The sequence below is a fragment of the Pyrus communis genome, chromosome 2, assembly GCF_963583255.1.
Source record: "Pyrus communis chromosome 2, drPyrComm1.1, whole genome shotgun sequence".
NCBI lineage: Eukaryota > Viridiplantae > Streptophyta > Magnoliopsida > Rosales > Rosaceae > Pyrus > Pyrus communis.
Window position 1 is genome coordinate 34407216 of NC_084804.1, and position 141420 is coordinate 34548635.

The window sequence follows — 141420 nt, forward strand, 5'->3', positions numbered from 1 at the left end:
CGACGTCCTTTGAATTTGTTCAAATTCATCGAATTCGAGAATTTCCCGTTCCCAATCCCCTCGTTAGGATTGGTTCTTCAACGAACCACCATGCATTGTGGCTCACCTCGAGGTCCCCAACCTAAAAACACAGCCACCAGTAGCGGCGACGCTGGTTCCCACCCAGTAGCAGATGGAGTGTTTTTCTTGGCCTACTCGAGCGCAATTGGGCCTGGCACCTCGGCCCGCAGCTAAAACATTTTTTTTGGTTTTGGGCTCGCCTGCAACAGTCCAGCATCTGCTCCCTTCGGCCCGCTCAGCACCAGCCACGCACCAAATTAGAACCCACTTCCGGCCTCTGTCTCAAGGCCTGGTTTTGCAGCCCGTTCGTGTGCAACAGGGCCTGTTGCTCGTGGACCAACCTAGCCTAATTTTGTTCTTGGGCCGTATGGTTTCATAGTTTTTAGTACATTAGGGCTTTGGAACAATTTTGGGCCACCGAGTTTTATCACCTAATTGTTTTTTAGGCATAATTGGGTTTATGATATTTTTTTGCCCATCTTTCAATTTGGCCCGAAGTTGAAGAATTAATTCAAGAGTTAATCTTAGTTTATTAATTTGAAGTTTTTGGGTTTTTAATATTTGATACATTAAGTGTTTTTCGTCCTATTTTAGTACCTAAAATCATAATTTTAAAAGTTAAGTTTTCCGTCAAGACTTTCGTTAACTGATGACGTAAAGCTTACATGCACTACGTGTCAATATGATTTACGTGGATATTAAAATTTAAAAATATAAACATTTTTAAAATAAATAAATAAAAATAAAATATAGAAAATAAAAACTTTTCTTTTCTCACGCGGTCACAACCTTCAATCTTGCGATCATGATCCCCTCCACGCCCAGTCATTCCCCCTCCCTCTTCGACTCCCCTGATCCCTCCCAATTCTCCCTCTTCACCTCCCTGATCCCTCTCCTGCAAAAACCCTAATCCCCAAAATATTTCTCATCGTATTTTGAATCTTACCGTTGCTCTTCTCATCCGCCGCCTATTCATGGCTCGGCTTGGGGCTCGCCGCATCCTTTCCGTCGCTGACTCTCCACGCCTCGACGACCCCGTGGAAAGTGACCATGTGTTTGTCACCAGGAGCTTCTGTCCCAAAGCATAGTAGTGACGGGCAGCAGGACTAGTGACAGTATTACCAACGACAAAGGGGGGGTTCGGGAGAATTTTCCACTTACCAGATTCGGGATTATAAACCTCAAAAAGGGCTGGCCTTGTTTCTGCGACATATCCCCTTTACTGTAGGGTTTCTCGAGGGTAATTACAAAAGGATAAAATTTAGGACCAGACAACATGCGTAGATTACTCTTGCATGGATCATCAGTGGGATGATCACAAGCAATAACATCAAAGTTGGGCCAATAATCATACCCTAAAAGAGGATGCGGGCAACTGAACTGACCCCCAACAATATAAGGGTTGGAACCCTCAATCATATATCTTGTTCCGAATGGCACCATGCTTCCGTCTGGATAACAAGAAGCGTTCACGAGTTTAAAATCCAGTCTAGGAGGCCTCCGAGCCTTCTCCAAAGAGCTCCAATAATTTACTAATATTTAGGGCAAATAGTTCATGGTTCTTCTGCAGATACAAAAACCAACCCTTGTCCGGCTCCATCTTAAAAAATTCTCCCTGTACGGTCAAGGGGTCAAAGGTAAAAATAGATCATTGTCCATGAAAGAATTTAAATTAAACCGCTTAAAGAATTTAGTTTGATAAGTACTATTAAAGTAATAAGAGTAACCAAAGTTAACAAAGATGCATAATATCATACATCATGTAAACAAGCAACGGACGAGCAAAACCCTTAAAATCCAAATTACCCGCCCGAAAAGGATAGTATAGATTAAATCAAAATTATAAACATGAAGTGATTCTGAAGAGATATTAGCCAATTAAATGAAAACTATAAACATAAAGTGATATGTCATAAATGACATTGCAACGAACTGTATCATTGCCTACAGAGGGTGACAGTGGTTTTGGGAGCTTGAATAAAATAGTATATGCTAAAAAACGATTTTGTGGTGTATTCATAATCTGACAGAGCCTAAATAGTCTTTCGTATTAAGATAGAAATTAGGTTCTCATCCTTCCTTTTGCTACTCCTTTGATTAAAACCTTATTCGTTTTCATTTTTTGATTAAGGTCCTTGGTATTAATAACATCATTAATTATTTCAATAATAAAATATTTTTTATTTTTAAATATATTCATTTAATGTTAAAAATGTTACAATTAGTATAGTTATATTTATGGCTAAATTTTTTATCATATATTTTTATTTTTAGTTTGTACCCATTTTTAATTTGCAACCCTTTTTTAATTTGTTCCAATTTTCTTTTCAGTTTTAATTTGTACCCATATATTAAATTCTTTTTGTGCCCCTTATTTATAAAGTTTTATTTTTATTTGTACCCATTTTTAATTTTGCTAATTGTACCCATGCTAATTATATGTACCATTCATGTAATTTTTTTCAAATTTTTAACCTGAAAATGTACTCATTCTTAAATATACCAATTTGTTATAGGTAAAATGTACCATTTTTTTTTATATAAAATCTATTCAATTTTTTTTTCTAATCCATTTTTAAAATTATATGGGTACATTCTTTTTTTTTATTTATTTGAGAATGTATCCATGTGAAGTTTAATCGAGAAATTTACTAATATTATTAAGCCTAATATCTCTTTTTTTCGTGATATTGAAGAATGTACCCATGTTCTGATACAATAATTTTTTGGTTAATTTTGATGAATGTACCCATGTTTACACACACACACACACAATAATATATTTATATTTTAATATTTTTAATCCCACAAATTATGGTTTTTTATTTAAAATCTCATTAATATAAACAACTATAAATTTCAATTTTTAATTTAAAAAAATATAGTAACATACATAGAAATAAATTATCACATTAATTTCAAGGACCTGGATAAAAAATTGAAAGCCAACCAGGTTTTAGTCAAAGAATTTTCATAGCTAGGGACCACATCCAAAATCCCCCTAAGATATATAAGTAATTTAATATTAAAATTTTGTGTATGATGCATTCAACAATGAGTTTTTATTGATAATAGCCAAAATTTAACACCTAATTTCATAAATGTCACTTTTTATAAATTTGTTTTTAAATAACAGAAAATTCATTTAAATAGACTTAAATACCCTTAAAATTAAAAAAAATCATAAACTAAATTCAATGAGAAAAAAAGTCAAAGTTAGCCAAGAACCAATGACCATAAGCATAAGATCTACACAGCCCTCAAATTATTCCCATCTTCCTTGTCGTAACCACTAGCAACAAATTATTGCCAGCAATGAAGGTACCATTAAAAGCCTTTCTTATGGGTACAAGACCGTGGGGGCAATCACTCTTTCAAAGCAACGTCCCTAGCAACCAAGCTTCAATAACAATGGCAACAATAAGGATCGATCTCGTGGCAGGAGGTAAGAGCAAGAAGACAACTCGCACTGTGCCCAAGTCCGATGATATCAATCTCAAGCTTCTCATCAAGCTGTACCGTTTTCTTGTCTGGAATACTGGAAAAAAAGGAGACTGGGAGGGCTAGGATTGAGAAGCCAAGAGGAGAGTGTTTGACATTTGATCAGCTTGCTTTGAGAGCACGATAGGGTCAGAACATGGTTCTCCTCAGAGGTCCTAAGAATTCTCGTGAAGCAGTGAAGCACTTTGGTCTAGCTCCTGGTGTGCCACACAACAACACTAAACCTTATGTGCAGTCCCAAGGGATGGAAGTTTGAGAAGGCTAGAGGAAAGAGGAACAACAAGGAGTTAGGATTGAAAATGCTTTATGGAATCCAATTTTGCTTTAGAGTTTAAGCCGGTTAGGATCGATCTTTCATAAACTTGCACAAGTTTGATATTACCAACTTCTTTGGATTGAAAATGCTTTATGGAATCCTATTTTGCTTTAGAGTTTAAGCCGGTTAGGATCGATCTTTCATAAACTTGCACAAGTTTGATATTACCAACTTCTTTATCGGCCTCGTACTTTGAACAACAATGCCGAGGAGATTTATTAAAGTGTTTTGGCTTTTTTTTATGTAAATGAGTTTTGAATTTTGAGGGTATTTAGGTCTATTCACGTGAGTTTTCTGCTATATTTGAAATTTTTATAAAAAGTAACATTTATGAAATTGGGTGTTAATTTTGGCTATTAGTGATACATACTCTTTAATAATATGTGGGGTACTAATAAAAAAAACTTAAATAAAAGAAAAAATAATAAAAAGAGTTTTAAAACTTACATTTTAACTGAAAACAATCTAATAACTTTAACGATATAGACAAAAAAAAACTAATAACCACACGCCACACACACTCACACGAAGGCCCATGTGGTCTTTTGTCTCTCTTCTCTCTCATCTTCAACCCATTAATGACGCGTTTACGTAAGGGTAATGAGAAATAAGAAACTGAATTGAATTCCGATTATGGATTACACTGGTGTTTACTAACATGAAAGGAATCAAAATCGTGTGGGACCTAGATGAATTCCGGAATCACACTCCGAAATTTCCCAGAGTCGGATTCTCTAGCAAATAATGGCTTGATTAAGTGAGGCGAGCGCTTCTACAATTTGGTGTGAAAAATAAGGTGAGGGGCATTTTTGTTGGAGTAGTACACCAAATGGAAAATTGAGTTTAATAACATTGTGTAAAACCGATAATCTAAAATTGCATGTTGGAACCAAATTTGTACACCACCGTGAGTGACTGAGATGCTCGAATCCATTTACCTATAAGGTTTATTTATACTAGTTGCGGAGATGACCTTTTAGGATAGTAGAATCCTTATTAAACTCGGAGAATCCTTGAGGATATCTAAAAAGTAGATATTGCTTTCTCTTAGGAGTGTGATTACTTACAGCGCACGCCAATTAGATTGTAAGGATTCCAAGATTATAGGAAACCTACTAATTCCATACTAGATTAGGTTCCCGAATCTTGCAGAATAAGAACAGTCTATTTCAGCAAAGTCGACGGACTCTGCCCATTGATTCTGGAATAGGATGATGATGGCATCACTTATCTGTCTAGTTAGCTCCACTATGATGGCTATTGAGTCCACGAACAGACTTATGAGGTAGGCATACTTCGTTCCATCTTACTCTAACCTTGGAAAATCATGATCCCAAAATTGCTCATAACTAGGCATCAGAAATGACTTGTTCCCCTTAAGGATGGGTAATTACCCAAATACGTGTGTGATACTATAAAAAATCAACCATCGATTCAGTTTATAAATGTCAAATATAAAATCATATTTTACGAAATCGTAATCAAGTCACTGAAAATCCTAATGGAGTTACCCAAATATCCAACAACTCGTCTGAAACAAGTCACAAGAGCTCACAATCATAAACTCATACAACACAATGAAAAGTAGGGTTAGAGCGACATAGTTCGGTTGAAGCCTGCATCTATGAAGCTATCTCAATCCAAACTTAATCCAAAGAATCAACAAAGTAATTAATTGGGTTCCGGACCTCTCAACAGAACCATACTACCAAACGGGATTCCAGACCAGTCAACAAAATCCAACCAAGATACAATTCCACACCACTAAACGACATCGCAGAGTAGAAGGGATTCCGAACCTCTCAACGGAATCCGAGTGGATATGATTCTGAACCTCTCAACGGAATCGTGGAGTACAATGGATATCGAACCACTCAACAAAATCCAAGCTGGATACGATTCCGGACCACTCAAAGAAATCACAGAGCACAAAGAGTTTCAAACCTTTTAACGGAATCCAGACGCAGCAGAGAACCAGACCACTCAACAGAAACCCCAACGGAAACCCAGTTCCGGATCACTGAAAGGAACCGAGCAGAAAGCCAACAACCATAATGTACAACGGCTCAAAGAAATGAGACAAGGCACAAATTACTCAATTTACAAAAGCTCAACAAAGTGAAACAAGGCACAAATACTAAATTTAGAATAAATCAACGAAGCAGGAAATGAAACAATATCGAAGCAACAAATCCCCATCACAATAAGTTAACGGTCCACTACTAGCCCTCATATTTCATCACAACATGCCAATCATACAAATCAAACCATATTTCAAATATATACGTCAAATCTCATTTCATAAACATAAATCAATGACTAAGTATTAAAAATAACAATTCAATAGAAAATATATTTATAAAACCAAGTCATATCCACACAGGATAACAATTACGAAAACCGTGTAATCACCAATATCACATATATTAAAGTCACTCACCTGGAGCCCGCACTACGAATCCTTAGGTCGAATATTGAGACGTCCACGTCCGATTGTCACCTAAAACAAATACCGAATCACATCATAGAATTTATCGATAAAAAACGTAATCGTAGCTTGTACAAGTCGTCTAGGACACGCTAGATGAATTCGGGATCCATTGACCAAAAGTCAACTATGGGTCAAAGGTCAACCGTCGGGTCTACAACCCTTGCAATTCAATCTGGAAGATCCGCACATCAGATTTTGGATCTATGACTTCCTCGTTATATCATAGAACGACATACTAAAATTTCATTACGATCCAACGATTGGATCTCCACCAATCGCAAATTCAAGTGGCAGTTAACGTTTGATTTTACAACTTAGAAATCAAATTCGGGAAGATCCGTATGTCGGATTCTCAATCCCTATGTTCCTAATGTACTTCAATATTTTGTACAATTACGTAGTTAAGTTTGGTGCCGATCCAACGGTTGGATCGTCAATTCATATAATGACCAAGTGGTGGTCTCTGTCAAAACTATAGTTATACGACAAGATTTCATCAATTGGACGTCATATATGAAATCAGGGCATCCAAATTAGCCTAGGAAGGTTAGGTGGGGTTTCAACCCACTCGCCGCCGGCCACCCCGACTCACCGAAAAATTCAACTATTTCCAAAAATTACCAAATTTTAGCAGAATGAATATCTTAATGAGTAGAGTAAGTTTTATACATGTGGCCAAGTCTAATTTAGCTGAAAAAATCCCCAAATTGGCTCGTACACGTCGGAAACCCTATAATGGGTAAGCTTCGATTCTCCTTCCTTGGTGTTTCAACACCACTACAACTAGTTGGGTCTTGTTCCTGGGTCCAAGGAGAGTTGATTAAGGGTGATGGTGGTTGGTGCAACTTGCCAGAACGGTGGGATCGCCATCGATTACCTTTGGTGCTCCGGTGAAGTTCCTCGCGAATTTGGACCTAAAATCCTTCGATCTTGGGCTGGAATGGTAGTGGGGAGGTTGTAGAAGAGGTTGCAAGTTGGTGGATGTGTGAATTTCAACGGAAAAAATGGTGAAAATAGTCGGAATAAAACCAAGTTGGCCGCAGGTACACCACGTCAACAGGAAGGGAAGGTTATTTCTCTCTCTTCCTGATTGGTCATTCTTCCCCTCCCTCACCTCTGATTGGCCCCTTAAAATTTGTACCTGATTGGGCCAGTCCTCACCTTTGATTGGTTACCATTCCCACATGGTGGAAGTTTTAATTAATTTAAAATCTATAGTTTAGTAAAACGACTTCAAATGTCCGTAACTATACCGTTAAAACCCGGATTCACAAACAGCTTTCGCTTATCCGTTCGTGGTTTCGAGATTTATTCGAAAACATTAATTGTGACCTCAAAAGGTCAACGAATTTTAAAGATTAATTACGAAAATTCAAACCCAACAACTATTCGATTTAATTCCTAAAATTTACGGAATTAAAAATTAACTAAAAAAATGTAACCCAAAATACGAAATTTAATAACGAAAATACGTAGTCATTGGTGAAATTCCGCGAACGGGATTTCACATGGCATATGCCACGTATGCTCTGACATGTCAAAACTTTAATATGCTGGTGAACATTTATTTCACCAAAATTTTGATATTTTTTATTTTTTTTATAGAAAAAGAAAATATTATAGCGAAAAACCTCATACACAACCAGTACCAATTCAATCAAATTGAAAAGCCAGGTGAGCACAGGGAGACAAGTCGTTCAGGCATGACACATTTGCAGTGGGAAGTCATAAGCATAATTCATTTTTCTTAAATTAGACTCAAGATTTTTATGTGCATAATTTTTCCGTTTTACGAATTTAATTGGCTAAGCCTTAATGATGTTGTTGATGAATCTTTCCAAAAGTCCATTTCTCTTTTTATCACTGACTAATTTTTTTTCTTCGTTGGCAGTCGAGCCAAAAGGTTCTTGCGGTTTGAATCAAATGCAAACTGTGCATGTAAGTATATGTGCTGCACGCACACATGCATATAAACTAACGAATATATATATACACACACACACACATAGATTTTTGAGGTCCAGGACGACGCCAAAAAATATGTCATCGCTTCATATAAAAAAATTATTTGTTTTTACATGTACGACATCGATAAAATTATATTTAGAAAAACACTTCAAACTCAATAATTTAAAAACATGGAATAACTAATTTATTTTGTATCGAAAGAAGGAAACCGAAAAACTTCGGGCTTACAAGTACATAGATTTTGTTTTCCATCTGAACTTTTAAAGTGTTTTTTGTATAAATCGCGAATTATTTTTTTCTTATTTACTAACCTCGTCAATGTAAGACTAAAAAAATAATAATGTTTTCGAGTCTTTAAGAATATGTATAAGTAATGAATGAACACTAAATTAAACCTTTTGATGACACGTAATATTATTTACAAATTTGCTCTAGAAATTTAATCTACGTGTTACTCTTTGTTGAAGATTGGATTTGAATTGGAACGGATATTAAAAAATAGCAACCTATATAGCTACTAGCTAGTAAATAAATTAACAACCAAACAAAAATTTGTAAAAATTGAAAAAAAATAAACATGCACATAGCATTTCGTCCAAATTTAATAAATTTATACTGTTATGAAAAGAAATTTGTAAAAATTAGAATGTAAACAACAAAACCACCAGTACTAGTTAAATAAGCACACATGGTGTTTTGAACCTAAGACCTCCTCATTAATTTTAAACAACAAAACCACCAAATCTAGTTAAATTTCTTTATCACTAAATCAAATTTTATAAATTTATACTCTTATAAAAACATATATAAATATACCACCCTAATAATTTTGGTGCCCCCCATTTTTTGGGCCCCGGACAATCGCCTTGCTAGCATTGGGCCTAGGCCGGGCTTGCATGATTTCATGTGTTAAGCCATCTTCAACCGATTCGGCCAAAAGACCATAGGACCGAAAATATTGCAAAATGACACAAAAAAGGTCTCCAAACAAGGGTTTGTCGGCCCCACCGAGCCAAAACCAACGAATCAAGCCAGTGGGCTGGCCATCTCCAACCAGCCCGCCCGATGAGCCAACCCACTTTTTCTTTTCTTTTTTTTTTTTTTTTTGTTCTTTTCCATTTGCACAAACCACTTTAGAGTTTAGGGTTTAAGATTTTTTTTGCCCATCCCATTTTTTTGTTTAAATTTCTAATTTTTTTCCTACATCATTTCTCACATATTTTTCACCATTCCATACTATCTTACCTCATTTTATTTCAACTCTTCAAATTCGATACTATAACCCTTTGGCCCCTCAGTTGGAGATGGTTTTTTGTCACAAGGCTATGTTTGGCCTATGGCCCTTTGGCCCCTTAGTTCGAGATGGTATAAAATATGGCCTAGCACTATTCATTAAAATATTAATTTCTTGGAGGACTATAGGGCTAAAGCGAGCCATCTGGCCCTCCTTCGGTTGGAGATGGCCTTAAAGATTGTACTTATTGTTAAATAAAGGTTCTGCTAACAAATGTGTTTAACAATATGATCTTAGAACTCCATCCTTCTACTCCATTGTATGACTAGAACCATATTTAGAACTTTGTATATCTGAAATGTTATTGATCAATTGTAACTAGCCCTGTTGCTATTTGCTAATGACAGAGGCTAGGAAGATTGTACTTATTCTGTTCGTAGATGCAAGGCTAGAAATTAAGTTTGTTTAGGGTTAAATCAATTGATGCTATAGTATTTGTTAAAATTGTTAGATTTAGGGTTTGGTAAATTGTTTTTAGAGATGTTGTTTTTAAGGTACCTTTGACTCTTAATTGCCATATGGCATTCAATGAATGAGTACTCTATTGCTTGCTGGGGTTTACCCTTTGGAGCATTTTATTACGTTTCTTCTTTCTTTCTGACTGAAAACTTTAGACACTATAGGTGAATGCAGAGGCTGCAAAACCCGGCCCGAAAAGGGGACGAAAGCCAGCAATTCGACTTGCTACTGCGATACACAGGTATGTTGAAAACTTTCCCAAATCCTCTGTGCTTACACAATTATACAGGTGTGTATGTACAGCTTTATACATGCATCTGTGGAAATACATACATTTGAGCCTGATTTTTGTTTTAGATTTATATGCTGGTTGTCAGGTTCTAGCTGTGTGAAGTTTATGTCTTTAATTTTAATTTTTTTATGAAAGTAGCTCATGTTTGCTTACCCGGCAGTGGTTGTTTTGATTTAGTGGTTAAAAATGGAAATTTCACTCGCAATACAAGATTAATTAAGGTTCATGCATGCATCATTGGTGTAAATTTGAGAGATGGAATGATATGCGTGTAAAATCACTTCTTTTGGTTTTTTATTGCATTGTTTAGGTAGTGAATTACGCAGAAAATGGGGAAAGAGAGGGGTACAATTTATTTAAGGCAAAACAATAGCATTTAAGTTTAGTTGGTTAGTGATGATTAGAGTAAATAAGGCGTCCTCTGCATGTTGCTTATGTTTCTTCTGTTTCATATGGAAACAGGCCTTTTGCAAATTTTTGGCTTTGAACATTTGTGCTTGGAAAATTAGCAACTTGAACAAGCACTGAATACTTTTTATGTTTTTTATTAACTGCTGAAACAAGTACCTACCCTGTAGGACACATATTTTGTCATTTTAACTACAAGGCCAAAATGTGTGTGAATTGCATGTTGCTTCTGTTTCTTATGGAAGCAAAACTTTTTTGCCAACCATGTCTTCGTGATCAAGAACGTTCAGTTTCTTCCTACTAATTGTGCAATGTCTTTACATGTCAACTCGGTTGAATATATATAAAAACTAAGCTTCTTATCTTATCGACCTCATACACTCATGTGTCCATTTGTTCATTCATAATTGTGTTGATTCCCGCCGCAACCAAAGATGCAGCAGGGATGACAGCGACACAGATTAGCCGAAGATTTCTCACATTCCATATATTCGAAGATTCTCACATTCCATATATCAAAAGTATGTTTTTTAATTCTTAAAATCATGTTACGGAGTTCAGGTTATATGTTTCTCTTTTATTCGACTCAGTTACTACATAACAATAACAAAAGTTTTGTTCCTTCTCCCTCTTCTTTTAAATCAGTTGATTGAGAAAGCATATAATCATTGGATTGAAGGTAGGCAGCACCTTACCAAACTACAACAAATTTGTATTGGAAATACCAAATTTCATGGTGTGCAAGACCACGCTTCTCCGAGATTACTTGTATTCCAGTTTTATGTACAAACAACTTCAACATTGAAATTAATCCATGTAAGCTTTTCAAATCCGCACCAGCTTATTTGTTAATTTGCTCTATTTTGACATGTTTAGCATCCTGACTATTGTAATTTGACACCCATCCCTTCAGTGGCCTCGCGAGAGGAACTCTTTGCGAATGAGGTCTCATCTTTACATCGTGCAGAAATATGAAATCCGTGGATTCAAGTGGTTCTATCCCGAACTCAATAAAATCTATATTTCGCCCAAAACTGCATGGGATATATAGTTAAGAAGTGGAAGTTGGCGATAAACAAAGAAGATTCACTAGTCGACTGGATATCACTTGTGCACAGGGATGAAACATTTGTAAAGACATTTGATTCCAAAATTGGTAAAATCGCTTCTGTAGTGTCTTTACAAATGTCTAATCCCTGTGTACAGGTGATATCCAGGTTTAGACATTTATAAGGTCACTGCAGGATCGTTCTTACCAGTTCTAGAATCAAATGTCTTAACATATATCTCATCCCTTCGTACAGGTGATATCCTGTCGACTATCAAATCTTTTTTGTTTACCGTCAGAGACATTTCTTAAACTCTTTTATCACATCCAGTTTTGAGCAAAATATAGATTTTACTAAGTTCGAGATACCTTAAATCCACGTAGATCAAAATTCAGCACAAGGTAAAGATGGAACCTCATTTGCAAAGAGTTCCTCTCCCGAGGCCACCGAAAGAACGGGTATCAAATTACAATAATCAATACTCTCGAAACTAGCGTCACTTGATGCTCAAGAACTCAGTCTTGCTTGGGGTTTCAAAGCTGAACTCAAACGGCTTCGCCAGTCATTACTCACCATTTTCTTGGGAGCTGTTTCTAACCAACCACAAGATCGGGTCAAGGCGGTGGAGGATTGGGTGATTAATTTACGAATGATTAAAGTTTGCCAATATTTTAGCACATTTAGAAGTTTATGCAGAAAAAAAAAATCCATTTTTTTCAAGAAAATCATTACAAGAAATGAGAAAAGCCCAAGCAATTTCAAGGTAATAGTACCTAGAAACCAAAAAAAAAAAATCAAACAATTTCAAGATTACGCTACCTGGAAATAAACAATTCCACCAGAAAGAAACAATCATGGCCAGATGAGTAAACCCCTAATAATTTCAAAAAATTGGCACTTCCACAACTGGCACTTCAGTTTGTATTTTGTAAGACAAAAATAAAAGCAATAATACAAATAAAAATTCGGAGGAATACTTGAGACCTCAAAGAAACTTCAAGATGATTTAATAGCAACTGATATATGAAACCCCAAATAAATAAAAAAATTATAGTAGCAAATAAGAATCCAAGTTTATGATACATAAAAAATTAAAATGTTGAAAGAAGAAAAATTGTGATCCAGTAAACATTGGAACACATCTCCATTGAAAGGAGAAGGTTCAAGCAGAAAGGATATCGATTTACGCACAAATAAAATCCTGGAACCAGTGAATAACATTCCAAGAAGAACTAGGTGCGACCCACACATTTCACACCAAACACAAACCATAAACCAATCATATTAAACGGAACTCAACCTCGAAAACCATCTGTAAAATATAAAGACAGAGAAACACGGAGAGAGAAAGGGAGAGAACTCTTCCGCTTGGGCGGAGGCTCAAAGCCGTTGCGGAACTTGTTAACCCTAATTGCGCAAGGGGGTTTATATAGGAGCTGTGGGTGTGAGAAATGACTACTTTGTCCCTGTTAAATCCACAATTCGATTTATCAAATTGTTTTGTTTGTAATTTTGATGTACAATTGGAAAATAAATCTTTTTCTTAACACACGTAGGAATATTAGCCTTTGGGCCCTGTTCTTTCTTAAAGTTGTTAACTCATAATATCATGTGGCACACCGTGATTCGTTAAAAATCTTATCGAAATCTATCATCAAATATTTTGAACAGATTATGGCACATGACGTGATGAGATTGGTTAAAAATCTTATCGGAAATATATCTTCAACGATTCTAAAAAGATAACGACACGCAGCGCAACGGAATTGGACAAAAATCTTATCGAAATCTATCACAAAAAATTATATTTTCGGATAATGACACATGTCGTGACGAGATCAGTTAAAAATCATATCCAAAATTACAAACAAAAATTATTTTTTATTATTGTACGGAATAAAAAATACTAATATTTTATTGCCTATTGTCATTGTTATTCAGTTTAAGGGTAGAAATGCAAAAAGCAATTACTATGAAATTGCTCTAAAGCAAGAGACAATCGCCTATTGGACGGTAGTACATTTTTTAACACGAAATATTGGCATCTAACACTTAAATTTAGTTGCATGAGATAAGAAATTTTTCTTCATATTAAGTAAACTTGGTTGCGTGAGATGATAAATCTCTCTGTATATTAGGCTTTCTAAGTATTGACGCAAAAAGATCATTTCTTCACTGCCAATCGTTTGTGAGTTAAACTCACTGTCTTGCCACGCCTTTCACTGACTCGCTTGAGTCAAACTCGATCACAAGGATCATTCATTCTTCGCTCTCATTATATCATCCGCAGGGATCGCAGCAAACAAGGTCTATATTATCATATAGAAACAACCGCATCGGCACTACCGGCAATGTTTCGCTAACCAGCAGGCAACAGAGTATGTAGATAATTATATCCAAGATCTGTTCGAAGTTGTTGAAATACACAAAAACCAACTTGTTTATGTCCTTAAATACACAAAAATAACATGCAGCCTGCATTCTGCACATACATCACCCGGAATGAACGACAAACGGTTAAAAATTACGAGACAAAACAAAAACTTTTACTTTAAAGTGATAAAATACCCTTTACAAATTGATCAATTAATCTGTTTATTAGCATGATGCACAGGCAAATCATCAAACAGCTACCAAGTTTGCTACACTGATCAATTTGAAAAAGCTTACCGGGGTGAATCCTCGATATAAGATAATATATAATGACAGTACGAAATGAATACTAATACATCGGCCAAACCAAAGTTTTTCAACCACTGTAATTGGCGAACATGAGTGCAAAATACGACTCTTTGCTAAACTTGGAGCTAAGACAAAGTCCTTTCGAAATCGTTACGATGAGGGAGCAGATGCTGGAACTGACTCAACTCGTTCATTCACTCGTTGATTCCATGGACTCCACAACATCAATCAAAACTAGCATTTAAGAACTTCAGCAATTCATTCCTTTTGTCTTCAGCCGCCTTGTCCTCCTTTGTCTTCTCAAGTTTCAGTAGAATCTGCAAGACGAAAGAACACATATTTTCTCTTTCTATTTTTAGCCACAACGAACGAACAAGAGATAGACCAGCGCAGATGCCCCTAGCATCTCTAATAAATCTTTGATAAACAGTACAGAAATATATTACTCTGCAAGGCTTACCTTTTTTCCAGAGACAGCACTGCGACGAACTCCGTTATCTTTGTCACGCCCTAAAAACTGTAGGAAGCAAAATGTTATTTCACTGATACGATAAAATAAAAAAGAATATTGAAGATGTAATTATAAGAGAGCGAAATGAAAACCTTTGAAAGCTGAACGGGGCCGCTACTTCTCTCATTCTTCTGTTTCTATATATGGCTCCCATTGCCAGGAAAGAACACAATCCAGACACATTATCCAGGCAAGCCAATGAGCACCCAGTCATCATGCCACAGACCCCAGCTCCAATTTCGAAGAGCCAATCCATAAAACAGGCAGAAAGTACTATAAGCACCTCAGCTATTGAAACATAATATCTTATGCATCTAATGGCCAACATTGTGAATGCAAGAAACTGTGTGTGCGTGTGACAATTTAATTAGCAGAACACAACAGGCAAGAGTGACGAGAAAATTTCCTATGTGCAACTTCTCGTCCAATTTTTTGTTTAGTCGTACTAAATTTATTTACCACACTCTGAAGCTGGATCAAGATGCATCCACAACTATATAAACAAACCCAGTAGTGTTCCACCATATATCTTAGTTAAGCCATGGTCTGGATCAGACAATGAATCAAATTTGAACAAAAAGACACATGGAGGCAAGATGCACGATCAACTTCCACGTCTTGTCTTACTGTCTCTATATCTTTTTATTACTCTGAAGTTGGAGTACAATGCATGTATAACAATTTTAACAAATGCCGCAAAGTTGACAATAAATAATTTGTTTAAGCAAAAAGCTACAAAAGGACAATGATAAAAGCCTTAACACAATTAAAAATAGAGCAATCATATGGAGGCAAGAGCTCTACATTAAGCATACTGGCCTACCTCTTTGAGTTTCCTATTATGTTTACGTCGATGAGTCTTGCTCTGGTCCTTTTCCTTGCCCTAGATGGAAAGGATCAATTAAATGCGACCAACGGACTTGCAGAAGATGTAATGTAAATTTGTAATATAATTACATTACAAGGAATGCCGAACAAGCACCTTCTTATCTCTGTCACTCTTCTTGCGCTTCTTTGACTTACTAGATGTTTCAAGCTCACTGTCCAAAGAACTATCACTTCTACATTAAACAAAAAACAAAAGATGTTAAAAGGAAAAGCCATCCAACTGTCGCCATTAATATTCTAACGTGCATCTAAACCGCACTGCCTAGTAAGATAATGATTTCAAATTGAAATTCTAAAGCAGAAAACCCATAACACAGCATATGAATCACTTCAGCAACTCAAAATCTTTGCCTAATAGTCATATAGCCCTTATCAATTACCTGTAGTCGACGCACCTCACAGGGTCCACACATCCTCAATATAATCCACTACTTTCCCCTTGACAACTAAAGCTTCCGGATCGAAAACCATGCTTCAATTTAACTTAAAATCGATTTTAACAAACTGATGCATGTTTTTTTTTACAAATTAAAAGATAAAAGACCTTAACTTTGAGCTCAAACCAACCTAATTTTCCCATCCGGCCGTTTTGAAACTTTCCAATGTTAGCTATGGGAACTACACAAATCACCAAATTGCATACAAATTGCAATAATTTACATAACCATGTTAAACGCCGAATAAAATAACTAAAATTAGGGTTACTCAGAATTAGTCACAATATTCAAAACCCTAACCAAACAGAGGATAAAACTGATAACAAAATTAAAGCCACCATACATAAGCCCAAAAAATAAAAGAAGGGTTTTGTAAATTGACCTGTAATCGGAAGGAGAGGAGGAAGAGTAAGAATCCGACGAGGAGTGGCGGTGGCGGTGTCTGCGACGTCGTTTAGTGTTGGAGCGACTGGTCTTTTTTCGGATCTTGAGGGCATCTTTGTCTTTATCCTTGTCTTTATCTCGGCGACTGCGGTGGTGGCGATGATGTCTGCGGCGAGATACAGACGAAGACGACGAGGACGCGTCCGATGAGTACTCAGACAACGATGAGGACGAGGCCACCATGTCTCAGAGAGAGAGAGAGTTTGAGGCGACGAAGGGTTTGAGAAACTGCAGTTCGGACCAGAACTAGAAGAAACTTTTATTTGGGGGTTCAAAACGAAATAGCCTTTTGGTTGAAGTTTTTCTTTTCCTTTGGGACACGATTTTGGTCAATTAATTACGGTAGTGGGAAGCAACTATTTGATGTAAATGATATTTTATTACGGTGGTAAAAAGCAATTATTTTTAAGAAACTTTAATAAAAAAACTTTAGGTACTATTTATTTTAACAAAAAATTATATTTTTACATTAAAAAGTCAATCATGATACTATTTATTTTACATTTTATTTTGTCATTATCCTTAAAACTCAAAGTTTTTAAATCATTTTCATTAGTTTTTCTTTATTTTTTTAAGAGTGAGTTCAATTATCTAATTACATGTTTTTATTTCTTTTATACTCATTTTATATTTTTTTTAAATATTAAAAATCGAGTAAAATCTTCTAATATTATGCATTTTTCAACTCCAAAAATTCTAATTAATATCTTACAACAAAAAAAAAAAACTAATATACTAACATAAATTATGTACAAAACATTGTACCTTAACTCAAGTAACAAATATATGAATATATATTATACCTGTAAGTAAGATATGAAACCTAGCTAAAAGGTAGGAAAAAACATAATATACCTATAAGCAAGACACATGAATTTGTGACACGTTGATTATAAAAAAGAATCTGTCATATAGATATATAAAAATAAATTAACCTGTGATATAGGTTGATTATAAAAATTAAAAATAAAATCTATAAATGGGGTTTAAAGCAGAAGGAAGAACAAAAAATAACAAAAAATAAAAATAAAAAGAAATAATCAAAGAGATAATTAGGAAGAAATTTGATTTTTATAATAAATCTTATCATTGAATAGATAATTATTGATAATTAAATAATTAAATTTAAGGAATTGGACTTATTTTAATAAATTGGATTATTCCTACTATTGGCTAAAAAAATTGGACATATATCAAGTTTTCCCTTTTTTTTATACATGGAGAGACGGGATCGATTTTCACTGATTTTTCTACCTTTTTTTAGTAATTAAATATCTAACTCACTAACCCTATGACCAAATGAGGATTCTTTTTGGATACTCTTTGTGAGGATCCTGGGGATCTTAAAATCGGATTCGATCATAGTATATCGTGCGGTCAGAAATCATTTTAAATACTTTTATTTAAAATTAAACATAAATAGTACCTGACGAAAACTGACCGCATGATATACGATGAACAGACACAATTTGAGGATCCCCTGATCCCTATAAAGAGGATACGGAGAAGATCCTCCTGTATAAAATAAATACATTTGATAGTACATTGCTCTCCCTTATTTGGAGAGACTAGGATTTTCTCCTCTCGTCTTTCTATCCCATTCTCTCACATTTTCTATTTTGTATCTCTTTCTATAAAAAAAAAAAAAAAAAAGTTAATATAAGATGTTGACGTGACTTAACCGTGATCGTTCAAATAAGAGGAGAGGAAAGGAAAGGGAAGCGAAGATGATGTAAAAAAAAAAAGAGGAGAGAAAATCCTGCTCACATTTAGAGACGATCATGCTTGTACAAGAGTTTGACTTTTCAAAGTTTCATTGCTGAGGGGTATGATGAATTTGGTTTTTTTATATTTGATCAGTCTATGTGTGGCTATCACACGTATTTGGATGTCAATTTGTTTTTCATGTAGTAGATATTATATGGTTTTACATATGAAATTGGTTGCCTGAATACGAGAGCCATTTTATTCATCAGAAGAAAGAAATTACATCTAAAGAGGAGGGAGAGGGTGAAGGTAAAATGAGCGAGGATATAAACCCTACTCGTCATACAACATGAAAAGAGAAATATGAAAGTTATGTTAACTTCCTAGTTCCTATTTCATTACATTCGAGTATCATGGTACAATGAATAATCGTCAAGCCATTGGCAATGTTCAATATTCATGATTTTTTTTTTGTTTTTTTTTTGGGGGAAACTGGACATTGTATTCTAGGGCCAAGGCCAAACAAAGATACAAAGAGGTCCACAAACTACATAAGCACAAAACAAAACAATGGACCTAAATAGTACACACAAAAGAGCCCGAAACAAGTTTTGGGGCCCAAGACAAACATAGACAAAACTACAGAACTCCCTAGAACCTTGCAGTCCCCTCCGTTGCCAGAAATGTCAAGAGTCACCATCACAATTCGTCTAGCACTCCGACCAACCAGTGTTCCAACACTGTAAAACATCTATGCCAGCACAAATCCACGCCCTTAACCACCATCAAGCAGCCACCGCCCAGAAACGAAGAATCTGGTGACTTCTATAACCTACAACAACCCTCATGCCGATTGCAACCAGTAGACGAAAGAAGTCGGTGGAGAAGCTACCGACGACAATGCCAATAAAGGCAAACAAACAGAAGGTGGTAGTGTGTACACCCGAGTAAAAACTCTACGCACTTTCCAAAGAAAACACAGCCGAGTGCTGTTAAGAAAAGAGGTTGTAGATCAGAAAGAGGAAGCAACAAGGAAGGATGGAGCCCACCCGAATTAGGATTGGAAGGAATTGGGAAAACAGAGTAAGAGGGATAGATGAGAGACATGGAAGTGGAAGGAAAACTAAGGTGAGGGTAGAAAGAAAAGGAAGAAGGGTGGAAGAAGGAAGAAGAACAAGGAAAGACAACAGAAGACGGCCATTGACCCTTGCTGGAGCTCGTGCTGACAACTAGGGAGAAAAAACAACAATTAAAAAACTCACACAGAGAGGTGAGAAAGACTCTCAGAAAGAGAGCATATATTGTTTGTTATCAACCACTTTCTTTGACTTGTTCCTAGTCTTTCAATCTCCTTGGAACCTTTCAATTACTACTGTGCCACACATATGGTCAGATTCTCTGTCTAGTAAGACCATCTCTAACCAAATGATCCAGAGGGCCAAAGAGCCGAAAATAGCTCGAAAATAGTCTCCAATCAAGCCAAAGGGTTCGTGGGCCCCACTGGACAAAAAAGGGCTAAAGGGCCACCCATGCGACCCAAATGTGCCAGCCAGCTAGCCCCGAGCTTGGCGACAATTCAAATTGCAACAGTTAGCTAGCCGTTATTTTTGAAATTTTTTTTTAATTCTATTTTTTTTTCCCTATAACTTCCTAAGCCATTAAACAACATTAAATTAAATTAAGTAACATGAAACAACATTAAACAATATGAAACAACATTAAATAACATTAAACAACATAATAAATCCATTTAACAACATGAAACTTAAACAACATTTTTAAAAGCATTTAACAACATAAAACTTAAACGCCTGCTCCATGCTTGTTTTTCCTATAAATTTAAGTTGTTGTAGTTTTTAAATTTAAGTTGTTGTAGTTTTTAAATTTAAATAATAAATTATGTTTGGCCCTTTGGCCTTCGGTTGGAGACCGTTTTTTGTGACAGGGCTAAAACGAACCATATGACCCTCAGTTGGAAATGGTAAGAAATATGAGCTTACAATGTTCATTAAAATATTAATTTCTTGGAGGGCTAAAATGAGCTCTCTGACCCTCTTTCGGTTGGAGATGGTCTAAATGAGTTTACAAATGCTCGAAATCCACTTCCCTCCACCGTTTCTCTAGTTATATTATAAACCAGGAACGAGCCAACTTAGTTTCCACTGTTAGATTGTCAATGATTGGATCGGAAAGGATCTTTTCCACATATTCACCATCTAAGTAGAAGATGCCGCTCTCATTAGATAGCAATGGAGGAACATACAAGAAAGAACCACTTCTTGTAAAGAACATTTGGTTGCCCAAATTGTGTACCCTAATAAAGCTCCCACTATCGGGGTCAATGCATCTTGTAAACCTCAAATTCACTAGTCATCTTAAATATGAAGTGAAACGTCTAAAGTTCAATAAGACTACTCTCGAAAGTATCCATCATATGATGGATTGTTCCGTGTAGTCGGTTCGCTAATTACCTTCCATGAAAAAAAAAATTCATGAGCTTGGGAAAAGTTAGGCCTTCGGTCAACCAAGAGAGGTCCAGCACTTCCTGGTCAATCTTGTTGTGCTCTTCTTTCAAGTCAATTAGTCAGCTTCTAACCACCCAATCAATTATGTTGATCCTGAACTACAGGGAGGGGTGAAGAAGGTTTTGAAAGAAATCCCTTGTTCGTCACGATGCCTAAGGACACAATCTAATAGATCATTATATCGAGTAGTTGGATCATAGTCTCTTACCCTAAAAATGGATGCATGCGCACCAGCACATAGAAATCCACCAATCCATAAGTGTATCGAGGGGGAAGGGAGGGAGTACCACAGTGGAACTAAAAGTATTGTCTTAGTCCAGCGGCAGCCTTCATCTTGAAGCAATGAAATGCAATTTATAGAACCGAAAGTAAACTCATACAAATTGGCAAATTTGCTGCTCAACTGGATGCATTGGACAATTTTTTAAGGAAATACAATTGTCTACATTTACGTGTAATTTTCTATTTGTTGGAAAATGTGGCAACTCCTGAAGGCTTTTGCACCCCTCCAAATCAAGAGACTTAAGCTTTGAAAGGCATCTAATGCTTCCAGGAAGGCTAATGAACGGATAAGCAGCCAATATCAATGGGGATATCTCCCTCACATAATTTACAATAGCTTAGATTTAACATTCTTAAAGAACATAAACAATTTAGAGAAGAGAATACCAGGCCCCAACAAGAATAAGGACGACTCTAAAAATCCAAGAGCGCGGAGAAGGATCCAATCCAAATCCAATCCGTTAAACTTTAAACGTTGGAGATGTTTCATGCTAACAAACGGCTCTGTTAAAGCAGTTCCCAAACAAAGTGCACTCAAGGTGGTCCATGTGCCTTGGGAGTTAATTTGTTGAAGTTTGAGCATATATCCATGCACATTTAGCCGTCTAAGAGACTTCAAAGTACAAATTGTACTTGGTAGACTCGTGAGATTTTTGCAACCACTTACATACAATCGAGAAAGCCCTACCAGATTTTTAGCTCAATCCCAGTCTGATCTAAGTAAAGCTCTGTCAAATTCTTCATCTGCTCCACAAATTCTGTTTAGGTTTTTAGTTGATGATGATATTTCCTCAATCCCAATCTCATATGATGATTTGTGGAAACAACCTAAGGCTATGTAAGATCGATGTTCTTCTCCCGATCCTTACAAATGAGGAGCCTTGTTGGCTTGAGATCGTCATTTTCTTTTAAGCAATCTTGTAGAGCAATCTACTATCTTAATACATAAGCAAATAAATTTCAAGATTGCTCCTGCACTTACTCATTTATTTTTTTTGCCTCAAGAAACTGAGGAGATAATTGCAAATGTTCTTGACGTTAAAGTTGTTAGGCTGACGAGTGCTAGTAGTATATCTGTGGGTGGCCATTGGACCATATCCAACAAAGGTAGCTTGGTAAGAATATGTCTCTCCTTTATTTGCATTTAAGTATTGAAATGAGATACTACGGTCACTGTGTACTATGCTTTTAAAATCCTTCTTCCATTGGATTTTTACTGTCCAATTCTTTCTCCTTTTATTTTTCTTTGGTTCCATTCTTAACCCTAATCCTAAAAAATACTAAATGCAGGTTCATCAAACGCATCGATCAATGAAATTTTAGCACTTGTTGAGGTCCCTGTGGTTGTCGGAACAGTTAACACAATTAACACTGAATTTAACTCCCGGGTTGTGTTATCTACACACTCATTTTCACTTCTCTTACATTTCTTGTTAATTTCCGTCCTTTAATCATTTTCACTTCATCAGATTCGACGATCAAAAATTAAAAAAAGGTACGAGAAATAAAAAATGTGTCCGTAGATACCACATCCAATCTAAAGACATCGTGCAGCAACTAGACTTCGGGACCAAGTAAGTTTATTAATAAAATACAACAATTGTTATTTTACATTGAATGAAGATGATGACAAGGTAAACATCCATTTAACTTGGTCCTTACTCCAGGGAAATGGGAGTGTTCTCCACGTAGTCAGATAAGTCATACATCTCTACAGATATTACAAAAACACCATTCTTTCTTTTGGTCATCACGTTTTGACCAACATGTGAAAATGTGGATTAATAACATAGACAAATATATACACATTATATAATAATAATAAGAACAATAACAATAAACAATAATAATGGTGAACAAATACATTATTATAGCTGGCTTAATGTAAGATTTATCTCATTTTCCTACTTTCTTAGTATAGATATTATTATTTGTTTAAAAAAAAAAAAAAAAAAAAAAAAGGTTCTCACATAAACCCATCCCAACATGCTCTGACTCTTAGCCAAATATGAGTTTTAACTCAAAATTTATTTTTGGAGTAAATTTAGGCCAAATTTCCCTATGGATTAATGGGCTCACCATGTATTTTTTTTAATTTTATATTTATAAATTCATTAAATATAACGGTTAAGATATTATATAATCAAATCTAACAGTAAAAAAAAAAAAAAAAAAAAAATGTAACGATCCAAATTAAAATCCAGTGGATAAAATAATTAAAAAAAAAAATCATTTATGTGTTTCATATTCTTTTATAGTATTCCACGAGTTTCATGATATCGGTTTAATGATTTTTCAATAATAATTGGAATCTAAATATTTTTAGGTTGAAATGTTCATAAAATTAAATTACGATAGTTTACATAATTTTTTTTAAAGTTACTATATATATAAAACCATAATAAAATTATTCTTTAATAATCTCATACTAAATTTTAACCATGAAGATTTGGACCAGAAACGTTATTTATGGATTAAAATCCTACATTTTCTGTGTAACTTCCCACACATCGACCAACGGAGAAGGGGTGATGTGCCTTATCTGTACATGCCCACCTCCATATAGCACGAGGCATTTTGGGAACTTATTGGCTTCGGATTCCATTGGAACTCCGAAGTTAAGCGAGTTCGGGCGAGAGCATTCCCAAGATGGGTGATCTATTGGGAAGTTCTCGTGTGAGTTCCTATAAATAAAACCGTGAAGGCGTGGTCGAGGCCCAAAACGGATAATATCGTGCCGTAGGCGTGGTCGAGACCCAAAACAGATAATATCGTGCTACGACAGAGTCGAGCCCGGGATGTGGTGGAGCACGGGTCGGGATGTGACATTCTAGGTTAAAACTTTTTAGGTTTTAACGCAAATGTTGGAGATGGTACCGTTGACGATTCTTTTTATTTTAATAAGAATACTTTCTGGATAATCACCCGTGAGTTCTCATCTTTTTATTTTGTCCAATAATGTTTTAATGCATATTTTATTTAAAAAATACTAGACATGTTATTTAATATTTTTTTTACTTTAAAAATTAAAAAAAGAGATGTATTAGTTTATAAGAGCAAATCAGAGAGTAAGTAAATAGAGAGCGATAAGTACAAATTTACACTTTATATCATTTTGAAACATTTTTTTGGTCAAAATTTTAATTTTAATTGTTTATTTTGGCAAAATTTTTTGTTGGCATTTAGTTTGGACATCTGAAATATATAAAAAGAACGGGAGGAAAAAATTGTTGTTGACCCGTCTGCAATCAAAAACCCTAATTGCCCTCGTACCTTGCAGTCAGGCGTCGCCCTCAATCCATGGCAACCAGTAAGTCTTGTTTTCTTCTTCTTCGTTCTCCGATTATTGTTCTCGTATTTGTTTCCAATAAAATTAAATTGAAAAATTAATTGGGAATTTGCAGGATTGCAATTCGAGAACTCGTGCGAGGTTGGGGTGTTTTCGAAGCTGACGAATGCGTACTGTTTGGTCTCCATCGGAGGCTCTGAGAACTTCTACAGCACCTTTGAGGCGGAGTTGGCTGATGTCATCCCCGTCGTGAAAACCTCCATCGGCGGCACTCGCATCATAGGCCGCCTCTGTGCTGGTATTCTTTTCTATTGTATATCTTTTATTTGTCTTTCTTTTTAGTATTAATCAAGAATTAAAAAAATTCTAGATTGTTTATATGAATTTTGAAAATTTATTGAAATTTGGATTTCAGGAAACAAAAACGGGCTTCTTTTGCCTCACACTACCACCGATCAAGGTACTTTTTGTTTTTTCGTTTTCTTTTTGTTTTTGGGTATTTTATGTTTGATGTTGTCGTGTTTCGGTTTTCCGACTTATTGGGCTTCTGTTTTTATTGAAATTGAAGAACTCCAGCACTTGAGGAACAGCTTACCTGATAACGTTGTTGTTCAGCGTATCGAAGAGAGGCTATCGGCTCTTGGTAACTGTATCGCATGTAATGATCATGTTGCACTTACACACACTGATCTTGACAGGGTATTCTTTTAATACTTTATTCGAAATTGTTATGTTGATTTTATCATTTGCAGTCTTTGCTTTCCCTTGAAATAAAGCACAATTGTGTATGTGAATTCAATGCGAGTAACCCATAAAGCTCCTCTTCACAAATAGATTCCAACCTCTTTGGAATCATAGGAAACTAGGAAGGCATCGTACATCTATCAAAAGATGATCCCTGTTTAGCGTGTAAGAGTATTCACAGGGGTTACTGCAGAGCATGTTCAAACCATTTTAGAGGAAAAATATAACTCAATATCGACCATATGCAACTGTGGATAGTCACATTATTATTTGCCAAACAGTTTTAATTTACTTTGGAATGATATATACGTAACTTTGTTCAGAAATTAAAGAGGAATTGAATGGTTGGATAGTGTCACTTATTCTGCATAGCATGACATTTCACCAAACAGTTTTATTTTACTTCAGAATGATATATATGTAACTTTGTTCAGAAATTAAAGAGGAATCAAATGGTTGAAAAGACTTTGGTTCCTCCACCAAAGACATCTTAACATACCAAATCCTGAGGCTTCAGAAGCTTTTTGCATATTGACTGTTTAGCAATTCTTTGAAAAAGTTTTGAGGTCAAGTTCTCGGGTTTTAATGTGGTTGTATGTTTTGACCGAGTCCATACGCATATATCGCAAGCCGCGTTTCTTGTGCTTCTTGCAAGCAAACTTTAGCTCTTATATGAACTTAGACTACTCTTTTCCATTTAGCCGATGACATTAAACTTTGAATCCATTCATTTTGTTTATTTCGTTGTATTTGCTATTTTGCATAGGAAACTGAGGAGATGATTGCAGATGTTCTTGGAGTGGAAGTTTTTAGGCAGACTATTGCTGGTAATATTCTTGTAGGCAGCTACTGTTCCTTCACCAACAGAGGTGGCTTGGTAAGAATATGTCTTCTTGGGCTGGTGTTTCTGAGACGTATTTTGTGGAAGATTTGTACTTTCATTATTTCATATTTCTTGTCCCTTTGGTCCCACTCTAATTAAAAAATGTGTAGGTTCATCCCCATACATCTGTTGAAGACTTGGATGAACTGTCGACGCTACTTCAGGTCCCTCTTGTTGCTGGAACAGTAAACCGTGGTAGTGAAGTGATAGCTGCAGGCATGACAGTGAACGACTGGACAGCATTCTGCGGGTTAGACACCACTGCCACAGAACTCTCAGTTATTGAAAGCGTTTTCAAGTTGAGGGAAGCTCAACCTAGTGCTATTGTGGATGAAATGAGGAAATCTTTGATCGACAGCTATGTCTAAATCTTGTGCGTTTCTTTCTGGTCAATGTTTTTAAATAGTATTAACGAGTCTTGTGTACGTCTTAAAATCTTAATCATAAGAACTCTAATTTTGCAAAGTTGTATAGTTATGTGCAATCTGGAAATACAATTACAATGTTAACCTCGAAATTGTTATATTTTTCCCGAAAGTCAGTGAAATCGGAAATTTGGTGATGTAATTTATTTTGGTTACATAACCTTTGCTTTGTCGTATCTTACTTACTTTTATAGTCTCTTTTAAAGATCATTGGTTTTTTCATTCTAATTTTATGTAACAAACAATGTTCCTTTTGCACTCTCTCATATGACCAAATAGTTTTCAATCTAGATAACTTTTGGTACGAATAAACCTAAAAAAAAAATAAACCTCAAAAAAAAAAAAAAAAAAAAAATTCCTTGAATCGCAATGTAGATTGAACTTTACCTTGGAGCCACAGCGAATTTAAAGGATGTTTTACCAAAACATCGACTTTAGACCTTTGCCAAGAAAAGAAGAAAATAAAAACGTTGACTTTTTGACAATTTTTGTATAAACAAATGTCTCAAAACGAAAAATGTAACAAATCTGGGAAAAATAGAATTAAAAAAGGGTTTTTTTATTAACATCTCACATGTTGTTAAATACATTCTGTTTAAAAATGTAATACTAAACAACTTGTAACTCTAATATGAAATGACTATTCGAACCCTCATAACTGTTCTTACTCTCCATTATAGAACAAAACCCTAAAAACACAAACAAGTTGATGAAAATATATCTTTTGATGAACTGAATAAAAAATCGAGTTTTGCTCCTTGTTCATTCGTTGGTTTTCACATTCATGAAATTATTTAAATAATGGAAAAAAAATTTCACTTTTTGCAATGCCCTGTTCTAATTGGAATCCAAGAAATAGAAAGAAAACTAGAGAATGTTGAAAATTTTAAGATGTAATTAAATGCAATATTCTTGTGGCTATTTGATGATGAATAAATTCAATGTTTTTTTGGCTGGTTGGAACTGACATGACCTTATAAGAACAGTTCCTACCATTTGTCCATCAAGCTTCTTAGAATCCAACGTGATTGTTTAAGAAAACTTGACGGATGTTTATAAATTAAACGTTTAATTCATCTTTCTTGTCTTTAAAATGCGGATTATTCTTTTGTTTGAAAGGAATGAAGAGTTTGATGTGTGGTTAATTAGTTGATGACTGTGGGGTGTGCAAGATGTGAGATGTGGGGTGTATGAGATGTGAGGTGTGAGGGTAGTATTAAAAAATACGTGGGGTGTGCTAAGAAAAATTTTAATTTAAAAAGTAAATGTGGAATATATTAAGTATGTAGGATGTAGTTCACAAAATGTGAGATGTTAATAAAACAAGACTTTAAAAACATCAAATTCCAAATTATTGTTTTTCCTCCATCGGAGTCCAAATTCAAATCTCAAGGGAACATCTAAATCCTGAATCTTCCCTGTAATTGAATAACAAAAGAACCTCTGCAACCTCAAACGTTCTTCTTCTCCCTTACAAGCAGAGTGAGTGCACACACAGAGCAATTCCACGGAGTTTCGGGTGAGTTTTTTCTCTCCGGATCAGATACTTTTTGCTTCGATTCAGTTGTAAATTCATTCGCAAATCCATCTGATTCTCGTTGAAAGCTGCAAACTTTATGAATCTTAGCTTGTATACAGAAGTTGGGTTGATCTCCGTTGTTCATATTGTTCTGTATTTGTATCATAGATTTCTTGATCACCATTGATTTTTTGCTGTAAATTTTCTTCTGGGTATGAATAGTTCCATTCAATTTAATCCGCGGAAGCTGGATTTGCTGTACTATAATGAACAATTACCCGTTTCGGCCCGGCAGTCCTAAGTCCTTTGTAGCCTACCCGAGTGGTGAGTTTGATTTAGAATCTGGAACATTTAGAAAACCCCGAAAGCATAGGAGTTCATCATCGCATCCCATCAAAATGATTAGGTCTATCGGAAACCGAATTCAGTATTACTGCAAGCTGCATCCCCTTTTAGTTTTCGTCATCTCCTTGTCATTTGGGGTCTCAATTCTCATACTTTTGTCTCTGTACGAGAGAGGGCACCAAATGACGAATAACTACCAAAAGTATGACGTGAGTTCGTCTAGTTATCCGTTAGCGAATCTCCAGAATCTAGTCATGGTTGCCGGGCATTCAGTTTATACTAGTAGTAGCTGTGGAAAAGTTGATAAGGAGGATTCTTGGTTTTTGGAGTCTTACCAGAAGAATCCAGGTCAGGCTGCTACTTTTGTGGCACATATACAAGAGGGAATTGGAGTCGCAGCCAAAGACAATAGAGCTCTTCTGCTGTTTAGTGGTGGAGAGACTCGAAGAGATGCCGGTCCTCGCAGTGAGGCACAGAGTTACTGGGCAGTTGCTGAATCAAAAGGATGGTTTGGTGAGTTCCTGTTATTTCTCTTGCATTAGACATGTTTTGGCATGCCTTCTTTTACATATGATTCATTTTTAAGCCAAGATGATTGACTGGTGATTGTATGAAGAACGATATATAGGATGCTTTTTAGTTCCCATGTACTTGATTGTTTATAATCTTTTATCTTACGCTATTATCTGCAGTTGCATTGAATTTATAGCATTTGTGTAAATAGGTTCTTTGGTAGAAAAGAAAGAATTAAATGCTTTTGTCTTCCTTTAGGAGAAGAGGTCTTGCAGAAAAGAAAAGCAGATTATTAATTCTTGCTGTGGTGTTATCTGTTGTTTTTATTTTTTAAGTGCCAAAGAAGCTGTCAACTGTGTTTGTTGAAATACACACAAAAGATTTAAATGTCAACTTCGAAGATTGTTTTTCATAATTGAGTAAGCTAATAACTGCACATGGATTTTCTATTTGTTGACAAGGCTGTTAACAAGATAAACCAAGTTGTGAAATGATAAATCTGTTGAACTTTTGAGTCATATCTTTGCTAGTGATGGTTATCACCCCGGGAAGAGATATAGTGGTATACAATATATGCAAGTTGTGTACACTTCATGTTTTACCTCAGTATATGATTCCATTTGTCGTCTTCATTTTGGATTTTGGATGAATGTCATAATGTCATATGAAAAAGCTAAAAATAGCAGTGCATAAGTTTGAACTATTGTGGGTATGTTTAAATAACTACATAGTACATCATTTGACAGTGTGGGTATGAAATTTTAGTAGGACTGGGAATATCATGCATATTCCAGTTGCACAAGGGGTAACTTTATTGAAAGTACAAGTCCTTTAGTCTAAATGTTTGTCAATTTCACTTTGGTCCACTGTTGTTCATTTACACTATCCTCGTTTCTTGAATTTACTATATCAAAAAATGGTAACTCTGCAAGTCTTTTATCCATTTCATCATTCTGTGTTCACTGGAATTACTTTTCCTGTTTTTAGTTGCATAAAATAAGGAAGCAGGCAATACCCTTGTTATTTGGCAGATCATGTATCATTGTGGAGTTATCTGGTTTACGCAAATATTCTTTTCTTTAATCTCGTTCCCTCTTTTATTCTGTTTCTTTATCTCTGTTAGATTTCTCTTTCTCGTCTCTCAGTATCCTTTATGCATGAACTACTTAAAGTTGTTTTGTTCTATGCTGAGCTGATTTTATTTATGCTACCAATGAAATGTTTCTTCATGTTATATGATTTTTACTTTGTTTCTGGTCTGCTACTTATGGCAATGTTTTATTCTTCCTTTTGCCTTTCCTCTTCTCCTCTCACTTTATTGTCAAAAGCATAGTTACTTCTGTAAAGGAGAATAAAGCATGATTGTGTAACATTAATTTATATCCATGTTGGTCTGAACCATCGTTTACTGATCTTTAACTCGCATAAAACTTATGCCATGATGTTTTGTTTAGGCCAAGAAGATTTGAGATCGAGGACACTCACAGAAGAGCATGCAAGGGACAGTTTTGAGAATCTTCTCTTCAGTGTGTGCCGGTTCAGAGAGCTTACTGGCACATATCCTCAAAATATAACTGTAAGCCCGTTCTGCCCAATCTGATTTGCCATCTTTGAAGCTAAAATACAAGTATGGTGTGCTTGTGTCTTGACATAGGATGAAAATATTATAGGGAAACAGTTAAGCACCCATTAGCACAAAGAGCGACAATGTAGGCTGAGCGCATATATGTACTCATATGTACGGGCTTGTGAAAATATAAAATTTAACTGCTCATTAGTGCAAGCCAATATATGCATCATCTATTAGAAAAATGCAAAAGACATCTCTCTCTCTCTCTCTCTCTCTCTCTCTCTCAGCTTTGAAACACAATGTATCATTTCTATACGAGTTACTTTAAACATCGCACAAAGGACCACTCTGCATGATGAGCATTCACGAAGCATGTTAATAATTGTATCCATATTGGTTTGAAAACACAATATATGATAAAGCAGTATTCCTGAAAGCTCAAGCTGTTAGGATGCAAACCAACAATTACTTTATAACCTAACACGACTGTATGCAAACCAGGTCGTAAGTTATGATTTCAAGGAGGAGAGATTTGCACATCTACACCGGGCTGCTATTGGCTTTCCCGAGTCAAGGTTCTTCTACGTGGGTACCCCAGCAATTTCTACTGCAAAAGTAGCAGCCCGGAAAGGAGAAGCAATTGTGCGGGCTCAATTCCAAGAAGATCCGTATGGATGTCGAGGTTCACTTTACCGTAAAAAACTAGGGCGTGATCCATTTCACAGGTCAATTCCCTATCCAAATGGGTGTCCTGAAATTGAAGGTCTTTTCAGATATTGTGGGTCAGCTCCTTATCCAGGGTCCCTTCCTTGGCCTAAAGAGCTAAATTAATCTAAATATTCCACCGGGAGTTCCAATCTCACACATTGTTTTCTTTTTCCTGTGTAAACATCTTTTTGAATCAATATTAAGGTATCTGAACAGATTAATATTTGTTCAGTGGTCTAGTGAAACATATTTCGGTGCATTATCAATTTTAACAGTCTGCTGGTTCCCGGGTGGCGGGTATAGTCGGAAGAGTTGGCTGCTCATCTCGGTTGATAGGTTGATTGGTGGTAACTTTTGAGTTTTGTAGCTGCCATGTTTTGTGTTTAGGGTTTAGATTTGTTTGTTATTTGGGACTTTTAAATGTTTGTATGCGGTACGCTTTACTGGTGAGTAATTGCTGTTTTCGGTACCGTTTATTGTAAATGCTGCCGTGAGAACCCTTTTCATGCTATGTTTGCATGAGCGGCGTCCTGTTTGTACGCTAATTCTTTAAATCAAAAACAAAAGAAAGAGATGCATAAATTACCGCCATAGAACAGAAAATACTTGAGAAATAAACGTACACTTTGCATGCCAATGTGGGCATGGCTTATTCCTTAGTCCCTTGCTTATAGCAACTACTATTAGATTGTGACACTCTAGCTTGTGAAGCTACCCTGTGTTCTTCAAGAATGGGCAACCTAAGGCTGCCTCTTTACTCGAACTGCCAACGCTTGCACCCTTCATAAGGCCTCCGAGAAGTTCACCACGGTCGAAAAAGAACTCAACCTTCACGATTTTCCCACCCTCGTCCAACTGCAACAAAATCTCAGGGATCAGTTCCATGACAAACTAGCTAGAGGAAGAACAATGCGCGAGGCAAGAAGATTACCTCAAAGATAGCCATGCCAAAGAGTTCAACCTGTTCGCCGGTAGGGGCATGACCTTTGAAGGGGCCCTCCATGATACCCCAGTGCCTGAACTTGTATACAATCACCGGTGGACCGGAGTACACATGGAGAATCTCTAGAGCAAAACCGCGTGGGAAAGCGGTTACGAAAGCCATATGAGCTGTATCTATGGTTTCTTCTGACGGGTTGTAGCCCCGGAGGTCATCCGGCAAAGAGGTTTGCAGCAAAGAATTGTAGCCTCCCCCAAGCTTTCTCTTCTCTTCCAAACTTACAGCTTTCCTTCCTGTAAAATAAAAAGCACAATTTTATATTGAAACATGACTTGGATTCTCAGGTGAGCATCCCTCAATTAAACTTAATCTAAGGACAACGTTGTATTTTTGAAGCATCATCTGTTTTCTGGACTACAATTAGATGGGTTTGAACGTGCCTAAGTTTTTGCAAAATTGATCTATGAATAATATAATTAAAATATAAACGGTTTGGTTCGTTAAAAAATGTATGGACGACGTAGCTTTCAAGCTTGAAAAAAACAATGATTACCGTTTAGGCTGAATGTGTACTTCTTGGGATCAATTGTCTTAAAATCTTCATCCCTTACTTTATGAAACATCTCCATTTCCCATGTCTTTACAAGGTTTTGCACTTTCTCTTCCAGTGATCCAGGAGGCCATGTCTTCCATCAAATAATGAATAAAACATGTCAGAAAAGTTCAAATTAAACGAGGGGAGAGAGAGAGAGAGAGAGAGAGAGAGAGAGATACTTTGGTTCTGCCTTGTTCAAAGAGTTTGTTGACAGCACCATAGTTAGGAGGAGCCCCATATCTCCATTTGGTGTTCTTCTCTTCTTCTCCATACAAATTGTAACGGTAATTATCTTCCTTAACTCTTGGTGAGGCCATCTTAACTTATTAAAACAAGATAACTTTTGAACCTTCTGTGAGTTGTGTGTTCTTCTGTGACACGGGTCCTTATACATATATATACAGTGAAGCTGTAAAGAATGGTCTTTGATGCCAAATTATTCAAACATATTAGTGGAATCTAACATGTGATATTGGATGTGGTGGATTAGAGAACAGAAAAAACAGTGACAATGAAATTAATTGATCTTACTGTTTTATCGTTTTAGATATTTAGGCTCAAGACGAAGAATTTGACTAGTTGACAGACAATCCAAGTATTTTACAAAGATTCATGGCCAGATTAATCCCCTTAGTCATTCACTGCAATATTTCCCCCTAGCAAAACTGTTACAAAGATTCATGTCTTTGGGTCTAATCTAGGCTCAAAGATTCACTGCAATATTTAGGCTCAAGAGGAAGAATTTGACTAGTCGACAAACAATTCAAGTATTGTACAAAGATTCATTCTTTGGGTCTAATCTATTACAATTTTGTAGCATATATTGTAAGTATTTTCAAAGACACATTTTTACTCTTGGATCGTAATATACATTCGACAAAAATATCTCTTGTAGGTTAAATCCTAATTTTCTTTAAATATCTCATACATGTATTATCTCATACATGTATTATCTGTCGACTATCCTAGAGACAATTTGTGTAAAAAGAAGATCATGATCTTAATTATGATAATTTGGTCCAAAGGAATTAGTGATCTCCACTTTATTAATTAGCCAAAAAAGGTTACGAATTCAAACTTGATAGATGACAATAACTGTAAAAACAACAAGTTGATATTGACTTAAACAACCAGGCATAGTATACAAGCACTTCTATATATGCAAAGGGCTGGCTATGTATGGGGTTTTATTTTTTTTGACCAATTCGTAGGACAAAAGAGTCTCCTCCTGCGCAGTAGTTGGTTAATGATTGATACTTTTATTTTAAGGAAAACTAAAAAGCTTGAAAACTTTAAGTTTTAACCAAAAGAATAAAAATGTGTTGTAAGTGAATAGTATCAGGAGTGACTTTTTAGAGTAAATATGTTATTAACATTAAAAGTAAATAGTATCAAGAGTGTTGCGTTAAAACTCCTTTTATTTTATTTATGAGAAAAAAGGAGAATATAATAAGAACAAAGGTAGAAATCTTAGTTTCCAAGGAATGTTTATTTGACACGTTTGTGCAAGTACAGGCACATGCAATATTATTATGTTTAGACAAAACCAAAATGGATTTGTCATCCATTCGGTTCCACATAATAATGATTTTCCAACACTGGTTCAAGTCTGCAAGAGTCAAAGTTTATAAGTAAATTGGGTTACTTTTTATATTGTTAATTGATTTATGATAGAATTTCAATTTTCTTCATGGTATCAGAACATTGAAATTTAACAACGTATTGTACATCACCCTATTTGTGTTGCCACATACACGTTAGATTTGAAAAATCCAGAGAAAGAGCGTGTTGAACACTAATCATTGCTTTGGTCCTCAAATTGTGTCCAGTATTACTACACTACCCACCATTTTCTTAAACGCCATCAATCTGTTTTGTTACGTGGAACCACATGAATGAAAAATTCATGTTGGTTTTCGAATCGCCCCAATACTTTTCTTCGTACACTTTTCCAACGTGTATGCAAAAGTATACATTCACCCCCATTACATTTTAGGGAAGCTTTTTTATGGGCGGATCTCTCTCATAAACTTAATTAAGGGCCACGTTACCGTAATTTTTCTCTATAGAGGTAATTAATGGCTCATTTGAAAGTGTTTTTAAAATGATTGAAAACATTTGTGGTGAAATTGATTTTGCATTCCAACGTCACTACGGTTGGGCTATCGAATATGGGGTTAGAAGCGAGTTACGAGTCAGACCAATTTGCGAATTGAGTGAGCTCCCCTTGCATGCAATGATGTGGTGGTGAACCTCTAATTCGAATTCAATAAACCTTAACTTGTAGCTCTGTCAGTCGGCTCCATAAATTGTGCTGTCAGAAACTGAAACCTTCCACTATACTCTTTATTTCTAGCCCCCTGAAATTAACACAGTCGCACTTAACCTACTAAGCCTTTTGGGCTTAAATAAAGAATCCAAGATAGGATGGATTGGCTGAACTTCACTGCCTCGGCTCCCTAAGAAATCGACCTCTAGTAGGTTTGGGAAAAAGTTAGTTGACTCTTCCAAATAACCGAAAGGGAAGTGCTATGCCATGCTGGGGTAGGGTGTCGGGAAAAGAAATGGCTCCGAAGAAAGAAATTGGTGTTTCCCGCTAGAATAGTTGTAAGGAGGACATTATCAAGCTAGTTTTGAGTAGTTTCTCTTACATAAGGTAGAGTTTGGTTTTTTGAGGGTGATAGTGGAAAAGCTGCAAATAAGTTGCCCTTAATGCCACTTTACATAAACGTACATGAGACTTTCACTCATATGGCACCTTGTCAATGCATCGACTGTGGAAACAAAGTCCTGTATTTCTTCAGGACGATCCGACGAAGTAGTTTTCGAGTTCTTTCGCCTGCTTATCTACTGCTCTTGAGATTGTATAAAATTATATGCAAAATAATATGAAAATATCCTCTAATGTAGAGGGAATTGCACGTATAGAAATTCAAAAAAGAATCGATTTGATTTAGGTCATAATACATATGGGATTCCCAAGTTATGATGAAATTAGGGTGGAAGCCCATAGAAAACTTTGTCCCTCACCGATGTAAGACAACTTGTCTCTTACATTTCAACTTTCAACACGCCCCTGCACGTGTGGTCGATTTTCAAACCTATATGTGGACAACAACTGGGTGACGCGTGAACATGTGTGCCCCTTGGGTTTTCACACGAGGAACAACCTGTTCTGATACCATGATGGTTCCACCATAAAGTCAATTGGGAATATGGAAAATAGCTCAAGATCATATAAACCCATAACAAACTTTATCCTTCACCGATGTGGGACAACCTGTCTCTTACATTTCAACTTTCGACAGTTATCCCCTTAAAATTATGAACTTGACATTGGAAAGTACTTTTTTCTCTATGAAACTCAACCGAGCATTCTTTCTTCTGTGTGAAAGAGGGTTTTGACGCCCAGGATTGCCACGTTATAAAGCACTAATAAATTTTGGGTCATGCATGGTTCATTTGCTGCACAAATTAAATACCCATTATGCTTTCAGACAAACTTCAGTGTGTTGGACATTGGGCAGGCCTAACGGTCTATGTTTAGTCCAAACAGTTAATATTGGATTATCTTAATTGTCAAATGCTAGCGTAAGGTCGATTCCCTTCCATTGCTACCCAAAACCAAAAGGACTAGGCAGTTTAAATAATGCTATAAAGTGGGCCGATGGGGGTAGTTAAGCTTCCAGAAAGAATTGACATGATAGTGATACGCAGAGCGATATACAAATTTATCTAAAGAGAGTGACGCAGCCTGCTGCTTACAAAACCAGCTAGCAAATAGTCCAACAACCCGCGAAGTTTTAATTCAGCAGCAGGAGGGGGAGGCATTATCTGTGGTTGATGAGTACTGCACCAAATAATTAGAAATTTTATTTCTCCAAATTTAACTATTTTCTTTGGCTGTTTGGAATGGTTCATATATATTTGTCCTTATCCACGAGTGTTCATAATGCTATAAACAAAAATTAGAGCCTGTTTGGTATCCTATTTGAATTTTTTTTATCATTTCTCAAAACATTTGTTAAGAACACTTCTTGAAAACAATTTTCTTTAAGACTCAAAAATTTGATTAGTTTGCGATTTAAAAATTTAAATCTTACAACTTAAACTGGACAAAGAGATCTAAAATAAGAGGGTTGCAGGAGAGGGAGAAAGAGGAAAGAGGAGGAAAGAAAGTAAGACATGATTGTAGGAAAGAGAAAGAATAGAGAGGATCAGAGGAGATAGAAAGGAAGGGGAGTGAGAGAAAGAACCGAGAGAAAGAACCGAGAGAATGAAGAGAGCGGATTGGAGGAGAGACGAAAAATGTAAAAAAACAAAGAGAAGGGGGACAGGGAAAGAAGAAAAGAGAGAGAGAGAGAGATAGATTTGGAGTGAGAGGGGAGGAGGGAGAGAAAAGAAATGAGTGAATTTAAGTTTAAAAACTCTAAAAACTTACTTTTTATGTTTTTAAAGAATATACTATATTTTTGAGTTAGTCTTGAGTTCAATTTTTAAAAATAGTCCTACCAAACAAGTTTTTTTAAGTTTAAAAAGTTGGATTCAAGTAGAGTACCAAATGGGTCCTTAGAGACCCGCCTTAATTTAAGTTTCCCAACAATGTCGAAATCTCTATTTTAGAGTCTAAAGTGAGAGTGTAATCCTCAACCCTACAATCCTAAACTGGTACCTGTTGATGCACAAAATCGGCGAGGACTTTGGTACAACAGAAAGTGTTAAGTTTGTGACCTTCGCTAGATTGCTCTGGTCATTACTGTGGATAAGTGTGTAGATGAATAGAGACAGGGAAGCAAACAACACAAGATGAGCGTGGTTCACCTAGATTGGCTACGTCCATGGAGTAGAGGAGTTCTCATTAGTTGTGAAGGGTTTACATAAATACATAGGTTCAAGCTCTCTTTTAGTGAGTTCCAGTAAATAGTTTAGTACAAATGACATTAAGGATTATTGTGGGAGAATGATCCCCTTTTATAGAAGAGAGTTTCTAGCTTTGTTCTAACATTGACACGTGTCGAGTTGCGATTGGCCTCTGATATCGACACGTGTTGCGCTGTGATTGGCCTCTGATATCAACACGTGTCGCGTTGTGATTGGCCTTCTGGTTGGAGGGAAAGTCTTATGGGTCCTTGACGGTATACTGTTGACTGGTGCTAAATAGTTTCGGGATTGGTCAAGTATGGTACAAACAATGCTCCCCTAAGTTCCCAAGTGAAGGAAGCTTTTCAGTTGGAGACTTGCAAGATCCAAGCCATTGAGTAATTACGAAACTTCTAAGTACCGAAGTGCGGTGTCACCTTCACTTGCCTTCTCTGCCCTGTAAGTAGATGTGGCATCTTCTCTTGGAAATACTTTTCCTTCATCTAGGAGTGGTATCTTTAGTTAGCGTTGACGCACAAGATAATGTATCATTTTCATTTGAAGCTTACTTGTAGTTTCGGGTTTAGTCAAGTGCGATACAAACCATATAGTAGGAGTCCCCCAAGTCTCTAAGCGAAGAGATCTACCGAAGAAGGTGACAAACAAGGTAAGCAATCAGAGTTCCAAGCAATAAGTCTTAGATCGGTAGGTTGATTTTGGGTTTCGGCTGATTGTGCTCATTCTCCTTGTTTCTCATTCAGCAATAAGGATAAGGAGAAGAAACATGGAGAAGAGATGATATGAGGTACTCTTGTTTTTGGAGAAGACGGACGAATCGGCACGTGCTTTATTGTACTTGACTTTCCATAGGTGTATTCTTGAACTGGGTTGGAGGGTTTTCTGGTTTCCTCCAAAGGAGCGAGCCAGCTCCAGAATTTGAGGGTCAAAACAAGTCCGTCAAATATGGAGTATGTTCGATCCTAATGACATGAGATATTTTTGCTGTTTAACAAAGTAGTAGATGTGCTATAGTGAGGCTTTGTTCTTCGACGATGATGCTAGCAAAAGGCTGTGAGGCTTCTCGATATCTTCAATTAGAGCAATAATGCCGTGCTTGGATTTGACTTAGACTCATTCGTCTGGATTGTGCGGTTCCACAGGAAAGGCGTCGTGCTGTAGCGATCTGTTCTAGCTCGTCATTGAACCTTCTACTTCAATCTTTTGTATAGCAGAAATGGTGCGCAACCTTTGCATTTAAATGGTCATTCAGAGCACTACTTCTCAGCGACTCATCCATGCTTGGCAGCTTCAATGTAAAGAGCCAATATCGTACCAACTGTTCTGAGGTATTTGCCGAAGGAATTCGTGACCTTGACAATAGTTGAGGATGAGTACTTGAGAGCAATGCTAGGCAAGCAACCAGGCAAAGGTTCCGGGCAATCAGTTCTAGATCAGAAGTTTGATTTCAGGTTCTGACTGATTGCATTCTTTCTCTTTGTCCTGCAGGTAAGAACAAGGGCAAGGGAAAAGACAGAGAAAAAGCATGATATAGGATACTCTTGCTTTCAACCCTAATGATATGAGATATTCTTGCTCTGATGTGGCTGGTTGGCAGAGGTATTATCGAGGAAGAAGAAAATGGAGTATTTCGAGAGGCTAGATTGGGAGTGTCATTTCGGATGTGAGGAAAGGTTGAGCATTTTTTTTTGGTAGGTCTGCCTGGCTGTGGAGGATAGAGGTCGACATATATAGGAATTGTCCCAACAGCAAGTAGTAATGCTGTTCCTTAACCTTTCTTGGTCGGAGCAACGTAGTGGCCGCTGCAAGATTCACGTATTTTAACTTTATCAGAGCACTTTGAAAAAGTGGTCTATGGTATCCAGAAAGCTGATGTTGCATGTGAGGATTGTGGACAAATTTTATCCAAGGAAATCTGACTCTCGAAGTTCCAATCCTGTTGGGGATCTGGTTCTTCGAGATTCGAAGAGCGGTGTCTCTTCGATTTTTGAGCAAGCAATCTTGTTGGGAGTGCTTTCTCGGATGTGAAGTATGGTTGGGCATTTTTGCAAGTCTGCTTTGCCACGGAGCACGGAGGTTGACACACATAAGGATTTTCTAATTATTAAGCAGTGGTGCTGTTCCTTTACCCTTGTGGGTAATAGTAGGGTAGCTGGACTTTCAAAATTTACGCATCTTAACTTTGTCAGAGTTATTTGGCAAAGTTATCCTTGGTATCCGAGGAGCTGATGTCGCGTGTGAGGATTGCTAATAAATCTTACTCAGGGAAATCTACTTCTCGAAATTCGGAGAGTGGTGCCTCTTTGATTTTTGAACAAACGGCCTTGTTGCCCTTTCTTTTATAGGGGCACCAATTGCATTCAAGAAGTACGTTCAGAGAGTTACTGCTTGTAGGAATTTTTCCCTTATTTTCATACTTCTGACAGTTATTGTACCTCATTTTTTCTGAGAATGTCTGGTCTGTCCGACCGTCGTTTAGACTTGAATGTTGTGGAAAAGGTAGCCATATCTCCTCAGGATAACATATGGCGCCCATCATTCTTATCTCCTACTGGTCCCCTTACTATTGGGGACTATGTGATGAAGAATGATATGACCGTTGCGGTGGTGGCCAAGAATCTTCTCACTCTTAAAGACAACAAACTACTTTCCAAACAGTTCGATGAGTTGGCTGTTAAGGATTCTCTGGCTTTCAGTGTTTAGTGTGCAGGTTCTGTGTCTAATATGGTGCAACGCCTATTTACTCGAACCCGCCAAGTTGAATCATTGGCGGCTAAAGTGATAAGTCTCAAACAGGAGATCAGAGGGTTTAAGCACAAGAATAAATAGTTGCACATGCTCACACATAGCTATTCTATAACCATGAAGAGAAAGCTTGACCAGTTATAGGAATCTAAGGGTTAGATTTTAAATGATTATCAGAGGTTTGTGAGTTTGTTCGAAAGGCATTTACTGCCTTCGTCCTCTGGGACGGTACCACATACTGAAGCTCCAAATGATCAACCTCTGGTGCCTCATCTTTTTGGGGTTCTGCCCAGTACTAAGGCTCCAAATAATTACCCTCTGGTGCCTCCTATTTCTGGGGCTTTGCCGAGTGTTGAGACTTCTCCTGAGCAACTTTTGTGAAGACGCCCTCCTGTTTGTTTGTTTTGATTCATGTGTATGCACATATTTGTAATTTATCGAAGATATCAATAAATAAGCTTTACTTCATTCAACGTGTTGTGTTAAATACACTAAGGCATCATTCATTGAGTTCTTTGAATTTTTTATTTTGTTGAAGTTTGCATGTTGAAACTTCGTGGACGAACCCTGTAGGTTGAAGTAGTGCTCCCTTAATTTCCCGAGTGAGGAAAACTTCTTGGTTGGGGACTTGAAAAATCCAAGTCACTGAGTAGTCGCGAAACTTTCGAGTACCAAGGAGTAGTGGTATATGGTAGAAGTCCCCCAAGTCTCCGAGTGAGGATAGTTGCTGAGGGAGGTGTCTTGGTAGTGGCCACGTTATCAAAGTAACAAAGCTTTGTTTTTGTGTCACACCTTCCTAAAAAAAAAAAAAAAATAAGACCCAAGGTCTCATCCCTTTGCCCGTGTTTTCTTCCTTATTTCCCTTGCTTTTTCTCATTATTTCACCGTTCACTTTCTTTTTTGTATTTTCTGCTACTTTTTCCTGCTTTTAGCTTTTCTTTTGTCTTGCTTTTCCCTTCTTTGGTGGAATTGCTTTTCATTTCCGCTAACAACCTAATTGTTGCAGAGTCATGTTGAAGGAAATGTGGATGAGGACCTGCTCTGACGCGGTGTTGGAGTTGGGGAGGTCAAGGAGGGAGTTGACGTAGAGGGAGCGGTAGATTTTCAATATAAAACCATCCTTTGTAGTTCGAATCGTAAAGTTGTTCCTTAACTCGTGAACTACAACATATCCAAATTTGAGATCCATCGGAGCAGTACAACTCCAGAAATTCAAGTATGATAAGTGACTGTTCTTTTTTTTTTTTTTCTTCTGTCAATCCGTCATACCAGTTATGGGCTTCGAAACTCCATCTTCTCTTATGCAGATCAACATACTTTCTTCATCGAAGTTGTTTATCATCCTTTCTTCTATAACATATCAAAAATTCAGAACAAGCTAACAGTTAAATATTTCCAGATCTTTGAAACACTACGGCAGCTTTGAAGTCTGCAGAAATCCGACTGTCATGTTTGGAGCTTCAATACTCTAATTTCCGTCGCTTAAACAGAAATAGTTCCTTCTTGAAAGTTGTTCATCTGCTCAAGGACTATAAGATGTCCAAAATTCAGCTCCATTGAAGAAGAGTAGAAGTTACAGAAATTTGATAGATAAAAGGGGACGGAAGAGGGAGAGAGAAAGAGAGAGAAAGGCTGCTTGGGTTGGATTTCTAGTTTGGGGGAGATTCCATTTTTTGTAGCACCTTCATTACTGGTGGATTTCTTGTACTTTTGTTCACCATTAAATGTGAAACTTTGACTTGTTATTTACTCTATTATAATATGTTTGGAAACATATATAAGTAAATAGGTAAGGTGTATTGGTTGTGGGTTTTTGTTTGGGTATATAGCTTGAATGGTTGAAGCAATTTTAGGACACCAAACTTGATTTAGCTTCACACTATCTTCATCAAGAGTGTGTGAAGCTTTTGACATTTGTAGTTGCTCTCCATTTGGTGAAGCTTTGTAGGTGAAGCTTTGTGGTTGAAGCTTTGTAGTTGAAGCTTTGTGGTTAAAGGTTGAAGCTTTGTAAGTGAAGCTTTGTGATTGAAACTTTTTATTTGAAGCTTTGTGGTTGAGAGTTGAAGTTTTGTAGGTGAAGCTTTGTGGTTGAAGCTTTGTAGGTGAAGCTTTGTGGCTGAGAGTTAAAGCTTTGTGGTTGAGAGTTGAAGCTTTGTAGGTGAAGCTTTGTGGTTGAGAGTTGAAGCTTTGTAGGTGAGGCTTTGTGGTTGAGAGTTAAAGCTTTGTAGGTGAAGCTTTGTAGTTGAAGCTTTGTGTTGGTCACCATAACTTGGTTTTGCTTCACACTATCTTGACCAAGAGTGTGTGAGGCTTTTGACATTTTTAGTTGCCCTTCATTTGTTGAAGCTTTTGTTGGCACCATAAATTGGTTTTGCTTCACACTATCTTGATCAAGAGTGTGTAAAGCTTTTGAGATTTGTAGTTGTCTTCCATTGATGAAGTTGATGTGTTCCTTTTTTTTTCTTTTTTTTTCCCGAAGTAGGGGAACTGAAAATGTGAAGTTTGAAATTCCCTAGCTTGTGTGGAAGTTTGAAGACTTTCATGTGGGGTTTTCTCATGGTTTGAATTTGAATTTTGAATTTCTTTGGTCCTGTTGAACTTATATAAAAGGCTTCACTCTTTACATTGCCTTCATTTGCTCATTTTGTAATAATTTTGGAAGACAGAGTGTTCTTTAGTTGAGAGGGATTCCGGCATTACTTTGCACCATCTTCAGGTTGGTAGTCTTCTCCACTAGATCGCATGCTTTCATTCTTGTTGAATTGTTTGAGTGTTCATGTATTTGGTTAAGAACATGATGAACTGGTTGAGCTTTTCTTCATGCCCTAGGAACTTCCTTATGTTTTGATCTTTCATGTAGTGATAGAGTTTGTTTCTGTTTGTTGTAGATGTCAAAGTCTGGAAGTCCTAGTGATGAGGGTTCTCCTAGCTCTAGCTCTTGGTTTGAGCTTGCAATGTTGGAGTCTTCAGGGCCTTTGTTGGAGTCTTGTACCAAGGAAACGTTGGATGATTTTCTCAATTGTCAAACCTTAGCCAATATTGGTTCTTCCTCCTTCATGTCAGTAGGTGAGGGGTTTTTTTTTTGACGCCATACCCATATTTCACTTTGAGTTCACAGTGGACCTTTTAGAGAAAAACTTGTTAAATAGCGAAAGGTAGCTTGAGGCCTTAAGGCAATCATATAGTATCCCCCGCAGTGTAGGAATGCGTTTGGTACATCATGAAGAATTGCCATCTGAACCGCCTAAGGGTCATGTTATGTTCTATACCCAAATATTATTGACCTTAGTGGTGAAGTTGCTTTTGCACCCTTGGTTGGAATGGATGCTATCTTTCATTGGATATGCGCCTAGGCAACTCAATCCTGGTTTTTGGGATACCTTGATCAAGTATATTATTTGGATGGAATGTGGGTTAGGTGAGCCTTCCTTCCATCAGTGGCGCTACTGCTATAAGATGCGCCCGGTGAAAGCATGCCCGGGGTATGCCGAGTGTGAATGTCGGAGTGAGAGAGAGCGTATTGTCTTTGGTAAGAAAAAGGCGTACTGCACTTGGAAAAATCGTTGGTGCTTTCTTTATAATGATTGGGAGCATGTTAGAGGTGTCACACCTGAGCGACGTGTTCTTATTCACTTCCAGACTGTAGGTTGTTTGTTTGTTATTTGTTGTGATTTCTTCTTACGTCTAACATTTTCCTTCATGCAGTGACGTGAGGCAACATCAAATTGTCCAGACAGGAGCTGGTTGATGTAGAGAAGGTGTTAAGAGTGCCTAAGGAGGATAGACATTTAGGCAAGCTACGACCTTTATTTCGAAAATACAGTTTCCAGCCCCTAGTGTCAAAATACCAGAGACGAGCAAGTAAGTTGTATCCTTCATTTCGCCCCCTCTTTCTTTTACAAAGTTGCATTATTTACTTTGATTTTTCTTGTTCAGTGGAGAAAGTGAGTAAGAAAGGGGGGACTAGCACCAAAAAAGGGAAAACACCCATGTTAGTTCCCATAGATGACATTTTGTTTCACAAGGGAGCTCGTAAACACCGGGTAAGGCCAGCCCTTAGACCTAAGTCGCAAGATGAGGTCCTCAAGATTACTGCCTCAAAGATAGTTGAAGCTGAGGCTATCGGGTGTTTTGCTGCCATAGTTGCAGGGGAAGAGAGATGAATGCTGGCTCCTCTTCCTACCATCGATCCCATCTTTCCTCCAACCATGGAGTCCACTGACCAAGAAGGTGACCCTAGCTTCAGCCGTAAGAGGAAGTATAAGGAAGAGGTTGGCAGCATCCATTGGAAGGATTTGAAGGTTGCCATGCAGCCAAGTAGTTTTAGGTAAGTCAATAATTGCCTGGCAGGACGTCGATCTACTATTGACGAGCTTGGCGAGCCGCTAGATGAGAATGAATCAGATCGTGACCGAATGATGAGGCTATCTTCTTATGTAAGTGTTATTCTGTCATTTCTTTATTTTCTTCCCTCTTTTTCTTGGTAGTGATGATCATCTTTTCATGTAGATCATGACTAAGTATGACGACAGATTACGAGAGGTCGAGAGGTACAAGGCAAAGTTTAAAGAGAATAACCAACTTATGAATGATGCCAGAAAAAACAAGCAAAGCTTTGGCTGAGGCCATCCACCTCAAAGATCAACACTTTGAGAGTTTGAAGAGGTGAAATGGTGAGAACGTGATGCTCAAGAAACAACTGGAGGGGACTGGGAAATAGTTGGAGACAATTATCCTCGAAGTTTCCAAGGTTAAAGGGGAGTTGGATAGTGCCTTGGTTGAAGTTTTTGAGCTAAAGAGGAGTATCCCAACTGAGAGGGACGCTGCAGTGCAGGAGTTCTTAGGTTCCCAGGCCTTTCACGATGCTTTTAAACCTCACTACATCTGGGCGGCTAATTTTGAGAAAAGGAAATGGATGGCCGTCCTTGAGCGTTAAGATAATGGAAGCATTATCTGAAAGTACCGTGGTGAGATGGATGTACCGACAAAGAGGTGAAACCTTCGTCCTCGCAGTTGATCCTAGTAGTGAGGATGACTCTGATAATGAGGCTAGTGTCAGTGAGCAGTCTCAGGAGAGTGAGGATGGTTCTGGAGATACTGAGGATGGTGGTGATGACGATGTGGTTGAAACGCAAAGTGATATTATCAGGGGTTCGGCCTCAGATGAGGATGACTTATAGTGCCCTCTTTTTCTGCATGTACTTTGAATGTACTAGTTTGTTGTTTGTATGACATATGCCATGTACTCTGGATGTACTAGTTTGTTGTTTGTCTGGCATATGCCATGTTATAAGGTTGAGGGTTTTTTATTTGTGTATGTTTGTAACCTTGTACTGTGTGCTTTGATGTTAATTGCCAAGTATTTGTACTATCATTGATGAATGTTTGGCTATGTTTGAATAGATCTCTTGTTTGGATATAAGTCATGTTAATATATACTTAGACTTTATTTCATGTTGTAAGCATTTGTGTTGAAGCTTCAAACCTGAGCGTTTCAATGATACGGATGTAAGGGAATTAAGACCAAGTTGTCTAAATCACCTCTTTATTGAATTGATGCAAAATGGCCTTCATTACATAGGATGCCGAATAGCCGTAGCTTAATACTTGTACAATGTGAGTTTACTTGTAATAGTACTTCAAGTGATCAGTGTTCCATGGATGGCCAATGATCTTGCCATCAGAGCTCTTGAGCTTGTAGGAACCAGGGCAACTGATGCCAATAACTTCAAACGGTCAATCCTAATTTGGGCTGAGCGTGCCTTCACTCGGGACTTTGTCGCAGAGTAGTCTTTTCTTCAATACCCAGTCCCCCACTTTGAAAGAGCGAGGTTTGACTCTTGAGTCATAGTAGTTGGAGATGCGCTGCTTGTAGGCGACATTCCTCAAGTAAGCCTGGTTTCTGTGTTCCTCGACTAGATCCAAGTTGAGGGTGAGTTATTTGTCATTTTCACTTTGGATGTAGTTCTGGACTCGGAATGTTGCTTGCTCAGCTCAACTAGGACAACGGCCTCTGTACCAAAGGCAAGTGAGAATGAAGTTTCTCCTGTTGAAGTCCGATATGAAGTACGGTATGACCAAAGAACTTAGGGTACAAATTCTAGCCAACACCTTTAGCCTTGTCCAAGCTAGTTTTCAAAGTGCGCTTGATTATTTTGTTGATGGCCTCAACTTGTCCGTTAGAATGGGGATGAGCTGGGCAGGCAAAACATAAGTTGATGTTGAACTTAAAACAGAACATCCTGAACTTTTTGTTGTCGAACTGTCGCCCATTGTCCATGACTATCGCATTAGGAATGACAAATCTGCAAAGGATGTTCTTCCATACGAAATCTTCTATTTTTGCCTCAGTAATGGTTGCCAAGGGTTCTACTTCGACCCATTTTGTAAAGTAGTCATTTGCAACGATTGCATAGTGAACTTTGCCCTTCCCTGCAGGCATTGGGCCGATCAAATCAAGTCCCCATTAGGCGAAAGGCCAATGGCTGATCATAGGAGTAAGAGGCTCGGAAGAGAAGTGATGAATAATTGCGTAGCGTTAACACTTATCACATGAGCGGGATATTCTGATAGCATCTTGGTGGAGTGTTGGCCAGTAATATCCTTGGCAAAAAGCCTTGTGTGCTAGGGATTGAGATCCAGCATGATCTTCGCAGACTCCTTCATGTATTTCTCGAAGGACAATTTCTGCTTCCACAAGTGTAAGGCACCGTAAGTATGGTAGGTTAAAACCTCACTTGTAAAGTTGGTCATTAATGATCAGGTAACGGGTAGACTTGTATCGAATCTGCTTAGCTTGGACTTTATCATTTGGGAGGGTGCCATGAGCAAAGAGTTTATAAATCGGGGTGATCCAGCTATCCCCCTGTTGCAAGTTGCACACTTCTGTAACTATGGTGCTTGGTGCTGCCAACAATTCGACATGAATTTTTCTCCTAATCTTGTCTTCCACTGTTGAGGCGAGGTGAGCTAAAGCGTCTACATGACTGTTTATCGCTCGAGGGACTTGGGTGATCTAGTAGTGGAAGTGCTTGAGCAAAAGCTGCGTTTGCGCAAGATACGCTGCCATAGAGTTATCCTTAGCATCAAAGTTGTTCGTGACCTGGTTAACCACCAATTGGGAGTCATTGAAGATATTAATTTGTTTAACTCCAAGGTGTTTGGCCAAACGTAAGCCTGCTAAAAGAGCCTCATACTCGACCTCATTGTTTGACGCCTTGAATTTGAAGCGAAGAGCATACTCCATTGCCACTTTGTCGGGGGTAGTCAGGACTAGTCCTGCTCCACAGCCTTGTTGGTTGGATGAGCCATCAACATATATAGTCCATACTGGGAGTGTTGGTTCTACCTTCTGGGCTTCTGGGGATGATGAAGCCACTGCCTCAGGTGTAAGAGAAATGTCAACAGGATAAGTGAATTCGGCGATGAAATCTGCAATTGCTTGGCCATTCTCAACTGGCTTTGGATGGTAGAAGATGTCAAACTCTCCCAGTGCTATCGCCCATTTGATCATTCGCCCCGAAGTGTCAGGACTCTAAAGTATTTGTCGAAGGGGTGATTGGTAAGCACGATGATGGAGTATGCTTGGAAATAGAGGTGAAGTTTTTGAGCAGACATGACTAATTCTAGAGCTAATTTCTCAATGTTGGAGTATCGTGTCTCCGCATCTTGTAGAGCCTTGCTAGCGTAGTAGACAGGTCGTTCGATACTATCATCCCTACGAATGAGGACAAAACTAACTGCTGAAGTTGAGACAGACACATAAACAATTAGGGTGTCGCCAACTTAAAGTTTGGAAAGCAGAGGAGCTTTACTCATGTACTCCTAGAGGTTCTTAAATGTTTCGGCACATTCATTAGTCCATGTAATGTAGTTCTTACTTCCCTTAAGTGCTTTGAAAAAAGGAGCGCATTTGTCTGTGGCCTTATAGATGAACCTAGTCAAGGTTGCCATCTTGCCAGTAAGGCTCTGGATGTCTTTTGAGGTTACTAGTTCTTTCATGTCCATGATTGATTTGATCTTCTCGGGGTTAGCTTCAATGCCTCATTGGTTAATCATGAAGCCCAAGAATTTTCTAGAGCCCACGCCGAAAGCGCATTTTTTGGGGGTTCAACCTCATTCGATACTTCTTTAGGATGGAAAATGTTTCAGACAAGTTGACAATCTGTTAATCAGCATGTTTGCTTTTGACAAACATATCATCAACATAAACTTCCATGCTTTTCCCAATCTGTTAAGCGAACATTGAATTGACTAATCTTTGATAAGTTGCCCCTGCATTCTTTAAGCCGAATGGCATGACTTTGTAGCAATATAGTCATCTATCAGTAGTGAAGGCTGTGTGTTCTTGGTCTGAAGGGTTCATGAGGATTTAGTTGTACCCTGAGTAAGCATCCATGAAGCTCAAGAGTTCACACCCTGCTATAGAGTCTATAAGTCTGTCAATGCGAGGAAGGGGAAAACTATCCTTCGGGCATCCTTTGTTTAAGTCGGTGTAGTCGACACATATTCTTCACAAGATCTTTTGAAGCAAGAGACTTTCTTTTGTCAGATTTTTCTTAAGAAGGACCACATTTGCTACCCACGTTTGATAATTGACTTCACGGACGAAGCTTATGCTTTTGAGTTTTTCAACTTTTGCCTTCATGGCCTCATATCATTCAGCATCATAAGATCTTCGCTTCTGTCTCACCAGCTTGGTCTTGGGATCAATACTCAAGTGATGACAGATGATATCGGGAAAGATGTCTGGCATGTCTTTATATGACCAGGCAAAAACTTCAGTGTTCTCTTGCAAAAAAGAGATCAATGCCAACCGAATGGATGGTGACAAAGTGGTGCCAATCTTCACTATGTGGTCCATATAATCTTTTGAGATAGAGACCTTCTCCAACTCTTCAGTAGGTTGTGCTTGTTAGGTGAAAGAGTCATCTCGAGGATCGTCAGGTTGACTGTTACCACCGTAAAGATCCAAGTTAGCTTTGTCAGAGCTGGTCTTTATAACTTGGTCATGTATAGAAAGTGTTTCTTTGGGTACATACAAGTGTTGTTGCTTGACTGAAGTGTTGTAACATGATCGTGCACTAAGTTGATCTCCTCTGATGTAATTGTTGCCATGGAAGGTTGGAAATTTCATCAACAACATATGTGTGGATACCATAGCCTTGAGATCATTGATGCCTGTGTGCCCAAAAATGACATTGTATGTCGTTGGGCAGTCAACCACCAGGAAGTTAGTGGTGATGGTGGCTATGTAAGGGCCTGTACCAATGGTGAAGAGTAAGTGTATGCTCCCTAAAGGTTTCACGATGTCACCGGAGAAGCTTATCAGAGGAGAAACCGAGTAATCGAGCAAGTGTTTAGCTATCTAAAATGTTTTGAAAGCTTCAGCAAACATGATATTGACCGACGCCCCTGTGTCTACCAGGATTCGTCGTATGTCAAAGTTGGCTATGTGAACCTCCACGATCAGTAGGTCATTGTGAGGATAGATGATACCTCTTTCTTCCTCAGGGTAAAAACATATTGGATCCTAGCTGGGTTTTTGATACTTGCTTCCCCTGATGTCTTCCATATGAAACACTTGGTAGCCAGGCCTCAAAGTTCGTTCATCATTTTTCATGGCCCTGTTGGATGATTCAGATATAGGTGTGCCACCGCTTATGGAATATGTCACATTCACTTGGCATTGGTTGCAGTTATCCCTTGGAGGGTGAAGAAGAAATTGATCAATTTTTCCTTCACGTGCCAAAGTTTCAATATGATCACGAAAGGTGATACATTTCTCGCCGTCATGGCCATTATACCAGTGGTAACCACTAAACATGCCTGTGTTCTTCGTGGACCTGTAATCTGGCTCCTTTAGCCTTGGCTTCGGTATCAAGTGATCTATACTGGGGTAAATGGTCGTGCATGTGGCGTTCAAAGGTGTGTATGTCTCATACCTCAGGGTAGGACCCTTTTTGGCACATGCTTAGCCTACTGCATTGACTGCCTGTGGGCGGGCATTATCGTGGCGATACCCTTGGTTATCGCGATAGTGCCCCTTACTCTTTTTATTAAAATGAGACTGGTGAGGATGGAAGTCTTTCCTCTTTCCCTGAGAATGATACGCTTGTTAACTTGGCGAGGTATTAGGTAGGGCAGGGGAAAACGTCACTGCCATTTGGAAGGTTGAGGTATTCTCATTTGGTTGGATCTGGCTTCCATTCCCCATTTGCTGATAAAGGATGATTGTAGGGAGTTTCCCTTGATATATCTTTGCCTTGGCGGAGGCATGGTTGTAAGCCTGTGCCATTACCTTAGAGTAAGTCTTTCAAGTGTTAGCATTGATCATGTACTTGAAGAAACAGTCGCGTATGTCTGCCGTGAAAGCTTTAAGGGCGGTCTTGTCATCTGCCTTAGCACAGCGAGAATACTCATGGCTGAAGCAGCCGGCATACTTTCGTAGTGACTTGTCCTGCTTCTGACGAATAGTGTACAAGTCATCTGCGGAATGCAAGCAATTTGTCTGGAAGATGTGTTGAGAAACAAACAGTTTCGTTAGTTTCTCAAATGAGTTTACCATCTCAGGTGGAAGACGGCAATGCCAATTCAGAGCTCCGCGATAGAGGGTAAAGGGGAAGAAAAGACATCGCTCTTCGTCAATGTGCATCCGGTATGCCATGGTGGACTCAAAGAGGTTAAGGTGTTCAATCGGGTCTTCTCTTCCAGTGTAGAGTTGTAAACCAAGCTTCTGCTTTGTCTTTGCTTGAAGGGGGTGTCGATGATCTTTCTTATAAGAGGGCCAAGCCTGGGTTGGTTCCAGTCAGGTATTTCGGCCTGACGTTCGGCCTTCAACTTGTTTACTTCCTCAAGGAGTTGTAGGACAAGGAGGTCCTGAGTGGAGTCAAGTATTGCTGGATATTTCTTCCGTAAGTCTCCATCTTCTCTTGGAAGTAGGAAAGCTTGATCAAGAGCATGAGATTTTTCTTTGGACTCACCGTACAGACTTCCAGGGCGAGCCAGTTGAAATACCCCCGAGTCCCCCGTACCTTCATATTCCTCTAGGATTTGTCGCTCATTCCCTAGATTAGCAGCTGGCTTGGGACATGGGAGGGGACTGAATCTTTCAAAAACCCTTGGGTCATTGATCTTTGAGCTTATGTGGATAGGGTTCTTTCGATGTTGCCTCAGGAAGTCTCGACAGTCCCGATAAACAGCTTCGATCCTTACGCTCCTTCTGCAAAAAGATGCCTTGCTCCACTTCTCCTGCTTCAGGTTGAAGCAGTTGGATTGAGAGATGTCTCATGTTGATCAACACCTTGATGAGTAGCTCGTTCCCCATTAGGGATATCTATGTTGAATGTAGGTGGTCCCCCGTGTTGGGGGGCACCCAGGTGATGGTTGACTTCCCCGGGGGTGATGAGTTCGTGTGTTTGAGTATGCTTAGCTTCATGGAGCATCCCGAAGAGCTTCTCATACTGTTCCTGGAAGATCTCATTCTTTATCGCTATCTTGTTGTTCTGAGTCTCTAGCTCATCGACTTTAGCCTAAAGAGCAAACTTCTTTCGTTCATTCTTTCGTTGCTTTGCACTAAGTGCGAGGGGGGTGTCGTTCTACGTGCTATGGCCCCCTTCGCTCCCCATGTTGGAGAGGGGTGCCTGGTCGAAAGAAAATGTATGAATGGTGGAAACCAGCTTGACAAAGCTGGAGAGAGTAGGAATAAGTGCGATTCCCACAGACGGCGCTAAATGTTGATGCACAAAATCGGCGAGAACTTTGGTACAACAGAAAGTGTCAAGTTTGTGACCTTCGCTAGATTGCTCTGGTATTAGTGTGGATGAGTATGTAGATGAATAGAGATAGGGAAGCAAACAACACAAGATATACGTGGTTCACCCAGATTGGCCACGTCGACGGAGTAGAGGAGTTCTCATTAGTTGTGAAGGGTTTACACAAATACATAGGTTCAAGCTCTCTTTTAGTGAGTTCCAGTGAATAGTTTAGTACAAACGACATTAGGGATTATTGTGGGAGAATGATCCCGTTTTATAGAAGAGAGTTTCTAGCTTTGTTCTAACATTGACACGTGTCGTGCTGTGATTGGAGAAGGAGTGAGTTTTTATTCATTACTTATTTAGTTTTATTGAATAAAAACATTAAAACTAATTCTCCAAATAAATTAACACATCAACACTCCCTTCTAAATGTTTTGTAGATTTCACTTCCAAGGCCATCCTCATATACTCAAATCGATCCCTTACTAAAGCCTTTGTAAAAATGTATGCAATCTGTTCTTCAGTTTTGCAGTAAACAAGGTCAATTTACCTTCTTGCAGAGCATCCCCTATGATCATTACCATAAAAATTAAACAAATTCAACACCATTAACATATCCAATGCAATGAAGAATATAGACGAATATAATGCAACTAAGAACCACTAAAATGACTGCCCTTTAAATCAATATGATTTCTGATTTTAGCAATTCTTTTTATAAAAGTTATCTAGGAGGGAGGACTTAAAATAGATTGCTAGACTGTTAAAATATAATTTGGAATAAGCACTATAAGAGAGTCATAAGCTCATTTGAGGAATCACTTGATTTTATATATATATATATATATATATATATATAGGTTTAAGGTACAGGATAACTACAAGATTAAGCGATGAATAAAATGTTATTTCAAAGTCACAGGTCAAAATTAAGGTCGCCATCAATGAGTATCCATATAAGGGGAACAATTAAATACCGAAATACATCCAATACCATAGGATATATATATATATATATATATATATATATATATATAAATTAATTAATCATAACAACTATCAATGAAAGCTGGCCATGCTTTCATCAGCACTAGTTTATATCCAGTAACAATTAACTAACAAATAATTGGGGGGCATATATGGCGTGACCCATCACCAAGTCCTAATTAAACAAGAAGAGTACGTGGACAATGATGCAAACATATAGTTCGAAGCTCTCTCTCTCTCTCTATAAATCCAAGATTTCGGCAGCCACTGTGAAGTTAGAAACAAGAAAACCTAATTAGAATGAAAAGGAAGTTAATGGATCAGAATATGGGATCAGAGATTAGATGTGCCATTGAAGAACTCTCCGTTATGGTCAAAGTTAAAGGTGGTATACTGGTCCCAGCGGCTGAACATGGTGGTGGTGATCATGCTCACGAGGCTGCCCATATTCCCACCAGGCCTTTTCTTTCTCTCTGCACCTTGATTCTTCAAGTTCTTGGTCTCTCTCTCTCTCTCTCTCTCTCTCGTATCATCGGATCAAAGAATAGTTGTTCTCTCCTTTTTAGGTTCTAGGGTTTACTTTAACTTTGAGAATGTATACTCATTCAGTATAACTTCAATGGAGATTGTCTTTGATGCTTTGAAAGACGCGTGCGCACACACGCAACCTGCCATAATCAAATACCACTTACTGTTGTTTTTGCCCTTCTGCAGATAAAATAGGACCAACAATGGCTGTTCTAAGCGAAGATGTCCATCAAAATATTCGGGTAATAATTACAAAGAAAACCAATCTTAGCATTATATATGTGCATATGTATTGTAGTAAGTGTATTCAGTCAGTATCTATTTATGAACAATTTATACACACGTATAGAATAATGTTCTTATATATGCATTACAAGAAAACATGATTTTGTTCCTTCTGGGACCTTCATGTAGTGATAATTACAAAGAAATCCAAGATGCTTCACATGCTTGAAGTGTCTGAATAAAGCATTCTTATCCAATAGCAATGGATTTCCAATGTGAAATTTTCTTTCTTAAGTCCACTCTACCTCCCCTTGACTTTTCATGTAATATTTGCTCTCGATTATATCATTACATAATTAATTGGCAATTTGGACTAATTAATCAATCAAGTGATTGATTTATCTTTTTTTAGTAACCATTTTACCAATTCTTATGTGTGTAGAGATTGGAAACGAAACATGAATCAGATCCTCTGACGTATTCAAATATGGTTGAGATGTTGAAAGACGAGGCGACAGAAGGCATTGCTAGAAACGATACCAGTTGTAGTAGAGCCTTTGTTTGGCTCACCAGGTAATTATTTAATTGGCTCTTCACCAGGTAATTAAACAAACATATTTAATTACTCTGTTTACCCTTGACTATGTGAGACATGAATGATATTATTACACCGAGAACCTTCTCCATTTGGACGGAGGAATTTAAAAGAAATAGTTTGAATTTAACCATAAAGCTAAATGTTACCCCAAATTTTGAAATTATATAGAATGTATTTAAAATGACTGTACGAATGGAATCATCTTGAAATTCATTTTTGTTCTTTATTTCCTTCTTGTCAGAATCTCCATGGATTAAATAATCTTAAAAAAAAAAAATATATATATATATATATTATCTTATAACGTCATATATATAATCCCTAGATTTGAAATCGTAAATCCAAATGGGCCCTTATTTATTCCAAATTTAATAGTTCTTACCAAGATTTTAGAGAGTTGACTAATAATTAACTCACTGATAATCAATATTAATATTGTCTTGATCAACTTATACACGTGTAATTCAGTATATGTGAAGTTTTATGATACAAAATCTTGAAGTATTTAAAAATAGAACTACTTGATATAAGTTGTATTACCTACCGTCTTCCCAACCTGACGATCTTGGATTCCACGGTTGGTGGTATGGTGTTGCTCTGCAGTTGCCTGTTTGATTATTATGTGATAAACAAAACTTATAAGTTGTATTTAATTTTAGGGCAAATTACATTTTACCCCCTTATGTTTGAGTGCAATTACAACCTCATACAACATCTTTAAAACATTTCAGTCACATACATTGACTTCTCATTTAATTACAATCTCATACATCCGTTAGTCAAACCGTTAATTTGACTATTAAGTGACGATGTGGAAAATATAAAGTTCATATATTTTTATGACTTGGCAAATAAAAACAATTGAATATTACAAATCAATTTAAAAAAAACTAAATTAAACAAAATGACCCCACTTATCTCTCTGAAAATCTCCAACCCCAAACTCAGTGGATGCAGCCACTTTTCATCTTCCTCTCTGACGACCCAACGTACCCAGATGACGGCTCCACCGCCATTCCCCATCGATGTCAGACCACCACCATGACCCAATGTTCCTCATGGAACAAAGCTCAAGTCTCTGCTTAGTGATTTTCAAACCCCAAGCTATCGAATTGAAAAGCACCGTCTCGGACCCGACTTCCCACGGCAAAGTCGACAGCGTCCTCCTCCCCCTTCTCTCCCTAACCACTCTGACCAAAGCCTCATTATCTTCGCCGGAAATTGAAATCGCTAAGTTAACCGATTCAGAGACTCCAAATTTGACGCAGCGCTGAGATCTAAGCCGTTGGGGAGAAGGAAATCCTTGGCCACCACTTGCTGTCTCAAGCAAGTGTCCACCATTCATCCGCACCCGCTCCCCCTTTGTTTATGCCCCATCCCTTCCACCACCAAAACCACAACCCACTCCCCCCACCCCTGATGGCAGAATCGCGAACAGCAAGCCCTTGGAACTCCTTTGTTAACAACAATAAAGATGTTTCCGATTTGGGATTGGGCCCCTTTATTTTGAATCGCAACCCCTTTCATTTTTTCTGCAGAATCACAACCCTAAACCCTTTGCAGAGAACAAGAACTACGCCTTTATTTTGAATTATTGATTTTCTTTTTTTCTTGGCTCATGATTTCGTCTTCCTGGACCCCTGGTCTTCTTTGAGGGTCTATGGCCATTTGGCCACTAGTAGTGGCAGCGGGCGGTGGTGCAGTGAGGTTGTTTGAGCAACTTCAGCAGGGTAGGCAGATCAACCACATCCCAAAAAATCCTAAAAGCCTGAAATCTGGAGCAAGAGAAGAAGAGAAAGAGTAAGGAAATGGTGGGTTGGAGAAGAATGAGAGAGCCTTTCTATAATTAAAAATTATTTTATTAATTTTTAATCCACGTGTCACATGTATATAGGGCCAGGTAGATCCACATAAGTAGATAACTGAAAATTTAACAAAAATTGAGACAGTTGTACGGAATTGAAATGAAATAATAGTAAATGTATGAAATTGAAATGTTTTAAAGATGTTGTAAGAAGTTGTAATTGCACCCAAACTTAAGGGTGCAAAATATAATTTACCCTTATTTTATCTCTACTTTACTACTAGCCATTAGATTTTCAGTGATAGGTAAATCAAAATCAACTTAATTTTAACACAAACATCGATTAGCTTCTTACATAAATAAAACTTTTTTGGTGACTACTTTTCGTTTTTAAACAAAATGAAAACTGAAAACGAAAATCATGTCAACTTTTAGAAACTCACAAAAGAGGATATTCGTTTTTTGTTTTTTTTGTTTTTTTTTTTAACCGAAGACAATTACCAAACAAGCTTAGTTTTCATAAAAAGAAAAACTAAAACTAAAAATTAAATACAAAATTATTATCAAACTGCTCATAATTACACACAAATATTGGCTAGTTCTTTTTCTTTCAGAAATAAATACCGATTAGTCTATATAGCTTAGGTGGCATCCATATATTTCGCATTCAACATGCTCTCTGCTTGTTTAGTAAGTTATATTAATTACGCGAAGGCTTCCAAACTTTAAAGTTAACAATAGCACAAACTATCTCAGCCTCAATGCTCAAACTACCCCGGGAACTAAACAACCTCAATAAACTTATGTCATTCAGTTGTACAGTTATTTTTTTTTAATATAACAATATATTTATATTAAGGGGTGAGGGAATTAATTGGTTGTGAACACACTATCCACGAAATTCAAACCTAAGATCTATTTATTATAAGTGAAGAAGAATATCACTAGACCTTAATAGTAAACGGCGAATTGTTTAAGTAATCAATTATTTAGAATTCACCAAGCGGCCCCACTTTTATATTTTTGAGTTAGACTTTACTTATGCCATCAAAGTTCGCTTTCATTGCTAATGCTAATAACCTTATAGTACTTAAACCCTTGTTTAGGTGCATAATTGGCACTATATATTTCTTGGATGTATCAACTACTTGTTGTATAAGATGCTTCATTTTCGTTATAAACTAATTGGTTTGTTCTACATTCAGATCCCTAGATTTTACAGTGGCCTTATTGCAAAATTTAGTAAGAGATCCCGGGAAAAATATGAAGCAGGCAGTGGAAGAGTCTTATACCATTACCTTGAAGCCATGGCATAGATGGATTTCATCAGCTGCTTCTAAAGTATTATTCTCTTCTTTTTTTAAAAGCTATATAGCTATTCATTATTTATTCCACTATTATTGTCCCAAACTTAAGCAACTTATCTAGCTATTCATTAGGTTCAACACAAGGATGTTAACACCGTGTGACGTGTTGATGTCTTGTATCAAGTCTGAGACCATGCATGCCACATGATATATACAGAATTTTTTCTTTTCTGTATAAGCTTGTTTCTTTTAGAAGGACCATGAATAGTTGAAACTTAAAATTTAACAAACCCATGGCACATACGTTATGTTATCACATGGAGCAACATCAAATTCTACTCGGAGTACTAACAAATATACTGTATGCAGGTAGCTTTAATGCTACTGCCAGACAATGAAACATTCATTAGTAGCCTCATGGCAAAAGATGAAAACTATGACGACTTGAAGCTGGAAATAGAGACCTTAGTTTCCTTACTTGTGCCTTATCTGGAACAAATCCACTCGATTCTGGTAAACTATTTGACAACCCAACGCTTACCCAATGCTGCTGCTTTTTTTTTCCTTCTTTGGCTAACGTGTGTGTTTTACATGTTTGATTATACTTTGTTTTGCAGAGATTTTATCACTTGGATAGGTTGAAATCTAACTGAGGTACACACGTAAACAAAGCAGACTTAATGTGTACAGCCATAAGTCAAAGAGTCCAGTATTCCTATGTATGTAAATATGTGCAAACTGTATTTGGTTGTTATGATAAGCAAAATTGTCTTCGTGTTTCGTATAATTAATTAAGTATTATCTAATGTATCTCAACATGAAGGAACATCTACGATCTATCTAGCTATGATCTCCTCTGTACAGTTTTAATGGAAAATACTCTTAAATCATAAATATTAGGCTTGGCTTCAAAGGCGTGTGGTTTGAAAGCTAAGGACCCACAAGTTTAGCAAGAGATAGTATGCATGAAACTACTTTGTATTTGATTAAAGTTTGGGCTTTAAGAGGCGTTTTGGTGAGGTTTCTGTAGTGGTTGTTAAGGCTATGAATATTGTAGTTCAAGTAACTGCTTATGGTTTTTTTAAAAGTGGTTGTACCAAAGGGATTGGCTCGAGGCTTACAGTGGATAATGCTTCCAACAACTCGAAAATGGTTGGACTTAAAAAATGGAAAACAAAAAAAAAAACTCTAAACAATATGATGTGGACTCCTCTCCAAATAAATTAACTATATAAAAATAAACTTTGATAGGAATGTTAGACCTAATGGCTATGCTGCTTCTGAATTTATCATTGGAAATTCTAATGTTCATACCATTCGATAATTGGTTCGTTCCTCTTGGTTTTCCTTTCTATTTTGAAGGTTGAGACATTTGCTTTAAGACTACCTCATACGATTCATCATGTTAATTTTGAAGGGAGATACTCAAACGCAGTGATCCAACAGTTAATCAACAAAGTCTAAATAGCTTGGCGTAGTCTCTCAATTATTCAAGATAAAGAGGGCATACATGGCAGGTTACACCGTCACGATGGCTTTCCACGCTAATGAAGTAGAGACAAGTATAAGTTTTCATCTATATATCATTGTTTTATTGACATGGAAGGCAGCATGATAGTTTACTCATCCTATTCAAGTTCTTCTCTATTAATTTATATAAGATTCCTTAGTACAGTATTGACGATATTAATCTGGCGGTAGATTGATTTTACAAACATAGGTCATCATTATATATGATCATGTTTGTATTTAGTTAGATCATTATATATGGTCATGTTTAGATTTGGTTAACTAACTTTGAACTTTCTTCTTTAAGATTGAGTAGTTTGATTTCTAAATGGCATATTTTTTGTACTGTTATTTTCAGCTTCTTTTTTTATTTTCTAAATTAAACAAAACAAAAAAAGCACCCAATCTGAGAGCTTGTTCGGTATCCTATTTGAAATTTTTTATAATTTCTCAAAACATTTCTTGAAAACAATTTTATTTAAGACTCAAAAACTTATTTGGTATGCGATTTAAAAATTTTAAATCTTACAACTTAAACTAAACAAAAAGATCTAAAAAGAGGGGGTCGAGAGAGAAAGAGAAGAGAGGAGGAAAGAAAGTAAAAGATGATTGGAGGAAAGATAAAGAAGTAAGAGGATCGGAGGAGATAGAGAGGAAGAGGAGTTAGACAAAGAACTGAAATAATGAAGAGAACGGATTAAGGAGAAACAAAAAAGGTAAAAAAAAAAAAAAAAAGGAGAAGGGGGCGAGAGAAAGAAGAAAAGAGAGATAAATTTGGAGTGAGAGGGGAGGAGGGAGAGAAAAGAAAGGAGTAAATTAAGTTTAAAAACTCTAAAAAGTCACTTTTTGTGTTTTTAGATAATAGATTATATTTTTTTAGTTAGTCTTGAATTTTGGTTTTGAAAATAGGCCTACCAAACAAGTTTTTAAGCTTAAAACTTGAAAATTATTTTTGAGTTTAAAAAGTTTGATTCAAGTATAATACCAAACATGTTTTAAATATTTTTCATGCGCTGAGTCTATTCGAAAGACTTCATTTCAAATAAGGAAAGGAAGGTCAGACTGAGAACATTCCTAGTCTATTTGAAAGACTTCATTTCTTCAGCAAGCCAATGTTAACATAATGGTTAATAGTTCCCCACCGCTGGATTAGTGATCTATCATCTCGCCCTCTTTCAAATGTCTTGTACTTCATGTAATACTTAACTATTCGACCCCAATATGTAGTTTTTCGTTGGTCATTTCCATGCACAACATCGATGCTAGTTGCAAGCCAAGCTTGTATAAGAAGAATATCTTCTACAGTGAAACTCTCTCCTCATTTTTTCTGAAGAAAATTAATAAAAAAAAGCTTTAAAACCTCAAACTTTAACTAAAAATCATATAATAAGTTTATTTAATGTTTAGAACAAGCCTAATACTTAATCAGTCCAATCAGCATGGCCCAGCAAAAATAACCTAACATGTTTCCAATTTTACCCCTGACGATTTTAATTTTTTCTGTTTGTTATTTGTCCGTTAGTTTATTCATGTCATGAAACTATAATTTGGGAAGCATTCGAAAATCTCATAGCTGGATCATTTAAGAGAGGAGAAAGATAACAACTGCTAAAATTGCCGCCGATTGGAACCAACCCATGTATGCAATTAAAGCCCTTCAACTCCTTCAGCATTGCCTTCATGATGAGCGGCGCATTCTCGATCCTCTTCTTATGCAGCTTCCTCGAATTCTGCACCCGACCCGTTTACCCATTTAATCAGGAAGTGGGATGCCGAAGTGGGTTGCTCCGTTTCAAAGAGAAGCACAAGCAGCTGTAGTTCTGCAACAAATTGCTGCAAATCAGAATGCGGGGAGACAAAACTGGAGCATGTTAGCGTGTTGGGTGAAAGGGTGGACTTGGATTACTGATAATTTGGATAATTTGTATTCGTGCCCGTGTGGGTTGAGCTGTTTGTGGACTAAATCTTATGTTCTTGTTAACAAGCCTGATGCTTTTCCGTTTGAGACCACTACACCTCCCCTTCAGGTACTCGATTTTGTTTTCTTAATGTTATGCAGTAGTAGGTTTCGTATTATTCGTGTTATATATGTGTGCGCCATTTCTACATGTTCATGGTTAGCTAGTTTTTACTCGGATCATGATTATTGGTACAATGTGTTTAAATCTCGAAGGAATTTCTTCCTTAGTACTCATTTATGGAGCAAGCATATGGAATGTTAAACAGAAATATAGTATACGGTGGCAGATCTAGGAAATTTTGCGTGAAGTCGAAATGATGCCCCAATTTTTCGCCTTAGGAAAGTTGCTTCTTTAAGCTGTTTTTTTCCGAACATTTTGGGGGAAATTATTGAGAAACACACAAGCAATGAAAAGGAAAATACCCAAAATGTCAAATGTCTCAAATTTATAACAAAACTAGTACAGAATACGCACGAGGCATGAGTTTTTCATTTTTTTTTAAATGAGAGGTACAAAAAGTAAAATTATATTTGCGCTTGAGGTAACGAGTTTGTTGCTGGAATATATTTGTATCCTTTGAACCCCCTTTTTCTTAAGCTTGATTACATTATCTACTCTTTACTTACCAAATGTATTACTCGTTAAACCAAGCCAAACAACAACTGAGGCATATTTACTCATGAAAAAGTTTCTTGGTTTCGACTTTGTGTGGCTCAAGGAAGGAAGGGATTGGAAGATGTGCAGCAGCTGCATAATTGAATTGAGGAGAGAGAGCGACTGATTTCTTGCCTTCTCCAATTCCTTCCTTATGGGATTTGTCTTGGTATTCTGCAAGGAAGGCTGAGATGGAAGTTATCATGTCCGAATTGCTCGATAGGGAAGACATTCAAAAGTTTTGGGATGAGAAAATGAATGCAGAGAAAACCCGGGGTCTTAAGGTGGAGAAGGCTTATCTTGCTGCCCTTGGTGATTTGGAACAGGAGAAGATTATCCAAGAAAAGAATTTTGCCGAGATTTAAAGGAGAAGTCAGCTATGGACTGCCAGAGGCAATTACTTCTCAGTCTCAAGGAAGAGGTCAATAAGATGTCCGAAAAGCTTGCATCTGATAGTGTTCATTTTCATAAATAGTGTTATTTCAGTTTCATAAGTAATGGTCAGTTTCATAAATAGTGTTGGTTTAGTTTCATAAATAATCTTAGTTGCATTTGATTTGTAAATCCATGAAATTATATTCGCAATTTGATTTCATTCAATTGATGCGTTATAATACTATATTTGTTATATATAAATTATACTATATATTATCTGTATTATTCCAGTTCAGTTTCATAAATAGTCAATTTCAGAAATAGTTTAGTCAGTTATAAAAATTGTGTACCTGTGTTTAGTTAGTGTACCCATGTTAGTTCTATAAATAATCAGTTTCAAAAATAGTGTACTCGTGTTCAGTTTCATAAATATTCAATTTCAGAAATAGTGTACCCGTGTTCAGTTTCAGAAATAGTGTACTCGTGCTCAGTTTCATAAATAGTCAGTTTTATAAATAATATAGTTAGTTTCAGAAATAGTGTATGTGTACCCGTGTTTAGTTAATGTACCCATGTTTAGTTTTATAAATAGTCAGTTTCAGAAATAGTGTACTCATGTTTCGTTTCATAAATAGTCAATTTCAAAAATAGTGTTCTCGTGTTCAGTTTCATAAATAGTTAATGTACCCATGTTCTTTACATCTTTTTTCTTCTTTCGCATTCTATATTTTCATTCTCTTTTACTTTATTCAATCTAAAGATTAGAGTTCTTCTCCTGCATTCTATACTTTCATTCTATATAACTTTATTCAACCTAAAAATCAGAAATAAAACCATAAAAGTCATTTCCCGATAAAAATAGAGAAAATCAAACCAACTTCCTATTCAAACAAACGTGACAAATGCGTTATTTTCTGTTTCAAGTGTGTATTTGCCATGTCGCACTAATTCATAAAAAAAATATCGATCGAAAGTGCACGGCAAAAAACAACTAGCATACTTACCATTCCCTATCAAAGCACCTAACCTTCTCTTTCTCTAGGTGAGTCTAAGAACAGACAGGAATAATGGGCAGCAGATCTTGGAAGCTCCACTCTTCTTTTTCTAGTAATAATTTTAAATGTTGTTAAACAATTAAGAAAAAAAAAAAAAAAACAAACAAAAACAAAAAGACAATCGTCCATCTCCTCTTACTAAAAATCTGGTTGTCTCCTCCGTGATCCCCAATTCCATTGCACCCACTACACAATGGCATCACAGACAAACTCGGCAAAGCGGCATTACTGAAAATCCGGCAAAGCGGCATTACTGAAAATCTGGTTGTCTCCTCTGAGCCTGCCGAATCTGCAGGACCTCATTGTGGCTGCGAACCGTTTGACCGGCGAAATACCCAAGCCTTTTTCGATTTTCCCCGTAACGCTTTCGCTCAAAACCCGGGTCTATGCGGGTCGTGCAGAGCTGTAAGGGTTCATCAAACGACCCGACCCAACCCAGATCTGACGCAGCCATTGCATCTCCTGTAATGCCTGCTGCTAACCCAACCATCATAGCACGTCGCCGAGTTCATTGCCTGCGAACGCCGAACAAATCGGGAAATCCTCACTGAAGTGGTAGCGCGAAAATGAGAAGATCGTGTACTGGTCGAGCCCCTACTCGGCCAACCCGTGTTCGAGCGGGGTCGGATGGTGTCCTTCGAAGGAGTGAAGCGTTTCAAGCTCAAGGACTTGCTCAGAGCCTCCGTGGAGATGTTGGGGAAATGCGGGTTCGGGATGGCGTACAAGGCGGTTCTTTACGATGGCAATGTGGTGGCGGTTAAGAGGCTCAATGATGCTCAGATTGGCGGGAAGACTCAGTTCGAGCAGCACATGGCGGTGCTGGGGCGACTCAGCCATCCCAACATTGTGAGCTTGAGGGCTTATTACTTCGCCAGGGAGGAGAAATTGTTGGTGTATGATTACATGCCCAATGGCTGCCTGTTCGGGTGACATAATTTCTAACGGAATTGGCTGACGGAATTGGTTTTCCATCAGGGGCAAGAGTTTGAAATTTACCTATTTTCGTGTTGGGCTTTTAACTCAGCCCATGTATGTTCAACATTTGTGGGGCCTCATATAAATTAGTTTTGTCTTTATGATTAAATATGAAGCTCTTTTGATTAAATAATAGTTTATGACGGTTTTTTGTTAAATTAAATTTAGCACAAGCCCTTTTCATTAAAACTCGTTTTTTCTTTGCAGTTTCTGGTTCTCAACAGGAATTTGGAATGAATTGGCAGGTAAGACTTTCTTGCATAGGAAATGGATGCCTCATGGTGACATTATTGTTTGGGGATTAAGAGCTAGTGTAATGAAGTAGGCTCTTTTGGCCAAGTTAGGGTGGAAAATTCATCCTAAGGAGACTGGTCTTTGGTCTCAAATTTATCAAGTCAAGTATTTGAAAGGTTCTTCCATTTTAAACCTCAAAATTCATCAAGGAACCGAATGTTCTTTTATTTGGAAAGAGATTCTGTATGGAGCTAATCTTCTTAAAAATGCCTGATTTGCAGAATGGTAATGGTGAGAGAGTGAAGTTTTGGAAGGATATATGGGTTTTAAATGTCCCTCTAATTGGCTAATGTCTCCAATGGTGATTGTGTTGTCTCAGAGTTTTTAAATAATGGTTGGTGAAATTTTAATAACTCAGATATATGTTGCCAGAGGATATGGTTAAAAAAATTATGTGTTAGTCTGCTAGTACTACTGGTGCAGGTGTGGATAAAATTATTTGGGTATGTGCTTTTAATGGAGTTTCCACAGTCAAGTCAACTTATAACATTTTTCGTAACGGAGGGGATTGGTCTGATACTTCTTGTAGATTCTATTTGGAAAATTAATGTTCGACCTAAGCTAAAAGTTTTCTTTGGTTGATGAGTAAAGGGAAATTACTTTATCTTTGAGCAGTGAGTTAGAAGAAATTTAATTTCTAATCTTTCTTGTAATACTTTATATTTTCAAAGGTTGTCCCATACCTATGTGTATTTGGAAAGTTATGAGAGTTTCAAGAAAACCGAGGAAAGCCCAGAATCTTGATTTTAAGGACTGGATGTTGGCATATTTGGAAATGGAGAAGTAAGCAGATTTTTTATGTCAAAATTTTCACGCCGGTTGATCCAAAAAAGCGATCATTGTGTTTGGACCTAAAATTACACCATCGGCCTATGCAATCGAGGCCGTTGAGTAAGCATGATTCTAGACCGTCGGATAAGAAAGTTAAGATAATTTTGTTTTGAGATAATGTTATGGTTTTTAATCATAATAATTATCTTTTAATAAGTTATCTCAAATTTTTTTATACAAAATAAATGGGATAAAAATCATAGTCCCAATGTAGAAGCAAGTAGAACAGTCCGATTTAATTTAGATTTGTTAGCAGTGTACCATGTGGATTAGAGCAACTCGGCTTGGGATCTTATCACATGGCATAGCATGGATCTGCAAATTTTGGATAATGGTGAATAGAAAGCCTAAGTAGGTTAGGTTGATTGATAGGTAGTCAGAAATGAATTTTAAATGGTTTGAAATTCATTAAATGGGATCAGGATGTATGGATGAGTGATAGAATTATGACAAGAAAAGAAAGCCTAGCTAGGCTAGGTTTTTAATTACGATGGGATAAGTCAAGATAGGCTTTTATCTTGTTTGGAAAGCCAACCATTTGGATGAAAGGTTTCAGACTTTAGAGGAACATGGAAATAGTGACGTGATGCAGCAGGAGGTTTACCATGCATGAAGAGATAAAAGATTATGATGGTGGGACCAAATATCCTTGGCAGGATGCTAAGAGTTTTAGTCAGATGACAACACTTGCAAGACTTGGAGATAAAATCACAGTATATCAAGTTGCTGCAAATGAACACGTGGCTTCAGTTTGCGTGAGATGGTATGACTAAAGCATGGGCTTTGGCCTGCGTAACGTAAATTTCTTTATGAGTTTGAAAACGATTGGATTTTGTAACAGGTATCCAACAAGTGTCAGCCGCCAAAGCCAGTATATCAGTACTATAAATAAAAGGCAACGTGCATCATTCGAAGGACCTTCAATTCAACATACAATTGTCCTGCGTAAAACCTCTCAAACATCTTGAGATTTTTTTTATTTTCTTTTTTCCGCCGACACATCTTCAGTTTGGATAAACAGCACTGTGAAGGCAACCGACGAACATCTTCAGTTTGGATAAACAGCACTGTTGCCGTAGAATCAGTCGTTCCTGAAGCACCTTCAGTTTGGATAAACAGCACTGCGTCGAGACCGACTGGTTATCTATCCAAGTCTCAGTCGAGAAGGATTTTCGAATCCTTATTGGCAGAGGTCATCTCATTAGCCTTCTCGACGAAGTGAGGTGTTACCAGGTTACTACATTCAGCATCCTGAGAGCCGAATTTGATATTGAACTTCGCAAAACTACCAGCCTTGTCTTCAGGCTCGAGAATCCAAAGGCCGAGATTTGTTCCTTCCTCGACCAAATCTCGGCCGCAGTCGCAAAGAAGTCAGCAACGTGCTCAACGCAACATCAACAAATTTTACTCCTCGGCCGACGAGTTGGCACGCCCCGCATTCAACCGAAAGACTTAGTTAGCTTATTAGTTATTTGGCCTGCGCGCCGCGTAGGCTTTGTAATTTTTAGGGTCAACACATTGTAAGAGATGTGGCTAAATGGATGAAGGCTTTTGTAAATTCTTTCATTAAACATGTGAAGAGACAAATTTCACTTTCTTAGTATCTTCCTAATGTAGGTTGTTGTAAGCTAAACGTGGATGGATCATAATGCCTTTGGTTAGGAGGCTTTGTCGTTCATTTGGAGCAAGGGCGGGTTTGTGATGTTGAACTATGGAGTTTATACTTTGGTTTACAACTTGCTTTTGATAAGTGTTACTGATCTTAGCATTGAGATGGATTCCAAGGCTATTGTTATGTTGTTGAAGCAAACCCAAGTTGATAATTTTCATTCTCTGGACACAGTTATGCATATATAACTACAAATTAACGATGAGATAGCTAAGAAGGTGTGAGTTGAAACACATTTACAAAGAGAAAAATATTGTGGCGGATTAGTTGGGCTAACTGGAATTTTAATATGAATATTAGCGGTTTTGTATTTGATAAGCCTCCTGTTTGGATTAGATTAGCTGTCGTTGATGACACTGTTAGAGTTTCTTGATCTTGTTTTGTGTCTCTTGCTGTTTTATGGTTTGCATTTTGGCTTATATTCCCCGTTCTTGAAGAAAAAAAAAAAAACAAAAAAACTAACAAGAATCAAGAATTTGTTGTGAAATTGAGAATATGTGTGCAGAGGAACATAAAGTAACTAAGAAAATATTTACTAGGTTCGGCAAGTGTGCTGCTTGCATCCTCAGGGCAGTAGTAGTATTTTCTCACATTATCTAAAATAATAGGAGTACAAAGATAACATTCACTATTTTTCTCTCATCTCTAGCCTTATAGCTTATTGTTATATTTCTCTTTTTTATTTTTTATTTTTTCTCTTTTGTCTCTCCTCTTTCATGTTCTCTTTTCCATTTCCTTTTTGTTACTAGTGGCCTTGGCCTTCATTATATAGGCAAATGAATAGGTAATGACATCATTGCTTACACATGCATGATGCCATTGCTTGCATAGGGATGAAGTCATCTACTAAATCTTGATCTGTTTTGGATGCACCCCCTGATGGGTATCTCCCTCTGATTTCGAATTCTTCAATCTGACTGATTAAAAAGTTGATATAATCTAATACCATGCATGATAGTTGGAGCGTTTTCTTTTGAAGGCGAATCACATGCGCTCCAAATTTTAATGGGTCACATGTCTTTATTAAACAAATGTATTTCTAAGTGATATGAAGATGTAGCAATGAATGCTTGCTTTCTTGATTGTTGTAGGATCAATATGTTTCTATTTGTAAATAAAAATCTTTTCTGAGAACGATTTGAATGTAGGCTAGAGAGATATTTAAATTTTGTTTGCCCAATAAGACCATGGCTATTAGCGAGTTCTTTGACTACAACAAGCACATTTCTATAATTTCTTGGAGATATCAATAGATAAACTTTACTTCATTATTAAAACTCATATGTTGGTATTGTGCTTCATAGGAAATGTAACAACTGATTCAGTGTACCATACTAGATACAGTAAGGCACATACTTCACCAATATGTGATACTTCAGGATCAAATATCAACTCATCGTTTCCTTCACGAGAATCAATGATCTTTCATAGTGTCTAAATATTGGTTAATCATTTGAGTGTTCAACTCATAATTTTCAATCCATATGGTTCTTTAATGTCACAAACATTTTGATTGATAAGAATCGGGTTGGTATATGGTTTGATCTAAAGCTCAAGACAATATTCCTTTCAACACTTTATATTTTTCTAGACTCTTCAGGAGTCTTATCCTAATAGCAACTTTTGCAAGATATTTAGTATGTTGCCACAATATCATATTGATAGTACTCAATAAGGCCATTTATATCATCCATTGCTATTGAGTACATAATTTTTGCTTTACCCTTTCAGTACTTACTTTAAGCAATTTAAATCCTTTAGAGATTTCCTACACTTCATGACACATTCTCCTTTGGAATTTATACAAAGCAATTTGCTTCTATGTATACTTGAGGAATTTACTTATGGAAATACGCTTATGGTATTTCATAAGCCTTTGTATAATATATAGTTCTCCTCTGAAATGAACAAGTTTCACAATGAAAAATCATGTTTACAAGAGTGTATTAAAATTTTAGGTTTCAACTAGGAACCTTGTGTCATATCGTGTGAATGTACTTCACTGTGTTGCAAATGCCTATATATAACCTTATGGGTTCAACATCAATTGACAATTTGTACTATAGGTCCATTTTTTCACTTTCTTATTAAATAGTAATAGAGTTGTCTCTCCCCATTTTGTCCAGTAATTTACCACAATTCCTGCACAAGCTTGTTTAGTTCCGGCTTGCATCAACATGTACTTTAAAGGAAGGATGTTCAGGAGGTGACCACCCTTTTCTTTGTGTCCCAATATTTTGATTTTGATGATTCTCTTCTTAGCCTTCAAATATGTTCAATAAGCACAAGATATAGCCTGTATAACCTGCATTGGCAAAATAGCCTTATGATTGAAAATTAAATTACATCTAGTTTTCCATATTTGCCAACAAGTACAAGCAATTTGGGCCATAATTTTTGCTTTCTCCTTTTTGTTTCTCATATCAGCACATAATAAAGTATTTAACCATTCCCCAAAAGTTGTAATCTCATTTTTATTCACCTTATAATTAAGTTGTCCCCAGAACCAGATCTAATCCACTTATGGACAAAGCAGGAGCATGTGTTCAACGAACTCCTCCTGCTTATTGCAATAGGACATATTAGAGCGTTTGATAAATGTCTTTTTTTTTTTTTTTTTTTTTTTTAAGATTTACTCTTGCAGCATTAGCCCCTCTCATAACCCTCCAAGTGAAGTTTCAAATTTTGGGGGAGCCTCTAATTTTCAAATTAATTTCCATACTTGATTGCTTATCAGCAACTATGAAGAAGGATGGTGGGGTTTATTCTTGATTTCTTTGTCATGTAGCCATGATACTCCGACTTCACATTCTAATTTTCTTTTTATCCGTAGGCCAAAGGAATTGTTATAAGGTTTTAAAAAAAAAAATATTAGCCTATCTTCGCTTTGGGTATTCCCAATTTGCAGCTCCTTTATCATCACCTGCTCATGTTCTGGAATTTGTGATCTTATTGATTCCGATTGCCACTCTCCCGTGTCTTGGCATATTATAGAATTCACTCTTTGGTTTATGTCAATTTCAGTATCTTCAATTGGGGTTGGATGTCCCATTGGTATTGAGGGCAGCCACCAATCTTTCCATAATCTGATTGAATTACCATCCTTCACCTGCCAATTAGCACATTTCAATAATACCTCTCTTCCTTCCATAATGCTTGCCCACGCCTATGATGCCCTGCTTCCTTTTTTAGCTTTCAAGAATTAGGTATTAGGAAACTATCTATCCTTCAGTACTTTGACACATAGCGATTCATGTTTATGAATTATACGCCAACATTGCTTTGCAAGCAAAGCTAAATTAAACTCCTGAAGATTCTGGGCCCATTCCACCTTGTTGTTTAGGTAAGTCAAAAGATTTCCAACTCACCCAATGAACTTCGTTTAGGTAAGTCAAGAGATTTCCAACTCACCCAATGAACTTTCCTTTCTTCATCTTTCTATTCCCACCAAAATTTGGCTAGCGTTGAATCAAAATCTCTACATAATTACAATGAGAACTTGAAACTATTCATCGAATACACTGGTACTGTTTGTGCTACCTCTTTTACGAGAACCTCTCTTCCCGCTTGTGAGAGCAAAATTTGTTTCTAACTTTGAATTTTCCTCAACATCTTTTCTTTTATCTATATATATAAAGCGAGGGCCCCAAAATGGTGAAGTATTATAAAATGTCAAGAATATCCCTATGTTTCCTTTACAATCAAAATCCAAAAAATGAGGACAAAAATGTAAAAAAGAACTTAACTTATTAGAAACTGTATTGGAAACAAAACATGGTAATTAAAATAAAAAAATCATGATAATTATCCTCTAAAAGTTAGTAGTTATGGAGAGGAGAGAGAGATAAATAATAAAAAGGCAACAAAAAAAATATTAAAAATAAAACAAATTAAAATAAATAGAAAAAAAAAAAAGATAATCCAAACTAAAATGGCAAAACCGTTCGGAAGAGAAGAGGATGAATGTGGCGTCATTTTTGAAACTGCTATGAGCATTTATCGTGTGGTTTTTTAAATAGATATCTATGGGAAAGCGCCTCAAAAAATTTTTGACTAGCCGGGTTTCTTTTTTAGTTATTCTTCTCTTTTATTCACCTTAATTTCTTGATGCATGATTTTTAACAAATATTTCATAGAATGTTTATGCTTCCATTTTGATTAGTACGGTTCTTGCTATATTTTAGATTATTAAACAAACAAAAAACAAATAAAAGTAAAGGGACGTGATGGGTCACTCCTCCATTTGAGTATGAGATATTAATATCTCACAAAATTATATTAAACAAAAAGAAACAAATAAAAGTAGGGGACGTGATGAATAACTCTTCCATTTTAGGATGAGATATTAAAGTCAGAGATAATTGTACTGAACATCATTTTAGGAGAGAAATATTAAAAAATTAAGTAAAAAAAAAAAGCAACATAGTGAATGAGTGCTCTCCATTTTAGGAGAGAGAGATATTAAACAAAAAAATTAAAATTTGTTATATTGGAAAAAAAAAAAAAGGAAACGAAAATACAAATAAAACAACAGGAATGTTGTGAATAACTTCTCCTCCATTTTAGAAGGAAATATTAATATCTAACAAAATTATATTAAACAAAAACAACGTAACTGCTCTCCATTTTAGGAGACAGATATTAAACATAAAATTAAAATTTGTTTTATTGGAAAAAAAAAAGGGAAAAAAAGTTAAAAAAAAAATAAATGAACAGGAACGTATCTCCTTCATTTTAGGAGGAGATATTAATATCTAACAAAATTATATTAAAAATAATAATAATAATGTGGGAGAAAAGGGATAGAGGTAATCGTTAGTTTAAAAAAAACGGTGAAGCAGTAATTTCTTAGTTCCCACGTACATTCCCATTTGTTCCATTTCGGCTACAATATTATTATATGTACTCCCTATCTCCTTTGATTATGTGGCCAAATCTTATACTCCCCATTTTTTTTTGCTCTGCCTTCACTTCTCTAAGTTGTTCTTTTTCTTTGATCTTTTTTAATGATATGAGCTCAATCCCCATCTCCGTCAATTTTTAGCATGCATGCTGTCATTAATTGGATACTAGAAGCATGGTGATGGAAGCACAGTGGTATGAGATTGGTGGGTTTTCACTTCCTTTCCCTGCATGGTTGTACTCATTTTACACATTTCCATGTAAGCATAATATGTAATTGTATGAATTCCCAGGTTTAGCTTCAGCTGGGTTCTTTTAATTTCTTCCTTTGAAATCTTCATTTTGCATTTTTTAAATTTTGGTTAGATTGTGAGTTTCAATTTTGATTATCTTAATGTGCTATACGTGTGCTATGGTAATTTTAAAATGATTTATTTTCATTCTCAAGATATTTACAAAAATACCCACAAAAAATGAAGAAGGAACTACCTATTAATAAGAACACAAACATATGTGTCTCTATTTTTACACCTAGTTGGGAGATATCTGTCGAAGTAAAAATTACTGATCTAAGTCAACTGATTCTCAGAAGCATGAGCAGTATGTATTCTAAATTCTTTATTAAATTTGCTACAAGAAATCTAACATTATATATACCTTTAATATATAGGTGGCACATGAAAAAGGCTATAGAAGAATTAAAACCTTCAACAACTCTTCAAATCATACATATTTGGAATAAAGTCCAACAAATTAGGTACAACACCATTTCTTACCTATTTATTTTTAATGGCATTCTCTATTCTACAAATTAATTATCTCAAATTATAAAATTTAAAAATTAAAAAAAAAACAATTTATGAGTGTAGGAAAAAGATGAATAGTGACCAAACAACTTTTCTAAATACGGTAACTCTTCTCTTATTTTCATACGGAAGTATACTATAAATTCAAATTGCATTCAATTTTCAAATGGAAATAAAATTGCATTTTGTATCAGTTTTGTAAGCATCAGACCCGTCTCAAATTACAAAGGTTGAAGTAAAAGATTAAGGTAACATTTCTTTCTATTTAATTTTGTAAACATGATTGCAATTTGTTACCTCAAACTTGACAAATTATTTATCTTTCAGTATTCTAAAAGTAACTGGAGTAAAAGTATTACTACGAAAAAATTGTCAAAGTTAAAGGTATTTAGATTAAATTGCTTACAACCTTTATATTTGGGATTGTGCATTATAGTGCATTATTCCCATCGTAATTAGTTAGACTTATTATTTTATCATCATTGGTTGCAGATTAACCATGAAAATCTAAAACATCAATTGCTGCAAGCAAATGGGTGACAAGCATGGCTTTGATTTCACACGTAGACATGTGTTTACATATGTACATATTGTCCATATTTTTCTTTGCTTCATATATTAGGAGTTCATCCCTAGCCAGCCTATAACTTTGACTGAAAACTTATGAATTTGAAAATTTTGATTTAAGGACATTAAATGTTATCAGCATGTATTTAGAAATGAAATTACATGTCATATTTTCATATTTTTTAATAGTTTCTGACACATCCCGACCCAGAATGTCCACTTGAACTTTGAATCGAGCTGTGTTGGCCGACACCCGGAGGGTGACGAAGCCATAAAGTGTACTGATGTAGAAAATGTGAATAAATTTAAACCTAAAAGTGCCTAAATATAAGAGTGCGCTTGTGAGCGAGAATGAACCCAGTTCACACGTGATGTCAGAGAATAAGTAAAATACAGTAAAATTAGAATAAGGCTTATACCATTGGGAGTAGTCTCCGATATAAGTGTTTTCCAAAAATCCTCGTCGACACAAACGTTGTCTCTAAAACTTGGAAGGGTGAAAAACAAGGGTGAGTGGGTCTAAAAATAAAGTTATATAAAAACCTTTTTGAAAACATTATAACCCATCGCTGTAAAAAGTATAGTTTTCATATGTATAGTATGAAAATACTTACCGTAGCCTGCAATATCTCAAGATACAATACGTCATAAAATTCGTAAATATATACATGACTTCCGTAATCACATAATCTTGCATAAGCAAACATATCATATCGAGTGCTCATCGACACATGCTAACACACAAGTTCATACAGAGATATTCTAACATGAACAGAACTGGGTGTAACAATGATATACGCTCTAGTACTACAATCACGTGAAGACTGGCGCTATGCGTAGAACATACGAGTCCTAATTGCCTATAGCAATCTAGGACAGGGCTAGCACCTACAATGAATCTAAAGTGAGCATATGATGCGATGTGCACATACACATGAAAGACTGGTTCTGGCCCAGGCGAGTACTAACACTGGTGCAGCAAACAATGAGCAGATAACATAAATGTAGTCATGCCACAGTGATTCGATAATTCTAGTCAACATAACATTCATCATAGCCGTAAATTTAATTAAGGCATCCCATAATAGTATTCATAGATGTGCATCTGCAAGATTCGGAATAATTTCGTAAATTTCGTTATTTCGCTAATTCTTATAAACATTAGTCTAACCATAGGCATGCGTAGGAAATTATTTTTCAATGTATAAATGGAAACTAAATAAATATATACTATTTAAAAGCAAAGACCCACTCACAATTACTTGTGATGTCACCTTCGTTCAAGCTACAAAGTTGAAGTCTCCAATAGTAATTGCACCTAAGCATAATATTGGGATCCATTAGTAAACTCCACTAAGGCAATTAAATTTGGGAGAACGGAGTGTAGATTTGAAATCAGGGCGTCGAAATACGCTAAAGAAGGTCCTAGCAAATTTTGTAAAAAGTCAACCAAGACACCCTAACGGTCAACTACGTTAAAACTTTAGAATTTCACTAAATAGATGTCAAAAAGGGACTCGGGACGTCGAAATTAGCCTAGGAGGATTTTCGAGAAAATTTCATAAAAGTCAACACAAAAAATATTCCAAGAGAATATTCCCTCCAATTTCATAAATGAATTTGGGCCGAATCTCGGGTTCGGATCCGGATCTAGTTGGAATTTTTTTATTTTTTTTTGGGTTGGGTCCACCAGATGGCCCGAAAACCCACCAGAAACTGGGTTTTTGGCCGGAAATCTAGGCAATTTTCAAAGTTTCGTAACTTCTTCGTTTCTTAACCAAATTCAAACCATAATATATCAAAATGAAGCTAGGAAAGTGTAGAATAAGATTATACCTATTGGAAGTCCAATGGTGGTCGGAGATGGCCTGAATCTCGTCTGAAAGGTGACTGGTTAGTTGAAAACTGGGTGATTAGTAAAAAAACTGGACAAACTTTAAACTAGGTAAGTACCCTCCTCGACCGCTAACTCATCGTGATTTGGTCGAAAAATGCCTCGAAAGCCTCGGAGGTCGTTGGAATTTTGGTAAACGTTAAATGTTCAACTTCTTCAATAGTCAACAAAATCGAGTGATTCAAATCATACTTCTCGACGAGACGAAGAGAACGGTACCTTTCTCGACGGCTAGCTTGCCATTGTTTGGCCGAAAAATTGCCTGAAAGGTAATGACTCAACTTGGGTTTCGATCCCGACGATCCGGAAGGAAGTTCGAGGTAAGGTTAGGTGCTCTGGGTTCATGAGGACGAGACGAAACTCGTGGTGCTCTTGGTTTGGGCGGTGGTGATGGTGGTGCTTCGGTCTCGGCCCCGATGATTGTATAGAGAGAGAGAGAGAGAGAGAGAGAGAGGAAAGTGCTAGAGTGAGAGAGATGGGAGAGAATAGAGAGAAGAGAGAGTCCCGATTTGTGGTGGAAGAGAGGAAACATGGCAATAAGAGAGTGGGGAGTTTTGGGATGTGTAGGCCCCACAAGTCAAATATAAATTAATAAATATTCAAAATATCCAAGTAGAAAATGTTAAAATAATAATATCAAAATATCAAAATATCAAAATTATATATTTATATATATATAATATAGTAATTTTTCACAAAAGTATTTCTCGGATTCGTAGTTCTGTAAAATCTTCATCATAGCTCCAATTTCGATTCTGCTTGTGCCTACGCGTTCGTACCGTCAAATACTTCAGGAGTATAGTAAAGTAATAACTCATACGCGTCACAAACTAACGGTCAACAAAAGTCAATAATCTCGTATCTAGGGCATTTTCGTCAATTCATTCTTTTAAAATTTATAAAATCGTAAAATTAGAGACAGGTTGTCACAGTTTCTGTTTTACTATTTTATCTTCGTTGTTGTTTTGAAGGAAAAATTGTATGAGAGATTACTCACATCTGTGCAAATTGGATGCTAAATTCTTCAATGAACATGCCAATATGGCATGCATAACGATAACACCATTATCATAGTAAACGAAAATGAAATCCACCATTTTTAATCCCTTATTGACTAAGGTACCCAACTCTTGATTTTAAGGAACCTAACTCTTGATTTTCTTCATGTACAATATATAAGGGTAAAACGATACTGATGGATATAAAAGAATTTTAACTACACTGATTAACTTCATTTTTTTTTTTTTTTTTGTTAATCAGAAATTACCAAAGTGATAATAATGACCAAGCATAGTTCAGTTCGTGAAACCAAATTCTATCAACCAAACAAAAAAATTGTGGAATGGGTAGTGTGCAATTTATAAATTTCTTTTTTTGTGTACAATGGGTGGGTGCAAAAAGACTAAGTTAGATGATTGAAAATAATAAGAAATTATTGTGATGGACACACACCCACAATTTATAAAATAATCACTTAATAAATATGAGCATATCTAAAACAACACATATTTGAGGCGCGTAGCGCTTGCGATGCAAAAATGCCTCTCATATGCATGTGTGAAGAGGCCAGTATAATTTAAGGGAACTTTTATGAAAATGGCTTTGACTAAGTTTATTTTAATAAAAAAATCATGTTATAACTTTATTTAATGAAAAAGACTTAAATTTTAATGAAAAACTCTTAAATTTTAATTAAAAAGACAAAAAAAAAAAAAAAAAAAAACTTAGATTTTAATGAAAAAGTCATAATTTTAATATTTTAAAAAAAATTGACGCACGGACCCATGCGCCCCCCACACAAACTGTTTATGAAACTTAATGGTACTATATTGTTTATGAAATTTAACGATACTACACTGTTTATAAAACTTAACGGTAAGACACTATTTATGAAATTTTCTACACTGTTTATGAAATTTAACAATAGATGCTCGTCCCGGATTTTCAAGTTCTTTCACCATAATGCAATAAAAAGATAAAATAAAATAAAAAAAATGATAGAGATCAATGTCCACGCAGTTAAAGTCATGCATGGCTAATAGCTCAATACCATTACTAGAAAAATGGGTAATAAGTCCAACGATGTTGTCAATGAAGTTGCTCCACCCCTACCCCCAACCATCCCAACCCACACCTGACTGACTCTTCCCAACTATACCGCCCCAGATGTGATTCTGAATCGAACATAACCCACTTCAATTTGAAATTTTAATTTTAGAGAAATAAAATATGCTTAGATTATGTCAAAGGGTTATGCAACTGAAGGATTGGTTGGATGCTCTTTGCACGCTCCTTTAGTTAGGTTTTTTTTTTTTCCTTTCTTTCTCTTGTCCTTATCATGAAATAAAGTTATAGGATAATTTTTTATTAAAACTCAAAATTTTGAAGCCATTTTCATTAATTTTCTTATAATTTAAAGCTTCTTTCTTTGACTTTTCCCAAATTGTTAGCATGAATTTATTTTCTTTATGGATTTAACCTTACGTACATATAAAAAAGGGTAATTTTGTATAAAATCAATAAAAAGTTACAATATTGACAATAGATCAACAATATTTATGTTAATTATAAATAGGTCAATTATGTATTATGATACTTAAATGCATTTAAAATAAGGGAAGTGTTATTAGCACTTCAAAAATCTCATTTTACACTCCTCACAAGTGTATTTTTCTTTCCTAATATAGAAAGTTTGGAGTGTAGAATGAGATTTTTAGAGTGCTAATAACAATTCCCTAAAATAAACAATGATTACAAAATCTGCCACTACAGTTGTCACCCACTTGAACTGACACTGACACATCTCGACCGAAATCAAGGCGTGATGACCCACTAGGAAGTTCTCGTGTGAGTTACCAAAAACAAAACCGTGAGGGCGTGGTTGGGGCCCAAAGCGGACAATATCGTGCTACGGTGGTGGAGCGGGCCCAGGTTGTGGTGGGGACCCGGGCTGGGATGTGACAGACACACTCTTTCTCATATTTTTATAGTTTTAGAATAGGTCAATACGAATTCAGTCATTGCAATACAGTGTGTTTCCTGATTCTGTTTTTCACATTTGGATTCAGATGTTGTGTTGCAGTGTCCATTTCCTAGTTCTGTTTTTTCCATCACTCATCATGCGACTCTTGATTTTTATATTTCGATTCAATCACTGCAATGCAGTGTTTGTTTCCTAGTTCAGTTTTTACATTATTTTTACATTTGGATTCAGACACACTGCAATGCAGTGGCTATTTCTTGGGTTTTTATTTTTTTTATTTTTTACATTTGGATTCAAACACTGCAGTGTCATTTTCATGGTTCTGTTTTTATATTTTTTTACATTTGGATTCAGATACTGCAATGCTGTGTCCATTTATTGGTTCTATTTTTATATTATTTTTACATTTGTATTCAGACACGTCAATGCAGTGTTCATTTCCTAACTCTGTTTTTCTTTTTTTCTTCTTTTGACATTATGATTCAAACACTACAATGCAACGTCCGTTTTATGGTTCTGTTTTTTATGCAGTATCTGATTTGGGGTTCAATTAAAACATGTCGAAAACCAATTTGTCTTTCATTCTCCATCCCAAACCTCTAACCCAACAAAAAAAAACCCAAAAAATCAACTTGAACATTCCAAAAACACAACCCAAATTGAAAATAAACTGATTTCAATTTTGCCATTCTTTCTCCTTCCTCTATCACTTCTTTCTACGTGAATTCAATCAACAACACTCTCCCCTCTTGCTCTCATTGTTATTATGAACTCGATTGGCAACCGCTTGTCTAGCCAATGATCAATGAGATTAGCCATGGATTAATGAAATTCAGTGGCAGATCGATGAGATATAACAGTCGAACGACAAATTTAATGGCGGTGATGAGATTTTCATGCCCATTGCTACAACCAAAGAGATTTTTGTTGATGGCCCTTCAAGTATAGATTCATGGCTTGTATTGATTCATAAATCAACGAGAGAGAGAAAGAGAGAGAGAGAGAGAGAGAGAGAGAGAGAGAGAGAGAGATTATTGGTAGGTTTCAGTTATGGATTCATGGCTTGTATTGATTTATCAACGAAAGAGAGAGAAACATTTGGGTTATTTTCACGTACAGAAAAGAGAGGATTTTTTAGAGAGACGATCATAAACCTTTTTATGATTTAATTGGGGGCAAAAAAGTAATTTTATAACTTTTATATGGGCTTGAAACCCATGTAACATTCCTGATTGACCTATGTCTAATTAACAAAAATATTTCATTGATTAAGTCTAACATAAAAATTGACTATTGATATATGGTTCATTAATAAAAAATTTATCGACCTTTTACTAAATTTCCTTATAAAAAAACTGTTTTGACATATTGATTAGAAAATGAAGTTATAACGAACAGCCCGCGGTACTGTTCATTTAACGAAAAATCATATTTTTACACTAAAAAGTTAATCCTGATACTATTCACTTTACCCTTTATTTTGTCCTTATCGTTAAAATTCAAACTTTTCAAATTTTTTTCATTAATTTTTTTTTAATTAAAAAACTATACATACATAGTGTTTCCTCTCTCTCTCTCTTTCATACATTTCTTCTTATTAGTTCGTACTTCTTTGACTATCCAAGTAAATGACAAAGTCGGTTCCTTTTTTTAGTCCGTCCCGACCTTTTTCATTAATTTTTTTTAATTAAAAAACTATACATACATAGTGTTTCCTCTCTCTCTCTTTCATACATTTCTTCTTATTAATTCGTACTTCTTTGACTATCCAAGTAAATGACAAAGTCGGTTCCTTTTTTTTAGTCCGTCCCACGTTACTGAGCAAAGAAAAGATCCACTGCTCGTCAACGTGCCCTCTTGGCATCAGTATAGACAGTTATCTTAACTATAGGTAGCAAAACCACCACCCTTGCTTCTGCATGTCCTATGTACAGTGAAAGCAATTAAATGAAACAATTTCACTATCATGAGACACCTTGATTCAATAATATTTTTTTATTTAGAGAAAAACTTGTATATAATATTGCATTAGTAGATAAAAAAAGTCAAATAATAATAAACACGTTTCATATAAGTCTTTCTCGTATCACAAATAGTATAATTCTAGAGCAATGTTTTGATCAGTCTGTAGACATGAATATGCAGCTGCTATCGCTCGGTTGATGCATATAAAATAAAAAAAAATGCATTAGCATTCATACAAAGCTTCTTTATTTTTCTTTGAAACATTGCACAAGTACTTCACTGATATTTCCATATAAAAAACAGCTTCATAAAAATTCGAAACAGATATAGCTAGCCTTTGTGCCTAATAAGGGCATAAATTATTGATTGGCTAGCAATACAATTATCTTTTATGGATGAGTTACCCTGTGCTCCTCAGGACTGGGCAGCTTGAAGCTGTCTCTTCGGAAGAAGTAACCAATTTCGCACCCTTCAAAAGACCTCCAAGAAGTTGCCCAGGATCATAGAAAAACTCCACCTTAACAATTTTGTTGTGCTCGTCCACCTGTTTGTTTGGTGAGTAAGGAGAAATAATTAATTAATATGGAGAAATATTTTTAAGCCATGTCAATCTATGATATTACGTGACGTAATAATGAGAAACTTTTCTAGTAAGACTAGTGTAATTACCACATCACATATCCACTTATGATATAGCATATATATACACTTAAGAATACGATATCCTAAAATACAAAAAATTCATTTGTGTTATAACTGGTAAATTAATAACACAGCGTAATTATTATGTTTCGGTGAATAAAAATTTTCTTCTTTTTGGTGGGGTTTTAGGGGTCCACCAAAACTGTTAAACGTGTACACTTGTGTTAATACTTCTTTGATTCTAAAACCTAGATCTAGCTAATACGTGTGTTAAAATTTATCCCCAAGATGAAAGCCTCGTTAAGCTAGAGATTTGGGTTCGAAACCCTCCTTTGTAACTAAAAATAAAAGTGAGAGCATCGTTGGATTGGCCGAGTAGTTAGGGTTAGAAAAGTACCGTAAAAATGGCCATTCCGAAGACTTCAACCATTTCTCCAGTGGGAGCATGGCCCTTGAAAGAGCCCTCCATATAACCCCAGTGCCTGAATTTGTAGATAATCTCTGGTGGCCCTGAATAAACTTGGAGGACCTCCAACGCAAACCCACGAGGGAATGTTGTTGTGAAAGCCTTGTGGGATGATTCTGCTGTTTCCTCATCTGGATTATATCCCCTGAGTTTCTCAGGCAGTGAGGTCTGAAGCAAAGGGTTATATCCTCCTCCAAGTTTCCCTATTTCTTCAATATTTATGCCTTTCCTTCCTGATCAAATCATCAAAGTACTAATACTTAATAATTATATACTGAAAACATTAAGTACCTAATTAATAAGAATATTGGATTGCACTAGCTACTGGTTAATTATTACCATTTAGACTGAAAGTGTACGTGTTGGGATCAATTGATTTGATATCATCAAGGTTGGACTTATGGAAAAGCTCCATCTCCCATGTCTTTACAAGGTTCTGCACCTCTTCTTCTAGTGACCCGGGTGGCCATATCTGAATTTGACACAGGTTTTAATTGATACATCAAAGGCAATGGTACACCTCTTGTACAAAAAAAGAAAGGGAATGATGAAAATCAAACACACGCCACAAAATTAATTAGTATATTGTTAATTATCACTACAATTGATAGCAAGCAATCACACACACGCATATATACAAAGAGAGAGAGAGAGAGAGAGAGAGAGAGAGAGAGAGAGAGAGAGAGAGACCTTGGTTCTGCCTTCCTCAAAGAGCTTGTTAACAACTTCATAGGTAGGGGCACCAAACTTCCACTGGGTGTTCTTTTCTCCTTCTCCAGTCAAATACGAACGGTACTTGTCTCCCTCAACACCTGAAGATGCCATGTTCAATATAGGGTAGAAGCAAAGACTACTGCTGGATATAATGTTTCACTTGTAATTTCTTTCAACAGGGGTCCAATTATATAGGCAAAAAAAGTGATGAAGATAATAGTTAGAAAATAAAATAAAGTTAATAACTTATGACCAGCTAGCCGAAGGATCATTTTTCGGTGAGGTAATGCTAGGGAGATAAAATTTGAAAACTAAATGATGTGTCACCAATAAAAAATAAGCACATTAATCAACGCTTAACTAATAATCAAATCATCAACTTTCATGTTTTTTTAGTTTACAAAATTTAATCTATAAATTTAAGTTTCCTAGCATTACCTTATTTCTCAAACTTTTTCTTTTTAAGGTTACAGTCGATTTAAATAAAAATTATTTTCAAACATGAAATATGCTTAAATGCCACTCCATGTTCAGTAATGAACTTCTTCATCTAGAACGCTTAGTTGTTGGCTTCAGCTGCAGCGACATATTCGGCCTCCGTCGTGGAATTAGCAATTACATCTTGTTTCTTGCCTTTCCAGCTGACAACTCCACCATTCAGAGTGAACACATATCTGGAGTTGGAACTTCTATCATCGACGTTAGATTGGAAATTTGCATTTGTATAGGCTTCCACTCGCAACTCTGTAGCTCCTCCATAAATGAGGAACATGTCTTTAGTTCTTTTTAAGTACTTAAGGATCGTCTTGACAGCTGCCCAATGTTCTAATCTTAGGTTAGATTGATATCGACTAGTAATGCTTACAACATATGCAATATCAGGCCTTGTGCATATCATGACATACATGAGACTTCCTATGGCAGAAGCATAAGGAACATCACTCATCTGCCATATTTCTTCAGGAGTCTTAGGTCCCATGGACTTAGAAAGGTGAATTCCATGGCTCAAGGAAGAAAACCTTTCTTAGATTGTTCCATCTGGAACCTACTTAGCACCTTATCTATGTACATAGATTGGGATAATCCAATTAATTTTCTATATCTATCACGATAGAGCTTTATCCCCCGCAATATATCCATACTGTAGTTATGTAGTACCAATTTATCGAACTACAAGACAGCTCTTAGTATTTATCTCATGTGCTTACATATGATGGACAAAATAATGTGCTTACTTGTGAAGTTCTTCTAAATTTCAATGCCTATTTCTTGGATTTTAACAATGTCACATCCCGGCCCGAGCCCCCACCACGTCCCAGGCTCAACTCCACCGTAGCACGATATTGTCTACTTTGAGCCCCAACCACGCCCTCACGGTTTTGTTTCTGGGAACTCACACGAGAACTTCCCAATGGGTCACCCATTATGGAATGCTCTCGCCCGAACTCGCTTAACTTCAGAGTTCCGATGGAATCCGAAGCCAGTGAGTCCCCAAAAGGTCTCGTGCTAGGTAAAGATGAGAATATACATATAAGGCTTACATGATCCACTCCCCTGGGCGATATGGGATGTTACAATCCACCCCCCTTAGGGGTTCGACGTCCTCGTTGGCACACTTCCCGCCAAGGATTGGCTCTGATACCAAATTGTCACATCCCGGCCCGGGCCCCTACCACATCCCGGGCTCAACTCCACCATAGCACGATATTGTCCGCTTTGGGCCCCGACCACACCCTTACGGTTTTGTTTATGGGAACTCACACGAGAACTTCTTGGTGGGTCACCCATCATAAAATGCTCTCACCCGAACTCGTTTAAATTTGGAGTTCCGATTGAATCCGAAGCCAGTGAGTCCCCAAAAGGCCTCGTCTAGGTAGAGATGGGAATATACATATAAGGCTTACATGATCCATTCCCCTAGATGATGTGGGGTGTTACAAACAGTGTCTCCCTAAGTTTGAGAGGAGTTGTAGAGTTTGTTGGAAAGTAGAGAGGTGTGTAAAAAGATTTTTTTTGCAAAAATCAAGCTCCTAATATCATATTACATGTTAAGAATTTTTTAGAAAAGTTTTATGTCAACGTCGATGGAGCGGTTCATCCTGTAGGTGGTCTACCAAGAAATAGAGTTGTGGTTTGAGATTCTAAGGAAGCGCTGCAAATGGTTCTCTATCACAGTAGTGAATATGAGTGTTATTTTTGCATCATAATGCTGGTATGAACCATGTTGATTCTCTAATCTAACATCAAATCTAACAAATCTATCATTTGACCAAAAAAAAAAAAAAAAAAAACAAAAGAGATTCCAAGGAAGTGCTATGTAGGGCTGTAGTTGTTGAGAATGAAATCCTCATTGAAGGAATAAAGGATCTTGCATGGGCTTATAACTAAGTTTGGAAATTCCTCATATTGGTTTTATGATAGAACCTCAACTTTCTTCATGATATCATAGAAGATTGTCCCGTCCCCTTGTGGGACTCGGCTTCTCTGCCCTCCCAATTTCCGTACACTCCTATCCCCTTCTATTTTGTACGATCACGGTTAAACCAAATCAACATTTTGCATTGATTTTTTTATAGAGATAATAAAACAAAAAACAATAGTGATATAAAATGTTGACGTGGTTTAACCGTGACTGCACAAATAAAAGAGGATGAGAGAGTGTATGAAAATTGGAAGGGCAAAGAAGCCAGGTCCCCACTTGTAACGCCCAACAATCACAAATGCTCTTACGTGTTAAGCCCAACAGCCAGACTCCCTTTACGTCACCTCATATGGATGTGATTAAACCTTTCTTATGTGGTCAGCTTGTGGTGAGACATGTACTGAGAGATGTGAATGTGGTGGCTGATCAGTTAGCTCGTCATAATTTACAATGTCGGGGTCCGTCATTTCGGCTTGGCTCTGGGCCTCCGTAGCTTATGCAATGTGTTTACGATGAGTCTGTACCCCTGGTGTATCCAATCAATTATTCAAGATTTTTGGCATTTTTTTTTTCAAACATACTCCCATTCTCATTTCAACATAATTAAGGAGGAAAAAAAAAAAAAAAAACATGGTAGCAAAAGGATTTGCCTATCGTAATAATCATGCTTTTGTTTGGTTTAGTAGCTAATTAAGTTACAGTTTGATATGTATAGTTTAAAGGCAAGGTGGTCTACTTTCCGTCTCTTAATAAAAAGGGTTGATCATTTTACTTAGTAATATGGTTTGGTTATTCATCTTCACTTATAAGTGAAAGGTCTTAGATTCAAATATAATAGATGGCGAGTTTAAAATCGATTTATTCCCCCAATCCTTAATGTAAATATTTCGTTGTATAAAAAACAATAACGAGGGTTGATCATTGCCATTAATTAGTAATATGATCTAGTAGTTTTTCTTTTTACTTATATGTAAAAGGTCCTAAGTTCAAAATCCATGTATTCTCTCACCTCTTTATGTAAATATATCGAATATATCGGTGTATAAAAAAACGAGAGTTAATCATTAACGTAATGAAATGTGTTTCTATATTTTGAATTCAGATGATGAATTTCGTACAATATATACAAATTCAGCCAAGCTGTATATGGATACAATATACATTAATCACATAGTTGACCTATTCTAAATCTTGAGCAACCTGGTTGTAGACATCGAAATTTCAGTAAAACAAATGTTCACCAATGCATTAAAGTTTTGACGTGTCAAGGCATACATGGCATACGCCACGTGTTGTACAAATTGTACACATGGCGTGTGACTCAACAAAATAGGAAGAAATACCCTTGAAGGATTAAACAAGTTTTTCTTCTCATTTTGGGCAATGACAAGGCAAGTACATTTCAATCCATTGAGGATCAAAACAAGTTTTTCTTCTCATGTTGGGCAATGACAAGGTAAGCACACTTCAATCCATTACGGATCAAAGAAAGTTTTTCTCATTTGGGCAATGACAAAGCATACACATTTCAAGTTTAAAATGGTATTAAGTGGGAAATTAGGCCATAAGTTACACCACTTCAATTTCAATATTGCATTAAGTGGGAAATTAGGCCATAAGTTACACCACTTCAATTTCAATATTGCATTAAGTGGGAAATTAGGCCATAAGTTAGACCACTTCAATTTCAATATTGCATTAAGTGGGAAAATTAGGCAATGGTGCTTGGAAAGGAAAAAAATATTTTGTGGTGGTGATTCATTCTCAAAGCCTATAAATAGGCTTCTCCATCAAGGTATCAAACATCAAGGAATTCACAAATACATTTCTCTACTCCCAAATTGGAAGAGAATTCCCCAAATCCTTGAAGCTTTGAAACTCCAAAGCTCTCGAGCATCCAAATTCCCAAGAATTCCGAAGGATCAAGAAAGCATTCTTCGTTCTTCGTCAAATCCTCCTTCAAGATCAAGCCCCAACGGCCCTTGAAGAACTCCCACCAACTCAAGATCAAGCCCCGACGGCCCCTTGAAGAAAGTGTTCATCATTCATCATCCGTTCATCCTAGGATCAAGCCCCAACGGCCCTTTGGATCAACAACCTCAACAAACCCATACACCCATTCTTCAAGATCAAGCCCAACGCCCCTTGAAGATCCGTTCAACAACTGTTCATCCAAGATCAAGCCCCGACGGTCCTTGGATCAACAAACAAATCCACACATCTATTCTTCAAGATCAAGCCCAAAAGCCCTTGAAGAAAACCAACTGTTCATTCAAGATCAAGCCTCGACGGCCCTTGAAGAAAACCAACCGTTCTTCAAGATCAAGCCCAAAAGCCCTTGAAGATCCGCTCATCCATCAACATTCAAGATCAAGCCCCGAAGGCCCTTGAAGAAACTTACAACTGTTCATCCAAGATCAAGCCTCGACGGCCCTCGGATCAACAAATCTAGATCTTACGGAGATAGAATCAGAGGACCAAATTTGAGAGAGATCGTAACCCCAAAATCATAAACACAAAAATATTATTTTGTACACGTTATTCTGGTTTCTTGTTTCAAGGAATCTTTCGTGTTCACAAATTTGGCACGCCCAGTGGGACAATCTCTACCTCTCATCTCTGTCTCCGTTCAAGATATTCAAGCACAGTCCATGGCTTCAAACAAAGAACAAGTCATGACTATCGGCACTACCTCCATTGAAAAACAGCTGGTTCAGATGAAGGAAACAATTGCAAGGCTGCTAAAGACTGCAGAGGAGAAAAACTTGCAAACCGCCGGACTCATCAACCGTCTGGAGGCGCAACATGGCGTCAAAGTGAAACCAAGCTCTCTTCCAACTAAGAAGACCGAAGAAGGCTTTAACCCAAATGCCTACGAACTCATGTCAAAGGCTAGGCATGACTTTGCTTCCTCTTCAAATCTTGGAAAGAAGGTTTCAAACACTGTCAACGACAAAGATCGTGACCTCACCAAAACTCAAAAGAAGTTGAAGGAGCATGGTTACGGAGTTGACAACAACCAAAGCACACCTCCAAAATCAATGGCATCAAGCAAGGGACAAGCCGTTCTTGCAACCACCAAGGGAAGAAGCATAAGCACTTCCGCCGCAAATGGAGCATCCATTGGTGCCACAACCACTTCTCAACATGCCGCTGCAAAGTTGGTACTGCTAAGCAAGCAAGAGCAGCATCAAAGGCGCGAGTCGGTCATCCACCTGACCTTGATGGGGGCACCAAAGCATGCTATTGAGGCACACAAGATGACACCCCAAAATGGCCAATGGGGTTCTTCATCAGCACTATGGATGTCTGAAGGAAAGTCATGTCTATTGGTTGCACAAGTCATGACCATCGGCGTCACCTCTGTTGAAGAACAACTGGCTCAAATGAGCGAAGCAATTGCAAAGCTTACACAGACTGTGGAAGAGAAGGACTTGCAGATTGCCGCACTTGTCAACCAACTAGATGCGCTGCCCGACGTGAAAGTCGACCCAAATGTTGGCCTATTAAAGAAAGAAGTCGACGAAGAAGAGGAGCCTCTAGTGGAGAAAGTCGAAGAGAAGCTGAAGCTAGACCAAGCAACGGCGTTCATGGAATCTCTCTCTATCCAGCAGCTACAGGAGATGATCGCAAGCACTGTCAAGACACAGTACGAAGGAAGCTCGCATGACTCCGTACTGTACTCAAAGCCTTACTCCAAGAAGATTGATGCTTTGAAGATGCCAAGGGGTTATCAGCCCCCAAAATTCATGCAGTTCGATGGAAAAGGCAACCCGAAGCAACATGTCGCCCATTTCATTGAAACTTGCAACAATGCTGGGACAGAGGGAGACTACCTTGTCAAACAGTTCGTACGTTCGCTGAAAAGTAACGCTTTTGACTGGTACACCGACCTCGAACCCGAGTCTATCAACAGTTGGGACCAGCTAGAAAGGGAATTCCTCAACCGTTTCTACAGCACTCGTCGTACTGTAAGCATGCTAGAGCTGACCAGTACGAAACAGTGGAGAGATGAACCTGTCATCAACTACATAAATAGATGACGCTCCTTAAGTCTGGATTGTAAAGATCGGCTTTCTGAAATCTCTGCCATTGAGATGTGCGTTCAAGGCATGCAGTGGGGACTACACTACATCCTTCAAGGCATTAAACCACGAACATTTGAGGAGTTAGCCACCCGCGCCCATGATATGGAGTTAAGCATCACCCGTCATGAGAAGAAAGAACAGATCGCCGACTACAAGAATGACAAAGTTTTGGGGCCCAAGGTGGATAAGGCTGCGTGGAAACCCACCAAGGAAGCAATGACGGTCAACACAACTCCAGTCAAAACCCATACACGAGGCAAGGCGATTCAAACCGAAGCTTTTCGTGATCAAGAGATACGTAGACGCACTTTGAAGGAGCTTGAGGAGAAGACATATCCATTCCCCGACTCTGACGTGGTTGCCATGTTGAAAGACTTGCTTGACAAAAAGGTGATCGACCTACCTGAGTGCAAACGGCCGGAAGAGATGAACCGTACTGACAGTCCAAGGTACTGTAAATTCCACCGCTTCATTGGTCATCCGACGGAAAAGTGCTTTGTGCTAAAAGATCTCATCATGAAGTTAGCTCAGAAAGGGATCATCGAGCTAGATCTTAATGATGTGGTGAAGTCAAACTATACCACCGTCACTTCTGGCTCTTTGAACTCAAAATCTTCACCTCAACCGCTGGGGGCATGCTCCAAAACCATGTCAGTCACGTCAAGTGAAGTTGAAGGATGGACTTATGTCACTCCAAAGAAAATGCACAAGAAACATAGGTCTCCTCCACAAGTTCACCAATCGGAAAGGGGGCAAAGCAGCTACCGTCAACCTTCAAAGCTACATGAAAGTGTTGAGGATGAGGAAGTTATGACACAAAGATCGTCCGTTGCCATCACAATGCGCGATTTCTTCCCCAAAGACTTCTTCAATCACTCGGTCAAGACTCCTTGCTATGAAGATTGCAAGGAATGCCTCTCTAAGATCGTTTGACAAATTCAACCAACGCTCCTCGTTCGCACGAGCCTAAAAAGCGACAACCAACGCTCCTGGTCCGCATGAGCATAAAAGGCAACAACCAAAGCTCCTCGTTCGCACGAGCCTAAAAGGCGACAACCAAAAGCTCCTTGTCTGCACGAGTTGAAACTGCAAACGACACCACAAGCTCCTCGTTCGCACGAGCCTAAAAGGCGACAACCAACGCTCCTCGTTCGCACGAGCCTAAAAGGCGACAACCAACGCTCCTGGTCCGCATGAGCATAAAAGGCAACAACCACAAGCTCCTCGTTCGTACGAGCCTAAAAGGCGACAACCAAAAGCTCCTTGTCTGCACGAGTTGAAACTGCAAACGACACCACAAGCTCCTCGTTCGCACGAGCCTAAAAGGTGACACCAAACGCTCCTTGCCTGCACGAGCTGAAACTGCAAACGGCACCAAAACGCTCTTTGCCTGCACAAGCTGAAACTGCAAACGGCACCACGCTCCTTGCCTGCACGAGCTGAAACTGCAAACGGCACCAAAACACTCATTGCCTGCACGAGCTGAAACTGCAAACGGCACCAAACGCTCCTGGCCCGTAAGAGCATAAACTGTGTACGGCAAAATCATCAAAAAAAAAAAAAAAAAAAAAAAAAAAAAAAATCATCACTCATTTGAACTACGTCATGACTTGATCCCTCCTCAACCAAGGGTACGTAGGCAACTTGAAACTTCAAAACTTCAAGTACAGTCACATCATCAAAAAAAAAAAAAAAAAAAAAAAAAAAAAAAAAAAAAAAAAGAGGAAATAACACATCTTGGTGATGTATATGTTTTATCTGTATTTAGCACAATACACTAAATAAGTAAAGCATGTTCATTGATCTCCGAGAAATTACAAGTGCGTACAAAAAAAAAAAAAAAAAAAAAAAAAAAAAAAAAAAGATGGAGCTTTCATAAAGGTTGTTCACGTGAAGCCCCACTACTTGGGAAAACTACAGAAGCGGGAGGCATCAAAGAAGAGGCCTCAATACTTGGTGGAACGCTAGATGAGCCAGGAAAAAGGTGCCTCTGGAAGAAAGCAGCAAGCCTTTGACGGTCACTTTGAATTCGACCACTGGATTCTTGCAGCTCATCAAGCTTCCTCTTCATGGCCGTCGAATAGTTATTTGCAAGCACATGCAAACTTCTATTCTCGTGCTTAAGCTGTTTGATCTCTTGCTTAAGAGTTTCCACCTCCGCCATCAATGATTCCACTTGGCGGGATCGAGCAAGTAGGCGTTGGCCCATGTTGGACACAGAGCCTGCGCACTGAACACTGAGAGTTAGGGACTCTTGAACGGCCAACTCATCGGACCGTTCTGAAAGCAGCCTACTATCTTTTGGAGTGAGGAAGTTCCTAGCTACTATCGTAGCTGTTGTTGCGTCCTTCATCACAGAATCTTCACCTGTCAAAGGGCCATTAGAAGATAAGAAAGAAGGGCACCATACATTTACCTGACGCGGCGCACTCGGATCACTGCTGAGACTCAAATCTAAGCAAATGTTAGACGGGTTAGCCATTGTCAAAAGGTTAAAAGAGAAAGGTGGATGGAGTAAAATCAGAAAGGGCCGAAGACGATTTTCACAAACGGGCGATCTTCAAAGTGTGCATGTTGGAGGTAATCGATACCTCTATAAAAAGCCAAGGCGACACGACCACCGATTCAAAAAATCGGATTTTCCTGCGTGAAGTTCGGCGACGCTTTCGCGGCTTTTCAGATAACGTGTTCAACTTTGTCAAAAGATCTCTGACAAAGTTGAAAACACGTGAAGGTTATCATCCCAACTACACGCCTTTGCCAACAAGCGTGGTGACAGAGCCGCACCCGTGACTATTTTTTCGAAGAGGCGCTCGCTCAGAAATCGAAGAGACGCTTGTTAAAAAATCGAAGAGACGTTTGTCGACAAGGGTAAAAGAACATAACCACCACTTGCTATTGGGAAATCCCTATATATGTCGACCTTCATCTTTTATGGAAAGGCAAACCTGCAAAAAAAAAAAAAATGCCCAACTCTTCCTCACTTCTGAGGGCGCACTCCCAGCAAAGCCTTTCGAAATACTCAATTTTTTCTTCTTCCCCAAAGAAGATACCAGATGCCTGGAGTACAGATGACCTAGGAGGAAACGGTAGATTGAAGCATGTGGAGACAAGCACAACAAATACATGTGCTGATCCATTCGCCGCTTCTTCAAAAGCAAAGGTATCTCATATCATCAAGGTCGAAAGCAAAGGTATCTCATATCATGCTTTTTCCTTGTCTTTTCCTTTGTCCTTGTTCTTACTCGCATGGCAAAGTGAAAGAAGCAATCAGCCGGCACTTGGAGTCAGTCTTCCGATCTGGAACCGACTGCCTGGAATCTATTCCCTGGTTGCTTACCTAGCGTTGCTCTCGAGTAGTCATCTTCAACGGTTGATACACTTCCAGAGAAGGGACCACTTCTGCAAAGGGGAGCAAGTAAGGCAAGTGAAAATGATACATTAAAGCATGTGGAGACAAGCAACAACTGCATATGCTGAGCTATCCTCTAACCCTCTTCAATACGAATTGGAGAGATTGAACAAAGAAACAGAAAAAAAGAGTAAAGCTCAGACCTTCGGGGGAGACCAAAAGAATCCTGCTGCCCAGTTCAAGAGTAGCACAAAGGAAAATCAACGATTGGAGGAAACCAGAAAATCTTCCAGTCGAACTCAAGATCAAGCCTCGATGGCCCTTGAAGAAATTTCCAGCCCAGTTCAAGACTAAGCCTGTGGAAAATCAACGATTGGAGGAAACCAGAAAATCTTCCAGTCGAACTCAAGATCAAGCCTCAATGGCCCTTGAAGAAATTTCCAGCCTAATTCAAGATCAAGCCTCGACGGCCCTTGGGTTGACATCTACATTAAGGGACTTCAAAACGCATCTTCTACACGTGACAAGCACATGTCTACGACGCGCCTTGAATTGGGGGCATTTGTAGACATCGAAATTTCAGTAAAACAAATGTTCACCAATGCATTAAAGTTTTGACGTGTCAAGGCATACATGGCATACGCCACGTGTTGTACAAATTGTACACATGGCGTGTGACTCAACAAAATAGGAAGAAATACCCTTGAAGGATTAAACAAGTTTTTCTTCTCATTTTGGGCAATGACAAGGCAAGTACATTTCAATCCATTGAGGATCAAAACAAGTTTTTCTTCTCATGTTGGGCAATGACAAGGTAAGCACACTTCAATCCATTACGGATCAAAGAAAGTTTTTCTCATTTGGGCAATGACAAAGCATACACATTTCAAGTTTAAAATGGTATTAAGTGGGAAATTAGGCCATAAGTTACACCACTTCAATTTCAATATTGCATTAAGTGGGAAATTAGGCCATAAGTTACACCACTTCAATTTCAATATTGCATTAAGTGGGAAATTAGGCCATAAGTTAGACCACTTCAATTTCAATATTGCATTAAGTGGGAAAATTAGGCAATGGTGCTTGGAAAGGAAAAAAATATTTTGTGGTGGTGATTCATTCTCAAAGCCTATAAATAGGCTTCTCCATCAAGGTATCAAACATCAAGGAATTCACAAATACATTTCTCTACTCCCAAATTGGAAGAGAATTCCCCAAATCCTTGAAGCTTTGAAACTCCAAAGCTCTCGAGCATCCAAATTCCCAAGAATTCCGAAGGATCAAGAAAGCATTCTTCGTTCTTCGTCAAATCCTCCTTCAAGATCAAGCCCCAACGGCCCTTGAAGAACTCCCACCAACTCAAGATCAAGCCCCGACGGCCCCTTGAAGAAAGTGTTCATCATTCATCATCCGTTCATCCTAGGATCAAGCCCCAACGGCCCTTTGGATCAACAACCTCAACAAACCCATACACCCATTCTTCAAGATCAAGCCCAACGCCCCTTGAAGATCCGTTCAACAACTGTTCATCCAAGATCAAGCCCCGACGGTCCTTGGATCAACAAACAAATCCACACATCTATTCTTCAAGATCAAGCCCAAAAGCCCTTGAAGAAAACCAACTGTTCATTCAAGATCAAGCCTCGACGGCCCTTGAAGAAAACCAACCGTTCTTCAAGATCAAGCCCAAAAGCCCTTGAAGATCCGCTCATCCATCAACATTCAAGATCAAGCCCCGAAGGCCCTTGAAGAAACTTACAACTGTTCATCCAAGATCAAGCCTCGACGGCCCTCGGATCAACAAATCTAGATCTTACGGAGATAGAATCAGAGGACCAAATTTGAGAGAGATCGTAACCCCAAAATCATAAACACAAAAATATTATTTTGTACACGTTATTCTGGTTTCTTGTTTCAAGGAATCTTTCGTGTTCACACTGGTATCCGAGCATGATTAAGGATCATTATTGATGGAGATTTGCGATAGACTTGCCACCTTCCCCAACAATTAATATGAACATATGTCGCTGTTACTGGTTGATATGAATAGGGAGTAGGTTTGACACTTTGAAAGGATAAACATAAAATTGAGCAATATTACATCACGATTCGTGTTTATTTTTTGCATTTAAATCAAATAAAACAAGGAGAGAAAAAAAAAAATGTATATACAATATGCATGTTTCAATATTTGCACCGTATAAAAATTCCAGAGTGAATTTGTTGCTCGTCTAAATTTTATATTTTACATTCAGGATATATTTTACATTCAGGATAATGTTTTACTTATATTTGCTATGGTCAGCACGCATCAATAGCGCACACCTAGTCAAAAGATGTAAAACCACAAGCATTCATATTAAATGTTTGTATGTTAATTATATTTTAAGTGCGTCTTTGGCCGCACTATTATCTTTAGAGAATGACATATATTATATATTATCTAAAATACAAACATATCATTTCAATATATATATATATATATATATATGTATATATATGTATATATCATAAAAGTTCAGCAACATATAACATATCAATTAAAAGTTCAACATATATTATAAAAAATAAAATTACCTACTCGTCATCGCCAATCAGGTTTGCTACTTTTGCAGTCATGATACGAGCCCATGACACATGGGTGTTGCGGATTGCTGCTTTTGCAGTCCCGATACGAAATTAAAATTGATTTAGAAAAAGCAAAATTAAGGTTTCGGGCTTGGACCTTGGAACTTGGTCCTTGGAAGACGTTTAAAGACCAAAGAGAAGGTCATTGCTTGAGAAGAATTTACCGAGTGTCAAAGATGAACATAAGAGCTTTCATTTTTTTTTTTTTTTTTTTTTTATCAAAGTCGGTTGTCTTATTGATCGATTGGAACTTGTAGCTCCAACTATGCATTACGCATTAAATACCAGCCGAAGGTGAAGAGTTGAATATGCGAGGCAGTGTGAGCGAATTTGTTTTATATAACTGTACATGTGCAAAAAAAATTTGTGTCCCTTTCAATTTTAGGCCCTGGACATAGTCCCAATTAATACTATATTAGGGCCAGCTCTGGTTCCAATATGTCAACTATGTTACAATAGTTCTGAATTTATTAAGCACTTTTTTTTTTTTTTTTAATGGTGAATTTGTATAACGTGCTTAGTTTTGGTTTGCTACTCAATTTGGCACTATTCTTCCGCTTGCGGGTTTCTTCTCGAATTTATGACTTGCCTTTGTGTCAAAGCAGTTTTCTCCACAATTCTGCATTGTTTGGTTAGCATCAAAGTTTTTCTTATTATTGGTTATTTGGAAGATGCGTAATAAAGTGAAGTTTGAAAGTATGTCTCCTTCCTTTTTATGCCTTTGTCGTTTTATTTTAGCCTGAATAAGGCAGGTTGGATTTTTCACTCCTGGTCATGTACATGGTATTTTGGATAAGCAACTTTTACTCTTTTTGGAATCTCAGATCCTTCTATAGTTCATGTTCATTGGCATCCCCTCTTTTGCCTTGGGTCAAAGTGAATATCTCTTTTGCCGTCAAAGTGAATATGGATGACCTTGCTAAAGGTAACCTGGGCCCTGCGGCTTGTGGTGAGGTTTTTTCGTGATTCTACGAGTTATTTTTTTGGTGGTTTCTCCGTAAGCTTAGTCCATCATACTTCTTTCTATGCAAAGCTTCATGCTATCATCCTTGCAATGGAAATCTATTCTAGTATGATATCTTGTTTTGCTTCTGGTTCTTTTTACTTCATTGGAGAAACTGCATTTCCCTGTTGCTGCACATGGGTTTTCATTACTCTCATACATCTCGATTAAGGAATGCAGTTGCTGAAAATTAACTGCTGCAGACTCAAGCTATGGCAACTTGGAGTGCATATGTGTACTAACAAGTTCAAAAACAAATTGCTAAATAACTTAACAACATATTGTTAACCAATAGCTACTAGAAAGAGGACACATGAGACAATCAGAATTTGTCATTTAACAAATGACATGGGTAGCCAACTCATCATCCTAGCATTGCCCCCTCACTACTTAAGCACCTTCAGCCCTCGTTTAGGTCTTGTTTGGTATAAAGGTTTCAATGGGAATGGATAAAGAAGTATTTTCCAGGTATTGTTGAAAGAAATGCAAATTTGTAGCCAAGTTAGAAGAAATTGTAGGTTTTTCGTGAAATGATTAAGTTTTGGTATGAAATTAAAGAGTTGAAATTAAAAAATCAGCAGGAATCAAGCACAAAATGCACAACAAAACAGAAAATATATTAGCAGGAAAAAGATATGGATTAAAGAAAGGAACCATCAGACACCAAAATTGTATCCCCAAAAGCAAAAGAGCTGTACGGTCCGCATCATGGTTGGATCAAAAGATCCCATCACTTGGTCCCTCTCATCAAATCCATATCATTTTTTCAAAACAATGCCCTTGAATTTCAATGCAGAGAACGCACAAAGCACGCAAATTTGAGAAATAAAAACAAAATAATAAAATAAAAAGGCAAGGGGCTCAGCAGAATTGGGTATGAGAAATTTATCAGCACAGATTGATTGAAATCAAATCATCAGAGTGGTGCATGACTTCCTCAGGTGATCATCACTGCCCCCCGCCCACACAAATACACTAACCAAACACAAAAGACTCGCTCGCAATCGCACAGAGAAGGAGAGACCGACGGACAAAGAGATAAGCTTTGGAGGGTTTTTGCAATGTTATTTATAGAGGTGTACGCAAAACCCTAGCTCCCCGATTTTGCATGGTGCAAAGACAAATCTACCCTACCATTTCTTTCAGGCTAAGGTGTAGGGAGGCAAGGCCCATAGGGTTTTCTTCCCCCCTCTCAGAGAAGAGAAGGCCCATTATTATATTTCCTTTTTCAGGTTTTTGTTGTTTGGCAGTGCTCCACGGAACTCGATTTTAATCTCATTTTCAACAATAAGGGATCCATTTCATCGCCGAGTTGACAATGTGGGGCAAAAATCGGGTTTGAAAACTGCTCAACTAAGAGTAAGACAAAAAATATGTAAGATGGTGCAACTGGCCTAATCAAATTTCATTTTCAAAACACAGTTTGTCTGAAAAGGTCCCATACCACTATGGCTTCTGCCAAAATTAAAATTATATTTTCATAGTTGTATTCATATTGTTTCGAGACTTAGAGATATGTTCAATACAGTGAATGTGCCATATGCTCTGTCAGTATGTCGATCGAGCGCTCCACCATTCTCTACTTTCCACGGCTGATCAACGGATTGACACGATCCTTCTTGATGCCCAAATTCATGAATGTTGTCGTCCTCTTCGACGAGTTAGCTCCATAAACCACCAGCTCTTCTGGCCAGCCCAAGTATATCGACGTCTTCTAAAAATCACGCCGAAATCATGACAGCATTTACAATTTTACTCTAGTGTTTGTCTTACATACAGCTGTTAGCATCATCTCCACGCTCTAGTCCGAGATGTTGAAGCTTTAGACTGGGACTGCAGCCTCCTACCACTGGTTATGCCACTGTCACTGGCACTACCTCCAACAAGATTGTCGTGAGCTTCGGAAAACTCTCTATTCCATGAATTCAAGGGGATCAGATAACTATCGTCCTTGATGCTCTTCCTCTGCTCCTCGTGGCGTTTCACATTCTCAGATATCTGATGCAAGGTTTTGTTTATCTTTGCAATCCCTCTTTCAACTGGTTCTACCACATGAGAAACTGTATACTTCATGTCATCAACCATCTGAAACAACAAACAGCAGAGTGACCATTGATTCGAAGAAATGAGTTTTAAATGAAACAGAGAAAAGGCATAAGATATTAGGATTAACTACTCACAATTTCTCCACTTCCAAAAATCACATCACGAACACTCTGGGGGAAATTCAGGCGCTTTTCTCTCTCATCGTGCCGTGCCACTGCCAAATGCACTCTGGTTGTTCTTTCACAATCACGTACCTCTTCTGGATCGGGAGGTGCTCCCAGAGATGCATAGTCAGTCATTACAGCAACATTCCGAACACATCTTTCTCCACGTTTGTAAGGTACAGCTGGAAATACATAAAGGTGGACTACAGCAGCAACACCCATCTGTTTAACAAGTTTGAAATCAAACCCCACTGAACTTCAGGATCTTATTTGGAACAAATCTTCTATGCATTGAACATCAATCAGAACTTACACCATACATGTACACAAAGGACCTACTCAGAATGCTCAGCTCATGTATCATAAACTATCATATGCATAGAAGTCGGACCGGTTGTGGAGTAATTTTTCATAGTACTGTTTAAAACTGACTCAAAATTCTCATAAGATAATGATGATCCAGACAATGAAATTTTGTACCAAAAAAAAATTGCTAAATTAATGTACACAATTATCCGGTCTTGTGAACACTCTCAGCTTTTTATTGTTCATAGTACTGTAGCTGCTTCTTTAATAGCATAATGTTTTTTTTGTGTTCTTACTTGGTTATCATGGACTGGTGAGATTAAATTATAATGAAGGATAGAAACTAATGAATTAGGGTTTAGGGAGTTCTATCCACAGATATATGGGGTTTAAATATAACTACAATAGACTCTTATACCTTACTATGAAGGATAACCTTTATTTCTCTAGTTCTTTTAAGAACTTTTGTGGCTTACGCTACTGTTAACAAGAAGAGGATTTTCCTTCGTTTTGCTTTAAAAAACATGGTATGATTACAATTTAAGTCGAGTCTGATTTATAATAGAACAACTTAGAACAACCCAACTAGAATAAACTTGATCTCCAATGAGATCCTGGGTTTCTTCTAATCATCCACAACGTTAGTCCAACTCATTAATATGTCTCTTCCTTTCGGAACTCAATTTAAGCTTTCAATTTAATTCAAGCATTAATATGTCAAATGTTAAAGACATGTCAGGTCTTCAAGCTCTGCAACACCGAACATAATACAATTCAACAGCACATTTAAATGATTAGTTATTAGTCATAACCCACCTCTATGCATATGATGTAGTCTTGTATCCGAGTTTTCAGCTCCTGAGCCAATGACCCTTTGAAGGCACCCATAGAGAAAAGAAATGCAACAGCAATTCCTTGCCACCATGTCAAGAACACAATGGACTTAAAAGTCAGAAACTTTGCCAAGGGTTTAATGGGTTGTAATTTGTCTTTAATGACAGAGTAAAACTGCACAAGGCAGTATAGGGCCCATGTCTGACTAAAATTTAGAACAACTGCCAAGTAAGGATAGCTGCAAGCAAACAAAATTAATTCAGAACAATATATATGGAAAGTACAGCAGAAACAAGTGCAACACTACAAAAAACTTGTAATAAAAACTACAGATGCGAGTAAGTCATCCTACGCAAGCACAAACATTTGTCCTCAAGAAAGTGATTATGTGGAAGTGTGTGCGTGTGTGGATCAAGCATCAATACATAAGGCCTCAACCTATCACCTAAGAAGACATGAATAATTGGCTACTAGTAACGGTCAGACAAACAAGCTTTCAGACCTAAATGATACAGAAGCAAATATCTTACCCATATCTCCCATCAAATTTCCCCTCTCCATAAACACCAAAAGACTCAAGAATCATTGCTAGCAAAGCGCAGATCAATTTCAGTATCATCTGAAAAATAATGAGAAGACCAAATAAGGCTGAAAACTTTCAAGGAGATCGAATGATAAAAAAAATTTCGGCAGGAAAATGAGTACGTACATACTGAACAATGCCAATTTTAACAGCATAGTAGAATGCGGAGCCAAGAGGCCAGTCTCCTATGAGGCAATTCAGTGGGAAAGGATGCTCTACAACTCCATAAGCATAAGATTCTTTCAAAAGAGGTGTGCTCGAGTCGACGATGCTTTGACTCTCCATAAATTCAATTGTCCTCTCCTCACCACCTTTACATAGAAAAATGTATGTCCACAAAAAGGAGGCAAATTGTTTCAGGTTTACATTATTAAACATGTTCAACAAACTTGGTTATTTTCTTAGGAACAACTTATCAACATATAAATTTTCATTAATGTGTGCATTGCACACACAAGAATAGCACTAAGGAAAAAAAGATACTGATTAACGTCACTATGTGTGGTAAGTACTTGATAATCACAGAGGATTCAACATTCACATTTTGGTTACATACCTAAGCACGCTATCAGGTATCTCTCAAAACAATATAGTGCAAAAGCCTCGTAGCAGTCCCGAATTGCTTCGCAATTGAAGGCCGCATTGGAGTCCAACAGTGACAAAAACTGCAGCCAAAAGCATTATTACCCACAACATCTAATTAATCCACAAAATGTTAAATACTAATAATTAAGAGCAGCAATACAAACTGGATACCTCAAAAGACTAAAAGCAGACATATGCCAAGAAAAACGAAAGGACCAACTATATGTAGATATATTACTTTTGTGATACAGTTTCCAACAATAAGAGCAGACTTCAAATATTGAATATCTTTACAACTGTAGACAAAGGACCAATTATGAATAAATATTATGCCTGTCATAACTCTAGGATTTGCTGTCAAAAAGCAATTCCTGCGTCTAAGATACAGTGCCAAATTATCTCCAGTTTTAACAAGTAACAGAAATAGAACTCACTTTTTACAGAGTGAGTTAACAACATAATCTTGCAAAAGAAATGAAATACATCTGACTTCACAGTCTGTCTTTGTATCATTTCAATAAGTTGGTATTACGTAACTAATATATTGCAATTGGATCCCTATACTTATCAACATATCTGGCATACTACCATTTTTCTTTCATAACACACAAGCAAACATAACTTCTTCCTATACATCCATTTGAAGTTGTAGCCTTCCAAAGAGGACCCTGCCAATACTCAATCTGGTACACATTCCAGAGGTCATTTGAGCTCCATATCTATACTAATAACATGTCATAACTTTAATGGCAAACTTATTTACTTGAAAAGAATTCCATTCACTGTTATTCTCATACTAAATTTGTAACTATTTGCTAACTAATTGAGGAGGGTAAAGTAGTAAAATGCCTTCTATTTAAACTACCCTTGAACTTTATGTGTATTCTCAGTACCACCACCCCCCCAACAAAAAAAAAAAAAAAAAAATTCAAAAAACAAAACTCAAGCTGTTCCCAATATATTAAAATGAAAGGTTGATTTATAAAAATACAAATAATTATACTTCTACAGAATTTCACAAAAAACTAGCATACAACTGAAGAAAGTGATAGCAGAATGTACAGTCATACCGATTCCAGTGCATAGACAGGAACCATCAAAATGAGACCAATCAGAAACTTCTGCTCCTGAAAATAGATAAAAGGAAAAGAAAAAAAAAATGCCAGAAAAGATGAATCAAAGTTATCTTTAGACATAGAAGCAATCTAAATTTCTCAGGAGGAATACAAAGATCAGACCTCTGGCTGATTATAAGCAGCTAAATGCTCGAAGATAAGGTACATGGAGAGAAGAAGAGCAACAAGTACGAAAATGCTAGCACTGAGGATTGGCCAGCTGAAAGCTGCTGATGATTCAGCACCAAGGTTGAGTGACCACATTTCTCCTAATCTGCTCGAGGACTCGACTAGGGATATAAAGAAAAAGGAAGAACATAAAATGCCCCTCCATCCCATTGAGTTAGAGTCTCAAAATATATGGTTAAACTTGAGCCAATTGGACGTGCTTTATAATTTTGGTTAGCCTTTGAGGATGTAAGGAAGAAGCATCCAGGGAAAACGAGAATCTGTAAGAAATGGAGCATTTTAATTAATGTGAAAAGTACAAGCATTACTATTTAACAGTCAGGAAACAAATATCATAATGAATACTAATCTCTTAACTCGTGATATTTCAGGTGAAATATTCAGAGATGCATAATACATGAACTAATTCCAACATTATACCATGATTAAAGCGAAAGGTGCACTTAAATGTCTTGCATCAACATCACTCTTTATTACAAGCATCATGCAAACCCAAACAAGATAAATGTCAGGAAGTGATAAGTTCATATCACTAAATGCAAAAGTCTATAGATTGCTTCATAAGGCATGATATCCTCGGGTTGGAGTTTCTCAACCCATGTCTATCTGCAAACATTTAGTTTGGGTTAAAAACAAATATAACCTCAAGTTACATATCCTTTGCCAAAATTTCCCAAAATGCGGGTTGGATTCGGGTTGGTCAGGCTCATCCAACTAACCGAATGCCCATTCCTAGTTGTCGTCAAGGCTTGCACCAAAATTACAGAGCCTAAAGTAATAACCTGGCACCTTACCAGCACTACAGAATTTATAATTTCTATCATTAATACACAATACTAGACCTCTAATACACATAAAATCAACACAAAACACAGTGATTGGTACACTAATCAGTATCGAATATTAACCATTTAAATTTTTTTTTCCCATATTGTAACACATTTTACTAACAAAAATTAATTTTCTAAGCAGCCAGACAAATTTATTTCCATCACCAAAACCTCTAACTTCCACAAGCAGAATATTAAAAAAATAATAAATAAATAAAACAGCAATTAATTCACATTCGTCACTAAAAATCAAAGGATAAACCCTAAAACTTGCATCACAGAGAAAATTATCAACCTGTGCGAAAGAATTGAAAAGGGACCAGAAATAGTCATAATTCTTGAAGACGAAAAAAGGAAAGGAAAATATTTCTTAAAAGGATATGAGAACAAGGGTTAGATACGAACCTGTGCTTGGGATTTTCCCGGGAAAATTTAACGGCGAAATTATCTTCCGCGAAAATCGAAAGGAAAATTATAAATCGTCCCCGGAAAAAAGACGTTTTCGCTTTTGCTTCGGCCGTTGGGGAAGACCATCGTAGAGTTGTATTTTTATTTTTTAAATTTAATATTAAATAAAGAAACACGAGTAAGATTCACACGGCAGTGACCTAAGTTTTGTGACAGCTTTACATCTGACGGTGACAGCATTACGTCTGGTAGTGGCGTATGATGGTGCGGCTTTCGTGTGGAAGAGCTGATTGTCTGTGGTTTAAAGATGCTAACACGATATACGATGTACATAAAAAATACCCGACGAGCATCCGGTTTCTTAAAGATGGATAACGTTCAGTTGGGACAGGGTAACTTTATTTCCACGCAAGCAATTGCACGTGGCAAGATCTCACCCCGGTTTCCACGTCAGTTCCGCGCGTGGCAAGAAATGTAGAAAAATTAAATAGCCGGGGGAATTTACAGATAAATAAAATTTGAGGAGAATTATTAGCTGAATTTAAAATTTAGGAGTAAATTGACAGTGGATTATAAATTTAGGAAATTTTTTGACAAGGGGATCTATGTTTTTTTTCCAGTTATCTCTTTTCTATTGATGTATTTGGTCTTTTGAGTAAATTGTAGCAACGATCTTTCAATTAAAAATCAATTACCATTGGTCTCTCAACTTGAGTCTTTGACGTTTTCACGTCAGCAGCATCCACGCATCCCTCCTCGGCCTCCAGTCTTTGATGTTTGCGGGTCTCTTTGAATCCATGAATTGGAACTGTGCACGTGAAGAAGCCTAGGAGTTTTGTTTTTCAAAGCCCTGTGCACCGCCGCGTCAGGTTGCGGGTAGTGATGCCTAGAGCAGAAGCAGATGTAGCATTCGGCCTTGGGGTGATCAAAGCAGCTGGGAATTCTTCGGATAGTTCTGGAGATGTTACTGCCTTATGGGTCACTCACCGTCTCGAGGAACTTGAGTTGATGCAATGGAAATATCGTGTGCTGAATTAATAGGGCAATAGATTTTAGGCGGTTTGGTGATTAAAAGCCATTTCTTTATGTCAACCCAGTCCTGTGGCTAGATAATTTTTGTTTCTCTTCTTTTCTTCCGAGGAGGGGATCAATGTTATAGAGACCGTAAGAAAAAATATGGAGTATTTGGAGCTAACAGAAGATTAGACGCAAAACCAAGCGCAGTATCGTCAAGGTCGTTCCTGAGATTTTGGAGGCCTTGTGCGAGACTAAAACGGAGGCTCTTGCATGGTCTAAAATTTTAGTTGCTATATTTTCTTTTATATTTTTATTTTTTATTGTGTATAAATTGATATAACGCAAAATAAAAAAAAATAAAAAAAAAATGAAGCATAGTGTGTGTGACATCTCACATCGTCCAGGGGAGTGATCCTTGTGATCCTTATATGTATATTCTCATCCCTACTTAGCACAAGGCCTTTTGGGAACTCACTAGCTTCGGATTCTATGGGAACTCCGAAGTTAAGCGAGAAGGGGGTAGAGCAATCCCATGATGGGTGACCCACTGGGAAATTGCTCGTGAGTTCCCAAAAACAAAACCGTGAGGGAATGATAAGCCCAAAGCGGACAATATCGTGCTACGGTAGTGGAGTCGGGCCGGGGAAGTGGTCATGCCCGGGGCGGGATGTGACAATTTAGTATCAGAGCCTAACCCTGGTCGTGGTGTGCCGACGAGGACGTCGAGCCCCTAAGGAGGGTGGATTGTGACATCCCACATCGCCCAAGGGAGTGATCCTTGTGATCCTTATATGTATATTCTCATCCCTACTTAGCACAAGGCATTTTGGGAGCTCACTGGCTTCGGGTTCCATAGGAACTCCGAAATTAAGCGAGAAGGGGGCTAGAGCAATCTCATGATGGGTGACCCACTGGGAAGTTGCTCGTGAGTTCCCAAAAACAAAACCGTGAGGGAATGGTAAGCCCAAAGCGGACAATATCGTGCTACGGTAGTGGAGTCGGGCCCGGGAAGTGGTCCTGCCCGGGCAGGGATGTGACAATGTGGTACTGTGGTGGTCATGTACCTATATGCATTCTCTATGTTTTTTGTTCGAATCTCCTTATTTTTTAAATATAAAAAACATGATGTGATGATTATGTACCTATCATATCATTATACAAATATCATAATCTGAACCATTCATGCTCTTCTTATCATCTAGAGTTCATCTCAAGAAAAATTATGAGTTAAACGAATCACTGGTTATGATATTAGTAGCATCTTATAATGAACATTTTTTATTGCATTTTTTTCTCACGCCCTAAAGTGAGGATGATTCTCACTCCCCCTCTCCTATTGATTGCCATTAAATTAGTTAAAATTTTGAGATTCATGTTTTAAACAATTAAAGCAACTTAATCTAAATAGGTGTAATTGTACTATAATTTTCTTTTTGATATGGATGACTGAATAATCTTCAAATTGAATGAAACATAGATGACTTTTAAACGGTGACCAAAAAAATAAATGATTCTAATTATGAAATGTATTCTATTAAATGATATCATATAAGAAAGAGGGGTTTTAAAGATTATATCATATTTAAGAATTTTAATTTATTATGATATTTCTAACTACAAATTTATTAGCAAAATTATCTTTTGTAATGAAAGATTTTTTTTTTTTTTTTTTTTTTTGAACAATATAATGAAAGAAACTAAACTACAAATATTTAAAAATGGAAAAAATAGTGTAGCTCAAAAATCCCAAAATACTTACCCCGTACATACCCCATATATATATATATATATATATATATATATGAGAAAGTAGGAAGTTGAACCTGTAAATTACCACATAGAAGTATCAGTGCTTGACAACCATGCTATGAAAGCATCTATATATTATTTCCCAGCTTATATATATAGAAAATTTAGAGTTCATGGGTCCTATGTGGTTGCACTCCTCACACCCCTCAGGACGGGCCTTGAGTATCGTCCTAAGATTCATACATAAGACCCCACTTAGTGAAATAAAACGTGATTATTGTTGTTATTTTTAACCTTAGCTACACCAAAATTTACATATTGATGGTCAGTGTGTGGAATTAAGTGACTAATCTCGACTCACAGCATGAATGGGGAATTGCATTTGCAATGTTGAATCACAACATTACTGGTGCGATCACATACATGGATGAGTGCGGGATTTGTTGAGGACCTATGAACATCAATGGATGGACTAGCGTCACACACACACACGTGATTGTCACGTCCACACGTAACTGACGCTAGCATATTGCGCATAAATGTTATGCTTGTGTATTTCCGATATCGGAAGTTTTTGTTTGGAAATGAACCAATAGTACTTCAAAGTGGACTTTGGTGAGTTGTTATTTTCAATCTCCAAATTTGTATTCCAATATCCACTATTATTAGACCAAAATGGACTGAAGAAGAGCATTCCAATATTTTAGTTGAAGGCTGCCCAATTTGGTCGGCTTGGATCATTGCTCAATATTTAAATGCTACAATGATCTGTGATTGGTAGCTAGATTGTAATTATCTAGCTACCGCTAATCTAACACAAACAATGATTAAACAAATGAAAGTATTTTAGATAAAAATGTTTTCAAAATCAAATTTTAATAAAAATACAAATTAATTCTAGAAAAATACTTAAAGTGTTTTCTATTAAAAATACATATTATCTGCTTCTTGGTGGAAATATTTCAAAGAAAATTAAAAATATTTTCTTTAAAAGAACTTTCAGTCATTTAAAACACCTAGAATTATCCTAAAAATTGTCTGAGATTTTCTCTATCAGCATACTCTTTTTTATTTCCAAACGCAACCATTTTCCCAGAAAAAGGATAATAAGGTGGTGAGGGAAAAAAATAAATAAAAATATCAAATGCGACCAATGAAAACAACAAAAATGCCGTAACAGTCATTAAGTTATTAACAGATAAAATCAAGAAATTAATGGAATATAGCATCTCCGGTCAAAAACTTGAGTCTTTGAATTTTCATGTCAGCATTGACGCCTCCCTCCAAGGTTGGACATCCCATTCCAACTCCAACGACCACCTTCATCTTCATCTGTCACTCTTTGGCAATTCGCACTCCTCCATCTCTTATTTAAGCTGAAGAAGAAGAAGAAGAAGAAGAAGGAGAAGAAGTTCGAGCTCCCTCACGTTGGCGGTAAGAGGTGACTTTTCTTTAGCTCTCAGCCGTTTTTGTTTCCTACTCGGTACTGAGAGCTCTGTTATGTTTGATTTCGGCAGTTGGGGTTTAGGTTTGGCTTAATTACGTTTTTACAACTCTATTTAATACTGGGTTTTAGGGTTCTCGGATTTCTCCTCTTTGCTCTTCTTCATATCCGATTTCAATGATGTTTCGGGTGATTTTTCTTCAAAATTTGGGAATTTTCCATCTGTTCATCCGATCGGCAAAGTATATGGTTATCTAAAGTTGGGGAAGTGGCCTCTTTCGTCACTCGAATTCGGTGTTGGATTGAGAAGTAGTTATCAACTTTGATATAGGTTTGTATTTGCAATGAGTTCTTTTGAAAAGAATGAAACCGATTTGGAAGGTGGAAAATTGCAAAAAGATGGAGATAAAGCAACCACCCATAAGGTGGTTAAGATACAGAATAAGGCATTATTGTCTGGCCTTGCATATTGCCTGTCGTCCTGCAGCATGATATTAGTTAACAAATTCGTCCTTTCGAGCTACAACTTTGATGCTGGAATTTCTCTGATGCTGTACCAGGTAACAATTGTGATCGATTTTGTTTGCATAAAAAGAGTGTTTTACTCAACTCTATTTGATCGAATAGTTATTTGTTGAAATCTAACTATCTCATGTTGCTAATGTGGATGCAGAACCTAGTCTCGGTTATAATCGTTTCTGTGTTGAGTTTTACCGGCATCATATCAACGGAGCCACTAACATGGAGATTGGTTAAGGTCTGGTTGCCTGTGAATGTTATATTCGTTGGGATGCTCATTACAAGCATGTTTAGGTATGCAGTAGGTAGAGTATTTCCTATTTTAGTTCATCTTGGTGCATAATGGCTGTAGGTAAAGTTTAAGTAGTTGGTCTACAAGAGCTAATATCAAATATTACATTTGATGCCAGCGTCATCTTGTTTACATGCAAAATTTCATCTTGATGTTTTATTAAACACCACTTAACAAGCAATCTACTAGGTTGGTGATACTTGTACTTAAATTGTTGTTACATAAAAATCTTCTATGAATCTTAAACTTAAGTTCAACGTAATTACCTTTCATGTAAGTATTCTTGGGTCTTTAATTCATGCAGATCTAAATTAATCTTTTTCTGCACATTATGTCAACCATTCAGTGCATCTTTTGTATTCTTCAACTAGACAAGCAAGGATGTGTTTTTGATCATCTGATTAGGCTCCTTAGGTAGTTGCTGTAGGGTGCACCCATTGTTGGTGTACAACCATTAAAACTCCATGGCCTCTTACTTTTCTCAACTCTAGTTAAATTCATGTTTGCAGCTTGAAGTACATCAATGTAGCGATGGTCACAGTCCTAAAGAATGTTACCAATGTGATAACTGCTGTTGGTGAAATGTATCTATTCCAGAAGCACCATGACAGCAGAGTATGGGCAGCACTTTTCTTAATGGTATGCTTGATAATTAGGAAAATGTCAATTTGAGATTTCAGTTGTCCATAAATGTTTCAATTGGGATTTAAAACAATAATTCAACATGCTTTTTCGTCTTGTGATTGCTGGCTTGTTTCTTTTACCTGAGAGGTCTTGTCTATCTTTCCTTTCTATGTTGTTATTTGTATCATCTTTTTTTACTTTTTTCTCGTTTTTTGAAGTTTTTATTCATATCTTAATTCCTAGGATTTATGTTAAAAACAACATGATGTGTGGGAAAAGAAATAAGTTTTCTCAAAAAAATATATCATATATAATTCCTTTTTCTTTTTCTGTGGTTTGGAGCTTGTGCTTGGCAATGAATATACGAATTGAAAAGGCGAGTGCATACATGAGCGTAGTTAATTTTTTTAATTTTGGTTTTGATGAAACCAAGCCAAATCGATTAGGACAAATGCTTTGCTGAGTTGACAAAAATTTTGACTTCTAGGAGTCTGCACTTCTATCTTTGATGCATCATAATAGTTCTCTAAATTTGGGGGTTGATGTCCCGTGGGGTAAGTGGATTTTGTGCGAGTGCACTTGCACACATGCATGCATGCTTGCATGTTCATAGAGATATTGTCCTTTATTTCCAAGATCATTTGTCACCAACCTTATGCTATTCTTGGGTATCTATAAGATTATATTTTTTGAGTTCTCATTTGATGATATGGTTTGACATGGTTTTGAATCTAACATTTGCAGATAATTTCAGCAATTTCTGGAGGAGTCACTGATTTATCTTTCCATGCCGTTGGCTATGCATGGCAGTTTATGAACTGTATCTTGACTGCATCATATTCTGTGAGTTCAATATGTTCAATACATTTTAGATGTCATTCTGTGTATAGTCTTTATTCCACCTCCCTCATCTGTGAGGATGTTTTTAGCAATAAGAATGATTAAACTAGTTTCTTTTATTTGAGAATATGAATTAGGAAGCTACATGATAATTTGGTTTTGGACCTACCTTGATGAGGATTATTTTCAGATCTAAGAAAAATTGAAGTCTTTAATTGTTAATTGTGGCCGGTACTAATTATGCACTTCCTTAGTGAAAGAAAAGGCAGTACTTACCAAATCCAATTGTAGACAATAAAAACCATGCTTATCAGGTGGAAAAACGGTATCCTTTACTGGATTTCTGGTTTGGTCCAAGACCATCTATATCAACTCTGTTTCTCATCTATATCAACTCAGTTTCTTTCTTATATATCAGAGGTCTTGTAGCCCTTCAAATATTGAGTTGATAAAATTTATACTTTATAGTGCAAAATCAACAAAGATTTCAGAAATGGACATTAGGCTTCTGTCTGAAATCTGAGTGCTTTCTTGTAGTTTTTTGGTCTGTGACTCTGTGTCCCATTCGGTTAACTTGTTTTATGTTTTAATTGTTGAATAACTATTTTATTTTGACAGCTTACTCTACGTAGAGTCATGGATACAGCAAAGCTGGTCACGAAATCTGGAAAGCTGAATGAGTTTTCAATGGTCTTGCTAAATAACACGCTTTCTCTACCTTTGGGGATCCTGCTTATTTTTGTTTTCAATGAAGTGGATTATCTCTTTACAACGTGAGTATTCATTTGTGATACTATTTCCCCACTTCTACCACGACACTCTTTTGACTGTGCTATAATGCCGTAACTATAGTTTTGACGATAAAGACAGGTGTTTGGAGTCTAAATGATTTGTTTACGTGTTATAAGTTTAGGCATTTCGATAGCTTAATGTGTGGGAGGATTATCAAAGCACTTTTTCTCTTATACAAGGTCATTCTGGTCAACGTAGTTCAAACTCTGGATGTTTCTGGAGAATTATAGAAGTATGGAAACTACTGCAATAGATAGACAAGTGTGAATCATATAGTGGAAAGGAATGACTTTCACACTCACATCGTCTTTAGAATCTGTCATATTGATGATTAAATGAAAATCTAGATGAGAGGTGTGGTGTGAAAGCTTGCAACTGCTATTTTATGATGTCATTCGGCAAGAAGGCCCGTTCCCGTTCCTCTTTCCCTTGTGAAATATTTGTCCAAGTTTGAAATCTTCCAGATGGATACCACTTCCTCTTAACATATGATACAATCATGGAAAAGTAAAGTATGCACGAAGTACTCCATAGTTTGTTATTTCATTGTTGGTTTTACTATGTTGTTTGTTTTCTACCTTAAAATGCAACTACTAGCTAATAACATGTATGCCAATCCATTTAGCTATGACTGAGGTCTAGAATCACTTTGTGGGATGTCTTGGGAATTAGGACCACGTTTACTTGTCAAAAGAAAAACAGGAAGGAGAAAATGTTAGGGTTGCGTTTCACATTGTTTTTCTTACAAATTTTCTTTCTTTTATCCTATTGAATCTAATGAAGGTTGAATCAAAATGCAGACCACTTTTGAGGTCTTCAACCTTCTGGTTGGTGATGACATTAAGTGGATTTTTGGGCCTTGCAATCAGCTTCACGTCTATGTGGTTTCTTCATCAAACAGGTGCCACCACATACAGGTAAGATAGAATGCAGCTGATACATAATATGATATCTATGGTTGTGACCTGGTTTAAGTGAGACTTTGATTACTCAACTTAAAGCTGGATACCTTACTCTTAGCTTTCAAATTTCCCTTTTTTTTTTTTCTTAAATAAACTAAATAAATTTTATATCCCCTTTTCCAGGCTGCATACTTTTTGACATCTAGCCTGATAGCTTATATTCGTGATTTATGTAGTTTCAATAATCATAGGATTCTTGTGTTTCACTTTGTCAGTTTCTCTGCCTTGTTTCTCGACTTTCCACTCCAGTTATGTACATAAGAACTTGGAATTTGGAACTTGATTTTTTGCAAATTAAAAAAAAAAAAGGTAAAAAAAAAAAGAACCTCGGACTTGGAAGTCAATTTAAGACAATCCCAGATTTATGTTTGTATGTGAAACCCTTCTCTTGTTGGCTTTGTGTTATTCGTTGGTTTAGTGTGATTACATTGCTATGCTTATTTTGAATCATAAGGTGTTAGTAATCCATTTAACTGGACATCTCTGATCACTGCTCAATCTCTGCAGCCTTGTTGGGTCGCTGAATAAGATCCCTCTATCTGTTGCCGGTATTCTACTTTTCAAAGTGCCGACCAGTTTAGAGAACTCTGCTAGCATTTTCTTTGGTAAGTTCTCTCCATCAAACAGGAAGAAGAATATGATGTACTAGACAACTTCGCAAATACAAGCTTGAGTTTTCTAGCATTACCGATGATTTTTTTTCAATTTGTAGGTCTTGTGGCCGGAGTATTTTTCGCGAGAGCGAAAATGCGGGAGAGAGCTTAATCCTGAACATTGTAACTTGTGTGGATTATCTTAATGACGTCCGAGTTTTTACTGGGTGAAAGCTGCATCTGGCTGCTTTAATATCTCATTCTTCAACTGTGGGAAACCGGTTATAGATTCTCATGGAGTCTCGTGAAGTGACGGAGAAAGGAATGAAGAAGATTTTGCCCGTCGGAAAACTTCCATTCAACTTCATCACGCCATCTGGATATGTTGTATTGTACCAAAAGGAATACCTTACCCACTAATTCTTTTACCAATCTGTAATTTGTACTGTAACTCATTCTTCTGTATCATCTTTGCAAATCTTTTTATAGAAACATGTTTTGCTAAATCGGGAGAAAAATTAGCCCCCCAAGATGATATTGAAATTATTTCGGTATCGGTTTGGTTATTTTTGGGATGTGACATGAAAACACAACTTAGCTACATGAAAATGCATAACCTTACTTCTGTTTTGGTGGAAGGGAACGTATTCAGAATGGATAAGTGTTTTTCTATTTAGAAGCTATGTAACTGTTCCGAGTGGAGGACGAGAGTTCGAACTCGAACATGATGGGTTGCAGATGAATGCTTTATCTACCGGGACAAATGCAATGCTTTCACCAGTAGATTGAAAGTTAGTTTTTTTAAATAACGATATATTTACATTAAGAGGTGCAATAATCAAACCTAAAATCTCACAAAGAGAAGTAAATGGGCATAGCTAAAGTCTCTCACATCTTGTTTTTCTTTCCATTATGTTTTTCTAATAGAAAGAATATTTCAGACTAAATGCATCTAAATTACAAGGAGCGACCAAAACATGATTTTGCTGCCAAAAAACATATTAAACTTATCAACACTAGTTTGCCAAAAAAAAACCTTATCAACACTATTGCCAAATGAATCTGATCAAAATTTTTTGATTAAATGTTTTTCTCATTAGTAATTGTTCCAAGTCATACTAAACGGAGGACGAGAGTTCGAATTTGAGCGACTATCGGTTAAAGATGAATGTTCTATCCACGGGGACAAATCCAATGCTTACACCATTAGATTAAAAATTAATTTTTTAACATAACGATATATTGATACTAAGGGTGTGAGAATCGAACTAAGACCCCACACATAGAAGTAAATAGTTGATAGGCATAACAGAAGTCATCACGTCTTATTCTTCTTTCCATTACGTTTTTCTTATAAAAAGGATATTTCAGACTAAATGCATCTAAATTACAGGGAGCGATCAAACTTGAATTCAAATGGGGGAGCACGACAACTTTTCTAACAGGTTGGCTAAGTCTAGTTAAAGCTTCAACATGACTTCGCTGCCAAAAAATTATATTCAAACTTATCGACACTATGCCAAATGAATCCGATCAAATTTATTTATAACGAGTAAAAAAACAAAAGAGATGTCCATGTAACTTGAAGACTTAAACCAGCTAAGTAAATTCGTATGGTCTTCTTTTTTTAATAAACTAATTTGCATAATTAATTACGCATAACTAGATGATTATATAAAGTTCAATAATTATCCTGCAGCAAGAAAACAAAGTCAAGTGCACTTATCTGTTAATATTATACTAATTAATAGTATAATCAGAATATAATTGTGTTTGTGTACACGTATTATACACAGCAAGTACTCGGCAGCCTACGTCGATTACTTTTCTCTCAAATACATCCTCAAATAAGCCGATTCAAAGTATTTTCTTAATATACATTTTTAGTATAAGCGACAAAAAAATTTTAATCCACGACTTACTAAATTAAAGAAAAATGAACTAACTATTTGGGCAATTCACCACTTGCCCTTCTAATACATTTTTAAAGAGGCTAATTTTATAATTGATGCAGTTACGTCTAAAATCGATAGTTTGACTCATACTTTGTGCACACAAAAAAGAGTGATGTTATTCCCATCCTAATGTCTTATTTTCCCACCCACATTTTAATGAATTTTTTTAATTACAAATTTGTCCATTTGCAAAAAGACTGATAAGGACATTAATTATCTTGTTTTGCTTACTTTAAAATAAAAAAAAGTTTGGGTGTGGGAGACAATTTGTCTACCTTAAACCCTAACTCATATTTTCATCTCCCTTCATTCGGAGAAAGTAAAAAAATATCAACGGACTTAGAAGATGACTTTTTTATTGAACAAGTAGAAGTGACGCTTCTACGGAAAAAGTAGAAGATTATGTTTCTATTGAAAAGGTAGAAGGGTAATTTGTGTGTAGGTCATTTGAATTTTTCCATCGTATTTTTGAATTTGTCGTTGTCGAATTCTTTTGAATTTGGATACCCTTGTCGTTTCCATTTGAATTTGCAGACCCTAGTGGTTTTCATTTAGATATCATTTGTTATATTTTTTTAAGAGACAATTTTATAATTTCATATGTATGTATATATTAAAGGTTATTTTGGGAATAATAGTGGGAGGGGAAATAACATTTTAATTTTTTTAACTTTTTAAGGTGGGTGGGATTATAATGTAGATGAGAAAATAAGACAATGAGATGGGTCTAGTAGCTCTCACAAAAAATATTTACCTGTAACAATGGTATACAACATCATGAAAAACATAAAATAATTCGTATGCATTCCACCGTTCAAGGTTCTAAAAGAAGCTAGGCGCTAGTCGGGCAGGGAGCTTGGGCCTAGCGCCTAGGCAGTTAGGCTAGGTTTAGACGGGCGCCTAGGCGGATTTAACTAAATCCATTATATTTCATGTAAAAAAGTGTATGTTTATACTTAAAATATATATAATTTAATCATAAACTATAAAATAGAATGGCACATATATTATGAAGTATTAGAACATAATGAAAACATGGGGAACAGACATATAATGTGTGCTCATTTAAGTATTTGACAAGTCTCTTACAATTTATTGAAAAAAATAAAATGCAAAATGAAAGTTATCTATTTTCTGTCTAAATGAGTCGCAACCTAGGCTGGTGCCTAGCTATCTAGACAGGTGCCTCAGTAGGTCTATGCGCTATTTCTTAATTTTCAAACGCCTAAACATTAATTAAGAAGGTGATCAGCCGCCTAGCGCTCGGGAGATAATTTTTAGAACAGTGCCACTGTTACACGGTTCACCACACTACCATTTTATGGAGCTTTGACAACGTACTATATGCATGATCCAGTTGACTTTTGCTGAATTTAGTTGCTTTTGAGGTTTTATTTTGTAATTTTAGCTTTAATTATAAATAAATAAAAAGTTAAAAAAACAATTAATCTCCAACAAACCAGCAAACCAACAAACAGATTAATTAATTAAATGCATAGGCTCATAGCTTTATCAATGCCAAGCTAATAACAATGGATTAATCCCTGCATTACAGTAATTAGGGATATAAATTTATGCAGTAATGATTACAATGGCACTGCTACTGTCTTTTCTTGTTGATGACGTCACTAGAAATGTCTAAAAAGTCAAGAAAAACAAAACTAAATAGAGGGGAAACTTCCGGATTAGAAATTATTTATATGGATACAAACCTTCTTTCTCCGTACCTAGGAAGGAAGGAAGGAAGAAAAGAGAAAAGAATAATGGGGAGCCTAACAGAAGAACAACTGATGCAAATGGTGAGAGACTTTAATGAATCTTATTCATCAGACTCCTCCTCCTCAGCAGCTCCCAATTCAAACCCCCTCAATTCCAATCGTCAACCTAATTTACTCACTCTACAGGTCTCTTCTCTTTCTCAGTCTTCCTCCTGCTCCTGTACATATATATCTGTGTGTGTCTATATATATATAGTATATACATTTCTCCTTCAGTTTTCCTTGTGCTACTAAATTTTATAATTTTTGGAGTGCCACTTCAAAACACTCTCAACTTGAAATTCATAAAAATACTCTGCTGTATTCAATCTTATATATGTTGGTTTTTTTAATTAGGACTTAATATGGAAGGCAACAGACTGTGAGATTGAGATTCTTGAGAAAATCTTGAAGCATTTGAGCGACATGGGGACCGTGGTGGAACCCAACAATCTGAAAAATAAATGGGTTGTGAGGAAACTAAATGAGGATGGTTATGAAGCCTCCCTTTGCAAAACTTCATGGGTTTCTTCTTTTAGGCTCCCTAAGGGTAACTCTCTCTCTCTCTTTCTCTCTCTCTCTCTCTCTCTCTCTCTCAAATTTCATTATTGCAAAACTTCATGGCTTTCTTCTTTTAGGCTCCCTAAAGTTAACCCTCTCTCTCTCTCTCTCTCTCTCTCTCTCTCTCTCTCTCAAATTTCATTATTATGGAAGAGTTCGCTTTTCTTCTCTCTCCCTGAATATCGCTTGTATTGAATAAATTTCATTTTCTTTTTTTGAGTATCCAAACGATATGATTTTGATGGGTTAATTTTGGTTTTTAAGCTGTTGAATATACAGGTGGATATGAGTACGTTGATGTAATGGTGAGGGAGAAGAAGAACAACAATGTTGAAGATGGTGGAAAAGTGACAAGGCTGATAGTGGACATGGATTTCAGGTCACAATTCGAAGTGGCAAGACCTACACAGAACTACAAGCAGCTCAAAGACGCTCTGCCAACCATTTTTGTTGGAACTGAGGCAAAACTTGACAAGATTATATCTCTGCTTTGCTCAGCTGCAAAACAGTCTCTCAGGGAGAATGGCCTCGATGTTCCTCCTTGGAGAAAAGCCAGCTACATGCAGTCCAAGTGGCTCTCCAAAGACTGCAAAAAAATCTCCATCTAACCCAAAACATGTGGAATTTGGGTAGTTTTGTTCATATAGTTTTGGAACTGTCCTGGAAGCGGACTGAATCAATGGGAGAAACGCGTCCCAGCATTTTGTGTTGGCTTTTTGTCTGATGTAGGTTTTTTCAATGAGAGAGAAACAAGGTACTCTCCTCTTCCGCTTGGAAAAAACAAAATGCCGTTGGGCCATTGGTAGGGCGCCATTTAGCGGTTTGTCTCTTGTGATGATAGAGAAAGAGGAATGCGACTAAATTTGTAGACTAAATTAGCAAATCAAATGAAATGTCATCAATAAAAAGTGAGTGTGTTTATCAACGATTAAGTAATAATCCAATTACCAACTTCTATGTTATTTAGTTTACAAAATTTAATCTATAAATTTAGTCTCCTTAGAGAAAGAGAAAGAGACTTGGGATCCAAAAGTCTAAGTCACAGAGAGACTTCGGATCCAAGTCACCGAGCTAGAGCATCAGGAAGGTGCTGATATTTTTGGATGAGGGAAAATGTCCATTTTTATCCCATACGAGCTGAAATTTTATGAATTAAAATTAAGAATTTACTCCTCGTAATAATGTAAAGAAAATTAAAAGATACTAATTGGCAAAAGATTATAGGGAGTGTTCAAATACTTCCCTTAATCGGAGAATCCGTAGTGAAAAAGTCGACGATCGATCGAGTACTACAGTCATGTAGGTTATAAAAGATTTAGGAGAGAGTTCAAATACTTCTTTTAATCGTAAAATCTGTAGTGGAAAAGTCATTGATCAATCGAGTACTACAGTCATTGAGTTGTAAATTAGAGAAAGTTCAAATACTTCTTTTAATCATAAAACCTGAAGCAAAAAAGTTGTCGGTCGATCGAGTAAGTCATGTAGATCGTAAAAGATTAGGATGAGAGTTGAAATACTTCAATTGAGTGTAAAATAAAATTTTTAGAGTACTAATAACAATTTTCCTCTTTTTTTCTCTCCTCATCTAATTTGTTGGGTAAAGTACAAAAAACTACCTCAACTATTGGGATCACGACAGTTTCATACCTTATCTTATAAAATTGACAATGTCATACCGCATCTTACGAATTTGTGACAATGTCATACCTCTGTCAATTTTTCTGTTAGTTTTTCTGTTAAGTGCTGACGTTGCAAGAGATTGGGACCACTTTCTATTAAAAAATTATTAAAAACTAAAAAAGAATATTTAATATTTTTAAATATTAAAATAATAAATAAAAGTAAAATTAAAATTAAAAAAAAAAATTGAAAACCCAACCCCACCTGCCCCCCCAGGAGAAGGAGGAAGAACCGAAGAAGAAGGAGGAGGAAGAAGAGGAGGGAAAAAAAAAAAAAAAAAAAAATTGAAAACCCAACCCACCCACCCCCCCCCCCCCCCCCCCCCCCCCCCCAAAAAAAAAAACAAGAGGAGAAGGAGGAAGAACCGAAGAAGAAGAAGAAGAAGGAAGAGGAGGAAGAAGAGGAGGAGGAAAAATAAAAAGTGGAAACTGCAACCCAAAAAAAAAAAAAAAACCCAGAAGAAGGAAGAAGAAGAAGAAGAAGAAGGAGAAGAAGGAGAAGGAGAGGGGAAAGGGGATGCCGCATCTTTAGGAAATTTTTTTGTTTTGTTTTTTTATTCTTAATTTTTTTAATATTTAATTATTAAAAATATATTTAATTACTTTTTAATTCAGCTGGATTAGTGAGTGGTCCATTTCTCTTGCCACGTCAGCACTTAACAGAAAAATTAACGGAGGTATGACATTGTCACAAATTCGTAAGAAGCGGTATGACATTGTCAATTTTAAAAGATGAGGTATGAAACTATCGTAACCCCAATAATTAAGGTAATTTTTTGTACTTTACCCTAATTTGTTTATCTACACCAGAGAGCTGACCTCAATAGCTCAAAAACTTTTGGTCACCACGTTTAAGTAATAGTAATGCTAATCACTTTATTAATTGTCAGTTAAAGTATTATCTTCAATAAAGTTTCAGTGTAAGATACTGGTCAACTAGGGACCAAAATCAAAGTTTTTGATTATTTTATATGGCAGGTGATAATAAACTTACAATCTTAAAAATTATGTGATGACACACCGGCGTAAAATTTCAGTCTGTATTTCTTCTTTCTCTTGAAATTGGAATAAAAATTAACTTGGTTCATCCACAATTCACTACGTGGCCAATTTACAGAATTTTATGCTTATAATTGGAAACGTTCATATTATAAATTTTTTTTTAGAGATTATTACTGCAAAAAATCAATAAGAATGTGAGATCGTTTAGGTATTAAACTGTATAAAAACAAATAGACAGACCCGATAAAAGAACTATGAATTGTCTATCTATTTTCTATTGTTAATTAATTGAATAACCTTATTTTCAATTAATTTTTCGTAGAAATAATCTTTGCAAAAGATTTATAATACAAACGATTTCAATCATAATAATAGGCCACATAATGAATTAAGGAATAACTCCTCCTCAATCTTAAGGACATTCCCCAAATATTCTAATTCCTTTTTAAGATTTTAAACGATGACCTTAATTGGTGACCATCAGAGACCATATATCATGGATGTTTAAATTCGGCTTTTTGACAGAAAAAACAAACAAAAAAAGTGTAGATTCATAATATTTCTGTCGTGCTACCCCCTTGCCCGGCAGGATCTTAATCCTTAATTTTTTGTCCGAGTGTCAGGATGCCCAACTTTAACTAGCATCATTGCAACAGTGCCCCTATAATAAAAGAACATTTAACTTTATATTTTATTTTGTTCTGAAAAAAAAACATATTGAATATTTTGAAGAAAAAATTCAAGAGAAATGCTAAGTAGAATTTTTTTTTTTTTAAATTTTAAACAAACAATATTACTTACACTAAAACCTCTCATTTATAAATGAAAAGAAATATCATTAGATTGTAGTATTAAGTGAAAATATCTATGGACTCTCCGCCACCTTATATTTTTTGCATAATATTTTATAATATTATTACAAAAATTAACGTTAAATTCTAAGATGGCAAAAAATTCATAAACTCTCTAATAAGTCCCTTTTAATATTTCTCATCATGCTATTCTATAAGCCACACTTATTTAGTTATTTTTCGTGACTAATATATTTAAAAATATCATCAGTAAAAGACAGAAATGACATCGAGCAAATCAAATAAATTGGAAGTTGTTTTTACAAAGAGAAAGCCATCTAGAAATCAATCACACCTAGTTGGCAATTCAATTACAAAGCTGCTGCTATACATTTGACAGAGAGAAAGCTCAAGAGCTGCTTCTGCTGCTACTCAAGCTAGCTAAAGCTAAACTTATCCGACTAGGACTCGCTTCCCTTCTTTTTTCATCCCTTTCTTTTTCTTCCTCTCACATTTTCTATTTTGTTCTTCTCTTTTTATATAAAATTAATCTAAGATATTAATGTGGCTTAATCGTGATTGTTCAAATAAGAGAGGAAGGAAGGAGAGGGGAAAAAAGAGGGAAGAGAATCATACTCCAAACTTATCTAAGCTGCGACGGCTTGTCAAGTTCTTGTTTGTCTTTTCCCCCACCAAAAAAATAAGCCACTCAGAAGTTAGGGAGAGAGGATTCTCGCCGGATCCTCTTTGTGAGAATTTTTAAGATCTTTCAATCATATTCGTTCATCGTACATTATGCAGTTAGTTTTCATCGTATACTGTTTATATTCAATTTTAAATAAGAAAATTTACAATAATTTTTGACTGCATGATATATGATAAACATACGTGATTTGAGAATTCCTGAAATTCTAGCATCAGAGTCCGGACAGTCATCTCTCCCATTTCTCACCTTCCCATGCATGCATAAAATACTACGGACACTTGCAGTGATCTAAGTATAAAAGTTGAAGGTTTTTATTTTTTATTTTTTACAGGAAGAATAGGTTGTTTCATTAAAAAAAAAAAAGGAAAAAAAAAAAGAAAAATAAAAAGTACAAGAGATGTAAGATGGTTACTACTTACATACTCTCCAGTTACTAATTCTATGATCTGTAGATGATTTGGACAACTTTGTCACAAAAAGTTGATAGACGCGACAAACTTAAGCATCGAGACTTACAGAAACCTTCACAAATAGCGAGGCCACATCATATCGCCTAGGCGACACAAACCTGATCTAGACGATAAAAACTTGATTTAGGCGGTACAAAAGTTGAACTTGATGGCTGATGTCTATAATAAGAGAATAACTTATATGAAACAAGTTTGATGAAATTATGATGTTCCGATTCTATTATACAATGATATGTATAAGTTTTCTCTACAAGATGTTGCATTATTGAATATTTGAACTCAATTTACACTTGTATAGTTACTTTATCAATGTTACTTAGGTTTTCACCTTCTTTGTAGTGAGAGGTTGAAATTTATGTTGTGACCGAAGTGGGATAACCAAAAACTTCATGGGGCAAACATGCGACAAACCCAATAATCTACAATGAAGAAGCTATACACATTACACACAAGTATTTATGCATCCGTTTGAGGTCCTATATGTAATGTTTCATTAGTTAAGTTCTATAATGATGTAAGATGATAGTCTCATTCTCCTAGACCATGGTTTCAATCTTAACCAATTCAAGAAATTTGTGGTCGCTCACTATCGATGATGCATACAGTACAACAACAAAAGTTAAATAACCATCTACCATTGAATTAAGATCGAATGGTAGATGACCAAAACTTTCTTGGATCATGGGGTCCACATAACCCTAACGGGTCTAATGGGAAGGCAAAACACTCATTTTCTCTCGTGCATCTCTCTTGAAGAGTAGAATAGCGTTGTATCAAAAAACAAAAACGTCTCAACAAAAGCCGAACTTGCAACAAGAAGCCAATACAGTAAATCTATACTCTGTTTCTCACAATATCACAAGTACTTGCATGAATACAAGCTATATGTATAAAAGAAAAGGAGAGATTTAGGTATTGACATGTTTTTACCAAGGCATAGAAGTACATGTTATGTTAGTTAAGCTCTAGGGATATCTGGCTTGGTTAGCAGAAAAAAATGGTTCTTCTCGGAGGGAGGGTCTGAACTGCTATAGATCTTAGCCTCCAAATTTATGGGATACGTCTTCCCTTCAGTTCTAACTCCGACAAAATGGTAAACAAAAGGACGTCCCGCAGTAACAGAGGGTTGATTCGGATGATCCCCCAAGCACGTGTAGCAATTTTTGATATTACAGCAAGTGAAAAACAGAACACCCATACACATCCACAACCACTTATCCACATCGCTATTCAAATGCTAGGTATACAAGAAACCAACACTCAGATGGCATTGCTAGTACGAGCTATTCTCTGAGCTTCTTCCAAGTCCTTCAAGAACCTGCATTTTCCAGCGAAGGAATAATTGAAGCGGGACACCTTATTTTAGACAATTTCCATAAGCTAAAGTAACTAACTAGAATACCCTCCAATTTCAACAGATAATGCAAAACCTCCAAAGAAAAAGTATTAATATTTGTTCCAAAATCACTTAAGCAACTATCTACTCATCACAATCTCCCATTGTCCATAATTGGTTAGGTGTAAGTGGATGCTTATTTATCACGTTCTTGAAAACTTCTAGGAACTCAAATTGTAGATGATTTGGACCAATACAAACTAGTAGTGCAACCCGAAATAACCCAAAGAACTGAATATTTATCATGCCAAAAACTCTCAAACTTGCATCCAACACAAGAAAGAAGTGGTATCAAGTTGGACCACTAAAATACCGTGTTTGAGATCCAAGCATTAGGTGCAGCTAGTACAGCAATGTAAACTTCTTTTTCACTTATAATGCAAGTATTTTGGCAAAGATGACCTGAAACATACCTTTTAGAATTGAGAATCACAGAACCACCAAGTATAAAACGAATTCCAGTATTCATAGCATTTTGTAAAGCTACACAACGAGACTCCTCGTATGTTGTCCCCCCAACAATGAAAATGACCACTTCTTGAGGCCTGCAGAAAGATAGGAGCCATAATTCAAAACAATGAATCAAAATATAGTATTTTTCTATATTCACACCATCATATTATAACTTTAACAAGATGATGAAGAGGCTATCATGAATTTCAAAGATTTATGCTAGGCTGTGGGTCCTTATAGAAAACCAGACAAGATAAAGTGGGATAGACAGAAACAAGGTCAGGCAACTTGAGAGGAAGGGAAAAAGGATGACAAAGCAGCTGGTAATTAAAAACAGGAAGGTCTTATATCCAAGTCATTTGAGATGTCTAGGGAAAACCAGCAAGAAACCTGGACACTACACACGGTGTCTGAAATTATGAAAACTGTGAACCGTGAAGCATTCATGAAAACCAGTGATTAAGTTTAAGGTCCTTTAGATGGCCATCCTGCCTACAGGTCGAGGTAGTATGGCTTCAATGCCCTCCTAACTTGTCCACAAGCATTGATTTCTATGTATCTGACCAGTGAGCTCAACATTGAATAATGAACTGTCAATAAGCTCTAGGTTTGTATAAAGAAGCACCCAAGAAATGGGCGGCAGAATGCATAGCATACAGGTTTCAGAGCGCAGGAGCTTCATTTCAACGTTCCTCGAGTTTAAATGTTGGAGATACGAAATTCCAAAAATTAGTAAAATCCTCTAATCTAAAACACATAATATTCAAAGGTTGGAGACATGTGGGTAGCATCAATTGAGCACATCTACATCGTACATGTATTAAAACATGGGCTAAAAGTTTGACATTCCCATCATATTTGTGATCAAATTAAGTACATTCAGATGGCTTTGAGCTTGTAACAAACAATTGCTATGAATGAAACAACACCATCACCTAGCTGCAGCTACATTATAACTTAAAAGTGATTTCCTAGGGAAATTGCTTTAAAATGAAATAGAATAAGACTTCAGAGACCAACCTGCCCTGCTGGAAATGATTTCCCACAAATGGGTAATCCACATCTCTCAGCCGTCCCTTGGTAATGCTTTCCATAGTTTGGAAGAGAAGAGGCTGGTGTTGTGTGTACACATTCTCAACCCCCTACAGCACATAATATATTATCTATAAGCTTGTAAAGCATACCCTACAATATGCACAGAGTATAAACTTTCCCAAACAAACCTTCAGCCCACGAGCCATGTTACGTGCGATGTTTAAGAAATCTCGATTTCCATAAAGATCCCCAGTTCGTTTATCCACACCCGCTTGCTTCAAGAGAAACTGGACAAGCTGTAATTCCACAATAGACAAGTTATTAAACCGTGAAATTACTCTAGTAGCTAAAATAAAGGTATATTAGAAGCTTAGGGTCTAATTGCTGCTCAGATTGAGCTTCCAAAAGATGGTCAATCTCCAGAACATTGGACAAGCATAACTAAAATTACACATCACCACCATCGATTATCTCAATGAAAGTATCTTTTGAAATACCAAAAGTGTCAGGCTTTAGGAATGGAAAATTCCCACTTAAAAACAGATATGTGATCCCCTTCCTCCCAAAGAAAAATGAAGGAAAAAAGTACATGAGGGTGAAAGAATCCAAACCAGGATGCTATTGGTTATATTACCCCAGGTTTGTACTTGGGAGACTTGGATGACAGTTTGTTAAATAACTGCATTAGTTGCACAGGACTCTCCTTCTCATAGCGTAAAGCATACAGCATGACAAGTCGTAGGCGGTCAATGTCAGATACACTTTCATTGTTTAATAGATTTGTCACCGCCTGCAATATACGTAAGAAAAAGAGATTGTTGTTTCTGACTTCGAATTCAAATTTCAATGACGGTTAAATAGTTGTTATCTCAAAGTCAATAACAGAACAAGTATATGGTAATGGTACAAAGCAACTAAAAATCAAATTCTCATATAACTTGCAACATGAATGGTAGATCTTGTGTCAACTTTATAGCAATAATTATTTTGTCCGGCTAAAAAGTAATTGTACATTAATTTCAAGGAACTCCACCCTTTCAGACATGGAACAAGTTCCTTTGCATTTAGAGAGAACGTGTGTGGTCATCCAATCATGAGTGGAAGGTTTACAAGTTGTCATGGAGTATGCATGTCATTTTTCCATGGTAGATGCTCTCATTGGAGGGAAATCAAAGTTAATAAATAACTTCAACCCTGTGATAAAACATTTACCCTGAGCCCTTACTGCACCTTCTCTTTTTTGTACTTAAGAAAAGCCTTAAATCTATCTGAAATGCAAATGATAATAAATTTTCTCTCTCAATTGCATTAATTTCAAAACTCTTGACCATCACCAATAAGCAGGCACAACTATTTAAAAAAGTATAGACATGTTCGTTGCTCCTCATATGACTAGACCCTCTACACACCCAGCATGCACAAGCTTGGTAAAAAACAAATGGGACAAACACATTTGAAAGTTCTACTAAAACAACAAAATTATAAAATAATAAGTCCTCCCTTATAGGTAGTTAGGATATGTAGAAAAGAGACAAAAATGTAATTGTAGACTTGTAGTGGGATAATAGAGAGGAATAAAAAGGGGAGAGAGAATGTAGCTGAAGTGGTTTCAGTTTCATTTAATTATTTGAGAAATATGTTGTTTTAGTTAGTACCTCAAAAGCTGCCACCTGCCCACCGTTGCAAGCCAACTCCTGTTCTGTCTGTGACACTACCATAAGTTTTCGCTCTTCAACTAGCTTACTCATTTCTGTTACCAGTGCCACATGCTTTGAAACATTTCCATGCATCTTTCTGTAATCAGGGTAATTGTCAACAAACTTGGCCATGTCCTCTGCAATAATGAACGTACACATTTGGTTATCAACGACTAATCCCTGAGCGGCAATAGTTAGTAACTACAAGTCAAGAATCTCAAATTTTCAGTTTTGCATCCTACGAACCTATCGTCTGAATGTTCTGGTTACTTTTAGAAATTTGCTGAAATTCATCAACCAACTGCTTGATGTTCATCCCAATATCACCAAAGTTCTCATACATGTTCTTTTTGAAAAAAGCATCTTGCTCTGATGACAGCACAACCTCCTATGAGCATCCATACAGATATAAATTTGTTTAGCAAGAAAATTACAAAACACAGATATGTACAGTACTGAGAGAAAATACAACTCAACCTCTTGATCCTTTGGAAATTTTCCAATGTTTCTTAAGTCGACTTTGTTGTCTTGAATACCAATCAATTCGTGAACCATGGCCTGAAAGTAATTTAATCAATGAGCTCGATTTATATTTCAGGTGTTTTTTTATCCCAGTGTAATTTAAAAGATAAGCATACATGAGCCATTTGCACATATGTAGTAAAAGTTAACAACGACACAATTACCTGATAGGTCCACTGATTCAGCAACGGGGTCACAGGATCATCCCTCCTATCAATTACCAGCAACAACGGAGAAATTTCTGTTCGTCTGAAATCAAAAAGTCCACTTTCCTGCTGGTACATCAGCTTCTGTTACATGCCCAAAATACAATATCAGTTTCCCTGTGCAAACTTTCATGGCGAGAGTCTCCAGGCTGTAAAATCCCCTTTATATGACATGTGACATGCATAAAAAGTTGAGCTTATAGAAAATGACAAACGGGAGAATACAAAACCCTAACAAAGTTCACATTCAAAATAGTATCAATACAAGCCCACATACAAAACTATTTGGAACACATGATTATACTTACTGCTGTTTCCTGCGCAATCCTTTTAGCAATATCAGATGTTCTCTGATAACGAATAACTGGTCTTCGTTTTAATGCCAAAAAAACAGCTGCAATTCCATCAACTACTCGATCACAGAAGCACTGTAAATTTGAATGATCTACAACTGCTGGGAGCATATACATGTGATTTGATGGCATATTCAAAGTGAAATGGTAAGGATCAGTTGCAACGAAGTCTGCATAGAACTCCTGCAAGACCATGATAAACCTAATATGAAGAGTAAGAAAATAAACCCATATTTGAAGTATCATGACGAATTTGTTGCTGTTAAGTTTAATATTAGAATGGCTATGTTACACAATTTTATATTTTTTTCTTTTCTAAAATGAAAACTTCACTGCAAATTTGATCTGTCTAGTCGTGCATTAGAGCGAGGTTTATAATGATTAGTTTTCGGTTGAGGCTATCTCATCAGTTCTTCAAAAGAAACAAGGATTTAACAGAAAAGTAAAACGGATTCCAACTTGAATAAAAACAATATATTTCGCATCAACTTCCTTACAAAGTGAGTAAAAGAAAAAATATGCTTCCTCATAATATATAATAAGCTTGCTGGAGATTAAGGTCCCGTTCTCTTGGAGACCTAGTGACCAAGAGTCCCAATCTCTTGGCGACCTAGTGACCAAGGATTCATGGTCGCCAACCTTGGATTTGATATTAAAGGTTGAGATTAAAACACTAAAATCACATTCATTTAAGTTGAGATTAAGGCATAAAAAAAAACAAATTGATTATTTCTCCACCCTTGATATCAAATCAAAGGGTGAGTGAACATGCATTCCTTGGTCACTAAGGAAAGTGACCAAGAGAACATTTCTTCCTTAGTGACCAAGCAAACATTTTTGCCTGTCACAAACTTACTACTTATGAATCTATGATGTATTTCTCGAATTGCAGGCATCCCAAATAAAACTGGAGTCCAAATTTAGTTAGCAATTTACATTACTACATACATAAATTTTCAGATAACCCGAACAAATGATCAAGAAAGCATTTGAGTGAATGATGAATTACCTGAAGCTGCTGCACAACTTCATGTTCATCTGAATCAGCTAAAATATGAATCTGGGTATCCTTCAATATGTTGGAGAAAACTGCAAATTCCAGTATTGCATGAGAAATGAGCTCCAAATATCATCTGGGTATCCTCCAAACACACTCCACAACCAAATTAACATGAAGAAACATCAAAACTTACAGAGGTGATACTCCCCAAATCGAGGAGAAACCAAGTGCCGGCGCAAAAACTGTATGTTCTCTGAAGTGGGTGCAAGAAAGTAAACGGCTTTGAGATGCGACATGGATTCTCTGGACTTGGAAATGGAGTCAACCAATTCCACCAAAAACACTTCTTTCTGCAAAAGCTCGGATTGCGAATACGCCACGCTCACTATACTAACCTGCGCCACATTCAATTACCCAAAACAACAACAACCCATTATTTACTCGATCAAAATTGCTCCAGAAATTCGTGAAAATTTGAAAGTTTTCTAGAGTTGAAAGGGTTGTTACCGTGTGGGAATCGAGGATGAGAACCTTCATGCCCGAGATGTCCTGCAACATCCGGTTTAAGTAATCCCGTACGGCCGTGACCAGCACCATTTTCAAGCTACGATCTGATGCGGATGATTGTGATGATGATATGTTCAATTGTGTATAAGAAAAGAGAAATTTGCAGATCTACAAAGACCCGAGGGGAAAGGAAGAACAAGTGAAGAAATGGTCCCTAAAACGCACCGTTTTGATCTTCATTTACTTTCTTTTTCAACTTTAACTAATCTACTTAATCTACGAACTAATGTTATTTCTCATTTTGTTAGTAAAAGGTCTAAAATTCGGCTCTCATAAATGATGATTAGACTCCACTGAGTAAGCACATCCACTTTACTTTATAGTTGCAAGCTACCTATTATCATCGATCAGCAACATTCTCTCACAATAACTTGATGAGATTTTTGTACGATAATTTAGTGACGCCATGGCTTTGCCTTTGACGCTTTCACCTTGTTGTTTAGTACAGTAATAAGCAGAAATGCGAAACCTCCACCTCGGAACTTACCATTTGCCTTCATGTTGAGGTTGAATTACGTGGTATAAACATACTAGTATGGATCCTAGGGAATCACGAACCAAGGTAGGAATCTCACAAGCCAATTGTCTTAATTTACATAAACTCTCACCTTAATTAGAGGGAGAGTATTGAACACAAACATCTTGCCGATTGGAGTGCATGTTCTTCGTATAGCATTCAGACCGAATGACTACATGAAATTACATGAGTACGAATTTTCTATGATTGACTTATTTTGTGGCTTTTTATGTAAAGTATTTCTCTTGTGTTTTGAGAATAATTAGGTACGTAAAATAATTAAGTGTTAACTAAATTTTTAGTATTGTTTTGAGTGGAAAATGCAGTGTCACAATGTTTGATTAACTTGATGTAAAACTATATTAACTGTTTATAATAACTAAAATGAATATGATGCTCAAAGTTTAATATACTAAACAGTTTAGTGGTGGTAGTCGCAATGGTACTGGATGCTCAATGGGGGTAGTGGATGGTCGATGGTGGTTGTAATGGAAATGGTGATGGTGAAGATGGTCACAGTGCTCATTGATGAGGTGATGGTGGTAATGGCAGGAAGGGTAGGGGTGTGGTGGTGGGTGTAGAGGTAACAATAGTGGTGGAGATGGTGGTGTTGCGGGTGGAGGTTGCTAGTGGTGGTGGTGCATGTGGAAACGGTAACGGTGGTGGTAGGATGGTTGGTGAGGCAATGATGGCAACGGTGGTGATTGTGAGAGCTTGGTGGTGGGGGTGTTGCTGGCGATGGTGTTGTGCGGCCGATAGTAATGGTGGTACATGTGGTGGTTTTTACTTTGTGAACCAATACGTCTATTTCTACACTGAATCAATTTTTGATATAGATTTTGTCATATTTTATCATCTCATTTTTATAAGTTGGAGATACATGAATATAACTTAGATGTGCAAAATAAAGTTACACACGAAAAGGATAATTTCATTTTTGAACATTAATGATGATATTGAAGAAATTAATAAAGGGGTAGATTCTTTCCTATTCTATTCTCCTCCCTTTCTCTCGTCACCTCTTACACTTTTTACTTTGACTTCCTCTTTTTTTAACAACATTAATATAACATTTTTAACGTAACTTAATTACGATGGCTCAAATAGAAAAAGAAAGAATAGAATCTAACTGCATTAGAAAAAACCTCCATTCGGCTTTCTGTAGATGCAACTTTTAAAAGTAAGTGAGAAGTTGCTTTTGTGTTAATTATTAACAAAAATGGGTGAAGCAGTTGAGAAATAATCAAAGGATGAATGGAAGACTTTCTACGAATGGTTCTGGCATGACTGACATGTATTGTGTATACGATATTTGACCCAAAATAAAAAACAAGAAAATTCATATTCTATTAACTTGTTTTCTGACTCCCCGTTTTCTTACACTGCAACTGCTTTCACCTGTCTTCTTCTTTACCTTCCTTCCTTGGTCACTCACAGATCATAGATTCCCAACGACTTTTTCTTCACAACAAATTGGAATCATTTTCCTGGAATTTGTGTCTTTGCGGTTTTTAAATTTTTGTAGGAGAATAGTCCCAATTGTTTGGTGTGTTGATCCTTTTGAGCAACAGCATAGAGAGACTCCCATCCATGTTTGTTCTACTGAATCAGTAACCATGAGAGCTTCCTCCCCAACTCCCATTGAGCACCGACACCGCCTTTCTGCTTCTGCCAGGTCTCTCTCTCTCTCTTTACTGTGATTTGCATTCGTTTTGCCGACGGTGTTTGATTCTTAGTTTTCACACTCGGAAAAATAAGCATGTAGGAAAGCCCTCACCTGAATTTCTCAAATTTTGGGTCATGATTCGTTTATTTTGATGAACAGCGGGTCCCGAACCAATTATTATTCTGGTGAGAATTTGAACGTGTCTTGATTAATTGACGAGTTATGGTAATGATTAGGCTACACTTTACTCAACTGTTTGAAAAGGGTTTGGCAACATCATTAGCAACATTTCTGAATTGTACGGCGTATTCTTGGTCAATGGGCATCGTGCAAGCGGTTTCGCTATCGGATTTTAATGGGGCTGTAGAACATTCATTATTTATACATGTGCTGTTTTAACATATCAGTGAGCAGTGCATTCCCAACGATCGATTTGATTGCCTAACAATCGATTGTATTGCTGGGTGGAACTTGTTTCCAATGGCGTTCGCTTATTTACTGCTCGATCTAGTTGTTATGCATTCCGTTTATTGCCCTTTGCACTTTTTTTAACTTGCCATTCACACATGTGCTCATGTATGTAGTTGCCAATCCCTTTTTTTTTTTTTTTTTTCAGTGAAGACTGTAACAGAAGAAGGCCCCAGAGGAACAAGGATTTTAAAGATAGGAACTTGAAGCCCACCTTGAAGCTTGTGTTGGCTGTTATCATACTGGGGACTTTTCTCACACTCTTCTTCTCTCCTGGTGTTCATCATTCAGATCATCAATCCCGTTCCGTATCTAAGTACGTCCCTATTGGCTGATTACCTTGCTTTTACTTATTAGTTATGTTATTAGTTTACTCTTTGTTACTTTCTTGCTTAAATGGAAAGTTCTTTGGCGTTAGGTTTTCGAATAATTTTCCCCACCTGGGAAAATATGTTGTCAGCGCATCCCTCTTTGTTTGGAATTGGAAAAGTCGTATTTTCAGTTTTCAGGCAAATGGGAATTGGTCTTTTTTTGTTTTTTTTTTTTTTGCTTTGCTCTCTCTGCCGTGGAGATTTTTTGTAACAAAAGTTTATTGCCTGCAGCCCAAATTCTGATGAAAGGTTGACAAAAAAGAGTGTTGCTCAAGATTTATGTTATGTATCATCTGTAGAAACTAACTGGGATGAAATTTCTGATGCTATTGAAAATCTGACGGACAAAAAGGATTATCAGGGAATTGGCCTGTTAAACTTTAATGACAATGAGATTGACCATTGGAAGGAGCTGTTGCCAGATTGTGAGCATGTTGTCCTACGCCTCAACCATGCGTCAAAAAACATAACATGGGAAACCCTGTACCCTGAATGGATAGATGAAGAGGAAGACTTTGAAGTTCCTACTTGTCCCTCTCTACCAAAACTTCAAATTCCTGGCAAACCTCGGCTTGATCTGATTGCTGTCAAGCTTCCCTGCAACAAGTCAGACAGCTGGTCAAGAGATGTGGCTCGGTTGCACTTGCAGCTTGAAGCAGCAAGGCTGGCTGCAGCTTCCAAAGGGTATCACCCAGTGCATGTGCTTTTGGTGACGGACTGCTTTCCAATCCCAAATTTGTTCACTTGCAAAGAGCTAGTCAGACGGGAAGGGAATGTTTGGCTTTATGAACCAAAACTGAACACATTGAGAGATAAACTGCAGCTCCCTGTAGGGTCATGTGAACTGTCAGTTCCTCTCACGGCTAAAGGTCAGATTTAAACTAGTGTCTCTCTTTTTTCAATGAAAATTTGTTTTTGTGCACTGAAAGCTGCTAGTCTGCCTCTCTTTATTTACTCTTTCTTTCTGTTTTCCTTTTATTGTTCAAATTTCACTGTCTTGGAATCCTTTATAATGCAGAGTTCAGTTCACTCAATAAATGATATTTACATTTTTGTATGTTATAGCTGGGCATTGTAGAATTCAATTGGTAGTCGTTTTAAAAAAACTTGAGTTGTTTCTGTGGAGCTTAATTTGAGGTGTAAGTAGTGAGTCTAGTGACCCACACCAAGGAGACAATATCGCTTATGTAAATTATGAATTAGATAGGTAGTGGTCATCCCCACACCAAATGAACATGCACTCTTGAAACAAGTAGTGTATTCATATAGTTCCACCAGACCAGGGCAGATATCACGATAACAATGGTTTAGATTTTTTTGAGTTTTATTAGTCAAACTTTTTTTCGGGTCAAGTACACCTGGTCCATCCAGATGTACATGCATGATGCAAATGCTTGACATCCTTCAGTGCCACTGATTTTAGCGTCTGGTTCATCCTGTGGTCAAAGTGATCAAATTGCTCATGATTTATGATGCTCAAAATTGTCATGCAACTGAAAACCCTGTATATATGTATGAATGTGTATACCACCTTATGTATCATGTACTTAGGAGATCTGCTACATCAGTGATTGATGTTAATGCTGACCACCTGCTAGCCTTAACGTTAGTTGTTGAAGAAATTTGTGAATATCTTTTTATATTTTTACTCTTAATTGTTAAATCTAAACTCCATTTGTAACTCATATGTGGTAGGTTCAGTGACTTTGGTTGCATCCTTTAAGAAAACTACTATAAGGCATGGGTACTTTTGATATTTAACTGATGAACTAAATAATTGCACGCAGAAAGCTTTTACTCAGAAAGAGCCCACCGAGAAGCATATGCAACAATCATACATTCTGCCCATGTATATGTTTGTGGAGCCATTGCTGCAGCTCAGAGTATCCGTATGTCTGGTTCAACGCGAGATCTTGTAATACTTGTTGATGAAACAATCAGTGAGTATCATCGTGGAGGATTGGCAGCTGCTGGGTGGAAGGTTCACACGATCCAAAGAATCAGGAACCCTAAAGCTGAACCAGAAGCATACAATGAATGGAACTACAGCAAATTCCGTCTTTGGCAGTTAACTGATTATGACAAGATTATTTTCATTGATGCTGACATGCTTATACTTAGGAACATTGACTTCCTGTTTGAGATGCCAGAAATATCAGCGACGGGAAATAATGCTACTCTGTTCAACTCCGGTGTGATGGTTATCGAACCATCAAATTGTACATTCCAGCTGCTCATGGATCATATAGATGAAATCGTCTCCTACAATGGTGGAGACCAGGGTTATTTGAATGAGGTATTTACATGGTGGCACAGGATTCCAAAACATATGAACTTCTTGAAACATTTCTGGGAAGGTGATGAGCCAGAGAAAAAGGAGAGGAAAACTCACCTCTTTGCAGCTGAACCTCCAATCCTCTACGTCCTCCATTACCTGGGAAATAAACCATGGCTTTGCTTCCGTGACTATGACTGCAATTGGAATGTGGACTTTCTGCAGGAGTTTGCCAGTAATGTCGCACATAGAAGGTGGTGGAAAGTGCATGATGCTATGCCGCAAAACTTGCAAAAGTTCTGTTTGCTTCGGTCCAAGCAGAAGGCAGCACTTGAGTGGGATCGGAGACAAGCTGAAAAAGCAAATTACAGTGATGGTCACTGGAAAATTAAGATAAAAGACAAGCGTTTAAAAACATGCTTCGAGGATTTCTGCTTCTGGGAGAGCATGTTATGGCACTGGGGTGAAAAGAATTGGACCGATAATGCTACTGCTACTCTGTCACCACCTGCACATACAACTGCATCCGTCTCTTCTTCGTGACTTGTTTCGCGTCACATTTTCATACTTCATACCGAGGACACAAATCAAAACATGGTGCATGCTTACAAAGGCGCGAAAGAAAAGTTTATCTCCTTAAAATTCAGTTAGCATCTAGTTCAACAACTTCCTTGTAATTCATTTTATAGTCATTATTCCTAATACATCATACACCCATTTTCGCATCAAGGTTGCATAGATTTGTGTATTTTTAATGTTTTTTTTATTCTTTTTGAGGCTGCATGCCATGATGTCTTGATTTCTAGTCCCCTCAAAAGTGGCATTTTTTATGTTGGCTGGTGTCTTTTTTTTTGCGTCTGGATATCCAGGTAGATTTGGTTGCTTTTACTTGGTCTTACTGTTCCTGGATTCTGGGGTGAAGTATTTCCACCATTATCATATCTGATTTTTACAAAACCTAATACAAACTGCCATTTTATTGGTGTTGCTAGACTAGGAAATAGACGATTCAATAGCTGCAAGAGAAAATTGGAGCAATGGTCCTTGAACTTTGGTCCAATTAAAACATTGGTTCCAAACCTAAAAATCAGTGACTGTTGGTCCCTGTTTTAATGTGGAGTAATAATCTTTTTGGCTAACTTCGTAAAAAGTTTCATCCAAAATAAAGGGTTTAGAAGGGACAAAAAATAGATGGAAGTTTTAACGGAGTTAGTCAAAATGACTATTGCTCTACATTATAACACGTTCAGGGACTAAAACTCACGAATTTTTAGTTCAGGGACCAAAGCTCCAATAGGACTAAAGTTCAAGGACCATCCTCCAATTATCTCTTCATGCAACGGTGTTGTAGTCCAATTGGTTAAGAACATTCTCTTTTGCCCTCAAGATTCTAAGTTCGAAACCTCCTCTCCCTCCATATCGCTTGTATATATAAAAAAATCATTAGGTCTATATATCATAGACTCTTTAACATTGAAAATAATGTGGTATCGTCCGACTCATAGGAAAACTTCAAAAGCTTCAAATCATAGCTCTGCCCCTGAATTTAACCTAAGAATTTCTCCATATGATGGGTGTGTTTTGACCTACCCAAAAATATTTCTCTGTTTGAAGGGAGTTGTTGATGAATGAAAAGTTTGCCATAATTCATTCTTGAAAATCATATGGTTTTTAAAACTTGTTTTTTTGAACATTTCATAACTTTCTTGACCACAATCATATATGGATCACCTACTACACTAAATAATTGATATAAATGAAAATAAAGGACAATGCTTGCTTGTTTTGGTTGAGATGTCGTTATTTAGTTAACATAAAACATATACCAAACACAGGTCATTACCAAGAATGGGTGAGAGTGGTTAGGTTCAAGTCATCTAATCCCACTACTAGTTAACATAAATAAACCCTATACCAAAGAAAGCTTATAAACATAATTGAGTGTTAAGTGTATCACATCACTATCACCTTTGTTTTTTATTTTTGGAAACACTCATTTTAAGGAGAGATTTCTCAACGTGCCGGAATACAAGCACATATGTTATATGCATTATACAAGTGCGGTGATACTTGAAAAGAGAAGGAAAAAAAAAAAAAAAAAACTTGCCTCTACTTGTATAGTAATATGTGGAGTACCATCCGGTATTTCGGTTACATTGAAAGTCTTTAACCAGCCCTTAGTTACTGAGGTCTTAAATAGTCTAATAATATTTTTCTTTCCTTTAAAAAGGGTCGCCGCAGCAATCCACCCTTTTTAGGGCCGAGAAGACTCACAGATGCATTTTAGTCTCTCCTACCACCATCGTGTAGGTTTTGGCACCTCTCTAGCTATTACTCCAATAGGTAGGGCTATTTTGGCCAATCACTTATTTGGTGGGGAGAAACTAATCCAATTTGAAGTTGTTGATGTTTATATCGGTCAATCATAGAAGAAATTTTTTGATTCATTTCATTTTGATCAAGCTTCCTTCCTATTAATCTAGAAGTTGTTTTTAGATACAAGGAAATGGTTCAATTCCAGAGCCAAGATTTGTAGTTCTCGAACGAGCAATTGAAAGGATTCTGGAGCATTATCGGGTTTAGGTATTGTTCCTCTAATAATTGTAGTACCAATTACTTCTTGGCGAGCTCTAATATGATCAAATTTATAAGTAAACATCTTTTGTAAAATATGAGCAACACCAAATCCCTCTAGAACCCAAACTTCCATTCTCCTAGCCGTTGTGCCGATTGATTGGCCCTTCCTCTAAGGGGTTGCTATGTAACAAGTGCATAATGTCCACTGGAACGTCCATGTATTTATCAACTTGATGAATTAATTTCAAGATATAAGGCTTTCCTATTATAACAGGTTATTCAAAAGGATTTCCCATTCTTCTATCCATAATATCAGGAATTGAAGTCAAGATGTGTCGTGTGAAATACGAACCTAAAAATCGTCCCCAACCACTGAGTCACAATGTAGTAATTAATAGTCTAATAATATTAAGTTCAAATTAGCATTAGCCTTTCTAAATTTGATAAGTCTCGGAACACGGTCAATGCTAATAAAAAAGATTGACATTAACCAAAATTAGGAATTCGACCAAAAAAAAAAAAAAAAAGAACCAAAATTGGGAATGAGTAGCTAATTGGTACACCATTTGACACGAATTAGCTGTCTATATTAGCAGCATGTCTAACATTATGTTTTATAATTGTTTTTTGAATTGAGTGAGATTCTACCCAATCTAATCGTTTCGATTTTAAGCGATTTAAAGTGTACTAGAAAAGCACACTATTTTAAACAAGTTATTTGCATCCATGTGTGTAATATAGAGGAGAATTATCTTCTTTCTTATTTGAACGGTCACGGTTAAACTACATTAACATTTTATATTGATTTTTTTTATAGAGATAATAAGACAAAAAATAATATGTGAGAGAAGGGGAGGGAAGGAGATGAGAATAGAAGATGAGAGAATCCTACTCTGTGTAATACATTTTATAATTAGAGTTTTGCTGCCACTTAGTACTACGGTATAATAGTACTAAGAGTTTCGTCTTTAATGTAAGTGAGAGGTTTTCGATTCTCACTAAAAGACGAATTTGAACAACATTATTACTAATTAATTATGAAGTTTATCTTGTTTTCTCGTACTTTTAATCTAGATAATATCGTCGTTTTGAAAAAAAATAAAAATAAAAAATAAAAAACAATAATAGTATTCACAAGGATCTTCCCTTCGATTGGGTCTTGAGCAAAATTACAAAAGAAAATCTTCTTGTTTGTCCTCTGACCAAACAGAAACCACGTGTCGTTGTTTATATGGCGTTAAGTTTTTTTAATATTACTTTTCAAGCCTGTCGTCCCTATCAATTTTCTAGGTTACTTTACTTTTGTAATTCAAGCAAAAGTCTATTTTTTTCTTTACCCAGTGTTATTATCTAAATTAAAAAATAGAGGAATAGGTTAAGTATTACAATAAATTAATAATAATGTAATTTAAATTCGCTTATAATAATAATCAAATTAAGAAGTAAAAAAGAAAAATTATTATACCCATTATTATTGTTATTATAAATAAAAAGGAAAAATTTGAAATATGTCCAATTTTTAGTAACTTTTGACTTTTGAAATAGATTCAATTTTTAATTATTTTGGATCCATTTCAAAAAACCCCTTATAAAAATGAGATAAGAATTGTTGTTCACTGCTTTAGGAGAGTAGGTTTGCTTTATATTTGAGCCTAGTCTTCTTCATCATTAATCATTACTGCGTAAAGATAGGGAGAGAGAGAGAGAGGGCCAAAACAAAAGAAAAACTTAGCGTAGAAACTTTGGCACTGATGAAAAAGGGTGATGTAGATTAAATGCTAATAGAAATGAGCATGTTTATCAATATGTGAGTAATAATCTAATCATCAAATTACAAGTTATCTAGTTACACAATTTTGTTTATAAATTTAGAGGGATGTAGTCAAACTAAGATTTTAAAAGATTTTAAAAATGATAGATATTATAGGATTTAAGAGGATTAAAGACTCCTACAAAATTCATATGAATTTTAAAGAATTTGAATGGATTGTGGTGAATTGTGGTGGAAGGATTTGAAATCTTAAGGGGTGAGGTTGGATTCTTTTAGTCTTGGTTATAGCTCTCAAATCCCACAAAATCCACAACTTATTGAAATCCTCAAAAATCTTAATTTTTTTTTAATACACTTAGATTTGAATAGATTTTAAAATCCTTTAAAATCTTTTAATTGACTACACCTAGATTTGAATAGATTCTAAAATTCTTTAAAATCTTTTAATTGACTACACTATGATTTTAAAGTCTTTTAAAATCCTCTCAAATCTGAGTTTGACTACAACCTCTTAGTCTTCTCAATATTAAGAAATGAATAAGACCAAATAGGTGTACCAAAAACAAGAATAGGATGACCTAACCCACAAGGCAAAGCCAAAGCCAAGTTCCACGAATTGACCAACCGTCTCCTAACCTCGTTTATGTCTTAGTGACTCAGCCAACCAAACTCACTCCATTCCATCACATAATACGGCTCTTATAATGACTTTTGTTCGGGTTGGATCTGTCCTTCGCACAGCTTTCCGGGGTCTTGCTTGTCAGGCAAGGGTTGCTGCTTGGTGTGCTGCAATATGAGTTTGCTATTAGTTTGAATGGTGCCTTTGTTGGGTCTTTGTTAGGCCTTGAGGTTCACAATCAAAACTATTATAAATCTAAGCGTACTAATGTTATATTTGTATAACAGATTGTTTTTTTTTTTTTTTTTATTATCTGGGTTGATTACTTAAGCCACAAGTTACTTAGACTTTTTGATCTTATTGGATTATTACAGATGGGTTAAGTCCGTATAAGGTTTTTTTCTTGTCTTGTAAACAAGGACTTTTACTCATAATATTGTATGTCCAGATAAAGCGAGTTCAGGACCCTTCCAACCATTTCTTTGATTACAATTAATACTAAAGAAGCAAGGTTAATTAGTTTAGCCAGATTAATCATAGATGAAACTTTGAACGAAAAGCAGTTGAAAATGAATCAAAAACACAATGGAAGATGCATTAAATAACATATCTACTCTATGTAAGCACAAACAAAAGAGACTTGGGCAAGATTATAACCTTGTCAGGCAATATTCATCTTCTTGCGACCACCTCTCTTTGTGTTTTACAAGGGTTGTAATGTTTGGAGAATGAAATATAAAACAGGTTTACTAAAGGGATTCGATACTACAATACTGGAAAAAGGTAGTAGAGCTTCTAAACCTTGACAAAAGATGGCTTTCTATGGTTTGCTGCGACTGTGTTTTGAATTCCATCACACACACGACTCTTATAACGACTTCAAATCTGTTTGCTGTGACTGTGTTTTGAATTCCATTGTTTCTTTTATATAAAAAGGGGTTTTCTAACTTTAATCCTTGAAGAAGATTGAAATTTAAAATAAACATGGTGTTAGATTACATATTGATTATAGTTCTTTGATGTGGCTTTAATTCAAAATAATTAATGTGTATTTTATTCAATGTCTCCCATTATTTAAATTTATTAATATACACATTTTAATACATTTTTTTACCAAACAAAAGTTTTTTTAATATATTAATTTTATTTAACATTATTCAAACTTGAAAAACTCAATTAATTCTACCTAAATATTAGTATCGAAATGTATTATATTGAATTAATGTATTTAAATGTTAGTACCCAATAGGGATGATAATTCTAACCTTTAAACCCGATAACCGTGGATAACCGTCCAAATGGATTGGATTTGGATATGAAAATTTGGGTATGGTATGGATATGGGGAAAAACCTTGAACTTTATTTGGTTATGGTTTTGGATATGGTTATAGGGGTTCTCAATCCGTATCCGTCTCCGAATCCGACACGAATATATATATATATATATATATATATATATATATATTTGATATATAATATAATTTTATTCAATTTACCGAACCCTCCCATACTAATTCATTATGCATGCATCAAACCCTATACTATCTTTATTATGCACCAAACATCATGCATGGGGCATACCAACAACCTCATCAATTCAGTAGTCTTATTGTTATACTCAACCAAATTAATTCATTGAATCATTTTATATATCAATTATCAAATATTACAAGTTTATCAGATTCATCTTTCTTCAAGAGTCCCACTATCAAGAAATTGGTGCATGTTATCATGAACAACTTCAAATATATTGTTAGTTTTTTGTAATTGGATGTTGCTACTTAATGACGGAATTAGTATCTACTAAAATTTATAATGCGTCAATTGGATAAATATAATTTATTTTATTTTTTTTGTTTTTTGACGAAGATGGATATAACCGATAACCGATTGAAAATCCGTTACCTGGTGGATATGGTTATGGATAATCCCCGATGGTTAATTTGCTTTTATGGATATGGTTAATTTTTGTGGTTATGGGAATGAATATAGCATTTCCGTCCCCAAACCGAACCGTTGCCATCCCTAGCACCCAAATGTATGTACCTAAATGTATGCACCAAAATGTATTATATTAAACTAATGTACCTAAATGTGTGTACCGAAATGTATTATATTAAACTAATGTACTGAAATGTATTATATTGAATTAATGTACCTAAATGTTTGTATTTTAATGTATGTACTGAAATGTGTGTACATAAATGTATGCACCAAAATGTATTATAATGAATTTAATGCACCTAAATGAAGAAGACAAAGTATATCGAAATATATTGTAAAATAAAAATTAGCTTATCTAAATGTTTACAACAAAATATATTACGATGAATGAAATGAAAATTATAATTATAATGAAACAAAATTAATACATTAAAATTAGGAAGAAACAAGAAAATAATTAAAACATAAAAAATATAATTAATAAATGAGGTGATTAATGTATCAAGGGACTAAAATTAGATTTTTATGTATCAATGGACTAAAATTAGATTTTGATCTTACTCATGATTTTAGTTTAAAAGTCATCGTTACCAATGATTAAAATGAAGTTTCCTAATAAACAAAATCTCAAAAACAACACCAAGAAATAAGAATCATAAACGAAGAATATTGTGTGCAACAAAAATATTGTCACGTGCACGTAATGTTATTTTTATGTACTGACGAGGGGGATGAATAACTTTGTATTTTTTTATTTCAATGGGAGCGAATAACATTTTTATGGTCAATGAGAAAGTATGTTGTTGTTGTAGTTGTTATTACTACTAGCATATGTCCCACATAAAATGAAGTTTCCTATATATAAGAGAGAGGTGTGTGTATATATCAAATGAGGAAATGCTTCAGTTGAATCAGCAGAAAAGATGAGAGGCCCCTCCCCTACTACAACTCCCACTGAAACCAGACACCGCCTTTCTTCACCACCTCAGTCAGTCTCTCTCTCTCTCTCTCTCTCTCTCTCTCTACATTTTAAATTTTCATTTCTTAGTGATTTAGTGTAGCTTGACTTCATTTTGATTGGTGAAACCAGACACCGCCTTTCTTCACACCTCAGTCACTCTCTCTCTCTCTCTCTCTCTCTCTCTCTCTCTCTATCTACATTTTAAATTTTCATTTCTTAGTGATTTAGTGTAGCTTGACTTCATTTTGATTGGGGTGTTGATTCTTTTAGCTCCATACTAAGCATGTACGGAATTCTCTTCGCAAGAACGAAGTCGGTTTTGTATCCACACATGTTCATATGTTTTGCTGGCGACAATCATATCAACACATTTGGAAGACATAGGCTTCGTGATTTAATTACCAAACTCTAGATCGCCTTTTTCGTTACATATATGTGAATGTATAGTTGCAGATGAAGAGAAGGCTAGTTTTGTTAAGGGGAAATAAAAAACACACGCTTCTCATGCAAACCCCTTAGTTACTGCTCTCTTTAGTTTTTATCCATTACATTTGTCACTCTTTGTACTTCTTTCACTTGCCATTTAGAATGTGCTCATCTTTTACGTATCCCTTTTATGTTTCAGTGAAGACACCAACAAAAGAAGGCCGCAGAGAAACAAAGTTCTTAAAGATATTGAGAAAGCCCTCCACTTTCACGCTCAAGAAAGAGCCTTAAACTGCAAGCTTACCTTGAAATTGGTGTTGATCGTTCTTGTATTCGGGACTTTTATGACGC

General features: G+C 36.6%; 14 protein-coding genes and 1 non-coding gene across 21 annotated transcripts in view; 7 read left to right on the forward strand and 8 right to left on the reverse strand.

The window, feature by feature from the left end:
- Positions 1 to 14362: 14362 nt before the first annotated feature.
- Positions 14363 to 17072, reverse strand: LOC137725561 (uncharacterized). The gene is made up of 6 exons (XM_068464287.1): positions 16739 to 17072; positions 16014 to 16092; positions 15855 to 15914; positions 15124 to 15168; positions 14981 to 15037; positions 14363 to 14837 (listed from the first exon to the last, which is right to left on the reverse strand). The coding sequence occupies exons 1-6, from the start codon at positions 16981 to 16983 to the stop codon at positions 14745 to 14747; spliced, it is 579 nt and encodes a 192-aa protein (XP_068320388.1). The 5' UTR covers positions 16984 to 17072; the 3' UTR covers positions 14363 to 14744.
- A 7463-nt stretch (positions 17073 to 24535) lies between these two features.
- On the forward strand, positions 24536 to 26797 carry LOC137726068 (eukaryotic translation initiation factor 6-2). Its single transcript, XM_068464930.1, has 6 exons — positions 24536 to 24624; positions 24719 to 24901; positions 25019 to 25063; positions 25172 to 25302; positions 26114 to 26224; positions 26341 to 26797. The coding sequence occupies exons 1-6, from the start codon at positions 24615 to 24617 to the stop codon at positions 26596 to 26598; spliced, it is 738 nt and encodes a 245-aa protein (XP_068321031.1). The 5' UTR covers positions 24536 to 24614; the 3' UTR covers positions 26599 to 26797.
- A 1181-nt stretch (positions 26798 to 27978) lies between these two features.
- On the forward strand, positions 27979 to 31520 carry LOC137725825 (uncharacterized protein C57A10.07). Its single transcript, XM_068464619.1, has 3 exons — positions 27979 to 29032; positions 30487 to 30608; positions 31104 to 31520. Exons 1-3 carry the CDS (start codon positions 28441 to 28443, stop codon positions 31431 to 31433), a joined length of 1044 nt encoding a protein of 347 aa, XP_068320720.1. The 5' UTR covers positions 27979 to 28440; the 3' UTR covers positions 31434 to 31520.
- A 143-nt stretch (positions 31521 to 31663) lies between these two features.
- On the reverse strand, positions 31664 to 33199 carry LOC137725826 (pathogen-related protein-like). The gene is made up of 4 exons (XM_068464620.1): positions 33025 to 33199; positions 32804 to 32936; positions 32242 to 32543; positions 31664 to 32165 (listed from the first exon to the last, which is right to left on the reverse strand). Exons 1-4 carry the CDS (start codon positions 33160 to 33162, stop codon positions 32022 to 32024), a joined length of 717 nt encoding a protein of 238 aa, XP_068320721.1. The 5' UTR covers positions 33163 to 33199; the 3' UTR covers positions 31664 to 32021.
- A 14284-nt stretch (positions 33200 to 47483) lies between these two features.
- Positions 47484 to 47981, reverse strand: LOC137725101 (uncharacterized). Its single transcript, XM_068463697.1, has one exon. It carries the CDS (start codon positions 47979 to 47981, stop codon positions 47484 to 47486), a length of 498 nt encoding a protein of 165 aa, XP_068319798.1.
- A 5458-nt stretch (positions 47982 to 53439) lies between these two features.
- Positions 53440 to 58528, forward strand: LOC137723129 (glycolipid transfer protein 3-like). Of its 2 annotated transcripts, XM_068462309.1 has the most exons (6): positions 53440 to 53713; positions 53929 to 53984; positions 54410 to 54540; positions 57575 to 57710; positions 58046 to 58189; positions 58294 to 58528. In XM_068462309.1, exons 1-6 carry the CDS (start codon positions 53515 to 53517, stop codon positions 58327 to 58329), a joined length of 702 nt encoding a protein of 233 aa, XP_068318410.1. In that variant the 5' UTR covers positions 53440 to 53514; the 3' UTR covers positions 58330 to 58528. The 2 variants fall into 2 exon arrangements, with proteins under 2 accessions (XP_068318410.1, XP_068318403.1); XM_068462302.1 differs by having other exon boundaries at positions 58046 to 58318.
- A 21817-nt stretch (positions 58529 to 80345) lies between these two features.
- On the reverse strand, positions 80346 to 82138 carry LOC137726482 (pathogen-related protein-like). Its single transcript, XM_068465418.1, has 4 exons — positions 81915 to 82138; positions 81564 to 81696; positions 81156 to 81457; positions 80346 to 80660 (listed from the first exon to the last, which is right to left on the reverse strand). The coding sequence occupies exons 1-4, from the start codon at positions 82047 to 82049 to the stop codon at positions 80517 to 80519; spliced, it is 714 nt and encodes a 237-aa protein (XP_068321519.1). The 5' UTR covers positions 82050 to 82138; the 3' UTR covers positions 80346 to 80516.
- A 359-nt stretch (positions 82139 to 82497) lies between these two features.
- On the reverse strand, positions 82498 to 82917 carry LOC137725102 (secreted RxLR effector protein 161-like). Its single transcript, XM_068463698.1, has one exon. It carries the CDS (start codon positions 82915 to 82917, stop codon positions 82498 to 82500), a length of 420 nt encoding a protein of 139 aa, XP_068319799.1.
- Positions 82918 to 96288: 13371 nt separating this feature from the next.
- Positions 96289 to 96388, reverse strand: LOC137727187 (small nucleolar RNA Z221/R21b). Its single transcript, XR_011067756.1, has one exon. It is a non-coding gene; the product is annotated as a small nucleolar RNA Z221/R21b (small nucleolar RNA).
- Positions 96389 to 96807: 419 nt separating this feature from the next.
- On the reverse strand, positions 96808 to 102617 carry LOC137725488 (protein LAZ1 homolog 1). Of its 2 annotated transcripts, none has more exons than XM_068464192.1 (9): positions 102489 to 102617; positions 101188 to 101513; positions 101020 to 101076; positions 99921 to 100029; positions 99491 to 99675; positions 99312 to 99400; positions 98764 to 99019; positions 97612 to 97863; positions 96808 to 97516 (listed from the first exon to the last, which is right to left on the reverse strand). In XM_068464192.1, the coding sequence occupies exons 2-9, from the start codon at positions 101401 to 101403 to the stop codon at positions 97220 to 97222; spliced, it is 1461 nt and encodes a 486-aa protein (XP_068320293.1). In that variant the 5' UTR covers positions 101404 to 101513; positions 102489 to 102617; the 3' UTR covers positions 96808 to 97219. The 2 variants fall into 2 exon arrangements, with proteins under 2 accessions (XP_068320293.1, XP_068320294.1); XM_068464193.1 differs by lacking the exon at positions 102489 to 102617 and adding an exon at positions 101674 to 102458.
- A 3838-nt stretch (positions 102618 to 106455) lies between these two features.
- On the forward strand, positions 106456 to 111877 carry LOC137725440 (GDP-mannose transporter GONST1-like). 4 transcript variants are annotated; one of them, XM_068464118.1, is made up of 9 exons: positions 106456 to 106698; positions 107033 to 107261; positions 107375 to 107514; positions 108022 to 108151; positions 108881 to 108979; positions 109595 to 109749; positions 110569 to 110685; positions 111238 to 111335; positions 111443 to 111877. In XM_068464118.1, exons 2-9 carry the CDS (start codon positions 107046 to 107048, stop codon positions 111493 to 111495), a joined length of 1008 nt encoding a protein of 335 aa, XP_068320219.1. In that variant the 5' UTR covers positions 106456 to 106698; positions 107033 to 107045; the 3' UTR covers positions 111496 to 111877. The 4 variants fall into 4 exon arrangements, with proteins under 4 accessions (XP_068320219.1, XP_068320218.1, XP_068320217.1 ...); XM_068464117.1 differs by having other exon boundaries at positions 106457 to 106698; positions 106834 to 107261; XM_068464116.1 differs by having other exon boundaries at positions 106457 to 107261.
- Positions 111878 to 115041: 3164 nt separating this feature from the next.
- Positions 115042 to 116204, forward strand: LOC137725103 (uncharacterized). The gene is made up of 3 exons (XM_068463699.1): positions 115042 to 115182; positions 115393 to 115585; positions 115876 to 116204. The coding sequence occupies exons 1-3, from the start codon at positions 115042 to 115044 to the stop codon at positions 116202 to 116204; spliced, it is 663 nt and encodes a 220-aa protein (XP_068319800.1).
- A 4864-nt stretch (positions 116205 to 121068) lies between these two features.
- LOC137725585 (vacuolar protein sorting-associated protein 45 homolog) lies at positions 121069 to 127609 on the reverse strand. The gene is made up of 13 exons (XM_068464319.1): positions 127414 to 127609; positions 127100 to 127301; positions 126916 to 126995; positions 125862 to 126089; positions 125512 to 125637; positions 125303 to 125383; positions 125072 to 125213; positions 124784 to 124962; positions 123763 to 123918; positions 123317 to 123424; positions 123114 to 123235; positions 122054 to 122185; positions 121069 to 121562 (listed from the first exon to the last, which is right to left on the reverse strand). The coding sequence occupies exons 1-13, from the start codon at positions 127501 to 127503 to the stop codon at positions 121505 to 121507; spliced, it is 1704 nt and encodes a 567-aa protein (XP_068320420.1). The 5' UTR covers positions 127504 to 127609; the 3' UTR covers positions 121069 to 121504.
- Positions 127610 to 129330: 1721 nt separating this feature from the next.
- On the forward strand, positions 129331 to 133593 carry LOC137726083 (putative UDP-glucuronate:xylan alpha-glucuronosyltransferase 3). The gene is made up of 4 exons (XM_068464947.1): positions 129331 to 129665; positions 130273 to 130440; positions 130727 to 131364; positions 132283 to 133593. Exons 1-4 carry the CDS (start codon positions 129607 to 129609, stop codon positions 133311 to 133313), a joined length of 1896 nt encoding a protein of 631 aa, XP_068321048.1. The 5' UTR covers positions 129331 to 129606; the 3' UTR covers positions 133314 to 133593.
- A 6995-nt stretch (positions 133594 to 140588) lies between these two features.
- Positions 140589 to 141420, forward strand: part of LOC137726620 (putative UDP-glucuronate:xylan alpha-glucuronosyltransferase 3) — a 3155-nt gene continuing 2323 nt past the window's right edge. The window contains exons 1-2 of one of the 2 annotated variants that reach the window (XM_068465557.1): positions 140589 to 140670; positions 141269 to 141420. The exon at positions 141269 to 141420 is cut by the window's right edge and continues 55 nt beyond it. In XM_068465557.1, coding sequence (XP_068321658.1) covers positions 140606 to 140670; positions 141269 to 141420 — 217 coding nt within the window. In that variant the 5' untranslated portion in view covers positions 140589 to 140605. Of the gene's footprint in view, positions 140671 to 140994; positions 141162 to 141268 lie in introns of those variants that run through there. The other variant, XM_068465558.1, reaches the window with a different exon arrangement.

Excerpts from the sequence above, each read along its gene's own strand:
- LOC137725561 (XM_068464287.1), bottom strand. The coding sequence starts at position 16,983 with ATGGTGGCCTCGTCCTCATCGTTGTCTGAGTACTCATCGGACGCGTCC. Across the intron at positions 16,093-16,738 it reads TCCTCTCCTTCCGATTACAG|AAGTGATAGTTCTTTGGACA; the intron begins GTCAATTTACAA and ends TGTTTAATGTAG. Across the intron at positions 15,038-15,123 it reads GCCCCGTTCAGCTTTCAAAG|TTTTTAGGGCGTGACAAAGA; the intron begins GTTTTCATTTCG and ends TGCTTCCTACAG.
- LOC137726068 (XM_068464930.1), top strand. Across the intron at positions 24,902-25,018 it reads CATAGGCCGCCTCTGTGCTG|GAAACAAAAACGGGCTTCTT; the intron begins GTATTCTTTTCT and ends TTTGGATTTCAG. Across the intron at positions 26,225-26,340 it reads TCACCAACAGAGGTGGCTTG|GTTCATCCCCATACATCTGT; the intron begins GTAAGAATATGT and ends AAAAATGTGTAG.
- LOC137725825 (XM_068464619.1), top strand. The coding sequence starts at position 28,441 with ATGAACAATTACCCGTTTCGGCCCGGCAGTCCTAAGTCCTTTGTAGCC. Across the intron at positions 29,033-30,486 it reads TGAATCAAAAGGATGGTTTG|GCCAAGAAGATTTGAGATCG; the intron begins GTGAGTTCCTGT and ends TGTTTTGTTTAG. Across the intron at positions 30,609-31,103 it reads CATATCCTCAAAATATAACT|GTCGTAAGTTATGATTTCAA; the intron begins GTAAGCCCGTTC and ends TATGCAAACCAG.
- LOC137725826 (XM_068464620.1), bottom strand. The coding sequence starts at position 33,162 with ATGGCCTCACCAAGAGTTAAGGAAGATAATTACCGTTACAATTTGTAT. Across the intron at positions 32,937-33,024 it reads TTGAACAAGGCAGAACCAAA|ACATGGCCTCCTGGATCACT; the intron begins GTATCTCTCTCT and ends ATTTGATGGAAG. Across the intron at positions 32,544-32,803 it reads GTACACATTCAGCCTAAACG|GAAGGAAAGCTGTAAGTTTG; the intron begins GTAATCATTGTT and ends TTTATTTTACAG.
- LOC137725101 (XM_068463697.1), bottom strand. The coding sequence starts at position 47,981 with ATGATCAAATGGGCGATAGCACTGGGAGAGTTTGACATCTTCTACCAT.
- LOC137723129 (XM_068462302.1), top strand. The coding sequence starts at position 53,515 with ATGAAAAGGAAGTTAATGGATCAGAATATGGGATCAGAGATTAGATGT. Across the intron at positions 53,985-54,409 it reads ATGTCCATCAAAATATTCGG|AGATTGGAAACGAAACATGA; the intron begins GTAATAATTACA and ends TTATGTGTGTAG. Across the intron at positions 57,711-58,045 it reads TTTCATCAGCTGCTTCTAAA|GTAGCTTTAATGCTACTGCC; the intron begins GTATTATTCTCT and ends TACTGTATGCAG.
- LOC137726482 (XM_068465418.1), bottom strand. The coding sequence starts at position 82,049 with ATGGCATCTTCAGGTGTTGAGGGAGACAAGTACCGTTCGTATTTGACT. Across the intron at positions 81,458-81,563 it reads GTACACTTTCAGTCTAAATG|GAAGGAAAGGCATAAATATT; the intron begins GTAATAATTAAC and ends TGATTTGATCAG. Across the intron at positions 80,661-81,155 it reads TCGGAATGGCCATTTTTACG|GTGGACGAGCACAACAAAAT; the intron begins GTACTTTTCTAA and ends CCAAACAAACAG.
- LOC137725102 (XM_068463698.1), bottom strand. The coding sequence starts at position 82,917 with ATGGGACCTAAGACTCCTGAAGAAATATGGCAGATGAGTGATGTTCCT.
- LOC137725488 (XM_068464192.1), bottom strand. The coding sequence starts at position 101,403 with ATGGGATGGAGGGGCATTTTATGTTCTTCCTTTTTCTTTATATCCCTA. Across the intron at positions 99,401-99,490 it reads AAATTGGCATTGTTCAGTAT|ATGATACTGAAATTGATCTG; the intron begins GTACGTACTCAT and ends ATTATTTTTCAG. Across the intron at positions 97,864-98,763 it reads ACTACATCATATGCATAGAG|ATGGGTGTTGCTGCTGTAGT; the intron begins GTGGGTTATGAC and ends CTTGTTAAACAG.
- LOC137725440 (XM_068464118.1), top strand. The coding sequence starts at position 107,046 with ATGAGTTCTTTTGAAAAGAATGAAACCGATTTGGAAGGTGGAAAATTG. Across the intron at positions 110,686-111,237 it reads ACAGGTGCCACCACATACAG|CCTTGTTGGGTCGCTGAATA; the intron begins GTAAGATAGAAT and ends CAATCTCTGCAG. Across the intron at positions 111,336-111,442 it reads CTCTGCTAGCATTTTCTTTG|GTCTTGTGGCCGGAGTATTT; the intron begins GTAAGTTCTCTC and ends TTCAATTTGTAG.
- LOC137725103 (XM_068463699.1), top strand. The coding sequence starts at position 115,042 with ATGGGGAGCCTAACAGAAGAACAACTGATGCAAATGGTGAGAGACTTT. Across the intron at positions 115,183-115,392 it reads CTAATTTACTCACTCTACAG|GACTTAATATGGAAGGCAAC; the intron begins GTCTCTTCTCTT and ends TTTTTTAATTAG. Across the intron at positions 115,586-115,875 it reads TTCTTTTAGGCTCCCTAAGG|GTGGATATGAGTACGTTGAT; the intron begins GTAACTCTCTCT and ends TTGAATATACAG.
- LOC137725585 (XM_068464319.1), bottom strand. The coding sequence starts at position 127,503 with ATGGTGCTGGTCACGGCCGTACGGGATTACTTAAACCGGATGTTGCAG. Across the intron at positions 124,963-125,071 it reads CCAGAACATTCAGACGATAG|AGGACATGGCCAAGTTTGTT; the intron begins GTTCGTAGGATG and ends TCATTATTGCAG. Across the intron at positions 122,186-123,113 it reads AATCATTTCCAGCAGGGCAG|GCCTCAAGAAGTGGTCATTT; the intron begins GTTGGTCTCTGA and ends ATCTTTCTGCAG.
- LOC137726083 (XM_068464947.1), top strand. The coding sequence starts at position 129,607 with ATGAGAGCTTCCTCCCCAACTCCCATTGAGCACCGACACCGCCTTTCT. Across the intron at positions 129,666-130,272 it reads CGCCTTTCTGCTTCTGCCAG|TGAAGACTGTAACAGAAGAA; the intron begins GTCTCTCTCTCT and ends TTTTTTTTTCAG. Across the intron at positions 131,365-132,282 it reads AGTTCCTCTCACGGCTAAAG|AAAGCTTTTACTCAGAAAGA; the intron begins GTCAGATTTAAA and ends AATTGCACGCAG.